Source organism: Apus apus, chromosome 3 (assembly GCF_020740795.1).
Source record: "Apus apus isolate bApuApu2 chromosome 3, bApuApu2.pri.cur, whole genome shotgun sequence".
Taxonomy (NCBI): Eukaryota; Metazoa; Chordata; class Aves; order Apodiformes; family Apodidae; genus Apus; species Apus apus.
The window spans coordinates 14,124,371-14,268,549 of record NC_067284.1 but is presented as its reverse complement, the minus strand read 5'-3'; the positions used below and the strand labels follow the sequence as shown (position 1 = coordinate 14,268,549).

Below are 144,179 nucleotides of genomic sequence, written 5' to 3'. Positions count from 1 at the left end.
GGAAGGGACCTCGAAAGATCATCTAGTCCAACCAGTTACTTGGCATTGTCACTGACATTTGGAATAGTTTTCATTAAGGTCTGCTGTGGGAAGGTTGGAATAAGCATAATGAAAAAAAAAAAAAGCAAGAATAAATCTTCTCAGGACATGCTCAACTGAGGGCTGATGGCTCAGATTACTGTTGGCATCAGCTGCTTCTGAGCATTTCCAGTCCTGGCATTTATGAGAGTAGTGATAAAATATAGCTACATATGTCAATCCCTATTTCAACTGCAGACTTCATAGTTGAATAAACATACTTCTAAGCACTGTAGTTTGATTTTCTTTTTAAGCACGTAGCTTCTTTATCCCTTCACACAGAAATGGATTTCATAGGAAATTTAAGATAAACAGAAGAGAAAGTTCAATATAGACATGTGGTATTCATCAAGAACTTCCAAATCAGCAGGAATTTACCTTTACAGAGCTGGAAACCATCACCATACCATCATCACCTGTTCGTTTGGATTCCACTAACTATGGCTGAAAGCCATTATCCCCCTTGTCTGCCAGTTTGATCCACAGAACTTTCAGGAGTTTGGTCTCTAGAGGTTCATAAAATGGGGGCGAAAAATAACCTATCATGTTGGGTACTTGCCTGTTTGTATTCCCAGGCATAGGTCTTGAGCCAGTTACTCCTTCAATGACTATTAAAATGCCAGATCACCATAGCAATCAGAGCAGAAAAGTTTACTTGCTCTGACACTAAGGATTAAGAGGAAATTCTTTAGTGTGAGGGTGGTGAGACACTGGAACATGTTGCCTAGGGAAGATGTGGAAGCCCCATCCCTGGAAGTGTTCAAGACCAGGTTGGATGGGGCTTTAAGCAACCTCATCTAGTGGGAGGTGTCCCTGCCAATGCAGGGGAGTTGGGACTATATGATCTTCAAGGTCCCTTCCAACTCAAACCATTCTATGATACTATGATGATGATTGCTCTTGGCCGTGCATCATAGAGAAGGACAGGGCACACTTAGGTCTTCCAGTCACATGGGTACACGTGCAGCCACTTGAAATTTCCAGTGATGAGCAGTATCTTTCTTTAAGCTTCAATGGCTTGTTTTGAATCTGGTCAGCATAACCATTAGGTAGCATTTCCACAAGAGATCACTGTGTCTCTTCTGTCTACTCTGTAGGAAATATGGAAAAAATAAAATGGTGCTTCTCATAGGTAACATCAGACAGAATTTTCAAATGTCCCAGAAATAATTAAAAACATTATTAGATCATGGCTTTACTCCAGAACACACATATTTCTAATGAAAAGCAGTAAGTGCCATTATGATATCTGTATGTATTCCTGTAGGTTTCTTCTGGAATTATTTATTTATTTGTTTGTTTGTTCCCCCCCCTGCCCCGGTATTTCCATTTAATTTCTCTGTTATTTCTTTTTTCATTACTGTATTAGTTTCTAAATTTTTCAATTAGTTTATTTCACTGTTCATACTTCTCAAAAGTTGTTACTGTTTTGTTTCTCGTATTACATTCCTTTCCCAGTTTGGATGCTCCACGTACTCCCAGTAGTTCAGTAGAAGCTTTGTAAGTTGCAGTTCTCCATGTGATGCAGTCTGAGACAATGGATATCTCATAGGCCACTACACAGGGGAGATACCCTGCAGAAGGCAATTTCTCTTGTCAGCATAAGAGATGCCATCCATGACCCTGTCGGATGAAACAGTCTGGGTGCAGCAGGTGAAATCCTTTCTCCATCAGAACGTCTGTCACAGAGCAACAATTTCTCCATTTTTATGGAGAAAGATATTTCACCACAACTTGACCTTGAATTTTACAGAATGAGCTCATCCATTCTCCAAAATTCCGCATGTTCTGAAGTCATTTCAGGGTATGATGAACCCCATCCTGTTGGAAACCACAGGATTAATTTTCTTCCTGTATACGCAAGCCAACCTTTGCCCTTTAAGCATGGGACATTTTTCCTTGGTGGAACACAACAGGGAGTCTGCATCTAAAGCTCTTTCCAAGGTAAGTCACTCTATATGCACCTTGCACAGCATCCTGACAGCTAATCCAGAGCTCCCTGTCATAGAAACAAGGTGATCATTAAAGACCACCCACACAGAAGGTCACCAAGAGAGAGCTTCTTCCAAACATCTACCAATATAAGCAGATTTTCTCTCCACTTTGAGTTATTTTTCCAGGAAACATGTTGAAGTTTGTCCTCAGCACAGCTAACCTCTGACCTAAAGCAGACTCAAGAAGTCCAAGAAAGTGAATTTGTAAGTATAATAATGGTTCCATCCCTGCGGGGGATTTCACTGGATACTCACAGAAGATACTGCAAAAGTTTTCTAGTCTGATTCCTCCCTAGTTATTTTCCTAGTTTCCATTTCACTCACTCTGATAAGCTATTCATTGAACAAGAATTATCACTGTGATAGTATTTTAAAATTAATTTTACAGGCTAATTTGATAATGTGTAGTTGTAAGGAAAGATTTGATTTAAAAAATCTGTAAAATTGCCTATTACTTTTGGCAACAATATAATACTCTTCTGCTGGTTTTATAACACACAGTCAGCCACACCCGATCCTTGTGGAAATTAGGCTTGGAAGAAGCTTTGATACTGGTATATTTTAAATCCTTTGAGTATTTCAAAGCTCATGGACATTGTGGTAGTGACTTCTGTCTTGATGAAGACATCAAGACTTAGTCTTGATAAAGACCTTAACCCAGGGTGTCAATACCAGAGAAACTCTCTAGGATAAATAACACTGCATATAATGCTGAATAAAAGCAAGTGTCTCTTTCCAGTTTAAGTTTTGATGGCTAAAGGATACAACCAAATTAACTGTGGCACAGCCCCAGGCGTATGCAATTCCCTAGCCTAGCTACCTTGCTAATGAGTTGGATGAAAAATGGCAAAAAAAAATAAAAAAATCAGTCCAAGCTTGGCTTTTTATTCAAGCAATGTTCACTCCCGCAGAGGCAGCAGTTATTCCCCATGTCAGTAGGCACTAGCACAGTTCTTTGGAACTCAAAACCTTTTTTCAGCATCTGAAATGAATTAGTTCTGTGATTGGGCTGTGGCAGGATGTAATGAATAATCTCTCTGCAGTTGCTTCTTTGTACTTGCAGTAATCTTCACTACTTGCGTATGCTTTTATTTGTCAGTAGGGCACCCAAACACTGTACACAGAAAAGTAATTAACATTTATAGTCCAGCAGTGCAGCAGATAAACCTACACTGAAGTAATTTCTGCTCTTGTGGACCCCAGTTCATTCTTTCTTCATGTTGCAAGGCAGAAAATGCAAACCTGGACATTTCTGGGATATAAACTTGGGGCCACAATTCATTTTAAATATGCAGCAAGTTTGCAAACCTTTTATATGCTTCATCTCTAGGAGGGTAGAGGGGTCACAGTGCAGTCAATTATTGTAGATTCCAGTCTTGATTTCTGATTTTGCTACAATGTTTGTGATTTTGAGCACAATATTTCAGCTTTTAATGTTTTGGTTGCCTTGCTCAAAGTTAAGCATTCAGATTGCCCACTTCACATAATTATCAGTAAGATTAATTTATTACTTATACCATGTTATTCTACTGCAGTGAAAAAAAAAAAAAAGTATCAGGGACTTAAAAAAATGGAATATCTGTTGTCTTTCAGCTGTAAGTGAAATAAAACCAAGCCCATTTGTCCCCCTTCTGAACGAGTTGACCACAGCACACGTACTTATAAAGGAGCAGCATCTTGATCTACAGACCGTGTTAGAACTTCCTCCATAATCAGTTTCTTCACCTACATTAAGGATATTAATGTTCATTTTCAGAAGGAACAATATCCTACAGTGCAGGTTTTACACAAACATACCTCCATGAAACTCCTGATAACAATATGTACAGAAAGTTAAGAAAAATACATGCCAAAAGAGCAAGTATGGATATTCCTTTCAGATGATGAATGGTGATGACACTGTATACTAAAGAAAATGCTTGCATTTGGATAGTTTACTTTTTCACTTTTCAGGGCTAGTCATGTTATTTCTCCAGGGTCTGTGAGGTCTTGTTTCAATTGTCAAGAAAATGTTAAACATTTTGTTCTCTCTCGTTTTTACTCCATTTATTATTTCTAAAAAAAAAATGCATGACCAAAACTTGGATATATCGAGGACTATAGCTCAGGTTTTTGCTATGAAATATCATTTAAAGGTCATTTGTGGACTTTGCATTTCCTCCTGCACTTAATATGGCTTATGCAGTGCCATTTTTTTAAGAACTCACTTATAAATGCCTTTCTTGCAATTTTGCTGGAACTATAACCAGAAGAAAAAAAAATAATAATGGACTACACAAAATTACACTTGTCTGTAATGGAAAAGGCAAACTATCAAAGGGAAGGAAGGCTAGATATATGACATAGTCATACTAGTATTTAAGAGAAGTAAGATGCTGATTCAGCCAAATCCTCAGAATCAGATAATCAAATAGTGCAATTAGGTGTTTCTCTACTGACTTAAACAAGCCTTTTTCCATTTTCATAAGTGGGAAACTTGACTCTGAGATTGCAGAAGCATCTGGTTAGTAAAACCTCAGATGATACCGGCTTCTCAGAAGTTGTAGCACATGTTGGCCTATTGCACAAGGAAAAAGTAAGGTGAGTGCTCTCTTGGTGCAAATATATTCATGTGGATGAAAACTGTTTCTCTTGGCAGCTCATTGTTGAAGGCAGTAGAATCCTGGCTCATCACTACCATTCAGCACCAATTGATGCATCCAAGAAGTTACCAAAACAGGTGAAAGCTGTTCTCAATAACACTGAAACAAAACCAACACACAATCCTACTGATAGAGTGTACTTCTGTTTGCTGTGCACCTGACTGAACGTGCTCAGTATGTCACAGGATCAGATCAAATTAAGAGAAGCAGAAAAAATTAGTGAGTCCAAATGCTATTTCTATGCATGGTGCACAGAATTTACTCCAGATACTTCAATTAATGAAGCCAAACAGCTTTTGCTAGATAACCATGAACATTATTTCTGTCTAACAGAGCAAGTATCACTTGCAATTCATTTTTTATCATAAATCTGAACTGAGAGAGACTCCCAAACCCGTTTTCTTACAAATTCATGTGAAAAGCATAATCTCCAGTGAGCATTAAACTCTACAGTCCCTACTTACACATGTCAAATTACATTTATTTTAATTTAGGAATAATATTGCTTGGAAGTTTGTTCCCACATCCAAAATGAAAGAGGGAGATGCACAAGCAATACTTCATCTTTGGTGCTCAATGCAAATTGTCTAAAGCAAATACTGCTCTACTTGCTTTGCCACGTAAAAAGCAAAGAAATTCTCTAAAGGAGAAGTAATGTATTTTGTTGGACTCACTGTAGGGACTGGATGATAGGCAAGTTCAGGCTGAGGGAGTTGGGGGTTGTTCAGCCTGAAGAAGACTCTGGGGGACCTTACAGAGACCTTCCAATACCTGAAAGCCTACAAGAAGACTGGAAAAGACTTGTTCACAAGAGCATGCAACAATAGGACAAGAGGTAATGGTTTTCAGATAGGAAAGGGTAGATTTTGGTTGGGTATTAGGAAAATGTTCTTTAATATGAGGGTGTTGGATCTCTGGAACAGGTTGCCTAGAAAGGCAGTGAAGGTCTCATCCCTGGAGATATTCAAGGTCAGGCTTGATGGGGCTCTGAGCAATCTGGTGTAGTTGGAGATGTCCCTGCTTATTGTAGGGCTGTTGGCCCAGATGACCTTTATAGGTCCCTTCCAATCTAATACATTCCATGATTCTATAATAAGTTTTCAAGCACTAAAACACTTCTCTGAGTACACCCTAGAACTTCATCCATTTTCCTCAAATCTATCAGTAGTGACAGAAAGAGGTAGGATGATAACTCTCCTTAAAAACCTGTCCTCCCTTTACTCTGAGATTTCATTTAATGCTCAATATCCTATTGGACATACAGCAGCAAATCCTCAGATGCTGCAGAGCAAAGCACCTTTCCCTTCACCTGAGTCTTGTGAGTTTTCACCTGCTGAGAATGTGTCCCAATGCCCTCTCCTTAAATGTGTCTATCTTAGCAAAACAGGTAAAAGAATATGAGTATTTCTTTATGCCTCATGGAGTGCACTGTTCCACTGAACAAACAAGGCAGTAAAGACCAAGAGCATACAAACAGAAGGAATAGGACCCAAAATCAGACAATTGCCCCAGACAATTGGAGAGTGGCCGGTACCCAGGGCTCAGGAGGGAGCAGGGAGAACGATGAGATGATGAGAGCTCTCTCTCAGGCAGCCCCCATGAACAGTACAATTTCCTCAGACCTTACAGCACACAGAGTAGCAACCTCAGCTATAAATCTTAGTAGATCTCTCAACTAAGGGGGCCACCCCACTGAAGTCCATGATTTTTCCAACCTGTGTGGAAAAGTAAGTTTAAACACACTCTTGTCTCAACCAAGTCAGTGTCTGAAACAATTTGACCTGGCCGTGTTGCAATGGCTGAAAGAGATGGCAGCTGAGCTGCAAGGAGCCTGCTGGCAGGTCTCCTGCACTCATCAAAATGCTGAAAGCCATTTAAATACAGTTGTAGGTGTTCTTCAGGGTTGTTGTTAAAATGAAAGCAGGAAGAGTGAGGATAGGAGGCTTTACGGAAAGGTGCTGTTTAGTTTTAAACTATCTCATGATGAAAAGGCACACACAGGAGGAATTTCTATTCAGGTAAAACAGAAAAGGATTTTTATCCCAAACACACATTTGTTAACTGCAGTTCAACATAAGCTACAAGCTAAGAAAAAAATCAACCTTGGAAAATTTGCAAAGTATTTCAAAATATCAAGAATTCAGCATCTTAAAAGAATTCACTTATTTACACCAGATGTTACAGACAAAATGCAGCCTTGCAAAGGAAGATGGATGCTCTCCAACTGTTCAAACGTCAATGTTTTTTGAGGTGTGAGTAGAGTGTGGCAATCACAAAAACCCCAACTATCTACTGACATCTTTTCCTGGACTTCTAGATCATCAACTTGAAAAATTTGGGTGATGCTTTACATTTAGAATTGTCTTGTAAGTGAAAAAAGCAAGCTGAAGCCCAAAACTTAATCATTGTCACCTATCTTTATCATGTTAAGAAATATTTCTATTAACATTAAACTATATGTGTGAGCAGGGCATGCAATATATAAATACAAGACACTTGCAGTCTGAGACACCCCGTACTGACTCATTGTAGGCATGATTCTGAAGCTTGCTTTAGTTTGTCACAAATGCCATTAGTCCAGAGCATTTTAAAATGGAAGAGAGAACAGCACAGAAAAAGGCTCTGCTCAACATTTGCCACTCTCATCTAATAGCACACATGCATAGACACTTCATCAGGAAGGGCTGTTGTCCTAAAACTAGAATTACAAAAGATAAAGGGTAGATAATGAAAAATTTGTCTTTTCTTGATCTTATTTTATCTCCTTCCACTGTATGGAGAGGAACTGAGTTGTATGAAAGTGTAAAATCCTCTCTGTGTTGATTACTTAAGGCAAGAATGGATACACATGTAGCCAGTACTCTGTGTTCTCCTTTGACAGCTCAAACTAGAAACAATCCCGGCATAAACTTCATTTAGTAGCAGCTGAGACTATGCTTTCTTCCCCCAGCTTTGTAAGCAAATGCAGAATTTAACTTTATTCTCTGCCCTGTAAGCCATAGGAGTTTTGTTAAAGGTGTGGGACCTGATTCAGTTCTGCTGGGCCTCATGAAAGTTTCTCAACTAAATTGCTTGAATGGGAAATGGACAGTAGAAAATTCACTGGACCTCTGGACCTCAGCCTAGCTATCACTTTTTTTAATTGATTAGTTACGACTATGACACACACATACAGAGCTCCAAAATTACACTAATTACAAAAGAAAAAAATCCTGAAAGGGTGTTTATTGTAAAATTTAGGGTAGCTCCACATTGTGTTCACTAAGCTGTTGCCTTGGAGGAGTCTAAACACAAAAGCCTGCAAAGAGATTTAATGGACTTATCCGTATGGAGAGAAGGCAAAAAATCACACTAATGAAGAAAGAAGATAATGAAGCCTTTGTGAAGCCCTCTGTCTTTGAGTTAATTTGCAGTCTGCTGAATGCCAGAAAGAGGTAATACGATTCTTCATTGAAAAGAAAAACAGAAGGTCTTTATTTCCTATTAAAATAAGCACAAGATGGTGAAACTGAACTGACTGCAACTTGTTATACAGTCACTAGGCTAATACCTGAGCCTCAGCAATCTGCTGACTGCTCGTAAAAATATTCTGTTTAGCAACAGTTTTCCTGATACTGTGTAGCAGATTTGCTGTATTTTCTCTTCCTTTCACTTTATTGCAAAGGATATTTATACAGAAATAGAAAGCTTGCTTCTGAGGAGTTCATCTGTTCCTTCTGGCATTTCTACCCCTGTTATCATGAACAGATGATCAAGACCTAACATGGAGTCTCAGCTCAGAGCTGGCCAAACCCTGCCGAAGCAGAAGGCCTTGCTGATGACTCAGAGCAGAATATTCTCTCAGGAGGACTCACAGACCAAGACTTCTGCACACTGGCCTATGTTTGCCATAAACTTGCTAAGTAAACTGTCACTTCAACCTGTGTATATATGTCTGTGCACATACACGCACATTCTCTAGTTCAGATGTGCCTCACAGATCATTATTTCTTCTTAGCATTACCACTAATAACAAAAAGAACAAGGAACAGTTTGTCTTGTTGCCATTGTCATTAATCCTGCCACGGTGAGGGGGGAAGGCTGCTCAGATCTAGTTCAAATTATCTGCCATGGATCTTCCCATGTACAATGCATGGAGGATGTATCCCACCATTCATCTTCCACTCAACACCTTCAGCAGCCTCATTTGTGTTCTTTTGATTGTACTTGCTACTGCTAAACAGAGGCCTGGCAATAAAATGGATTCCCACTGGTTACAAATGCATGCCAGTAACAATCTCCATAGGATATCTCACTGTCTTCTTACTGGTTGCCTGTTGTAGGGGTGGGAATTGTAGGTTATGAAATGATTAGTACATTGCCATAAATTATCGTTGTATACAAACATTTATCTGGTTTTAAAAGGTACTATTAAAGTAGCTGGATGCTCCTCAAGCAAATTCAGAGACATATTTTAAAATAAAGAAATCTACTCAACTTTGATCATCACTGGGAAACTGAATTAAGGCAATAAGGTTAAGATATGCTCAACTCAACATAAAAGCCTGCTCAGTAGAGATTCTGCTGCTACACTAATTGCAATTGCAAAATTGTCTCATGACACAGGGTCTTGGAAGAGCTTTTGCTATAAAAACCTCAGTCCAGGTTCTCAAATAGCAGGGAATGCTGCACAGAACATCCCAGAGGAGTTAGATTAAGTGTAACAGCTGGGTTGTTGATGAAAAATATAAATTTATTTTTTAAACTTGCCAAAATCAAACGCTCCCACTGATGTCTCATTTTCTAAAGACTGTAGTGATTCATCATGGATATTTGACCCACATCATTTTTTTTTCCCTTTTAAGTTTGAAAACTGTCTGCTGCTCCTACCACCATAGGAAGAGAGCCTGAGTGCTTTATACTGAAGGAAAGGATTCAGTTCTTCATAGATCTCCAGAAAGACAGAACCCTAGCAGGGGAAGAGAACTGTTAAATGCAAGGAAAGCAGATTGGCAAAGACCAAACTAAATGTGTTTGCCTTATATTTATGCTTGGCAAAGTGAGGTGTTAAAAATCAGCTTTTTCAGTTGAAATCAGCTACATTTACCAATGAGGCAGCTGTGAAGTTAATAAAAATACAAGACAACCATTGCAAAACCAACACACCACATGCCCAAAGGGTAGGTGTACACTCAGTCAATATTATGATAAAGAAATCTTCTTGAGCAGAAGTTCCCCAAACTTCATGAGTTGTTTTTTGCTTTTGTGTTTTGGTTTTGTTTTTTTTCTGTTGTGTTTTTTGTTTGTTTGTTTGTTTTTTGTTGTTTTTTTTTGTTTGTTTGTTTGTTTTGTTTTTTTTCAGTGGAAAGAAAAAACCTGCTTAGGATTCATCCTTTCTGTAACAGACTCTGCTTTATAGAGACATAGAATGGTTTGGCTTTAAAGTGACCTTAAAGATCATCTAGTTCCAACCCTCCTGCCATGGGCAGGGACACCTCCCACCAGACCAGGTTGCTCAAAGTCCCATCCAACCTGGCCTTGAACACTTCCAGGGAGAGGTAACCCACAACTTCCCTGGACAACCTCTTCCAGTGTCTCACGACCCTCATGAGGAACCTATTCCTAATGTCTAGCCTACGTCTACTCTCTTCCAGTTTAAAGCCATTACCTCTCACTCTATCACTATGCTCCCTGATAGAGTCCTTCCCTGACTTTCCTGTAGCCACTTCAGGTACTGGAAGGCTGCTATAAGGTCTTCCCAAAGTCTTCTCTTCTCCAGGCCGAACAACCCCAACTGTCTCAGGCTGTCTTCATAGGCAAGGTCCTCCAGCTCTCTGATCTTCTTCATGGTCCTGAAGATCCCATTTGTTATTCTAGCTCATCCAAAGGAGCTGAAACCCACTAAAGACCACTGCAGTCTGAGGACAAGCACAGCACAGTAGCAGCCCCAGTTAGCTGTCATGGCTAGAAAAGATCTGTGAAAACAAAAGTAGCACCTCTGTTTCAACTAAAATTCAACAATATCTCACAGGGGCCTGCATGCCCCAGTGGAGAACAATGACTCCTTCTCTCAAGAGAAAGCTGTAGAGGCTCCAGAAAGCCCTGTCCCTTCTTACCTATAAAAATCCTCTGAGGCAGCCAACAGACTCCAACTGGGGCTCATTTAAGCAGGAAAAGCAACAAGTAACTACTGCAATGGAGCCCCACAGCCCTCAGAGGAGGACAGCACAACCTAACTGAGGGGAAAGGGATTGTGCACAGGTTATTCAGGCTTTCCAAATTGCACTGTAGCTTTTCTGCTTTCTTCCTCCTTCAGTAAAATTCTGCTCTATTATGGTCTTTTATTTAACACAGTGCTGGCAGAGGGGGAAATGCTGCTTCTGGGAAGCTGAGGCTGTCTAATTTTATAGCAAAGGCTTCAGAGAGGAATGAGGCATGGTAGTTCATGTTTTTTAATTAAACTGGCTGGAAAAGCAGAGTTCTGCTGCTGATCCTGCTGCTCAGTGCCTGGGAGAGGGTTACAGCTTGTTTTTGTCTTTGCATTTTAACAGTTTTCACCAATTGCCTCAGCTGCATGTGTCAGTAAAGCTGACGGAAATTCACACAACTAAACCAGAAAACATTTCAACTACATAATATGTAACATCTCACACCTTTCTCCTGCTGTATCTGTGGGAAAATAATGGAAATCTAGCAGGAGATCTAAAGCTACTGAGATGTGTTATGGAGGCCTGACTGTCAGGATTCAAAAAGGGACATGACTCTGAGCCTAACCATCAGAAACCTATTCTGAGAAGTGAGGCATATTGTGGTAGAGCTCTGACACATCTGATGACAAATTTCAGAGCTACCAGAGAATCTGACTCAGTTCTCACCACAACTGTCATGCTTGGATGGGATCCAGCAAAATAGACTAGCACTTGAAAACTAGTTGCTAGAGATGTAGGTAGGCAGAAGAGAACAGCTGCCATCTCAGAAGAAATTTCATGTTTGGAAGAGAATTTGTAATTTTATAACTATCACAAGCTTTCATCTGCATAGTGCCACAAGTGTGAACAACACTGGATATTGGAGCTGCCATATAGAAAATGTGCAACTGCACTGCCAGAACTGTGTCATGAATGCACCACTACAGTCTAGAATTAAGCAACACCGGCAGTAGATGATGGGTATACCAAATAGCCAGGCGCTGGGTTACACGTTCTTCTTCCACCATTTGAAGATGTGATCTGCTCTCAGAAGGTCTGATAGTTCAGATCTCCAAGGAAAACATAATAAGAGGTGTGGGTGACTTTATAAGTGTGACTTTTGCCTCTGAGTAATGATCTGGATTCAGTAGTTCTTTCAAAAAGAAGAATCTTTCCACTGACGTCAACTGAAATTGACCATCACACCCTAAGGCAGAGATGGCAAAACTTGGTTTGTGTGGCTATATTTGTTTTAAGAAATAGCTTCCTTGTTGGTAACTCTAGACCAATACGTTCTCACTGATGTTAACAGTTTGTCAAGGCTTTTGAGAAGGAAATCGGCCCATGCGTAGGTCAAACATATCTTTGAAGGTCCTTACAAATTTTGCAAGCCAGCTTATTGCTGTTTAGTGATGCAGTTACAGTCAAGGACAAGAAGGTAAATGCTGCACAGCAATTCAAGGTAAGGAAGTTATGAAAATAAACTAGAGCTCTAGAAAATATTAGAAGAAAGTAAAGTTGTTGCAGATAGTGAGTTGCTTCATGAAGCTTCTCTAAGCAAAGATACAACTAAGAGTCTGACCTGGCTCTCACTAAAGATGTTTTCACATAAATTTGGTCCTCTAAGGCTACAACTACACAAGCAAATAGATAAGAATGACATTTCCTAGCTCAGATTTTACACCATGGTTTGCATCCCTCTCCCACATCCCATCTGCCTCTCTTTTCTCCTGCAAAAGAACATTCCTGTCCAAACTGCTTATAAGGAATAAACCTGGGCCATTCTGTGCCTGAACCATGTCAAATCACTACGTGGGCACACACTAGTTGCCATTGACCAACCCCATGTTTGGGAGCATGCCAGCAATTAAAAGACCAAAGGACAGTGCTCTAGCCTGTGCTCCAGCCCTCACCTCACCTGCTCTTACAGACATAAGAGAAAAAAAGGGACAAAAGCCTCGTGAAGACCAGCCATAGTGCTCTTCTCATCGGTAGGTGGCAAAGTGTATCACTGTCTGCTCTTCAGGAGGCTCCAGGTTTCTTTTCAGCTTTAGCTTGAAGATCCAGTTGATTCATTCAGTAGCTGTTTTAATGTGGAATGAGATTATGAAAACAAAACTGTGTTCACATCTTAAAAATTTGAATAACAAGTAAAATCCTACTCAGCACATACCCCATCAGGAAAAAATGTGTCAAAAAGGTGCACTTAGCCAAAAGATTTTTTGAGGACATAGATAAAGCTTGGGCTCCCACTTGTAAGAAACTGTGCAGCCTGGAACAGTGTGCTTACATCCACAAGTCTAAGCTTACTGGCCAGCATCTCTAGCCAGATGTTGGAAATATTTGAGGAAAACGCCTAGAAAGCATACTTCTAGAAATTATATACATTATCTTACAGCAATAAGTTCTGTTTTGAATGTTAAGCTTTTAGTATTTCCATGGGAATAAAAAGGAAAGACAAGCACTGTGAAGACAAAAGAGCTCTGGATTTACCATTTTCATGGCCCTTTAAAAAATGCTGCCATTCCATATGGTGACTTTTGCAGACTGTTTTGAAAGGAAAAGAAGGGAAAGTTTTCAAAGCAAAGGTAGTGTCTTTGTTCCAGGCAGAGGAAGAATGAGTTTTCAAGGTGTATTTGAGATTTGCTGCTCTACACAGAATTTTTGGCACAATTCATAACTGCTTTTTTAATGAAACAGTCAGTTTAGAGGTTCTTTGGTTGTTGGTTTGATTTTTCCTTCATGTGATTCTTGAGCTCACTCCTGACACAGTAATTTTACCTTTCTGTTCCTTTGGAAACAGCCCTGAAAATCATATGTTTGTTACAGAAAATGACAGACCTTAAACATGACAATTTTGGGAAAAGATTTAAAGAATAGTGTCAAGATCAAGTGAATTTTTTAGGGCAGAAGGAGTCTCTGCTACTGTACATGATTTACCATGACCTGCTGCTTCTTCACTGTTTGGACGTTTGCATTTGTTCAGCTGTGTTTGATCTCTTATCAGAGCTGGCTATCAGCCTGCTGCAGCTGCTCCTTCTTGACCTTTTGCTTGAAGTCTATTTGCTTCCCAAAGCCTGCTAGGACGCTCAGGGCTGGGTTGCACTTCCTTCGGGATGACAAATGACGTTGGCAAGGCCTTCAATAACTGCAAGGAAGCTTGTTCCCAATGTGATGTACACTAGGAAGAACACAGTTACATGCAGCAGAACAACAAGAGTGCAGAGGAAAACAGGAAAGATTTCTTACACTCTACGGTTTCTTGCAGCCAACTGGTGAAACTGAGGAATTCAATTAGACTAAATATGTGTATATTACTACCTTAAAATATTTGTCTGTATTAGAACCATATTCATGGCTATACTGTGGAAGAGTAGAAGCACAACTACCAGGCCATCTTATAATAAACTTACCTACAGTCAATGGATCTCCAACCCTTGGACACAATAACAAAAAAACACAGTACAAGCAATGGAAACATTGTGACTTCTCTCTTGGGGAGCAGAAATAGTAATTTAATCTGAAAACAAAGCAGACAGTCATTTGAGCCTTACCGGTAAGCAAAAGTCCATCAGCTGAGGGTGCTGCAATATTTCCCATTTTGTCCTCCACAGAAGATGAAAGCAAATCAATACAGGCCTATCAGGTCTCAGGCTCCTTGGTTTCAAAGGTTCCCTAGGTGACTCAGTGGCTGGTCTAGACACAAAGCCATAACCCGTACACCACACCAAGGATTTGGCATGAGCACCAGAGAACACACTCCCATGCACACATCTGTATTTTGTAACAGTCCCTGTTAGTCAGTGAACAAATGTTACATGTTGAACAACCCCCCAGTTTCAAAAGCAGAAATTTCCAGGACTAGTGGCAGCCTCTTCCACCAGAATAACCATATGTTGAAGAGCTCCTGTTGACTTATACAGATGTCACAAGACTGCTTACTCAAGGAAGAAGCTGTAGATCCCAGCAACATCCCCATTAGGAGGTCCAAGACCAGACCCAGTACACGCCTGTGTGGCCAGGATGGGGCTATAATGGGCTCAGCCCAGAATCTGCTGCTACAAGGCCAGTCTGTAGCCCTGGGGTGATCCATGGTCAGGCTAAGAAATCCCATCAATGTGACAGGGTCAGCCAGGAACATGGGGGACATGGACCCAGCTGTGGGGCAGCACAGGTGAAGATGAGGCTGATAATCCCAGCAGAAAGGCAACTCTCTGAGGCAGGACAGGGAGCTGCTGAGGCATATTCAGCTCTCATCAACCTCCAGCTATTTAGTGGTGCCCACACAAGGCTTTCACAGCCTTGGTGGAACAGTTTTGAATGTTCTCTACTTGGCTGCATTTTTCACTGTTTTACATGCTAGATACACATCTTATCTTTTGAAAAACTGACACACTGTCTAGCCCAGGTCACCAGACAGCAAGAACAGAGGATGCTCAGCGTTGAACTCACATCAGTGGCATGTCCCTTCAGCTCATAGCTGAGTGACAGACTGCCACATACATGTGCATGGGCTGCTTCTGCAGAAAACTGAAATGCAAGCATCACACTTCCAAGCACAGCCAACTACCACACAGAGGGAAACAAATTACTTAGTTTTTATAAAAATTATGGGTTGCAAGGAAGCAAGTGACCAGTGAATCCAGGCAGCACCTAGGTATATTTCACTTTGATTGACCCAATCATCCGTATCCTGTTCTTGCTGTTTAAGCATTCCTCTAAATATTAGGTGGCTAATAAACCTGGACCTCTTTGGTGACATCTAAACATTGATGAATTGGACATTGGATGTCATTGTCTTTTTGCATTTCTTATACAGTTTCCATAATTTGTTCAAGGTTACTCAAAATATACACTGAAAGAAGCGGGCCAAGTTTGTGGAGGAAGAAGGTGTAGCGGAGGGTTACATATATTTAAGAGTTTATTTCTGAGCATACTGACTGTAATTCAGCAAAACAGCTAAGGGCATTGCAACATAACAAGATGAGGCTACATGTGTGCTCAGAATTAGATGTGGTCATAAAGAGCTTCCAAAACTGGAACACAGAGCACTAAAACTCCACTAAACAATGAAATGCAGGAAGTGAAAAATGCATTTTATAGTTAGTTGTTTTTTTTTTCCTGTTAACATCTCAGGAGCAGAAAGAAAGAATAAAGAGTGGGGGAAAGATGAAGTGTTAAAAGCCTCTTCAGACAGGGTGTTTTGTCCTTGAAGAAAAAATATATATTAAAAAACAAAACAAGAAAAAAACCCCACAAACAAACAAAAAACTTCCATCACTCCAACATTTCACAGTAAACATTTCTTCATCATTTACATTAAATGTAATGTTCTGAAAAGTGCAGAGATTTGCAGAGCTGGCAGAAAAGGGCTTTTATGTGGTTATACAACAATTTGCAGTTTACTCTTACCTTGGGACCGTGTTTGTGGCAATATCCCATCCTAAGCCTTTGAAGTTCTTTCATTGAGAGTTGCAGGTACAGTGCACAGAACAACAGATATGGCTTATCAAAATTAATATATTTTCACAAGCTGGGCACTGACCTTCAACATGTAGAAGAAGCATCTTTTAGGAAGTAAACAAAACAGCTGGAAATATGATGTTCTGAAACTAGTTATTTTTTGTGTCATTTGTAATTATACAGGAGCCTTAGTTTAACAGAAATACTAACAAAATAACTCCACCTTAGAAACAGTAAAGAAAAGGCTATTCTTTTTCTTTAATCACCTTTTTTAAGATACACAACCTGTACACAAGTTAAATCTTCAGACCAGTAAATCACAGGGAGGGTTATTTTAAATAATTTCTACAGGAAATTCAAAGCAAGAGGTTTGTGCCTCTAAGAACACGTTTCCTGGCATTCACTTGGCTGGTGCCAACAGGCAAGCTTAGGAATGCCACTATTTCAAGAGAACTGTATAGAGAGCAACTCATTTTTCCAAGGCAATAAATCCTCTCCAGCATAACAGATAAGAGGCAGACCTACATGTTCTTATCCAAGTGGTGCTGGAAATCTCAAGCCATCGGTTTGTTTCTGTCCAAGAGCTCATAAAGTTCCAAGAAATCTCTCTGGAGCTCTCCTCAGAAACAGAAACCTCAAGCAAAATAGAAAGGATAATTAGGAATTCCCTTTGCCAACACACACAAAATCTCTTCATTCTCTGGATAATATTCCCCCCCCAACTTTGATTAAACATGCTTTCTTATCTGGAGCCACACAAATAACAGCTAGTGGTGATGACCATGGTGGAGCTCTGTTGAACCCCCAGACACCTTATTTTTATTTTTATTTTTAAAAAAAGGTACTGAATGCATGAGAATAAAATCACAAAAAAATAAAATAAAATTAAAAATAAATCTCATAAGCAAACTGGAATAAAATTTAAACATTCCTGTTATGAAGATGACCTATATCCTGTCTTCTTTAATTTACCCACATTTAATCATTTCCTCCCCTATATCTTCTGCAAATTTCTTAGTGCAATTTAGATTTTGTGTAGACTATTAGCAATAACCGGCTGGGAGAGATTCTTCTCTATCTTACAGAAAGATGTCCAACAGGATTCCAAACAAAAACTTCTTTCAACTTTGGTCTGAGTCTCAAATTTTCTGTAAGCCCACCAGCACAATCAAGCAATTCATCCATCACGGACCGATTTGTGCAGAGACAGACAACTAGGATTGCAAGAACTCACAAGAATTAAGAGGTAAAACACATAGACAGACAAAAAAATGGGCAGTTTTGCTCCAGAAAGGGATGGCTGGAAAGGAAAGACAATGGTAAACACAGGCCCTCTTATTGACTCTTCTTTTCTTGTCATGCAGCAAGTTGGTCCACCTGAGTTAAATGCAGAGATTTAACTGTCTTCAAAGCTTACATGGTGATTGTTTTTTTGGAATATCTGGGCTGCTTGCTGCTGGTAACATATGTGTCCTTGTAAAAGCCCTGTGATCTAGGAAGTGCTGTTGTCCCTATTCTGCAAATACAGGCATAAGCACCAACAATGCTGAGGGGAAAAGGGAGCTCCGGAGTAGCTACAGCATTGCAATTCTCAGCTTGAAGCATGCCTCAAAATTCCTATAGGAAGCCCGAGAGTAGAGCAGGGAATTCAGTTCAGTGCTGTCAGGTCTCAGGGTAGTTCCCCAAACAGGCCAGCCTGTCAATTATACTCCAAAATCTGCCATGAAAGTCCTTCATTTTCTTTGCAGTGTCCACACAAACAGAACACATTTGATTAAAACAAGTTTTCTCAATAATTTAAAATAGGACAACTCTGACTGTCTTCAGAGTCCATCCCAAAGAATCTGCACTGGAATTCAGGAGCCTGTGAACAAAACGACTGCAGTTTGGTAGGGTACAGTGCTGCATAGCAGGTGCTGCAGGAGAGGCAATACCAGCTGAGCACACACACGTGGATAGAGCTGAAGTTAGTGTGTGCACTCAAGTCCTTATCTTTTAACTTTCAAGCAGGTGTGGGCCAGAGCAAGAACAAACAGTGAAATCTTGAAGTGTTGCAATCACCAAAAGTCCCTCTGAAGCCAGTGCTGTAAGGATGCCCACCTGTGTTAGCCAGAGTTATACTTGGCTATACCTGCAGATTTGGAATGCTGTCCTTCACACTGTTTCCCAGTTTGTGCCAATAATACTGAGTACAGGCTTTTGTTTCATTGCTTACCTTCTTGTTTCCCTCCTCCCTCCAATGGCATGACACATCTGAGACACACAATCTACATGCCCAGGGATTTTCTGTAGTCATAGAGAAAGTTGTGCAAGTTATATTAAAAAAAAACCCTTATTCCATTAGGTACACTGCATTACCTTATTTGTCCTGAGTTTAGAGTATCCATGTGAATAGCTACAGCCACTCAGGTGCTCAATGTTACGTTGCCATGCCAGGACACCTGCAGAGGGAAGATCTCCCAGAATGTATATGGTGGTGCCACCCATCTCCCTGCTCGTCACCTACCTGCTGATGACTGACAAATACTATAGAGGCAACATCCATTTTAATACATAGGGAGCAGTGGACTTTTTAGAAAAGCATGACAGGAACAGCCAGGGAGCTCACCAGCTCCATCAAGTCCAACAGAGACCCTTCAGCATGTATTTTTCCAGTCACCATTTTTGTAATTCTTATTTACTACATTTGTTAATGTCACAAATGCATTTTCAGATTCTAGTGAGGCTCCAACACTTGTATTTGCTGGGCAAGACACTTTTGAATCTTAAGACTCAACAGTCTCAAAAACCAAGGAATGTTCCACTTGCTAATTAACCACAATTCTCCAATTCAATCAGCCATTATTGCACAAAAAGCATGCAGCTGCCTTGTCCACAGCCTTATGAACAGACACAGACATGTGTCCTCAAAGCTTGTACTTTTCATTCAGGGACATCCCTACATATATTTGGTTTAAACTGCATTCCAGACACTGATTGAACAGCCAAGGAAAACACAGCTTCACAGAGATAATATTCCTTATCACTTGAATTATTTCAAAACAGACATTCATATGTGACAAAACTCAGCAGAAAGCTACAGCCATATACCTGTTCATCTGTGATCAAACATACCCAAAGACAAGATCCCTATTGGGCAGAAAGCATGAACTTAAGTATGAAATTCAATTTGTCCACTGGAGCAACCATCATCATCCACCACGAGCAACAAATCCATTCAAAATGACAGTGCTGAAAGCATCAGACAGATGCAACTTTCCAAACAGCCCAACACTGCATACATAATTATCTCCTAAGCTTACTAATTTTTTAGTAAGGAAGAAATAGTTATTCCATTGTCAGACTGACTCATTGATTTTAAGAGAAATAGTTGACCAGGAACGGAAATTGTCATCAGCAATTAATGTTTCTCAGTAGCCAATCTACTTAAATCTAAACCCCTGGTTTTGGATACTTGTCACTTTCTCTACCAATTCCCACTTTTGAGTAAAAAAAAATATATTTTTTTCCAAGGTGTGCAGGACATGTACAGTCTCAAGGTCCAGATACATACATCTCACACTTATTCCTGCCACATAGCTTTGTCAAACATTTCAACAATCATTTCCTCTCTAATTTATTTCCTCCTGCAGGGGAAGGGGGGTCCTCAGAGCAGCACAAGGAAACTTAGGCTTTCGCAGCACTACAAGATGTGTGCAAGAGTAAAGGCAAGATGAGCTAACACAGTGATACTAGTGCTGGGCACATTAAAGCAGCTAATCTAGAACTCATGTGGAAACGTTATCCCACTGTAGCCTGAGTTGTCCTCTCACCTTCCATCTCTTCCCAGCGGGAGGTGTGGATCTCAGGGTGCACATTCTTGCAGACTCGAGTGATGACTGTATTGCTTGACCCATTTCTCCTCTCTGGGTTTCCTCCTTCTTTAATCTGCTGGTTCCTGTTTTGACACAGAGTCGTGGTTCACTTCAAACCCCATCTCAGTGATTCAGTCACCAAAGCGTGGTGGTATATCAACATATATCAACAGAGATAAGCTGACAGCTGTTAAGTGCTAGAACTGGCATCTTTATTCACAATAACTCAACAACCCACACATAAACAACAGCTACATTTCCTAGTTTTATGTTTTCCTAAGTTTATGAAGAGAGATAAGTTTCCCCTGAGAGGTGCTGAAGTTCCACAAAGCATTATTTACCCTTCTATCAAAAGCATAATTTTCGCCAACAGAAATTAGTCAGAATGCAATAAAGCATGTTTTTGTAACAAAAAAAAGTCCAAATCCTGCTTCCTGGATCAACATGAACTTTCCAGTGGAGGACAATAAAGCTACTTCTCAGATCAAGACAAACATTATTTGGGCCCTTCTTCAAACTGTACAACAGTGGTAATTAAATATATAGAGAGACACGTTTCTTCTCATTATGCTTTGGTTTATAGGTAACATAAATATTCCTTAATAATCTCAGTTTGATCCTGCCTGGTACATGTTCTCTGGTCCACTAATCCCAGCCAAGTAATGGCTGTCCCAAATAACTTTCAACAAAAACGCTCACATCTTTGTCAGTGCTTTCAAAGAATTAGCTATAGATCAAACTAGTTTAGATATAGCTTAAGAATAAATTAATATTAGGAAGCCTTTTTTCTTGGCTGTATGTTTTTAAAGTTGTATAATATAGGTTTTCTGTGGCTCATACAGGCAAAAGAGTAATTTCATTACTAATATATCTGCTTCTATACCTCGGAACTGTTTTTCTTTAGCTGTATCATCCCAGGTCTGCATGAGCAATTTTTACCAGTTTTGTACTGCAGAGTGTGGGTGGATGATCTATTTCTTTTTTAAGTGACAAAACCATAATGGCTTTTCAGTTCTATCATGAGGGGGAAAGCATTTCAGTATTTATTATTTAGTGTAAATTTGCAATGCCTTGAATTTCTGACAGCAAAATTGTTCTTTTGTCATCATAATCTATGTTTTCATCAGATGGGTTCAGCATTCTGGTTAGAGACAAAGCTTTTCTAATGAGACTATGAAGATAATAAAAATTTTCTTATGAATGAATGGCTGTACTGTATTTAAGCAGAAATGTATTTCTGTTCAAAGGAGTTCTTCATAGGGCATTTGCCCTTATTATAATCTTAGATATTTGATCCCAAAAAGCAATAGAATAGTAGGTATATTTAATTCTTCTCATGTATCTTCACAAAGACACAAAAAGTTTTAAGTTGCTCATTTTTTCAAGTTCAAAATCCTAAGAAACTAACAAAATTATGGGCAATCTGTAGCAGTAGTGAGGAAAACCACAGAGAATCAGAGATTACTTTTTTTTTTTCACTGCATGAACATTACCTTTCTCGATTAAAAGACCAGAATATTAGCCAGATATAGTTGCTGGCTATTTAATAGACAATTATTACAGTTCTTCAGAAAAGAAAGAAAAAAACAACACAAAGGACAAAACAGATACATCTCAATAGGAAGTGTGCCACATTAACATAATTGCTTGATGTCCCAGCCTGACAGGCACCAAAGACCTTTTCTACCAGAGGAACTGGGAAAGGCAAAATAAACAGAGCTTTTGCACCAAAATAAAAACTGATTATTAAACAAAAATGGTGTGTGATCTTTCACAGGCCAAATAAAGCCTTTCACACAGATGTCAACTCTGACCTGGATTTCTATCCCCTGAATTGTTTGACTTGTGTTTACGAATAGGCACTAGATGCAGATGGATGCAACACAGGACAGGTGACTCAACCTAAATAAATACCCACAAGCATTTCTGAAATTTCAAGCATTTTCTGAAACATTTGAAAACTCCAGGAAAAAAAAACAACTGAATCTCTAGAAGTTGTGGCCTCTGTTCCACCACCAATCATGGTGACAAACCGAGTCTTCCCCTTGGCAGGCACTTGCAGTGACTCCTGATGCTTTTTTTGTTAGTATCAGACATTTTTGGCACAATGGCTCTGAGCATCAACAAGAAGGTCCTGGGTGCTCTGTATGCAAGTTTTCAGGGGATCTTGTGCTGAATATGGACTGAGATGGAGGCCCACACTGATGTGATGCAGAGTCCTCTAGCCACGAGCAAATGCTGAATGGTAGCACCATGGCCCTACACTTCCAAGGCTCAAAGCCTAACATGGTCCTGACTGAGTCCATAAGCAGTCCATCTGATCTCCTTTGCCATGAAACCTTTTGGAGTTCAGAAATAAAAATAATTAAATAATAATAATAATTTAAAAATATATTTACCTTGTAGTAACTCTGCAACTTTAAGGTGAATTGTTAACTTGAAGTCTATCTTTTGGGACTTACTCAGCTCAGCTAAGTAACACTGGGCTGTTTTGGCACTGTCCAAAGGAGTGCTCTGCCCCATATGAATACTTAATCTACCCCTATTCCTTCAGGATTCAAGGAGACTGGAAGCATAAGGATTTAAAACCAGGAAAAAGAGTTATTAATCTATGTAAACAAAGCTCCTCAAAAAGCCTTCTTGCTGTAGGTCAAGTGGCCCTTCTGTATTTTTTCAGCAGTTACTAACACTGTTCCCACTTACCCAGCTGTAATGCATAACTCCAAGCACAAGAATGCTTCCTTAAACATGATATCCTGAAATGGGCATTCAACCTAGAAGACCAAGCCACTTGAGAAGCATTCAGAATATAGAACAAGACCCACATGCATGCTTTGGAAACTTCCAAAATGTAAAAGTTTTTCCAAAAAGACAACTGATGCTCTACAAAGGATACAGCCATTTTTTTTATGTGTTTGTTCTGCCTGAAAAGTTTGATTTGCCAAGAGGTTCTGAAGACCAAGAAAACACCAGATTCAAAGCCATCCAGCCTCCAAAATGGAGCTCTTCCTCATCTTTGATGTGATATCTTCCTGTGCCATTGCCTCTCAGTGCTGGTAAATCTTCAGGTAGACACACTTTCACTTACTAGGCAGACAGGTTTTAGGTCTGGATGCTGACAGGAAGATTAGGTGGTTGAAAAATGTCTGTCTTCTTATATGAAAAACACTTTAATGGACTCCCCATTCATTACAGGTATTTTTTAGAAGAGAGAGAGATCTACATTAAATTTTTTAAAGATATGACAATAGAATATTGAAATAATCTTGAAAACACCATGATCAGAAGAAAGTTAATATAAATGAGAAGGAATGAACTGATGAGCAAATGCAACTGAGCTGTAAGCTCTGTGAGATCCTGCACACCACTGTTGCATTGAATGGCAGCATCAGCTAATTTAAGAAAAAAAAAACAGGGTCAGTCTTTCAAGTTTGGAGTATCAGGTGAGAGTTTTAATACCTTCTGTAACAAATACCTTTTAACATCTCTATTAATCGTGTTTAAATAATTTTCTAATAATAAGGTTTTTAAAATGTACTCTTTTGCTGCAGAGAATTGCTAAACACGTGCATCTCCTTGAAAGAGAATTTTACTGTCTCCTCGACACTCTCTCCTTCAATACCCAGTTAGCCATTACTTCATCAAAATTACAAGCAGAACAATTACTGGTGTGCTCAGGCTGTCTTCAGAACTCCCAGTATTTTTTCATTAATGTTAATATGCCATTAGAACATTCTACACTGGAGTTATAGAGTCCGAAGGCAATGAAAAGAGTCACAGACATCTCATGGCACACTTTAGCAGCAATGCCCTGTAAAATATCCTTTGCATCTGAAATTCATTACTTCTTAGCAACCTCATAAAAATGATAAGTTTAGAGATGCCTGCAGAAATGCAGGCTGGACCCAAGACCCTTTTCCACAAGTCAGTTCACACTGCTGTTATCAGCATTCATGAGGGGCAGAGCTGGCTGGTAGGGAGCAGAGCACTGACTGTCATCTTGTCATGTTGAATCAATCACCACTGATAGGAGCTAGTGAATAATGCAGTATAAAGTGAGCACTTCTGCAGATAATGGCAAGCTATCAAAATGACAGTAAGGTCATTACTGATTGTAAAGCATGATATTCATTCCACAGCGTGTCTTACTTAATAATACTGACAGTTAATAGGACCTTTTAGATGCAATAAAAATAACTGTTATTTAACGGCATCTGAATATGAGGCACTAGAGAATTCTAGCCTTATAAAAAAAGGGTTCAAACAACCAAGTTTAAGACATCTTCAATGGAAGAAGAACATAAAGGTACCTTTGATTTGGGAAGAAGAATGTAAAGATACATTCTGTTCCATGTGATGCTAACAAGTGTTGAACACTGTGATCAACCTGGAAAGGAGATTAGCACGTCTGTCAAGTGCACACTTTCCCCCATGCTCTACTGGATTTTATTTATATGGAAAGATTATTTTTCCTTCACTACTCACTCCACTAGAATTATCAGCAGTAGTGTTGGTCTGTAATTTATCATTGCTTGCTTCACCCAGTCAGAAAGCACCTGCCCCTTGCTGGAGCAGACTTTCCCACAAAGTACCAAATCTGATATGGAAATAATTGAGATTCTTAAATTGTGTGACAGAGACCTAGGAAGAAAGTTCAAAGTTACCTAGGACCTGTGTGTTGTGCAGTAAAACTAGAACAGATTAATACCTCTAATTACAAAATTGGGATTATCTTTACATGTTTCCATTTGGACGGGTAATTAACTGAGATGATGGTTGCAAACACATGGCCTGAAGTGTTCTTACCTTTCATGTTAAAGGAAGGCTAATATCCATAAGGAAGATATGTTATCAGATCATAGTTATCACATTAATCAAGCCTTTCCATGTGGGAGGACAAGTTCTCTCCCACAAATTCTGAAGTTCTTCTAGCTTTTCTCTTTAAGCAGTAAAATCCTACAGTGACTTCTTGTAGAGATCTTGATGGCTTGTTAGTGGATGAGCTTCAGCAAGATTAATATGACTTCAAAGCAGGCAATGCTGTTTCAATGCTCATTTGCATGCAATATTGTAGGGAGGAAAGAAAGTTATGCTGCATAGCTTACTTGAACATTAATCTTTCATCAGTCAATTGATATGAAGCTGAAAATAAACTTTGGTTAAGAAATACAGAAATGCAGCATATGAACACAACTGCCATCAGTGGGTATGACTAGGTTTTTTTTTTTTTTTCTGAAATGCACATTTTAATAAAAGCCCATACAAGTATCTGACAGAATCTTACCTTCTTGATGTCAATAGGATAGCTGGATGGGAAACCAGCTGACACCTTAAGTGGCAGAAGTGACAGATAAATTCAGAGCTGCACATCTTGGCAGCCCAGGGGAATCAACCAGGACTTCACACCCGACCACTATGAGATTAGTATTTTCCTATTCTGTAGTTTTTGGATTCACAGTTTGGTTTGATTGAGGGGTGACCTCATCAATGTTTACAAATACGTAAAGGATGAGTATCAAGAAGATGGAGTGAAGCTTTTTTCAGTGATGACCAGTGATAGGACAAGGAGTAATAGATACAAATTGGAGCATAGGAGGTTTAAGGTGAATATCAGAAAAAAATTTTTTACTGTGAGAGTGACAGAGCACTGGAACAGGCTGCCCAGAGAGGTTGTGGCGTCTCCTTTGCTGGAGACATTCAAAACCCATCTGGACGCATTCCTGTGTGATGTGCTCTAGGTGATCCTGCTCTGGCAGGGGGGGTTGGACTAGATGATCTTTCGAGGTCCCTTCCAACCCCTAGGATTCTATGATTCTATGAACACATGACACACAACATTCCAGAAACCTGGCTTTATCTTCAGAGCCAAACTTGGCCACTCCTGCCCAGAGTTAGTGATGAGGATGTTAAGCACATCATGCCAGGGGTGTACCACAGACAAGTCCATCCTTCCCTGGGACCTTCCCTGCCCAGTCTACACTTCTGATAAACACAGTCATCAGCAGATACAGAGAGGCTACTGCTCACCTTGAGTTCACGGCTGAGGACAAATTGGCAGAAACATAATCAGAAGATGTCACTCCATTTGCCCATAAAAGGTAAGGAGGAACATTTCCCCCACAGACATTCAAACTGCTCCATGTGCTCTTCATGGTTAGCTAAGTGGCTGCAAACACCCACCTATTCACCAGTCAGAGAGTAGCTGAGCAGGGAAAGAGAACATAACGTGTTACAGCTTCCAGGTGCTACCCTATGCCCTGACATTTCTGGAGTAGGTGTACATTTTGTGAAATAATACCCTCAGGCACTCTGCAGAGAGTAAGGCTGTTTTCCGGAGCAATTACCATCAGTCTCTGCACACACCACAAAATTGCTGTAATTCTCCTTGTTCTAAATGACTGCCTCAGACTTAGTAAAAATACTTTGGTTATATCAAATAAACATAAGATTTTAAACATACCTGCTGAGATGGGAGATATGAGATGCAGAAAAGCAACAAGGAGAAGCAAGGAGAGACCTTCGGAAGTCACAGGATATTTTGTCTCTAAAACACACTTCTGAAAACTAAACAAGGAAAAAGCATTTCATGCAATTATGAGACTGGAAGAAATTGCAAGAGAAAAGGCATCATAAAGGAAGGAGACAGAGAAAAAAACCCACAACATAGCAGGAAGATAAAGGAGGGAATACAGCCATAACTCAGACTGCAAGCAGCTGTGAGAGGTTTAAATTCCAGAGGCAATGTTCATGGTCAGGCTAAAACAGAAATAAATGTAAAATATATTCAGACCCTGTTTATTCACAGCAATAAACACTATGCCAGTTTTCTTTCCAGCAGTTTCTAATAGCAGTACACAGTCTTACCTCTGTACAAGACCTGTATGGCTGCACACATCTTTGCTACCAGACTGTCTGGGATCTTCCCTTTGCTGATGTTAGTGAGCATGGCTATGAATTAAGCCCTGCACTTCTTACAAACGGTAAACTACAGCGGTGACTTCTGAAGTATGTGCATGTGTGTGGTGGGGAGGAATAACAAGGGAAAGCATAGCAACAAGTTCCTGCTCTGTACTGGCTTGTCTGAACCAGTTTCTATTCCAGTTTCCAGAACAAGGACACAAGGCTTGTTTGTAATCTGTGGAGACCAAATTTTTTAAAGGCTTTTTGGCTGTCCTCTTCATTTCCACTTGCTAAATTGCCTAAAAAGCAGTTACATCATGGCAGGGATTTTCACCTTTGGCATTTCTGAAATGTCTACCCTTAAGCCTCCTTTGTTTTCATATTACTTCCCTGTGTCAGCAAGTGGTGTATCTTCATGCTGTGTAGTAATGATTTGCAGAGGAAACATCCTATTGCATTGTGAAGTGGGAGGCCAAGGAGCAAGTATGGTCTACCCGCTGGTTTGAAAAATGTCCCTGTTTAATCATTGTGCTTTCAAAGCAACCTTGCTTAAGAGAAAGGGAACACAAAAGAAAATTCTGATTTCTTATTCCTACTGTGTGTCAGTAGTGCTGACACACAGAGACTCAGATCCCTTACAGGATCCTTTCTCCGGGTGCAGTCGCAGATTCTTCTTCATCTCATACAGTGATTTACCCTCAGACTCACAGCCAATACTCATTGGTAGAGGCTCCAGATTCAGAGGTCTGCTGAATATCCTAACAAGAACAGGAGGCACAGAAGATATGATGAGGCATCATGGGAAACCACATCTTGTAACTGTTTTTCATGAAAATCTTAATCAGATAAAACAGGAAATAAATACATCTTTCCAGAGTTGGCAATGGCTATAGCTCTCAGAATAAAGGGAAAAAAAGAAAACCAAAACCAAACAAGTCTACAAGGTGCAGCCAGGCTACAGTTACTTTGACTGAGCTAACCAAAATTCCTAATAAGTACAAAAAACTTTGCAAATCCATCATCACAATAGAGGTAAACTAAAAAATATCACAATACAGTTTGATTGGGACTTGATCACTTTTTTAAACAAAAGATTTTCTTCTGTTGTTTCTTTTCTTGCAAAAGCCACTAGAAAGTCAACTATTGTATTCTGTAAGTCTTTCAGCTTTGTACCAAGACAGTCTTATATCCTCTGTTTTACTTGGAGGGAGATTAATTTAACCTGAAATCCACAGTTCCTATCCCTAATTAAGAGGTTCAGCACTCCAGGGCACCTGGACTGGCCTAATTTCTGCTTCTGCAGATGATTTGGTACAAAATAAGGTGCTAAAAAGTTCTCCAATAGTTACTGTTCAGTAACTGAGGGGGTTAGACCCAGCATTTGAAGATCAGGGCTAGAGAGATCACACAGTTACTATAAACTGTGTAAAACACAGCAGGTGCAATCAGGTATTTGCGTCAACCTACTTTTTCATACACATTTGCACATTCATTCTGCCAATATAAATACCCACTAAAAGCCAGGCACTTCTAAGCCATACTTCTTCTGATTGCCAAGACAGAAGCACCTGTTTCTCTCTTCAGTTACCAGAATTTCCAAATCACAGTCACCCTTTCCTAAGAACAAAATGTGTATTAAAAAACAGATGTTTTACATAAATTCACACAGGCATAGTATTGTTGGTACATTATTTTCATTGAGACAACATCTAGCTCTAGCTGCTTTGAATGGCACTTCAAGTGCACAGATGCATATTAAAAGCCACTTGCTGAAATAAACTGAAATAATCAAAATAATTCTGTTTATGTTTAAAGAAAAGTCCTTTCAAAGCAGTAAAAATTGATAGTTAGTCAAATCTTGTTATTCAGCCATGGCACATGAGATCTATGTTTTTATGTCTATTAGTTCATTAATTGTTTTCCCTTCAAGCATTGATTTGTTCAAATTTGATAGCTCTCTGGGGTTGTTATCAATTACTCTAAAATAATTCGTCCTGAAATAATTGTCAGTGCTCTTAATAAGCAGTGAGCCTGAGTGCTTAGCTGCATGATTCATGAAGATCAACCATTAATAAGAGCTCCTCACTAAAAATACTAAAAGTTCACTGCAGTAATAACAGCCTTTAATGCAGAACCTTTTCTCTTAATAGCTACCTTCATACAAAGGTCTCTGATTCCATACAGATGTCAGCACTGACACAAAGTGCGTCCTTGTTGGGATTATGCTGGTCATGATTTCAGAAGAACTGCTACGCAGGAGGGTATGAGCATTGGAAGAAATTACTTGGATTGGTACCTAGTTCACCTTATCCCGAGTTGGAATTCGTTACTTCTGCCTTAATCCAGAAAGACTTCAATGATGCCAGTCTCTTTTCAGTGGTGCCCTGTGACAGGATGAGGGGAAACAGCACCAAGCTGCAACACAGGAGTTCCACCTCAATGCAAGGAAAAACTTCTTTATTGTGAGGGTGACAGAGCACTGGAACAGGCTGCCCAGAGAGGTTGTGGAGTCTCTTCTGGAGACTTTTAAGACCCATCTGGACATGTTGCTGTGTGACCTGCCCCACGTGCTCCTGCTGAAACAGGGAGGTTGGACTGGATGGTCTTCACAAGTTGCTTCCAACCCCTATGATTCCCTGGCTTGTATCAGCAATAGTGTGGCCAGCAGGAGTAGGGATGTAATTCTATCCCTGTACTCAGCACTGTTGAGGCCTCACCTCAAGTACTGTGTGCAGTTCTGGGCCCTTCACTTCAAGAAGGATATTGAGGTGCTGGAGCAGGTCCAGAGGAGAACAACAAGCACTTTCTCAAGAAGAGGGTGATTAGACATTGGAATGGACTTCCCAGGGAAGTGGTGGAGGCACTGTCCCTGGATTTGCTCAAGGAAAGGCTGGATGTGGCACTTAGTGCCGTGGTCTACCCGATGTGGTGGTGTTGGTCATAGGATAGACTTGATGATCTTAAAGGTTTTTTTCAGCCTTGGTGATTCTGTGATTATTGTATGATTCTATAATTAAGACTGCCTAGCAAGTCATGGCAAGGCTTCACCACACTTACTGTAATTTTTTTTTTTTTTTTAGGTTTTTAAGCTGAGTTCTTAGTGGTCCAGCTTATTTCTTCCTTCTTCACCACAGACATCAACAAGCAGTGACACTTCTTCCCCAGTACAGTATATTCCTACTGGTTTTACTATTCTTTCCTTGAGGCTAAACAGCTTTAATCTTCCCAGTCCTTCCTCAGCAGTGAAATTTTCTACACCTGAAGTTATTTTTGGTAGGAAACATGTCCAGCTCAGCCAGAAACCTGCACAGTAAAGTCCAGTCAATGTTCATAGGTGTCATTTACTGCAGAGACACAGCAAGAGGTGTTCCAACAGCCCACCATGACTTCTGAATGCAACAGGCACCCTGTGTGTAAGCACCTAACACACGACTCCATACATTCATGTAAAATCATACATACAGAGTTATAAATTAAATTCACATGTCAGCATGAGAGCTTAGACAAGAAAATAGCAAGGACAAAAAAAGTAGTGGTAATGAGATAAACATAAGCACTCAGTATGTAACAAGGTTGAAGGATGACTGGGATTTTTGTGCACATCAACAAGTCAGATGAGAAAAGCAGGGAAATTTTCTGTATCTCAGCATTTGGTTCTACTATTACTTCAGTGGAGTGCTGTATCAGATTGTGGCACTCAAATATTAGCATTTAAAAGGACTTTAAGAAGATTATACTTTTGCGGATTATAAATAAATTGAGGTCCTGCAGACAAAGCAGATTGTGACAAATCATTGGAAGCTGAAGCTAAGGAAACAAGATTCAAAGTCGATTCAGCCCACTAGTGTAGGAGACAAGAATGCACAGAATATTTCACTGGATCTATAAATCTATCATCAGTTGACTTTTGGATAGTAGATTGTGTGCATTAAATGTCAAGGAGCTACAATTACACCAAGACTTGATTAGGTTAATGTAGCAATTTCCAAACTTGCTGAGTTTGAGATCCTTGTTTCACAGGGTTGTTGTCTGTCTATATACAGCATTTTTCTTTGTTAAGAGCAAAGGAAGGTAAAAATATTGTTTTATATTGGAAGAGTCACTGATATTTTCAAGTTTTGAAGCTCAGTTCTAGTCTTTTTCATCACAAGTACGATTTTTTTTTTTAATGCAAAAATACTGAAAAGGTAGACAATAGTTGAAAAAACAGGGATGAGAGGAAGCAAAAGGAATATAGGATTTGACTCCAGACTCCAGAATTTGCTCACAAAAACCTATATCCCCTTTCTCCAAAACTATGTCAGTTTTTACAAGAGTAAAGATGCAGGAATTGGGCCTGGTACTGGCAATTTGCTGCTAGAAGTAGCTGGAAGATTATTTTATTTCCCTGGGCTGGCAGAGTTCCTCTATTTTTTTTAGCTTATCTTACTCAACTCCTATTGACTTTTCATAATTTGATTTCACAGATATTTAATTAAGCTACTTAAGACACAAACAATAACTGCTGAAAACTTATATATGAGACAGTATCTCAAAGTGTATCTGATAAGGGGGAACCCAGGTGGGTATGAAATGGCTTTGACTGTCCAGTGTGCTGGCTAACAATTAGCAAAAGACTATAGGAACAGAAAACTGCTTCCAGGAAAGTGTCTGACTGCAGTTTTACAGACTTCTGCAGAAGCACAGAATAGATAGGAAACTTTATCCAGTTTCTGGATTCATGGAATCACAGAATTGTCAGAGTTGGAAGGGACCTCTAGAGATCATCTAGTTCAACTCCCCCACTAAAGCAGGATCACCTAGAGCACTACACTGTATTAAAAGAAACCAACAACTTAATATAGCCTAAAAAGGAAAAAATAATTTGTTGAATCCAGGTGTAACAAAAAGGCTAGGAAAAAACTGGAGGGTGATTCTGGCTTCATGATAAGGCAAAGCTGTAAACAGGTTTAGATATGGTGGAAGTCCCAGAAATAGACACAGAATCAGACAATATGAATATTGAAAAGGAATATATAAATAAAATATAACCAATGAGAACCTTCTGGTAGATCAGATTCATGTTTCCAAGCAGACGAGCTTTAAAGGGAAAATGTTTAATAAGTAAGGTTTCCCTGGATAATGAGAGATGCTATGAAACTGCAGTAAGATGAGAGACAAAGGGCGGGAGGAGAGGGGGAGCCAAGTGCAGCAGAACAAGGAGTCGCAATTAAAAAATGCTGCTATGTAATTCCAGAACATTTAAATAAAACAGGAGATTGCAGGGGGTGAGGGAGAAAAATCCCGAGAATTCTCAAAAAACGGTCTAAATCCACAAAAGAATTACATGCACTAAGACATTTCTGAACCACACAATGAAGAAGCTGAAGGAACCACACAGTCATTTTTCACCAAGCTACAAAAACCAAGAGGCTCTTGTAATTACCCAGCTTCCAGAGATGAATGGATGGCACTAGTAACAGAAATGGAAAAGTAAATAGTTGAAATGAAAGCACAGAAAGTTGACACTAACTCTACCAAACAGTAGAGACCTGCACAAACCTGAAACACAAGTCACAAACTAAACAGGGGCAAGGACAATACACTGAGGAGACAGGGGCAAGCAAGTGACATGGAAAAAATCAAGCAGCACTCAGTCAATAGCAAATGTACAAGATGCAAAGAGAACACAAGGACAAAACCAGTGATGTTGAGTAGAAAACTTAACAGAAAAGTCTTATACATAAATGATTCTACGTCAAGGGTTTCAGAAACAAATTCACCTGTCACTTCAAGATTTCTCATAGAAGACATTAATGAAATCAAAACATAAATAATAAAGGTTTGTTAACCGCAGGTATAAAAAACAAGACAGCAAGTAATGAACAGGAAATTAGAAACCAAAGAAAGAAAATCAACACTTTTTTTTTCCATAGTAAAGTGTGTACTAAGTAGTGCAAATTAAAACTAAACAATAAGGTGAGACTGAGCTCTTTATTATAAAGAACAAGGAATAAAGGCTGAAGTTTCACAGAGGGGGGAAAATTTACAGCTTCCAACCAAAAGAAAGTGCATATATTCACTTCCTTGCACTAAACTTATACAACAAATACATGTAAAATTGAATAGAAAAAGGAGGGTTATGAGTGAGTCACAAGTTCAGAGGTGAGACATTTGTTTATCACTGACCCTGAAGAAGTAAAAAAGCTACCTTGGATACTCATATTTGGCATTATTTGTGCAATAACTATTAGGATTTTAAACTATCTGACATTTTCTCAAAATATCTCCAAGCACATTCACCACCTGAGACAACAAACAGAGTAAGCTTCTACAGGATGCTGTCCCAGCATACTGTAACTTCAATGTTGATAGGAGCTGAAAGCCAGCTACCACATCCTGAAAAATAAAGTTGTGAATGAAAAGAATCAGCATCCAGCATGAGATCAGCCAGAAAGAGCTCAAGTACCACTCCAGCAAAAGGCAGTGAGCTGCTAGATTGCACATCAGCTTCATTATCAACAGATGGGCAAGAAATACATGGAAAGAACATCTTAAACCAAATGTCTGCTTGACAAAAATCTAGCCAGAATTGTTAAGAGAGGGAAAGAAGTCAGAGCCACCATCAAAGAGAAGGCTGTTTCTGAAAAGCCAGAATACCAAAATGCAGCCAAGGACACTGAGGTAAGTGGTCATGATACTTGCAGAAGTCAAGCTAGGTGGCAAAGAGATGAGGACAGCTCATAGCACTAGCAGCAGGTCATGGAACAAAGCTGAAATGGGATTTTTATCGTTAAATGACATGTATATACCTCTCTATAACACAAAAAATTAAATATGTTAGAAATATTTAGACAAGAGTAAAACCCAAAAAGCCAACCCTTGAATTTGTTGGATGCCAACAAATTGCTCCAGAGTTGAAAGCAGCATTACAAACATACAACACTGAGCTTTGTGATGACACATTTAATGAGTTAAAGAAATGTTAAATACCTACTCATAAAACATTCCTTCTGCCAGAATGGACATTTATTAATTAGTTCCCAATAAATAAAAGAATGTCAGCTATTATTATATGTTAAATCTTTCATGTGTTTGCACTCTCCTTTGATGTCATCTGCTATGAGCTGCTAGTAATGTTTACAGAATGAAAACATGGAACTGCTCCTGCTTTTTCCCAAATGCCTGAACTGACAAAGATGAAACAGAGTGACATTGCCAACAAAAAACTGTTAATGTCATCATCCTTGCTGAAAATTAGCATACAAATATTAATAATAATGTAAGGCATAGCTCAATCCTACTCCTACTTCAGTAAAACGATTTTTTTTCCTTTGACTTAAGTGGGAAGATTGTTGCCAATACACAATCCTAAGCAGAGCAGTTGTCTCCACACTTCTCATTTCTTATCTGCAACTTCATTTGAGGGGTTGGGAAAGAAATGGAGGGGCAGAGGGGCAACAAAACAAAACAAACAAGGAAAATGAACCCAAAAAAAACATGTCATGATCCATACATCATAGTTTAGTGAACATCAGTATTCTCTCTGGTCATGATAAACAGTCCACAGTTGACAGGTGTGTGTTACACAGCAGAATTCATAAGTTTGTTACTTCCACATAGCCATGACTACCACATAAGTCAAAGCTGATAATGATTACTCCATACAAAAAGCTTGTGAAGCAGTAGTCTAAAGGAGCTAAGTTGATTTTTCAAAATATTTCCCTACTTTGTAGCCAGCAAACAGTCTTACAGTCCTCCCAGGAGAACCCAGCCAGGCAAATCCAAAAACCCTGCAAAGCAGCAGCAGGAGCAAGTATTAATGTGATAAAGCAAAGCATTGATTTTCAGTCTACAAAAATGCTCCTTTCAAAGGCATCTACCTCCTTGCACTGTCTACTCAGGGAGATTAAATTCCTGTACTTTCCTTGCCTAAGAATAGCTGGTGAGGAAATCCTCTTTACAGAGCTCCTGATCTTCAGTGTACCCACCTCACAACAGTAGCAGAAAGCCCTTCCCAAAGTAGATTGCCTTCAATAGCTCATAAATTAATGTCTTTTCCTATTTAACGTTCAACATGTTTTGTGCTAACAAAGCTTTAAGAGCTTGCTGGACTTTTCTGTCTCTGCAGTAAAGGTGTCTGACAATCTGGTCAAGACCTCACCACAATCACAGTAACAGCAAGACATCTTTTACAAGGTTATACAATTAATGGCATGGTAATCTGTTTTAAACTATTGTTTAAGGGTAATTCTGAAAGTGTCAATGTTGCCTAGCCACAACTTTATTAAGCAAAGCTGAGTAGGACATACAAATGCAGATTTGGGTGGTGAACAGAGAAAGCTCCTTTCCCACTCATGAAACAGCTAAAACAAGTGAACGAAGCCACTGGCAGAAAGTGAACTCTGACAGCTTTTCCCCTAACATCTCACTAACACAGAAACATGAAAGTGAGTAGGTCAGAAGGCCTCAGGTGAATACAACCAGTAAAGACCCGTTTGATCCAACGGTGGTGTCCCATCCAAGCTGCGAAGAAGGAAAAGGCAAGGTGTTACATCCCCTAAATGGAGAGAAAAGGGAACACTTTCCTCAGCAAATGAAAAGGAATCAGATTAACTATGGCTCAACTAAGAATCAGATGAACTATGAACAGCATTAGTTATATTCTGCTTACCTGTTCTACCGGTGTATTTTCCTAAATTTAAGATCATTCCACTTCAAAGATCCACTGTTGGAATGCAGCCTCTGAGCACTCAAAGTGGAAAGCTTGCCTCTTAAAGGTTCCTAGAGAGTCCAAAGGCATGGACAGTTAATTTTCTGTTGGCAAGAAAACTAGTTTGCAAAGGGGGACCTCCTGGACTACAGATGTTGCTGTTTTGAATGCTAGCACCATGTGACAGAAAAGTGATAAGAGAAGACAGCTCTATGCTGACCACTGGCAAAATAAGACAAGGCATAGAGGCTGGAGGCTTCAGTTCTTGCTTAGAGGCAAGAAGAGTATTTTTATCACCAAGTTTAAGATTAAAAAATGTATCAAAAATCAATCTCCACAAAGGTCACAAAAATGTTCAACACACCTGGAAAAAGAAGACAAATGAGAGGTTCACCCTGAGGTCTCCGGATGATGGAGCAGAGGCACCTTTAGCAAGACTGCAGTGTCACCTCCCTGGGAGGAGTGGCTGATACACCTGAGGTTTGTGCTGCCAGCCAGAGGGACTTCAATGGCCTGGAGAAATGAGCTGCCAGGGACCTCATCAAGTTCAACAACGGGAAGTGCAAATTCCTGCTGCTGGGAAAGGACAACCCGGGGCTGACAGGTCAGAAAGCAGCTTGGCAGAAAAAGGACCTGTGGGCCTTGGTGGACTCCAGGTTGAACATGAGCCAGCAACATGCCCTTGTGGCAAAGAAGGTTGACAGCCTCTTGTGCTGCCTTAGGAAGAGTGTTGTCAAGAGGCTGAGGGAGTAGACTCTTCCCCTCTACTCAGCACTGAGGATGCCACACCTGGAGTGCTGTGTCCTCTTCTGGGAGCCTCAGTACAAGAAATACATGAACATACTGGAGAGGGTCAAGCCTTCAGCCTCAACCACTCGATGATTCTGTAATTTTATTCCATACCATTGTGATCACAGGACGAGTATCAGCTGCCAGTATATGACAAATAACAATAGCATTTTCATACTACCTGTGGTGGCTCTAAGCCTGCCCATGCCTTCCAACAGCATTTCTAACTGTGGCTCAGCTTCCAGCCAGTGGAGATCTCAACTAGTATTTCATGGAAGGCTTCTGTGGCTGCACTTGTGTGTACACGCATGTGTGCACATGCTTATGCAAGAAAACAATGCAGCTGACATATAGGAACACAGTCCTATACAAACAAGAACAGAAGTAAAAATCATTATCAAGGTGACACTATCAGAAGGAAAACATTCAGTCCTTCTGTGTTCAAAACCAGAAAACAGTCCTTGTAACTTGCACTTCTAACCCCCTTTTGTGCTCAGCCCAAGTTGCCACAGGTGTGAAAGGAAGTTGTAGGGAGTTGGTCTCTTCTCCCAAGTAAGAAGCAACAGGGCAAGAGGAAATGGGCTCAAGTTGCACCACGGGAGGTTTAGATTAGATATTTGAAAAAAAAAATAAAAAAAAATTATTCACTGAAAGGGTGATCAAACACTGGAATAGGCTGCCCAGGGAGGTGGTTCAATCACCATCCCTGAGGTGTTTAAAAGACATGCAGATGTGGTGTTTGGGAGCATGGTTTAAGCATTGGACTTGGTAGTGTCAGGTTAATGGTTGGACTTTATGATCTTAAAGGTCTTTTCCAACCTGAAAGATTTTGTGATTGTGTGGTTCCGTGATTCTGTATCTCAGCAAGCTCAGGGGTAGATAATTAAATCTGCACCAAGGGCTGCTGCACAGGCCTATATCTAAGCATCTTGCAAGGTGCATGTTAGTAAAGATGTATCCATGGAAACTTGTAACGTTATAAAAAGTGACTTCATGTTGTAAAAAAGTTTGCCCCAGATCAGCAGTTACCTTTATTTTATAATGAACTTTAAAACTTTGTTGCACTATGCCACCACTACTGCCTATCACTTGACCCAGAAGAAACCAGAAAAATCATTAGATTTATGAAGCTGTGGTGGGAATAGACTGCACTGTGCACCCAAGGCAGGAACAGCCCCTTGATACACCACTGTACTTTTTGCCTGACCCGTTTGCTTCAGTCCTGTGAGAAGCAGCAAGCACCTCCTGTGTTTAAGATTGAACGCATCATAGCTTTCAGAAGAAAACTACTAAAATATTCATCAATTGACAGAGCCAGTTTGAAACACCCGACACTGCAGTGTTGTGCCAAGGCTGTGAGCACTACTACAGTCACAAGGAGAAAGGCATGTTTGAGAGCCAGTGCAGTCATAATGCCTCTGGTCTGGCTGGGGTTTTTTGCTACTGTGTTTTCATAAATACTTTTCAGTACTCAGTGTAAATGTTATTCAATAAAGCTCCTTTTTTGGGGGAATTTTTTAAAAATCTCATCCCCTTAATAAGCTATTTATCATCAAAGCAGGAGAGTTGCTCATGCTTTAAGTTACATGCGATATAAAAGCTCAACCCAGGAGAAATTAAATTCAGCTTCAGAACTACATGAACTTGGACATTACTGAAATTAAGCCGGTAATTTCAGACTCTGAACATCATTAAAAAATGCACAGCTTAATGACTGGTATGCAGGGAAGTGTTTCATATGGGAACATTATAATTCTTTGGGCACATACACATTTTGTCATTGCCATTTATGGTTAAAGCACCATGGTTACAATTTCTGCAGCAATTGGTGCATTTCTAACAGCCAACAGCACTTCACAGGGTAAGTCTACATTGCACAGTATAGCTACACAGCTTCATATCTCCTTGCCCACTAAAGCTTTATCAACACTACACCTTCGTTATTGCTGTTCCTTATGAAGCAGGGAGAAAAAGTTGGCTTTATTGTTTCTAAGAAAGAAAAGATTGAAAATTGTAACATGAGAATAAATATAGGGGAGTATAAACAATTACAGTTTGCAACTCACAAGTTTTAAAAATTCCAGCCAAAACCTCCTTTTAGACACCATCAGCCAGAAGAGAGAAAGCCCTGGGAGTGCAGTTTCCATCTGTTTGCACCACTGCACAACCCTGATGGGATGCTCTGAAAGCTCACACACATCCAAGAACATCACACGCTTTGAAAAGCAACCATATTCCTTTTTCCCCGAGCAATTTTATTTGTATTATACTGTTTTGCCATTTCCCTCTCTCTGCTACTGCCCCTCACCCTCCAGCTTAGCTATTGGGAAACATTTTGATTTCATGACTTCAAATGACAGGAATTTTAGGTCAGAACTTTCCTAGATTTGCTAGTGAACATTTTAGAGACTCAAAAGATACTGCCTGTTCTTACTTCTCTTTGCTGAAAAATGCTGCCTGTTAAACACCTGCAGGGAAATATCTATGTGGAGGTTATTACAAACTGTGATGAAAATCTTTACCTTCTCTTTGCTTTTTTCTTTTCTTGATAATACTAAAATATTTAACATAGAGATGAATTGAAGTTGTAATGAAAAACAATCCATAGAAATATATAGAAGATAAACTAGAAACTACTATTATACCATCAATGAGAAACTGCATAGGATGTGGAATCAATTTTCTTCTCTTTGCAGCTCACCCTCAGACACATCATAGTCGGCCCAAACAGGTGGCAAAAGTTACTACTCAATGCAGCTCCTGCCTTACATTAGTCTGCCTTCCCCCAGGGAATTCATCACCATCCAACTAGTTAACCACCCCTATTTAGAGTGAAATCATCACACTAAAACTCACTGGCAACAATCATCATAGACTTGTCAATAGCATGCCAAGCACTTTTTACAAAGAGATTAGTTTACAAGACTGGCAATTGCTCATGAAGTTGGCAACCAACCAAAAAGAGAAATACAACCTGACCAGCCCCTTCAGAACAGGAACAGGCTGCCCAGAGGAACATGTTTTGGCAGCAGAGCCACTCACTTCAGAAAGCGGGTCAGAAAAAGAGAGGAAGTCCTGGTTGAGAGGAATTTTTACATAGCCAATCCCAGAAAAGCTACAGGCTCTACACAGGGCTGGAATGGGCAAACAGAAGACATTTCCAGATTGTCCTCCAGGACATGACCATAAATTTACTGCTTAACCTTAGACTAACCAACTCATTACTTGTACATTGACAGCTACCACCTGGAAGCTGGATAAAAGTTCACCCTTACTGTACACCTCACAAATAGTGAGGCTTAATTGTTAACATTTGCAAAGCACAGAGACAGTTCAGATGAAAAGGTTCACCACTGCTCAGTACATACAGATGGAGAGCAGAGATAACACTAACTGTTTGCTGAAGTGGTGCAATATAATTCAATTCTACAACTGCAAAAAAAAAAATTCAAACTAAGAGTTACAGCAACACACACGTGCACAGACTCACACACATTTTCCTTCAGCCCTGATGTCACCAGCTTTTTGTGTAATACAGAGATGTGATCCTGAACACCCCACTGTGTTCACAGCCTCACACCTCAGTTACATCTTCACAGTATGCACGAACGTGGGCATTGTGTCTTGTAAACATCTTAAACTACATCCAGTGGGAAGATCCTGCATATTCTTCCCTTGCACTGCAGTAAAGGGAGCATACACAAGGCAGGATAAACAAAAATTATCTATACATGTGCATAAGGAAAACACAAGGCAACTTTATATTTTTTTCTTTTTGCTAATGTATGACCTGTTGTTCAGGCATTGTGTCACCAGATGGCCACAAGAACAGTTCTCACTATGAAGTGCTCTCCTGCCATTAATGACATATAAAGAGGAGGTAGGGTGCCCTTCAAAATAAACCTAAAGTACCAGACAGAAAATAGCCCTAGAAGCCCAGTCACATTGCAAAACAGTCAGAGCTGGTGAATTGCAACGGCTGGAGAGAGGTGGGCAGGAGCAGGTAGCTGGGATTCATCCTGCAGTTCTCATGACCTCTTCACCTACTGTATGGGAATTATGGCCAAGCTCACGTAGCAGATCCAACTGCTGTGCTTAAAGCAAAGGGCACCTGGCATCCTCCCACATCAAACTGCATAACTGATGAGACAAGCAACTATTTCCTTGTAGTCAGGGTTCACTGGCTGACAAACGTACGTGACATATTCCTGCAGAATCACAGGACAGAGAAATGACTAGATGAGGAAGAAAGACTCATCTTCTACTTTAATGGTACTTCAGTCTGAGGACACAAGAGATCTATAAACAGTTTACCACTGTGAGAAGTTGAGTATCCAGCCTCAGGTGTCACATTCCCTGTTATCTTCCTGGAACAAACTTTTAAGGGACAGGGTTGAAAAAAAATACAAGAAATCTTAAAGCATTAAGAACAATTAAAAAAAAAAAGCAAGCTTTTGTTTCAGTTTTCCCTGCTTACTTTCTTATCTGAGAATGTTTCATGAAAATGACAATTTTCTTTATTAGGACAGGAGAGCTCCTGGTTTTCCCCAGCTGTACGTTATTACTTGAAAGCAAATGCAGTGGGCCTGCATTTTAAGTGTGTTCCTACATAAACGCTTTTTGTTTGCTTGCATGCCTGTTTTTTCAGGTATGTGATGTCCTTTATGCAAATGAGAGAAAAGCAAAGTCCACTGCCAGGCTTTTAACAGCTTTATTCCCTTTGTTACATGGAAAGATTTGGAAAGATTTGTTACATGCAAGATTTGGAAGAACAGACCCCCTAAAATTAAAACTATATCTGTCTGCAGAATTGCTTTAAAATACAAAGACTTCATTTAAATTGAGATCAAAGACTAAACTGTGGTTATTTGTTCTGAACCATCACTTAACTCAGACCACGTGGTCTTCCTGGATCACATTTCCCCTCAAAACCCTTAGCTACAGTTGAACAAGTACACTAATCTCCTTGCTCAGGTTCCTGCTCTGTGAGATTACTGATTACTGATGGGATTTTAATGGGATTTTTCCAGTCAAAAGGATCCTCCTAGAACAGCACCCCAATGGAAACTCACCTACACAAAGATTTTGCATCTGACAAATTGATGAATGCTCCCATAAAAAACATCAACCAAAAAGTTCTGCCTCTTGGCTGAGAGATGCAAATTCAGGCACCTTCATGTGTCAAGTGTCTCAGCTCTGCATGGAGCTCACGGAGACCCAGCCAAGGCAGGCACCAGAGCCTAAGGAGAACTCCAATGACTAGTCCTCAGGAGCCCACTCCAAAATCTTCACAGCCCCTTGACTCGATTGCCCAACACTTTGCTGACTATAAAAGGAGCTTTGTGATCTAGCATCTACCCAGAGGCCCAGCTTCATCTTCAGGCTCTGGCAGAAATCCATGCAGATTGCATCAAAACAGGAAACTGTTAGCACTTCAGTCACTCAAATTACAGGGAAAAAAACGTGGCTTAAGCAACACCTTGACAAACTTGGGTAAATTCTTCAAGGCTGACTTACAGAGCAGAGTTCAACTTGTATCCATATAATAGATTAGTTCCTACTAAATCTTACCTGAAGCCCTTGCAAAACTCTGCTCCATTTCTTATTTGAGAGAGCAAAAATGGAGGAAAAGGAGGAAGAAAACAAACCACCACCAAGGGGGAAAAAAAGGAAAAATCTTTGTTGGAGGAACAAAGCTCACCTGAGGACTGCCTTCACCTCCAGGAGATTCTTGTTTCTTCACACAACCCCCTTCCTCCAGACAAGGCCTTTGAGGTTCCTAGTGCTGCAGCGTTAGTGCAAAATGAGTCCATGCAGGTTCCCAAAAGCTGCTACAAAAATGGTCTGATTTTTGGGTGCTTTTGTAGACTGGGTGCAGAAGAGGAGTCACAGGAACAACAAAAATGTGGTTTTTTTCATACACCAAGCTTGGGTGTGGATCCCTGATAGCAACAACTTGAACTATGGTTTCAGAATATCTCTGCTGCACATAAATGCAATTTTGGAAGTTACAAAACCTAGGAAAGACCTACCTGTGGGATTTTTGTTTTTCCAGGAAAAACAATAAGAAGAAATCAAAATATGAATATTTGCTCAGCTGACACATAAAGATCTCTACCCAGATTAACGCTTATACTTCTATCTACCTATACAGTTATTAAGATACACTGACTTCTTTAGCCTTAGGAATTTTGATAGACTAAAACAAAAAAGTAGGATTGAAAAAAAAAAGTTACATCATTTTGAAGGAGGTGGACTGAAAATCCATTAAGAGAAAAATGTAATGTAATGTCCATAGACACATTTCCAAAGATCATTAAAACCAGCAGGCACCAACCAACCTCTGAATGAAGTGAGTCACAAGTCTCCATTGACTACACTAGATGAATACTGCTGTACTATTATGTAGTAAACACACATAAAGAGAATTGCTTAGGCTTGAAAACTTTCCAGAAGACATCTGGTAAAGTAACACTCATGGTGAGCATGGACATACTGGAGAGCCCAGCAAAGGACAACCAAGATAACAGGGGCACTGACATATGGGGAGAGGCTGAGAGGGCTGGGACTGCTCAGCCTGGAGGAGAGAAGGTTCAAGGGGATGTTACAGTGGGCGTAAGTAGATGATGAGGAGCAGGAGAGAATATGAAGAAAATTTCTTTCCAGTGGTGCCCAGTGATAGGATGAGTCAAAGAAGGGCAACCAACTGAAACAGAGGGAATTCTGTTTCAATATAAAAATGCCTTTTTACTGCAAGGATGGGTCAAGCACTAGAACAGGTTGCCCAGAGTGCTTGTGCAGTCTCTGTCCTTGAAGGCACTCCAAACCTGAGCAGACAGGGCCTAAGAAACCTGTTCTGGCTGAGCCTCCCTGAGCAGGAGCAGTTGGACTGCAGTCTCCAGAGGTTGGTTTTAATCTCAATGATGACACAATTTTCATGTCTATACAAAAAAATATACACTGACTTCACATTAATACTGGGAAATCATAGTTTTAGATCTAAATGAAATATGCAACAGAATATAAAGTTTTAACACTTCCACAGAAAGACATTTACATTCGTTGATGCAACTGCCTTGTTCTGGATTTTTAAGATTTTCATGTGGACCATAACTGAGAGATTTAGAAATGTTTGTTTCTGCTTTCACTATAGTTCAAAATCTTTTAAGTATGTTTCAGACATTTTAACCTCAGTTAATTTCCAAGTTTCAAAAAAGCTAAATAAAAACTGAATCTAAGCTTAAACAGCTTTTTGTGACATGCTTTAGCCTTAACTTTGAGCTGTTCTAACATACCAGTTTAAAAAACGTTCTCAATTTCAGAAGAATGCTACACTGATCATCCCTCACTTTGCTTTGTGAATATTAAGTATACCCAGTGATGATGCATAAGCCAACTGCAGCAATGAACCCAGAACTTAAGCACAGTCAAGTTTCTCTGCACTCTAGAAGCATGAATGCTCTTACAATGACAGGTGAATGCCATTCTAAACAGCACATTCTAATCAATTTTGGAAAAAATAATATCAAAATTCAAATTAGCAACTTTACAATGATTTTATGATTCAGAACATATTGTGTTCACACCTGGAAAGGCCCACTGCTTTTACAGCTACTTCTCACAGTACATAAACTTCCTTTTAATTCAGGAGAGATCCAGCGGCCCTGTAGGTCATCCAGTAAAGCACTTGATGCAAGTATTCTCACTAGTATAGTGAATGAAAGACCAGTAGAATTTAAAATACAGTTAAAAGCTACATCTCCCTTTCTCTGAGTAGCTTCTAAATGCCTACAGTTCATTCTTGTTTCATAGTTAAAATAAATACATTCAAATTACTCTACAGTTACCTTAAGTATCTATTATATATAGGCAGCACATGAAGATATACTAAGTTTGTGTAAATCAAGGTTTATTGCCATTTGATTACAATTTTTGTGGGGGATTTTTGGTGTAGTTTGACCAGAAACCATTAGACATTATCTACATCGTTTTTTTTCAAGATTCAACTCTTTTATCACACAGTGATTAGTTCTCTACATTCATCTTCTGTAGCTCTCTCCATTCCAGTTTTCCAGAGTTTGAGTACTGACACTACTGAAAAAACACAAGTTCAAACACACCTATACAAACAGGCAAGCTAGACAGAATATTGTAGATAAGCCTACTTTTTTTTTTTCTTACTTTTTTTTTAATATATACATATGAATTTGTTTAAACCAGGCACAGAGGACTTTGGAACACACAATACTGAAATCCACCTATGATCATCTTTGAAGGTCAGGTGTTTGCAAACTCCACAGTCAAGCATTCATCCCCACAGCTTTAACAATGAATACACAGATCTTTTATTTCCTCAGCACTTCAAGTGAACTGTACCTTAAAACACAGTGGTTCAAAACTGTACCATAGTTATCAGAATAAGACCATAGACGAGCTCATTAAGTGCCACCACATTCTATTTGACTGTGTGCTTTACTTCACAACAGAGCTGACTGCTAAAAAGCCAGTCTCGCAACAGTGACAAAACATCCACAACTGAACTGAGAGCAGGCAATGGCAGGGCACTTGGGTACAGCACAGGGCTTCATCGTGGTGCATGACAGTAAAAAGCACTGGCAGCAACAATCAGAGAGCCAGCACTTACACATCACTTCAGGAAAACTGCATTATCAAACTGCACTTTTACATTAAGCTCAAGCACAAACTTTTTCCAATATTCCCAATTTGCCAGAAAGCTCTGAAGAACACACCCACCCCAAACTGTAAAGATGTCTAATTCTGCACATTCATTTCCACATTGAATCACAAAATAAGCACTCAATTTTCAGCCACCTGTGAATTTAACAAAAAACCCTCACAATTTAAGATTAGCAAATGCATTTCCAATCTAAAGCTTCATGTAACATTACTAATAATATGTCTTGTTAAAGAAATTGTCTCAAGACATACATATATATTGTGGGTAAAGGACACCGTGAACAAATTATTTCCATTCTCTCTAACAAATACCTAGTGATTATGTGCAGTGTTTTAATGCTGATGTTAAAAATTACATGATTCCTGTTCTTCCAGTCCCATTCTACTTGTAACAAGAATTAGAACTTCAGAAGTGCAGATACAACACGGACTGTGAAGAGTATGAATTAGTGCTTGTTCCACATAGGTGCTGCTATAGGTCCCTGAGGAGCCCTTTCAACAGTCACAAATTCGTCAGGGTTGTCAAAAGCTTCATAGTGGATTAATAAATCTTGAATAGCACACTCCTCAATCTGCAAGTCAAAAAAAAACACATATGTCAGTGTCAGGTTTACATTTTACACTGGTAGCATGGTTATGAACTGGCTTTACTGGTCCCAAGTGACTGACTGCTACAGACCTCCCAATCAGGAAGAAATAGCAGATGAGGCCCATTTCAGGCAACCTGAAGAAGCCTCATGTTTGCAGGTCCTGCTCTTCAAGGGTAACTTGAACCACCCTGATATCTGATAGAAAGGCAACACAGCAGGGCACAAGCACTCCAGGAAGTCTGCATTGGCGAAAACCTCCTAATACAGATGACCAAGGAGCTGATGAAGGGAGATGCTCTGCTGAATCTCAAACATATGAACTAAGAAGGACTGGTCAAGGATGAGAAGCTCAAGGGCAGCCTTGGCTACAATGACCATGAGATGGCAGACCTCAAGATCCTGAGAGATGGGAAGAAGAAAACCTGGGACTTCAAAAGAGAAGACTCTAACCTGTTCAGGGGAATCTGATTGGAAAAGATTAATGGGATACAGGCCTGGAAAGAAGAGGTGTCCTGGACAGCTGGTTGACTTTAAGGAACACAACCTCCAAGCTCAAACATGTTCCATAGCAATGAGCAGGAAGTCAAGCAAGAGTGGCAGGAAGCCTGCATGGACGAAAAAAAAGCTCATGACAACTCAAACAAAAAGGAAGATTACAAGAGGTGGAAGCAGAAAAAGGTGATCTAGAAGGAAAACTGCCTTAGCACACAGGAACAGAATTAGTAATGTCAAAGCCATTTGGACTTGAATCTGGCAAGGGACATGAAGGCCAAGAAAGGCTTCTAAAGCAAAAAAAAAGATTACATTCACCCACTGCTGAATGACAAAAGACATAGAAAAGGGTGGGCAACGGCTGCCTTCATCTTGGTCTTTAAAGGTAAGATCTGCCTTCAGCCATCTCAGACTCCTGAGATCAGAGCTGGCCAATATGACTGGAAGCCCACTCTCAAAAATATCTGAAAGGTTGTGGTGATGAGGGTTGGTTCTTGCAAACTGGAAGGAAACAAATGCCATTCCTTCCTTCAAGGAGGGCACGGAGGATCTGAACAACTACTTACCAGTCACTCTTACCTTGCTCTTTAGGGAAGACTTAGAGCTTAAGTACAGATTAGAGCTTAAGGGGACAAGCTTAAGTATAGACAATATAAATGGAGACTAAAAACTGGCTGAACTGGTGATTTCAAGAGGGTTGTGATCAGTGGCACAAAGTCCAGCTGGAGGCCATTCACAAGCACCAATACTGAGACCAAGACTAGGGTGAATTCTGTTTAAATTCTTCATTAATCACCTGTATGATGGGATGAAGTGCATGCTCAGCAAGGATGCAGACAATACAACATTGGAAGGAGTGTCTGATACACCAGATGGTTGTGCTGCAACTCAGAGGGACCCAGACACGCTGGAGAAATGGGCTTAGAGGAACCTCATGAAGTTCAGAGGGAAATACAAAGTCCAGCTCCTGGGAAGAATAATCCCAAGCACCAGTACACACTCAGCTGGAAAGCAGCTTAGCAAAAAAGGATCTGGGGTCCTGATGGACAAGGTGAGTATGTGGCAAAGAAGGGTGACAGCCTCCTGTGCTCTACAAAGGACAGCACTGCTAGCAGATTGAGATAGGTGCTCCTTTCCCTCCACTCAGCACTGGGGAGACACATTTGGAGTTCTGGATCCACTTCTGGACTCCCCAGTACAAGAGAGACATGGACATATCAGAGACAGTCCAACGAAGGGACACAAAGATGATTAAGAACTTAGAGCATTTGACATACGAGGAGATGCTAAGCATGCTGCAGCTCTTTAGCATGGAGAAGATTTAGGAAGATCTTATCAAAATGTGTAAGTATCTGATGGGAGAGAATAAAGGCAGCTGAGCCAGGCTCTCCTCAACAGTGGCCAGTGAAAGGAGAACAGGCAATGGGCACAGACTGAAATACAGAACATTGTATTTAAATATAAAAATCTCTTTTACTGTGAGAGTGGTCAGACACCAGAACAGGTTTCCCAGAGAGGCCATGGAGTCTCCATCCTTGCAGATACTCAAAAGTTGCCTGGATACAGCTTTTAGCAACTTACTCTAACTGACCCCGCTCTGAGCAAGAGTTTGGATTAGCCAATTTCCAGAGGTTCCTTCCAATCTCAACCATTCTCTGATATTGTAAATTAATTAATCATGGACTCAGTAGTCAATATGACTTTAATATAGGCCTACCTTATCAAGCAGCAATATGAAGTTATTATTAAATTATAATTATGTAAATAATACTAAAGTGTACTAATACATAACTAATCCTAAAAACTGATCCCTGAACGGGCATTGGAAACTTCTTGCATTTTTTCACAGCTGCAGTATCTCAGCACTTTACCTGGATCAAAGCCAAAGGTTTTTCTCTGCTCCTAATAAGAGCAGCTTCTTGCTGGCGTTCCTCCTCTACGATAGCTGAGAACATGACAGGTGCTATCACAGGAGAACTAGCTGGTGATGCTGCTAACCAAGGACTGCAAAAAACCCAAATGACATTATGAGGTATCATCAAGAACAAGGTCAGCACAACATGCAGAAAACAAGCTCCAGAATCTAAGCCCCTGTCAAACTTACTTAGGACTTTCCAGCTGTGGAGAATCCAGAACATGGTCTTCCAGACCTGGGCTACTTCTGGTGGTGCACCTGGGAAAAGGTAGGCAAGCAGAGCAAAAGTCACTGACAGAGCATTCTCATACATACTGTGAAGTACAAACCTACTGTAGGCAATTAAAGATGTGAAGGGTTTTCCTAAAACAAAGCATTAGGATGTCATGCTGAATTTGTTTTTTAAGTGTGGTACTGTGACTAGAGGACACATTGATGCTCACTCCTGACTACCAGAATTTAATAGATTTTTCAGCTTGAGCATTAATTCTAGCATTTCTTAACATCCGAGCATTTTAATTAAAATATGCTTTAATAAAAAAATGGGGGTTTTTTATATGTAAAATAGTCAACTGAGTTATGCACTAACAACATTGACTTGTTTGCAATTAATATGAAAAGAATGTCTTCAGAACTAAAAATACCCAAACTGTCCTGTATTCAAATTAAGCATTTCATGTAGAAGAATCAGTGCTACAATAGCAAGTTATTTCCTCAAGTGTAAGCCCAGCAATCATGAATTTTCTGTACACAATCCAGCAAACATCTCCCACATTCATAAGAACAGCATAAAACTAGTGTTAACAGACTTGAAAAAAAAAATCCTGAAATACTAATGGAGTTTCCAAAAGGAAGATATTTTATTCAGTTGCAAAATATTAACCTTTCAACAGAAAGAGCATATACATTTGGTATATTGTAGGCTTTAAGAAACAAGTATACTTGCCAGAAAAATTCAATATCAGTACAAAGAGAGGGGTTTATTCTTGTTATTTAATACCTTTGGCAACTTTTGCAATTTCCAGAACTTAAAAACAGTGTTACAGCCTACTATGAAATGCTACCAGACTTTTAAAAATTACTCTATGGTATTGTAAAAAAACTCTACGGGTGCTGGTATTTCAATAAATCAGTTTCAATTTTCTTTAAGGCTTTGGTAATCCTCTGTAAGTGGCCACAAACCCTTGGAAAAGAGGAAGAATGTATAGAAGGCTAAAAGAGTCCCAGTAACTGCAAAGTTCTCTGCCTGGAATATTTTCTCCAGAACATGATTCCAAGGACAACAAGAACCATGATTCCTACTGCTAAGCAATGAGGGCATGAGCTCAAAAAATCTGAAATGCAACATCCATCATCAAAAATGATGAACCATGCCCAGCTTTTTGTCACAAAACATAATTTTGCCCACTAAACAGCCAACTACTCAAATAACAGAACGAACACAAATTTAGCTGCTCAGAGGGAAAAACAAAACAAAACAAAACCTACAGCAACAGCTGCCAGGGCATGAAACCAAAAGGGTGTGGTACTCTCCAGCCTCGACATTTTCAGATGAAAGCTACTCCAGAGCTTTGAAAGACCTGACACAGCTCCATAGCAAGAGTGGTCAAATTTACTGTACCATTATCCACACCAAGAATCTAAATAGCTGCAGTTCCTTTACTTTAACATTATTAACATATAATGCTTTTTTCCATAGGTGTTGAAAAATAGTTAAAAATGGAAAAAAGGTAGAAAAATCAGTATCATGTAAATTTTTTCCCAGGTTTTATCTTTGGTAAAAATGGGAATTTTTCCACTTAAAGAGGAGAACCCAGGGGCTTTTAATCATGATAAGAAATAGTCTGAAAAATACAGACTGAGTAAATGGTCTACAAAATGGGTGGGAAATGGGCTGAACTGAAGGGCTTCAGTGGCTGTGGACTGGCTGAACAAAGTCTAACTGGAAACCAAGTAGTAGTGGTAACCCTCAGGGACTGATGTTGGATCAATCCTGTTTATCACCTTTGGTGGAATGGAGCGCACTCACTGCAAGGCCACAGATGGATGGGGAGAGGGTGGGGAGGATGCAGCAGCCCACATCCAGGATGCCAGGCTGCCATTCAAAAGGCCCTCAAGAGGCTGCAGAAATGATCAAAATTGAACTCATTAATTTCAAAGGCAAGTGCAAAGTCCTGTATTTTTTTTGGAAGAGAACAGCCTCACCCAGCAGTACAGGCCAGGAACTGACTGGCTAGAAAGCAAATCTGCAGGGAAGAACCTGCAGAGTCCTGGCTGGCAGCAAGTCAAAGATGAATCAGCACGTGCCCTTGCAGCAAAGGCAGCCAACTGCACACTGCACTAGCCATTCAGTCACAGGAAGTGATTCTTCCCCTCTATGCTGCATTTGTTAGTCTACATATAAAGTATCATACCCAGTTTTGGGGTCCTTAATACAAGCAGGGTGGATGCTGTCAGGCTGGAACAAGGAGGGCAAGATTAAGGGCTGGAGCACATGACAGGAAGAACTGTGTTTTGTTAATTGTAAAAGAAGGCAGCAAAGGAGAGATCTCACTGCTGTCTTCAGCTGCCTAACTGGAGGGTAGAGGAAAGATGCAGCAAGAATCTTCTTAACAGGTGCACGGTGAAAGATTAGGAGACAACAGACAAAATGCAAAATAGGAAATCTCCATTAGATATGAGGAAAATTTAAAAAATCCTTTTATGAGGCTGATCATACACTAGAATACGTTGCCCAGAAAGGCTGGCCTATCTTCCTACTTGGAAGCACTCACCTCAACTGAACAGGCCCTAAGCAACGTGATCTGTTTTGACTTACTCTGACCAGGAGACTGAACTAGAGAATCTAAATTATTCTATGATTGCACTAGCAGGGGACTAGAACTCTAGATAAATCAGCTTCCAGTTTTTACTGCACTTAAGATAGATAATAACAGAACAAAAACCAGAAAAGAACCAGAGAAAAAAAAAGGAAGAAGAGGAAATGAAGGCAGTTTTTTGCTTTCTGGTTTAATTTATTAAATATGTTTGTACATGTTCATACAACTTACTAAATTCAGGTGTCATCTCTCAACTTCTCTTTTTCCTCCTGCTTCAGTAATGCTCATCTTCCTGCACATTTGACAGTAACCAACACCTATCCAGCCCATTTGACAGCTACGCTCTTCTTCCCACTCACAACCCAAAAAACTGGTATAAATGAATACAAGTATATTTATTGCTATACTTAACAAACCTGTTTGAAAACAGATAAGGAATTCTTTCCAGAGTAAAACTTGTAAACAAAAAAAAAACCAAAACCCAACCAAAAAGCCCAAACAACAGCAAAAAAATCCCCACCACAACAGAATTTTCCAAAACCTGGAATTAATAGTTTCAGTGTCACAGCACACTCTAGTGATCTATCTAAATATACATTCCAATACCTGTGCCATCTCCTTCAAATTAAATGTGGCTTTAAAACGTAGGAAGCAGTTCAGATATTTTGAAGCTGTTTGTACATACATACATCTGTGTTTCTTGCTAGTAAGGCACTCAGTCCAGATATTAAATCCACTGCAGCAGATATTTCAACATGCTAGTTTAATTCCTCAGCTGGCATAAAAATAACTAAGAGAAATGGAACAGACGGGAAGCTAGCACACACAGAAAAAATGGGAAAAAAAGCCTCAAAAACATAGAAGCTGGAAACCTGGAAGTAAACCTGATTAACTCCGTTGGCTGAACTTGCCACGACTCCTGCACAGCCACCAAGATGTCCCAGTACTTCTTGAGGATTTGTTCATCTGAAGCCAGTTCAGGTCTGGTGCCTCCCTGATCTAATGACTGCTCTCAAAAAAGGAACACAAAGCCTGGTCTCCTGCAGAATCTCTTGGGTTTTGCTGTACCATTTGAGTCATGTACTACTTATTAGCTCATTATTAGCCATGCCAGAACTAGACCATTCCCACGCAAAGCCACAAAGACTTCTTTCCACTAAGACTTTTCACTGCTCCCTGGAGTAACACAGTGAAGACAACTCAGGCTGCCACAAGGTTAAGTCATGTCAGGCCTATGTTTTTAACTTGGAGTACGAGCTACACATGCACAGCTGCACAGCGTAGCTCCCAAGGCTGAGCTCTCCCTGGAAACAATGCAGCCACATCCACACAGCCCAGCTTTTGCGCTGCTCTGCCCCTGGACTGAATCCAGTTCACATCTCCACATTCATGACATGGTTCATCTACCAAATAATTTTGGGTTGCACAAATTGGAAGGTGACAGTATATGGAAGAGTGTTTATGCAACCACCAAAAAAACCTCTTCCAGAGATTTAAAAAAAACTGCCACTTTAATTACTGCACAGTTTATCCAAAGAAAAAAGAAAGCAGGAACAGAAACCATGCAAGTATCTTCAGTGTCCCATCAGTGAGTCTGACACCAACTGATGAGGATTACTTATGCTTTATGCTCATGCAATCTCCTTTTCTTAAAAAGAAAGAGGTAAGGGTGTCAATAATGAATCTTCACAGAAATAGCTCTTGAATGCCAAAGGCAAAAATCAGAGCCTACTGTGACATGAAGTGTACAGTCAGAGTAAAATTACTTCAAACTAAAAAACCTCAACTCCCAGCTTTCAGATGGATGAACTAGTCACCTAGACTCTTTATACATAATAGAGAGAAATAAGTATCTTCAAAACAACCTGAAATAGCTCTGGAAGTGCCATCTTTTCCAACTGATTCTAGTCAATCTAGTCATCTAGGTTCCCAGTAGCTTAATGTATCATTTTCAGACAGCTAACCTATTAAGCTTGAACTCAGCTCAAATAATCCACTTTGAGAACACGTCGACTGGCCATGCTGCACAGACTAGACAGAGCAATGCAGAAGAAAAAGAACTGACTTTATGAAGATCACAGAGCAGCTGTGACAAGGCTAGCAATAGCAGCCTGTGCAAATTCCCTTATCATCAGCCATTGCCATCACCCATGTGATGAAAAGCTTTATTATTCTGCTAGCAACAAAATTAATGATACCTATTTTTTTCTGCAGACTTGTGCTTCATATCCCTACATCTCCACTCATCACAATAACTTCAGCTTTATCCCTGTCCCTGAAGAATGCCCAGCCATCACACACATTCTCCAAATCCCTCCCACCTCTCTTCTCTAACGCCATCCCACTGTTCCTGAATTTCTGCCCCCATTTAGCTCTTTATCTTCCAATAGGATGCATACTACTTCTGTCCCAGGGAAACACTGACTTGACCAAAGAGCAATATTGCCTAACAACTAGGCATATCATTAACATGCACCTTTGAACAAGTTACTTCTGTCCATAGAACTGTAGTCCTCCAGCAATTGTAACGCACAAACATAACAAATGCATCAGTATTTCAGTAAGACATCGTAATCCATGAAAAATGGCACCTAAACAATTAAGTCAGCTTATAAGAAAACTCAGATCAGGAAATTCCAGAATTTTAATAAACTCATCCACTCAATGGTTACACAGAAAAACTCCTAGGCAAGCTCTGTTTCATTCATGCCATATCTGAATGCTAAAGGATATCCAATTTCTACAAAAACTAGAAAATATAGGTTTATCATTTTTATACATACATGCACACACAAGTGTACCCAGACACACGTATTTTTTTGGGGAGCCTGAAGTGTTTGCATATAAATGTGTGTGTATATATATACAGGCATACACACATCCATACATATGGACACAAACACTTCAAATCTCAAACAAAATATTAGCAGTGGCATTAAGTTACTTTAGTCTTTAAGTTTCCTATCCATAAGAGAGTTCCATTCATAAAATCTTATTAACAGAATCATTAAAAGAATGCTTACAGGATTATTTTGTTTTAAATGCAAATTTATTCCTTTCTTACTTCAGCAGAATTTAGACAGGTTATTGTGGTGCTTGTATCATGGTTGATCAAGTAGGAAAATGCTGCTTTCTCACCTTATGGTGTTTTGGACTGATGAATCCTCAGTTCCTTTATATCCACCTCTTTTGATGCCAGTACCAGGTGAATTATTCGCACTCATGCATTTTTCTTCTTCCATTACAAGATCACGGAATGACTTTGGCAAAACAGAATGTAATGAAGATGACCTAAACACAAAAAAACCAAAAAAAAATCTAAAAATAAAACAAAACCCAACTATACTTGCACTTTCCAAGACTCCATATTGTTCCATAATTCAGATAGCAGAGAACTTCTCAGTTACTAAAAAAAAAAAAAAGGCACGATGAGCTTTTGCATCTCACCATTATGCCTACTAGACCCAATTCACTAAAATAGGTCACTTTGGGTCAAACAGGTGAACATCAGATAAAAAACAACTGTAAGAACAGAATAAGCCAGTAGTATGGAAATTTTATTAGGAAAAAAACCCAACAAAACAACACAAAAGACAAAAAACACCCCTCTGTTTCCTTGCTAACCCAACCTTTAAAAAGCAATTTTATTTTCACAGACCTCATATCTTAGATAAGCTCTACCTTTTCTAACAGGATTATTCCTTGAAAAGTATTCTCATAAATCACATCATCTTCTAGTACTTTCGTTCTAATGCTGTTAGTTTACCACTATGAAAGACAAGTACAGCTGATCTTCTTTCCCCAACATATTCAATAAGTTACTTGTACCTGAGAGAGGCTCTATAAATCATTTAATCCACAGTGAAATTCACAAAACTAATATACTTAAGTTTTCTTTTACTTGCCCAAATATAATGTGCACTGTTACTAAACATGAGCCTGTGCATTACCTTTCAATAATATGCCAGCATGAAAAGGAAAAATTTAGTATCATAGTTGTTCCCAACACTTCCCTATCCAAAAGCCTTTTTATTTACAGAATTGAAGGCACTTGCCATTAGTCCTTCCCTTAGCCATGAAGACTTTGGAATTAATTCTTCATACATCTGCCTGCATTTAACTTTACTAAGCATAGCAGTTCCACTCATTGTCAAACACATGAATATATATTGGAAGAACAGCTCTGCTCATTATCTACTTGAAGAAATAAGAGATCAATTATAAAAACTAATGAAGTAAAAAAAAAGCTTTCTATACAATGCTAATTATTTGTGCATCTACCATAAGAAAGGAAGTATCTGGAGGCAAAGACTTTTAAACTACATCTATGTGGCATACAATTTAAGATGACAAACATGTGGGAATTAAGACATTGTAACACTGTATCTGAAATATTACAACAAAAGCATCTGAAAGTTATGTATGATGTCTGAACCCCATGCTAAACCATGCAGGCTAAAGTTTGGGTGAGTTTTTCTGGGTTTTTTTTCCTTTTTTTTTTTTTTTTTTTAACATTGCATGAGCAGTACAGAAGGCATAAACCTCCAGATGCAGGGGTTCAGAGACATTTTGTACATCCTCTGTTTCTACCACCAGCTGGCACACAAGAGTCCGGGCAAGTGTTTGACCAGAACTTCCCTATACCTATCATGCAAAGCAGACATATGGTTCCCTTGGGATCTCCTGTCACAGAAACTTCTGCTACTAACAAATTAAATAGCCTACCCATTTTCATGAAAATTCTGTACTGCAATCAGATCTACTGGTAAAACACCATCAAAAAACTCAAATCTGCCTCCACCCACCCCATTCCACCATCCCCCATACCTCCCCCAAAAAAACAAAACCAAAAAACCCAACCCAGTGTCATTCTCAGCTTGTGAACCCATCCAAAACAACTATCAGTGGCTTAAAATCCTTTGGCTTACACTGGTACAAATATTCCTAACAGTAGAGACTCTAAATTTCAGCTTCTCCTGCCTGATAGACTGTCATTTTTATATAATTCGTAGCAGTAGAAAAATATAATTTATACATGTTTTTTGAAAAGTGGAATATGACTAAGTTTCTCTAAGCTGTAACTGCAAAATATCAAAGCACTGAAGGTCCAAAATAGCTCTTCATGTTTCAGTATAAACTGCAATACTGACAAACTGATGATCTGCACATTAAAACACACAATTGCTAATTCTCAAGAGGGACTTCAAATTTATTTATGTCTCCTTACACTTGAAAAGTCATAGGCTTTCCTGAGCTTAAAAAAACCCAACAAAACAAATAAACAGCTCCCATCTCCCTCTACCAAAATAGGTCTAGAGAACTAATAGAGTTAACATCTAGTTTCTTGCATTACTAGTGCATTTTCTCCCCCTTCTAATTTCCCCTTTTCTTCAAAGGAGGAAAGACAGGTTCGATCCCCCCAGAACTATGAAACTGGAGGGTTTTTTTGATGGAAAAGGCAGGACATTATGTATGATAGACAATTTAGTCAACCAAAAAAGATCCAGAAGGTCCCACTCTTCTGGCAAGGGTGCTCACTGTACATCCAAGATGAGTCTTATTTCATTGGAAAACAAGTTCTGTAACTTTGAATATATTGCATGCCTGGAAAGCTCAGTCTGCTGCCAAATGTACTCTGATAGCTCACTATGAATTTACAGAATACAGCTTCACAAATGTAATATTAGTAGATGAGTTACACTTACCATTCTACATTACATAGAAAAATACTTTGAACAACTAGCAGGGGCAATTAAAAAATTTATTGCTTGCTTAGAGCAGCTTCAAGTGTATTCAACAAATGTCATTTTCCAGCAGCCAGGCATAATTTTAAATATTGATATACCTCCTGCTGGTTCTTTGCTTGGACTCATGAAACTGGCATTTTCCAGGTCAGCAGCCAGAGGAACACTGTAGAGGAACATACAGAATCACGCATGGTGACCAGACTAGCATTAAACTGGATTCCATCCTCCTGAAGTATACCTTGGCCTTTTCACTTGAGATAGTTTGTGTAACACAGCTATTTTCAAAAAAACATTTAATCAGAATCTTTAGAGCACAATGTATTTCCTGGAGACAGTTATATAACCATATTAAAAAATCAGTCTGTATTTGCTCATTGGGAGTTGGTATCTCAAAATTAAGTAACATCCAGTAGGTCAAAAATTCTCTGCTAGAGAGTAGATAAATAGCATGAAAAGTCAAACTATTCAGATGTCAGATGAAGAAAGTTATGCCCTATATTTTTATATGCCTTTTATCGGAGCTTCTCTTCATACCTCCTGTATTAAGAAGCAAATAATTTAATTAGAGGCATCTGGCTCATGTGCTTAAGCCAATCAATACAAATACTTCTAAAGAGTCATTTATCTTATACTGAAAAATAGGACTTCAGGAACAAACAAAAAAAAATCCTTTTGAACAAGCACAGAGAACAGGATAAACTACAAAATGTCCTCCAAAACCTATTTCAGGCTTTGTTGTATATAATAGTTGTATATGAAGCAGAGAAGGAAAAGAACATGCTGGAGAAAGACAGACGTCCTACACAAACATCTAGGAGTTTCCTTTCCTTGATACCCAAAGTTTGTCAGAGACATTTATATAAAACTGCATCTAGAAAATGGCTAGTAAAACAAATAAGGAAATCAGCTGATGGTATTTAAGACGACTGGTTGAAAACATCCATGAAATGCTTACACCAGTGATCACTAACATCAGCCAAAGCCACTGCATGGCAGGCCTGGGGAAGTTCCTTTGAAGACACCAGAAAAGACCCACTTGTGGACCATTGATCATAGAAAGGCTCTGGACTTTTGCTGAGTGCTTGAGGAACAGGACTGACCCTGTGTAGGCTCTGGTCCACCTCATTACCAGCACCCCTCACCAGTTGCAGCTGTCCTCCTTCATCAGCATGTCCATCACCCATCAGGGAGTGCACAGGAGCATGGATTCCCTGGTGCTGCCATCCTCAGTCACAGATTGGGAGGAAGGTGGTGGGTTTGTACACATAAGTTAGTGCTTGAGTGAGCTTGTGTGACTTGTGTATGCAAGACTGTACATTGGGATTGCAGACATCAGGTTATGTAGCGTTCATGCATAATTACAACATCAGTAGCAAGATTAAAACCAGTTAATGGAATATTTTTTGTAATGTAATGTAATAAAGGATAGCATAACTCAGTATTTTCTGTTAGCCACCATCTGATTAACTGTCAGTCTCTCCCAGCAAATTTTAAGCCTCCAAGCTATAATTGCCCTGTGACACCTCCATTGGCTAAGCCAAATAACTAACCTGCTTCTTGACCTGCAGTATCACCTGTGTAAAGCAAATAGCATGTTCTTTGGAGCAGCTGAGAGAATCAGTGTTGAGGAGTCTGACATTCAGCCACTGATAAGAATTCAGAAGATGAATCTTGCAAACCCTGTTTCTCCAATGAAGGTTCAGAGCTCAGACAGAGTCTGAATCTTTAGATGCAAAGCAACTCATTCTGCTTCCTCTTTAAGACAAAACTGTGGGCCTTACTCTGTGGTATATCAAATTAAATTTTGGAGGTGGGGGGAATAAATGAGACCCTAATTTTTTGTATTAGGTGTACATCATTGAAAACAAATTGAGAAGGCAGATATTTAAGTTCTGCTTGTACAAATCAAGACAAAATAATTCAACCCTTCCTTAAGATTCACTTGAAATACAGTGTTCTGGATACTGTTTAAAACCAGGTCATCCTAGGCAGCTTATTTTTTAAGTAACTACTGTAGTAACATACCTCTCTAGCTTGCAAGCTGGGCACTAGAAATACATTGCATGTAATTTTTTTTGTTGTTGTTATAATCAAACCATGATAAAGATGCCTGTTATTACTACAGTCTTAAGATAACAAGGTTAACATTTATTATGTTTTTTGACAAAAAAAACAGCATCCATGATGGCTTTCAATAACCTCCTTCTGACTAAGTTTCAGAGCTTGTGCTCAACCTTCTTCTACACTTTGACACCATCTGTAAATAACACATCACACACAGGCAGGAACCAGATGCGATGCATTCTTCTGAATCACTATAGCAAAATTATGAAGAACTATTTCCGTGCCCCTTTGAATTTCTAAATTACTATCAAATGCATAGATACAAATAGTCTAATGCTACTCTTTTTAATGTACATAACCTAGGGTATTTTTATTTAAATAACTGCTTCTAAGAGATTATTCAATGTAAAAACACTTCCAAGAAAAATAAGTGATATTTGATTTATAACATACCATGCATTGCCTAGTTTTGCAACTTTTGTAGGTGGGGGTGGTGTGGTTACTAGGGCAGTAGGCTCCGTGCTGCTAGTTACTGATCCATTATCTTTTGCTGCCAATGCAATCATTTTCCTTTGCTTCTGAGAAAGCTTGATTCCATGAGACACCATTCTGCTGTGAAGTGATATTGCAAAGACAGAAGATGTAAGATCATTGTCCTTTGAGATGACTCACCTTAATCTTGCAAATTAAACTGAGAAATATTTTTTTCTTAGACCAGAATACTTTGTCCAGAGTGCCGAAAGGAGTGTACAGGTAGGGGGGAGCAGGTGGATGGCTGGGGAGCAGAAGGAGAATCAATGAGTACCAAGAGGGACAGAAAGCAAAGCACCATAAAACCTATTTCACAGAGATGTTTTCATCATGCAGAGTAGGAACCAAGTCTCCAAAAGAGATGGACTAACACCAGATGAAGACTATTTCCTCTTTTTGTTACATTTTAGAGACTTAGCTCCCTTAATAAAAAAAATATTAAAACATAAAAAACACAAATAAGAAATGTATAATAGAGCCATTTTTTAAAATTTGCAATAATTTGTTTTCCAAATTATTTGACATCTTCAGTCATGGCTGGTTTGTTCACACTTCTGAATTTACCTAGCCAGGAACCCTTTCCTTACTATGCTCCAGGACTACTGTCCTAGCTGTTCTTTACAAGAATGGTACACTTCAAAGGTCATGAAGTCATGTCCAATTCTCTTCCTTATGTCACCACTTAAGATACACTAGGTTTAACCCACTGCCTCCTGACAACGTATATTCATCTCCCTGTGCCTTTGGAATGTTTCTGTGAGCAACAACCACTCTTGCTTCAGTCTGAGGAAGAACTGTCAGTATCAACATGTGTCTGCTGGGGAAGGTCAGAGGATGCAAGACAAGAAACAAGCTTCAGGATTAATGACAGTACTGATCCCACAAGAAATTTCCAAAGTGCTAGGGACAAGAATTAATTATTTTTTATTTAAAATACTAGGTCTTTTTTCCACATTTGAACAGCTAAGGCCTGCTTCTACAGCAGATGACCAAATGAGACTTCAGGAAGAGAGAGGGATAAATCTTGTACACTCACAGAAAAACATCAGAATGAACTGCAGTAAACAAAGCCATTCAAAAACAAATAGGACAACTTCTCTTCTGCTTGTTTTAAGCTCTGAACCACTAAGTAAATTTGTAACAGCCTCGTCTATCACGTTTTTCTTTTATAGATTTTGGTTTTTTACCAACCCTGAATTTGCCTTTGGCATGGTTCCACATTTCAGCATACTTTCTTCAATTTCCATGATGGTTCTTAGATCCATAGCAGGAGGGCTGGCAGGGCTAAATGAAAAATAAGAAGTTACCTTACAAGGCACTCATTTTTACTTACATTCTACAGTTCCAGCCTTCACTGAAATCCTCTCAATCATAGATAAAATTGGTAACTGGATGTATAATTTATGTGTGTTTCTTCAATTATGGCAAACCTCAAATAGAATGTTTCTGACAAAACTTTTATAAATACATACATATTTAAAAGCACACTATAAAAATACTTTCAAGGCTCATTATACTGTGAAACACAAAGATGTAAACTATGATTACTTTAAAAAAAAAAAATTAGATACCTAAATCCAGGATACTTATTTAGTAGTCAGCTGCCTATGTTAAGTATTAGAGAGGTATTTCTCACAGGTCTTTCATGAAGGTTGAATTAGATCTTTCTTTGAAGAACAAGGTTAAAATTATTTCCCATGGCAAACAGAATACTCTATGCGAAGTCAGAGCTCTGTACAAGCACCAGGACCATTCTCAAGCTTTAGGAACGACAGAGTCACAGAGCAGTTTGGGTTCGAAGGGACCTCTGAAGATCACCTAGTCCAACTCACCCACTAGAGCAGGATAATCAGTTTCTTTTTCATTCATTTCCTCATTTTAAACTTTCACCAAAAATGAACATAAATAAAATCCAGACATTTCCAAGCTTTACATAAATCTATAAATTAAAACCTGTGTATGTAAAGGCATTTGTAAACTAAGCTGTGTTGCAACTAGATTCAAGGACAAGCTTTGGAAAAAAAAAAAAAGTACAGGCAGCACTCCCTACATAAATCAAACTACCACACACTAACTAGTGAATTACCCACTGGGAGGTCCCACCAAACCCTGTCATCACTGCTCCTCCACAGTAGTTCAGCCAAATAACTACAGTATTAATCCTTTAAACAATCTACACAATAGTTCAGCCTGCTTTTTCTTGATATCATACAAGCAATACCAGAAAAAGTGAAGAAAGGATACAAGAGAAACCCATAAAGGCACAATGACAGTACTGCAAAGTCCTACGGTTTCATTTGTTCCCTTTCCATGCAATCCTCTAAAAAAACATTTGAAAATAATTCTAAGATAGGAGATGAAGGTGAAGCTTCTTCCAGCCAGTCTGAAGACCAAAGAGGTGGTTGTGGGATGTTACCCTCTCTGCATAGACTTGCACAAATACACAGTAAGGCAAAGCACTGATTACTAATGGATCCTGTTCACCAAATGATACACCTCAGAGCTGCAATTTCTACAGCTGTCTCAGCTGTATTAACAAAGCCCATCAGCTACAAATCAACAAAGCCTGAGAAAACTGGGAAGTCATCACTCTATGATTCCCTAAATCCTTAAACTCTTCTCTATGCAACCTTGATTGACAACCACCAGAGACAGGACAACAGGCAAGACAGAGCTTCAGTTTGAATCTATGATTGTATGATTTATCACAATACTGCTACATTTTCACATACAGATACTGCTACAGATAAAAAACAGTCATTTTCATTTTATTATTGTATCAGTTAAGCCTATGGTGTTGTTTTTCACAGACAATTTAAGTCCAAAGGCATGCTTTAAAAATGTCAAAGTACAATGGTGCTTCTAAAGGCTTCAAGAATGATCTGATTCTACAAAAAAATGTCAAGTATTTCACAAAGTGTTAACGAAGTAGGCCTTCTAAAAAGACATTAGATGTCCAGACCAGTAGCACTTTAAAAAAAAAAAAGGAAAAAATGTATCTAGCAATTGCTTTTCTCAAAGAATAATTTAAAAGTGAACCAGTTTTATTATACTACCAAAATCTGTAATTTGCATGTCAAATAACGTATGATCATTTTGAGGAGCAGATAGCTTTTTGGTTTGAAGAGAATATTATTAGTATTCACTACCAAGTGTAGAACAGTGACTGTAAGTTAGGTAGGCATCATAACTCCACCTGAAGCTGCTTGTTACCCAACTGGGAGAGGTTGCAGAGTTGCTTTTGGCACCAGGAATGGACTGTGGAAAAGACTGTGTCAATGCTGCTGATCCCTTGTATGACTTCACCGCCTTGTTAGGTTGAGAAGGTTTCAAACCTTGACTGGATGCTTTGTCCTTCATCTAACAGAGGCAGAAAAATGTTGAATAAATATTCTCACATGTTTTCATTAAAAAAAAAAAAGTGATGCTACAAACAACTTGAATGACATCTATGGGAAAAGATTTTAAAGGATACCTCAAAAATAGCAATAACATAGTGAAACTCTGATTAATCTGCTATCTGTACCTTTTTTATTTTTCTTCTGCTTCGTATTTCACCCTGAATAATTTGAGTCCAAATGTGCAACTTGATTCACTTGGAGATGTTCACTTCTAAAGCTTTAACAATACAGGGACAGTTCTCTCAAACTTCTCTCTCTTTGCCAGTTTACCCTCAGTGATCCTGGACCATGCTTCTGTCTAACTACAGTAGTCAAAGAACATCAGGATTTTTCCTGGAATTTTTGGCTTCTGTTTCTGTTTTTTTGAATTCTGAATTTCAGATTTGCTGTGCACTTTAAATGAAGTACATAAAGACTTTACATAATTACTCTTTCAGTTTGAAGCTTTCTGAACAGTACAGCATATAAAAATTCTTATTACAGTACCACATTAATATAGTACTCTTACAAGATTTCATAAGAAATACTCTTTTTTTATTTACTTTATCAGACAAACAGTAACTAGGTAAAGTTGCCTACTCCCTCGTGAGACAACAGTTTTTTAGAAATACTCTGAAGTACAGACTCTGCTTTTTATGGACTAGATAAATAAAAAGAAATAAATTGCTATGAGGAAAGAAATCCAACCTCAGTCCTCTCTGAATGAAATCCTTTTGTGAAGTCAGGGGACTGCAAGTCTCTGGGGCTACCGACACCTGCGTAACTACCTTCAGAGTCAGATGTCAAGAGTTCTGGAAGTGATTCCACAGAGTTATTTTTATCCAGTTTTACTGATCCTGAAAAATACATAAAGAAAGTAGAACTATCAAATCATTAGAGCTAGACTAAACAATGCTTTAAAAACCCAAAAGTTACTTGCTCCATATGCTGAATACAAAATAACCAGAAGTTTACCTAGTCTAGTAGACTACTAGACTGTAATAATTATAAACAATTTATGACTATCTTAGTTATTTTTTCAAATTAAGATTACTCCCAGGTTTTTTTCACTGTCTCACAATATGCAGTTTTAGGAAGTAATACTGACACTTTTCTCTTGAAAATTAAGGCTTATACAACCTTTTCAATAAACAGTGACTAATTTATTTTTCATATTAAAAACAAACAAGAAAACCCACATTAGCAGGAATCTTCCAGTCATTAAAACCACATGGAAAGTGTCCATTAATTTTATTTTATAAAACAGATGCTTTTACAGAATTTGAACTTTGAGCATAAGCTTAATATGACATCCTTTCAAACAAAACTTAATCTTAAGAATTCACTATACAAATTCAACTATGGTGTTCACTAGATAACTGTGCTGGCTTTAGCTGGGATACAGTTAATTTTCTTCATGGTAGCTAGCAGGGGGCTATGTTTTGGATTTGTGCTGAAAACAGTGTTGAAAATGCAGTGACATTTTCCTTATTGTTGAGCAGGGCTTACACAGAGTCAAGGCCTTTTCTACTTCTCAAACCACCCCACCAGCAAGTGAGCTGGTGGTGCACAAAAAGTTTAACTACAATAAGAAGAAATACATTTTGCAAGATTTCCTTATTGAAGTATAGAAACCACAATGCATTGCATGTTAAACTTTATGTTCTATTTTTATACCTGAAAGGAATCTCTTTCCCACTGACCTGTAGAGGCTGGACTCTGAATAATATCTGATAGATTATATCCTCCAGAACTGTCAGAGCGTTTGCGTGGCTTCTTTTTTGCCTTAGTTTTTGCTTTTTTGAAAAGGGCTTCCCTATCAAAAACAAACAAAAAATCCCAAGATGGATTAAAGGCAATGAAAATGAGCCTCTGAACTATCAGTGTCAATGTCAAGTTTTTCAGTCAGCAGCAGTAGTTATACTTCAAGAATTAATACCTGCTCCCACCAGCTGTCACTAGCTGCTTGCTCCTGCTCTTCACACAGTGGCAAAATGTTTAGGAAATCATTTGGAGGGAAAACAAAAATCTAGGAGGAAGAGAAAAAAAATCTCTTTCCAAGGCAGATCTAGTCTCTTGTCTAGCAGACTGCACAAAGGCTTCTGCTGACACAGTAGAAGATACAGCAACTGCATAGGATGTCACTGCCACCTAGGTCAGATTAAACCTGCTACACATTGTGGCAACTAACATAACCTACATCCAAGTTTCCAATCTCTTGATTCCTCCTAAATTAGTGAAGTTCAATAAACTCCACAGTTGATCTCATTTTCCCCAACACATATAGTACAAAATAATATTACTTCTTCCATAAAGCAGGTATATATGGTAATGCTACCAAAGTGTCACGTGTTCCACGTGTCTGGTCTGATAAGTTTTTACAGATCATGTTACTCTCACCTCTCAGTCTTCAGAACAAGTATTCAAAGACAGAATACCCGAAGTCCACAAAACCACCAAGGTGAAGCAACCTGATATACAATTGTTTGGATCACATTTTCTAAGACCTCTGAAACACTGGTCACTTGTTTTGTAATTCTGCAGCCAGACAGTAACCACTTTAAAACAACAGACTAAAAACTCATACTACAAAACTTCTTATTTCACATTACAATTCTCTTAATATTAAGAAATGTATTTTATCGCCATTTCCCAGAGAGATCTACAATCATTAAGGTCCGTTTTTCTCTTTTGCTATCTCCTCATTATTCAGTGAAGTTCAATGAACTCCACAGTAGGCCTCATACATACACAGGTCCTCTCATCACATTCACAACTCCCAGACACTACTGTGAATGCTTGTTTTGCAATCTTTAGTCACATGCTACTTACATACTGAAAAAAAAGTACTCCAGTGCAGTTCTGTAACATTTTACAATATTTAAGAGAGTTGAGAACACTCTTTTTAATCTCCATTTCTCCTATTTCTTAGTATTTCAATTCTGAACCCAAAGGGAGTCAGGCACCATCCAAAGAGGGATGACACCACAGACAACCCACCTAGTTAAAAACATTTATGAAAAATACTTACTGAGAATTTTGTTCTGTATTCATTTCTTCCCTTAAAAAGACAAAGTTACCACCATCTTCAGGCTCAAAAGAACTTATGTCAGGTCCATCTGGATATGGAGTAATTACCCTCCTGTCCATAGCTGGAATCTGTAATTGTAAAAGCCGTTACACAAAGTTTCTCTTAAGTTGTATGCTAGCAAATATAGGATCTCTTGCTAAAAAACAAAACAACAACTGCAATTTAAAGCACTTTTACAGATGAAGTATTGAATTATTTAAACATCTGATAAACTCAAGTGACATATTTAGAAAAACAGAAGAATTATTTAAAGTGAGAGAATCAGAATGCATGTTTTAGCTCCCTATAACTCCTGACAAAATAAATGTTTCAAGGTTTTGCAAACATTCATCTTTTACGACTGTATAAAGAATACTGGATTATAATATGCCTTGGTTTTCCCCTATGTATTAAAGTTCAGCTTGGACATTATGTTTCTGACTTACTATATGATCACCCTGAACTTTACACTGGAGTGTAAAGTTTACACTGCTCTCTTCTCCTTTCTTCTAAGTAACAGATGCTCTTTTCCATGGGTTTTGCTAATGTTTTTTCACACAACATTGTTAATTACAGAACATTCATACATTAAACGTGTGTAATTAATTGAAGGACACAGTACTGTTGCAGCAGTGGCTAGTGAATAATGAAATATGAGCTCCATGAGAGTGATAAAAGCAGCAGCTAACATCAGCTTTTGAGTCAGATGTTCCACATTCAGCCTGTCATCTACAGACCCTACAGCTATATATTTATTACTCATCTGTTCTCATTTTAAAACTAGTCAAATTACACTCAAGTTATACTACATACCATTTTTCTGTAATAAACAGACAGATCCTTTACAACTTCATCACTTAAGACATCCAGAGTCCTAAAAAAAGAAAAAAAATTAAAAAATTTCAAATGTATCCTACCATCTTAAAAAAAATAATACACACATTGAAGAAAAATTCAAATTAACTTCTTAAGATTAATCTCACCCACAGGCATAATCACCTATTCATGGTGGTCAGACTCAGAAGAAAGAAAATGAGCACAAAATATAAGCTAGTCAATGCCCTTGTTATAAGGCAGGATTAAACCCACACACTTTCCAGACAGCCTACCTTTATTTAAGGCTTCAGCCAATATAGACCTACGTCATTAAGTCAGCATGACCTGGTCATTACTGTATCTATTTCTGCGTACCTTCAAGTCTTCCTGACGTGCATCTAATACTTCAAGACTGCAGAAATTCTTCTATAAAACTCATCCACAACATCCTTTGACTTTTATGTTAAAAAATAATAATACACACTGGAATAGGCTGCCCAGGGAGGTGGTTGAATCACCATCCCTGGTGGTGTTCAAGAGATGTATAGATGTGGTGCTTGGAAACATGGTTTAAGCACTGAACTTGGCAGAGTTTGGTAATGGTTGGACGCTGTGATTGTAAAGGTCTTTTTCAAACAGAACAATTCTGTGATTCAGTGATTCTGAGCAACAAACTTTATTCAACAGAACTGTTGTGCCTGCATGAGCAGCTCTACCTGGACAAAGCTGTCAAAATTAAGTCCTGTCTCAAGTGTCTCAGATTAAAGGTCTAGCTACACAGTAAAGACATTTTCAGATTTTCATTAAAATGCATATATAATTTTAATTGTAGTAAGAATGCTGCACACCCTTTCCAGGCTTAAGATGAAAGAAATCTGTGCTCAGAATAATACAACGTTACTAGATTTTTAGCCTTCTCTCCAAAATCCAAGGTTAAAATGTTTATACTTTATAAAGATGTGAAGAAGAAAATTGCTAATATGAATGAATTTCTTTATCTGTGATACAAACAGAACAGTTGTGTGACACAGAAACAAAGTGATGGCATTCTGAACTGGTTCAGATGTCTAAGAACTTCTATACATAAAAGGAAGTATGATAAAAAGGCTAGGAATGGAAAGAGTGGAACAATAATAGAGACGGAGGTTTTTTGGTTGGGGTTTTTCAGGTTTGGGTTGGGTTTCTTTTAAGTCTTTGCTAGAAAAGACATTCAAACAGCGCTGACAAGGCTTGCTTAAAGAAGACAATATGTACTCTGGAAGCAAGTTGAAGCTCTATCCAAAAGCACCAAGAGAATCCAGGCCAGAACACACCTTTAATTTCTTAGAACCCTAGCTGAATAATCTTGGAAAGCAACAGTAAGGAAGTCATTTGTTCAGCCCTCACTGCAGACAGCTAAAGCAAAGAGACTACCAGAAGGCAGGCCTATTGTCTTAGGAAAACACAGTAGCTAGAATATACCTATTCAAAATAAAGTAAACCTTCATAGTAACTATCATGTAAAAAAAACAAAACAAACAACCCAAAAAAAAACACAAGAAAAAAACAACACAAACAACAACAAAAAAACACCAACAAAAAACCCACAGCAGTTTTATGCATCTTCAAAACCAATTTATAATACCCAAACAAAAACAGCCCTAATGTCAAAGTCCTCTGAATTCAAGAGAGTATTTAGGCTTTTCACATCAGACTGACAGAGGGTTTTGTACTATGGAACTGGTACAGTATGTACAGATATTTAACTAGTTTCTCACTCCCTGCCTTGCAAAAATGAACGTCCCTTTAAACTAGCAACATTCAGTTGTGTTTTAACACTTAACTGCTCCTGTTAGTTCTTCCAACCCTTTTGCCTTTTGGGGATGTTTGAATTTAACAGCTAGTGTGTGAGCACATTTGCATTTCTCCTTACCTTGCTTCAAGCAAAGCTGCCATATTGAGTCCTATGAACTGCAAGCAGGACAGTTTTAACTGTTCAGCACTGTACATTGCTGAGAACTCCAACAGCTCGGCAGCATTCTTTAAAGTAACTGCAAGGAAAAACACAATAAACTAAATTGGATAACATGCTGCAAAATCATGCAGCAGTTTAAGACTTACTGCACAATATGATCCAGTTATTGAAATATATCATATACTTCTCCATTCCTAGAAAAAACAGTAACGCTCGAATGGCCATGAACTACAGCAAGTTCCACATAACTGCACCAGCTTGAATGCAATAGCTGCTTGCCAGAAACAGAAAGGCCCTACCTACAAATGTGTCAGTTTCAATATCTTGAAACTCAGCAGTACAAAATAAAGGGGAAAAAGAATGGTAAAAATAGCAAATTTCATATACAGCATAAACAGTTCTTAAATCTCCAAATGTTCTTTGAGCACAGAGAAAGAAGGAAAAGGGGGGTAAAGGGGACAGAAAGAGAGAAAAAATTGAAGTCACTAAGAAATGTCAAGCAAAGACTGGATGCTGACTTTGTGTATCAAGTTAAATAACAACACTTAGTGTCTTCTAGAAGAAACAGATCTTCATAGCCATACAGAAACAGCACTGTATCAAGCAAACAACAGATGAACTAGTAGAACTAAATACAAGGACAGAAATAGAAACACAATTCATTTTACGATGTTCTACAGAGAAGTCTGAATTCAATAAAATTAAGATATTTATAAATAAGTTTTGTTTCTTTGTTGTAGTGGTTTGGGGTGTGGCTTTCTTTGCTTTTACTTTTTTTTTTCTATTTAATAAAAGATTGTGAGATGAAGACAACAATGCATAAGGAATGGAAGATTATGCTAACCTAGAACATCACCCACACTAAAGAAAGTGACTGTTAACAGCTATGCAATGAACAGAAAAAAGGAATATAAGCAAATAATTCTGTGCTGAAATAGGCAAGAACATTAACATCTTTTAAATAGCATTTTTTATGTTCTAAATCTTGATAGTACAAGTGGAAGAACTCACGTTTCTCTGCAATGGCTACTTCACAGATTTCTTTGAGTCTCAATATAAGGAGCTGGTCTGCTACCACAAGAACATTACATATGAATTCCACGTTTTGAGAATCTGGAAAACAAAGCATCATGTAAACACTGTGGGGAAGCCAAAAGTTACTATAACACATACAGCTTCAATGAGATTTTATCAGAGGACAAATGTAATGGCTTTGGAAATTCTGACTGGATCTTCACAGCACAAGGAACAGCTTAGAAGAGCACAACCAGTCATTTTTTGGAAGCAACAGAAGGAAGGAGAACGAAAACTACAGTTTGACCATCTAGAAGAACGGTACAAAAAGGCCTGAGGTACAGGTATCACCTCAAAATCTAAAGCAACAGTCACAAAAATGTGGATTTTCTACATAAAACTTCAACACAAGCACATTAAGTACTGAATTTCTATTTTAAAAATATAAAATCTGCAGGAGCTAAGTTAAGTTGGAAATACATTAATGGCACCTTTTATCGCAAGAGCTTCATCTGTATACAGGTAATCTACAATGACCTGTAGTATGTCAGAATGGATTGGCATCTCCAGAGCTGAACGACAGGAAGCCTAAAAAGCAAAAGGATTTAAAAAAAAAAAAAAGAGTAAAAGAAGCTGACTACTTGGAATAAAATAGAAATTAATACAGCAAGTCTCACTACCAAATTACTCAGACTGAGGGTCACATTTTCAAAGTTAAGCAATTATTTAAGCATTTGTACAAAATCTCTTCTTCAATTAAGAACTGACTGTAGCAGAGCAATTAACATCTGCCAAAACCTCTTAATAAATATAAAAGTAACAGTTCAGTGTTCCATCAGTTTGAGCATGCTCTCTAACAATCCTCCCCAATTATATACTTCACCCAAAATGGTTTAAAAGTAGAACTACAGGAATCCCCTACACATACTGAACTGCTTTCTTTTCAAGGTAAGAGATCTAAGAAACCACAAGTTCCCATGCAAGAATAAAATGAAAGTAAGCTTTACCATTAATCCCTAGAAAACTAGATGCTCAGAAAAACCTCTATCTGAAGAACCATCTTAACCATTAAGGCAAAGCTTTTCTATGAAAGTTAGCCATTAAAGCATGTGTCAGAATTCAAGTTTATGCAACACCACTACTGATACTAAAGCAAAGTTTTATACTAAAAGATTTATTTTGCTTTAGAATGTGCTACCGGTACTGACACATTTCCCACAGGAAGTTTAAAAGCCTCTTACATACATTAATACTTCTATAAACCATCTAGAGCACTTGATTCACAAAATATTAATTCAGTATAATTTAGATTTACTTATGAAATAATAAATAACTTACAATCAATTGTACAAATGGGACATTCAAAACAAACAAAAAAAATCAAGCAATCCCTTGTCTCACAGTGTTTTGGATATATTTCCTCAGGGATGAGTGAGGAAAAGGCAGCACAGTAAGTCAGACAGGTGAAGTTCTTTTAGGTAGCAGAACTGCCAGTACTTTGCCAGGTTCTTAGATTTACATTTTGCTGAAAAGCTATGAAAGTTTAGAAAACTCTTTCATACTGCTTCAGCTTTCCACCTCTGAAAAAGGCTTCTCCTTTTACACCTTTCCTTTCTTTCAATAAGCATTATTAATACTATGCAGATAAGAGAGGCATTTAGTGAAATTCCAATGTCCAGGAAACACCAGGACACTGACACACAGCTAGCAAACAGGAACCAAGACAAATAAAAGATCTAAGCATTTTGAAGCAGCAGCTGGTAATTAAGTGGAATAGCCCTTGATATCCTCTATTTCATTAACAGTTAAAGTCAACTAGAGATTCTACACATTGACTCGATTCTGCTGTATCTTTCACTCAGCACACATGAAAAGCTGTAACACACTGCATACTACTTAGATTTTAAGATCTTTTACTGAAAGAAAATGAAAATTCATCCAAACCAGTACTCTGTAAGAACAGTCCAACAGCTTTTATAAATCCATGAACTAGCTCAGAATAAATCACAGAATCACAGAGCATCACAGAATCTTAGGGGTTGGAAGGGACCTTGAAAGATCATCCAGCCCAGCCCCCCTGCCAGAGCAGGATCACCTAAAGCACATCACACAGGAATGCGTCCAGGTGGGTTTTGAATGTCTCCAGCAAAGGAGACTCCACAACCTCTCTGGGCAGCCTGTTCCAGTGCTCTGTCACTCTCACAGGAAAGAAGTTTTTTCTGATGTAAACTCCTGTGTTCCAGTTTGCACCCGTTGTCTCTTGTCCTATCACTAGACATCACCTCTAAACCAAAAGTAATACTTTAATTTCTTTTGATATATATTATTACATTTGTCACTCCCATTTAATACACAATCTCAACAGTATAGATCCAGAGTAACCAAAAATGTGTTATGTTTGTGGGGTTTTTTTTCTTGCAAACAGGATCCAAGAATCCAGCCTTTTTCTTTCTCCAGTATTTAGAATATGTTATTCTAGGAAAAACTGAAAAGCTGTCACTTATCTGCTGCAACAAAACATACTGCCACATATGTTTATTGGCAAGCTTACCTCCATCCACGAGCTGCTTAACATGCTGTGAAAATAATCTGTAAAGAAAGGCATTTCAGTTCAAGATGCAATAAAGTTTCAGGTAAAGTAGACAATACGACTTAAATATATGTAAAAAAATACACACACATACCAAGTCTTGCACAAAGTACACACTTATGACATGGGAATTCCTTTCCATCTAAAGATTTCAGGGTCACATCGCAGAGGTCTGAACTAGAAGATATTTAACAGGATCAGAACTGTGACTATTCAGGAGAGATAGAAGTTGTAAACTCAACAAAATAATGCTTACTTATGAAAGTTAGGATTTATGCCTTAAAATAAAACACACCTGAACATTAATAATAAAATATAAAATTAACCTAAAAATACAGCCACAAATAGCTTCAAGAGAGAAATCTGTAGTCCAAAATTTAGCTCTCAAAACTCTTTCTGAAGTATTTCCTCCAAAACACAGTCAATTGCTGTATCTAAATGCTATGACTAAACAAATTAAGTATCACAGAATGGTTTGAAATGGAAGAGACCTTAAAGATCATCTAGTTGCAACCCCCTACATGGGCAGGAACACCTCCCACTAGATCACATTGCTCAGAGCCCCATCCAACCTGGTCTTGAACACTTTTAGTGAGGGAGCACCCACAACTTCCCTGGGCAACCTGTTCCAGTGTTTCACCACCCTCACAATAAAGAATTTCCTCCTGATGTCTAACCTAAATCTCCCCTCTTGCAGCTTAAAACCATTACCCCTTGTCCTGTCACTACATGCTCTTGTAAAAAGTCCCTCCCCAGCTTTCCTGTAGCCCCTTCAGGTACTGGAAGGCCACTATAAGGTACCCCCTGAAACTTCTCTTCTCCAGGCTGAACAGCCCTAATTCTCTCAGCCTGTACTTGTAGAACAGGTGCTCCAGACCTCATCTTTGCTGCTCTTCTCTGGACTTTTCTCTATGACCTCCGTGTATTATGCATTTCAGTCAATCTTAAATGGTTTATGTTCTTTATTTCTTTTACATTAGTAGCTACTATAAGCTTTAACAATGCATTTTAAGATTAAAGTAATTCAAATTTTGTGAAAAAGCTACTTCTATGCAATGTAGCTTTTAATATGTAAATGTTCAAGCCTTTGGGTATAAATAACCCAAATTAGAAAAGAAACATTGCATTGATAAAAGCATAAGGAATTTTTAATTGAAAGATGCTTTGAAGATTTTCTTAATTAGAAAAAACATAAATTTGCTTATTACCAATCTGTGTCATCTTACTGCCACAGCAAACATATTTGCATATATTTTCAAAAGTCTAACTGCTTTTGACTGAATTACCCACAACATTTCTCCTGGCATCAGTACTGTCTGACACAGTTAATCCACAGAACACATTAATGTACAGTAAAAAGAAGCAAAGATATACCATACATCATGTATCCCAGATTATTAATTCATAGATGAGGCTATAAGCATCTACATAGAACTTCCAAACAAGGGTTACTGTCAAAGAGACAAGTGTATACCAGAAGTTATAATACAGCTGATCAACCTTAGCCTACACGTAGCACATAACGAGATAACATAAAAGGAAGATGGTGGGGGTAGGGGAAGCTTGATTTTAAAAATTTACCATATCTTCTGATTTAATTTCAGTTTGTTCCCACTCTTCTTGTTGATAACATTAATTTTTCCATTTTCTAACCTGACTCCATCCAACCTGCAAAGGATTAACACTAGCAGTAAGTAATTCAATTAGAATACAGTGTAAACAATTAAGATCAGTTTCCCAAAGTAACAGCACTTCAGTGGCCTCTTTTTGTGAATAAGAAAAAGGATCAAAACCATTGCTGAAAACTAGAAGGGTCCAGCTATTTTATTTATTTTAAAGTCTTCACTGCAGATTTGAAACATAACCGACATTCTTAGTTACCTATTTATTATCTTAGATGAAAGCTAAACTGCTATACCTAAGGCCAAAAATCCAGCACTATAGGGTAAAAAATCTAGAAGTTACATATACCAGTCAGTTACCTGAGCAAAGACAGTGGTTTGAAAGAGATGCCTGTTTCAGTAAAGGCTTCTTTAACACCCTAATTCATCAAGGAAATTTGTGAATAGGTTGGTAAAGACACAGGAGTGGTGCTGGTGAATAACAGAGCAATCAACTTTCAAAGGGGAAGATCTTTAACACAGTTTTAGCAGCAGCATCACACCTTTGCTGGTTAATTTTAGTGATTGACAAATACAGTGAAGAAAATTGCCCTGAAAAAGCTCATTCTCTCTATTGACAGGAAAAGCCAAATGCAGAAAAAAACCAAACAACAACACACCAAAACTGAGTAACAGAGTTCTACAGAGACATTTGGTCTCAGTTCCATTAATTCTCCCACATAACATTAAAAACGCAACACTTAAACAATAATTCAACTTTGCTTTGTATTGTTTTACACTAAATGTGTTGTCTATAGAAAAAACTGGTAGGCTACAAACTACAGCATAGAAATTCCTCAATCCAAAACTCAATTAGATCATCTAACAAAATAAGTACTTATGTTTTATGACAGTCATTTGGGAAAGTCAGATGATTTGCATGAGGTGTCAAGTCTCACAGAGCTCATGCCTCTAAAGATACACAGGACAGATGCTTTAAATACAAATGTCCAGGAGGTTCTAGGACACACTAAGGGCCAACAGCACACTTCCAACATACAGAAGTCTATTGAAAAAATAAGCTTTAAGTACATAATCATGCTACAAAAGTCTGCTTCTGATGTTATTCAAAAAGGTCACACATGCTTTCTCTTAGCAAGGAGCATCAGAACAAACTGATGTTCCTTGCTAAGAGATGACACGGTGTGTGCTGTAAACTTGTACACATACAAAGAATAGAACAAGCAAAAAAGGCAGACTTAAACCCCAACTAGCCTTCTTCTTTAGTAACAACATTAGGAACAGCTTGCATATAAACAGTGTGTAAAGAGCTTACCAGGATATAAACTCATATCCTTTCACCCACCTTCCACTTAAATTGCTGAGTCCAAACTTCTTTGCAGCACTTTGCAACATTTTTATGAGGTTAGCTTCTTCACCAGCAACTTTGCCTTTTTTAGATTTGCTCTTTTGTTTTTCATTTATAACTTGCACTTGATTATTTCTATAAATCTCAAATGCAGACTTTCCATTAACATTTTCATCAAAACTCATTTTGCTCAGGTTAGAAATCAAAGTATCTTGATACTCTTCTGATTTTCCTTTATGCAGGATTTTTGGTTTATAACCATGAGTCAAAAGATCACAAGTATCAGTGTATATGAACTGCAGAAGGTATGCAAACAGATCTGGATGAACTTTCTCTATTACATAAAGATCACACCCAACAGCATCTTCATCTTTACGGTAGATGTCTGGAGTGTCTAGCTGGTTGTCACTGGAAACAAACAGCTTCCCGAAGAACTCGGAGCGTACAGCCAAGACGTATTTGTGCAAGGGATAGGTTCTTGTGCCAATCTGAAAAGTCACATCATGGATGCTGTCCATTTCATCTGTTTCATCTAACAGTTTGCCAAAATCCTTTCCAAAACTTGATAATGACACACTTGGAATTTCATAGAGACTACAACAAAATGAAATCCATCAACAAACGCACTATTTACAAGCTCCATAAAATTTTACACAGTATGTTTAATGAAAAGGGTAAGGTTGTTTCTGTTTGGCTTGTTTGGGTTTTTTTTCTTACACTGCTGGACTACTCAACTTTTTTCATCCTATCCTTTACAAAAATAACTAATAATGTGGTATTTAGTCAACCGAATCACATATGTAAGATCAGCTCATGTATGTAAGTTTAGCTCCAGGTTATCAAATACAGTATTTTGTCTTCATAATGTAGCCAGTAAATATGTATTACCAGAACAATCTTATCTCATTCTTCCCACAAGAACACAAAGAAATGTTTGCTGTATTTTGAATTACAATCCAAAGAAATCAGAAAAAAAGTGCTAATATTTACTTATTTATCATATATATTGAAAACTATTATAAAAGTGCAAGGAATGTGGTTCAGTATTCTACATATTAACTACTTTAAGCATTTTTTCCAAACAAATAAAAAATCCACTTATCACTTATTTCAAAGCTGATTATTGGTGACTTCTGAAGGGCTGAATTTCTACATTATTTTGAGCTATTATGTTTAGAAATACATCACAAATGGTTGCCTTAAACACTACAGATAAAATATCAACACTATCTATAATAATTATGCAAATACAAGCTGATGTCTTTGGGTAACTTCAACACAGCTGTTTACTAACAAGTGCTATTCTCTAGCAGTACGGATAACCACATTTACTGTGGCTTCTGTGTGAGCCAAAATTGGTTTTGAAAAGCAGAACGATTTCATTGCAATTGTGCACAAAAAAACCCCAAACAAACAGTTGTTGATATTTAAAATATACCTTGTTTTAGGATCTGACTGTAAAACAGCAAAATTGTTGCCATTAGGATCAGTGGCAATGCTAACAGCTCGGTGGACAAAAGTAAGCTTCTGGAGTCGAATTCTTTCATACACACTGTTTGTATCATGTCCACAAGACATGTCACATGAAGAATTCTGAAGGCTCGATACAAGTTCTGCAAAATAAAAATAATTTTTAAAAATCCACAGAAAAGTTCAGCTAATTAAAATCCAACTGATATAACAAAAAGTCAAGATTTATGACTTCTTTAAGTCCATTGATGTAGTCACTAAATTATGCTGAAGTTTTCAGCATCCTTAACTGAAATGCCAAAAGATCTTTTAAAAATGAGACTGTACATAAATAAGAGGGTTTATGCAGAACTTCTTGAGAAGTGTTTTGCCACTTCTTCAGATAATGGAGAACACTCCCTATAACATTTAACGCATCCTCAAAAAACAAGCTGTGTGCAACAGTGTACAGCAGTGCAAGACTGTCTCATTTTCCTGTCACACAAGTTACAGAAGTTATTATACAGGTGCCTTCAGTCTTAAAATATCTGTTTAAACTTTACCCAAACTAACAAAATACTCTTGGAAAAAATGTGATGTTCTCTGAATACTGGATTATTTTTCAAGAACTGGATAATTGAATACATGCACACCATTCACCACATTCATTAACATCTTTCAAAAAACAGAAGCTCTCATTCATTACAAGCCAATGTTGAACAACAGCTAGACATTGAACTAGTCAACAGATCTGAATTATGAAGTTTCCTTGAAGATACTAAAGCTACAGCAATAAGCATAAAGAAGACAGTGCCTACAGACACATGCCAGCACTAGGATTAACAGAATGAAAAGGAAACACCTCTGCAATGAGGGAACTATTACGTGTTGTGTAGAATAAAAGAAAGTAGCAGTAGAGTAAAACTAGTATGAAACTCTGGATTGAGCAACACAGGAAAGATTTTTGCTGTGAAAGAATTAAAAAATTGACTAATAAAACTAAAGATGGAATCTCAGTATCAAAGGAAGTAGAGCTTCAACATAAAGCTATGCAGTTCCCAGGCTGGAAGGAAATCCGTTTCTGTCCACAGAGTTTTAAGATCCCTACATGAACAGAGCTGACAGTTTACACTAAAATCCTGTCCTATAGACAGGTATCTGCCGCACAGAAAAACAATCCATCAGGACCTGCTCACAACAAGGAGCAATGTTAATCAGGTGGAAATTGCTCTGAACCTTGAATTACGCCCAGATAAGGGTCTTGGAAATGTGATACGGTTTTACAGATTTAGCAGTGCAATGCAGTACACATTCCTTCTTTTATTCAATGTGAGTCTCAGAACTGGTCATCTGTTATATGACTACACCGTTACACTGAACCCTTGTGCTTCTCTTAATCTTCAGAAGTACTCTTCTTCCTGAATATCTCCATCTGAAGGTTAACTGAAGGCTGCAGGGTAAGTAAATCTTAGTATTAGCAAGGAAAGAGAACAGTAGTGGTCAATGGTACCAACTGTAAGCCATTGAGAAAAGAATGAACTCACCACATAGTAGTGTTAGAGACTGTAAAGATTCAGTTAAACTTTTATGTTGAGTTGAAGTATTTAAAAAACATGAAGAAATCACAACTAACCTTTCTTTTCTGATACTTTTTTCCCTTCTTCCAGCCACCTCCCCGTAAAGGCTTCACCATCCTGTGTGACAAACATGATTTCATTCCGATTTAAAGCAACATCGGACATGAAGACTTGCCGGCCATAGACCCAACGACACGGCTTCATGGAGTTGTGAGATGACTTCCAGCAAAACACCTATCATACAATTTTTTCAGAGAAAGGGGAAACCTTCATATCATAGAAAAGCAGTTACATATTACACACTACTTTTTTTTAAACACAAGAATATGTCATCTCCAAGTCGCATATAAAAGGAGAAAGACATTCTTCAAAATTATACCCTAAAGTGTTATTAGCATGTATTACAAAGAAACAACACGTAAGACAGGAACAATCTATTATCATGACAAGGTCCACTGCCCATGAGGGGCATTTGAAAAGTTTCTCTGAATATTCAAACATCTTCACAGCAGCCATCTGTACAACAGTTTTTACTGACATTTCAACAAGGACATCAAAAGGTGTCATCAAGTCAAGAGACAAGATTAATCTAATTCTTAATTTCTAGATTTGTCCAACTGGTTTGCTCATAAAACAGGCAAAATTCAAAGCTAACACACCAAAAATGTAAATAATTTCCTGTCAAGTCTGTGACAAAAATCTCAAGTTTCTCTGCACCAGACAAGTGGTGATCATGACCACACACAAACTTTAAAACATTAAACAGAAATGCGAGGAACTGCATACACAGCAGGACCCTAAAAATGTATACTGTACATGTCTGCAAAAGTGAGTGCAAAGCAATAATCCTGTGCGAGGTAAAGCCCAGGTGTGGCATTAGTGGTGACAAAGCTGGGCTTTCATTTTTGCCCACTGAAGGACCTGCACAGATCTGTTAACACCTACATAAGATGGGGACATAAGAATCGGAGTAACCCATTTTCTTTTCCCACTCTCGAGCCCTACAAAATCACAGAATAGTTGAAGTTGAAAGAGACCCCTGGAGGTCCAACCCCCTGCTCAAGCAGTGCCATGTAGAACAGGTTGATCAGGATCATGAGCAGACAACTTTTTAGTATCTCCAGGGATGGAGATGACACAATCTCCACAGGCAACCTGTGCTAGTGCTCAGTCACACTGACAGTGAAAAAAAATGTTTCCTCATATTCAGAGCCTCCTTTGTTTCAGTTTGTGCCCATTGCCACTTGGTTCTGTCACTGGGCACCACTGAAGAGAGCCTGGCTCTATCTTCTTTACATCTTCCCTTCAAGTATTTACATACATTGATAAGATCCCTCTTGATTCTTCTCTTGTCTAGGTTAAACAGTACTCTCTTAAAGGAAGTACAATCCAGCCAGACAGGAAGTGCTGATTCAGGAAACAGAAGAATAAGATCCCATTCCATGTCCCTACTCAATAATTTATAATGCTTAAAAGAACTAAAGATCCCAGCATTTGCCAGTACTCAGCACGGAAAGAAATAAAATATGGGTTGACACATTTCCACTGATGCAGGAACACAAAGCAGTGTCCCAAAGATGTTGAAGGGGCACTACCAGTGCTACAGATGCTAGAGGTTAAACCTCACATGAACAAACACTGGACTGGAAGTTTATGAAGCCTGAGACAACTTATGACCTAATAAACAGATAAGATAATCTCAAAACATAATTCAGTCAAATGCAAGGAAAGAAAAGGAAATACCCACACTGCTCTTCATTTTTATATACAAGCTCAGTTTTTAAGATTCTTTAAAGGCAGCAGCATTTCACTAACAAGACCTTTTTGTACACACCACTAGATGGCACTGAAGGTTTGGATCTCTCAGTGAGAAGATTAAAAAAGGCTGCGTTTTTGAAGGGTCCTATAAACTGTTACTCTATGAAAGAATAAGGGTAGAAAACAATACATCCACCACAGCATTCTAGTTCTAAGTTCACACAGCATCTATAATTAACTATAAATACTAAGCCATTCACCAGATCTAGTTGCAACTTTTCAACAATAAAAGAGACATCTCATCTATAGAACAGCTGCTTTTCAGCAAAGGCTTTAGAACCTGTAGCCCAGATACTACTTCTGAGACTATTTCTGAAGGGTGCAAAGATGACGGGATAGGTGAGATGAGAAGATAGCTGGGGAAGAAAAAAAAAAAACAAACCTCAAAAAAACAGACCCTGTAGCCTATATAGCCACTTACGTATGTAAAAGTATATAAATTCACACCTTCATTGAAAATCCATTAGATGTTCACAGACTTAAAAACAAACTACTGTACATTACTTCAATAGTCTTCTCATAGCCCTTTAAAAATTATTTAAAAATCACTGACAGCTCTACAAAAATGAACTATTTTCTACACATGATTTTGTCCTGTCAACTTCTTATGTTTGAAGTTTGTTTAATCAGTATGCAACTTGCTATATAATTACGACTTCTGGAGACAAGACTTACTCTTCCAGCTTCATCCAGTGCTAGAATGCAAATCTTCTGACCCTCATTTTCTTTAAGGTGCTGTGTATCTACCTTATATTCCAAATATCCCCCATAGACAAGAACTTTCTTAAGGTTCAGCTGTCTGAAAGAACACAAAAGTATTCAATTAGTATTTCTTCATTATGTATTGATGTTGCTTCTAAGACACGGTTACCTTTTCATTTAGAGAAGCAGTAAAAAAAATATAGTTGGTGTAGTGACACTGAAAAGTTACTTACATTTAGTTGTCCCACTGGTATTACTAATATAACTGCTAATAAAATACTATTAATAGATTGCAATTTTTGCTTTGATTTTAAGTAAGTAACATTAAATCCACAGATTCTTCATGGAATTCCAGTATATTTGATCTTCAACATTACAAAAGTCATAATGGTATACATTTAATTTAGCTGTTTGTATCAAAAGAATGATCCCAGGCTTCTTCTCAGGTTTTTGGTGGGCTTTGGTTTTCACCTGACCAAAATCATGGAAGTTTGTCAGTTTCTTAGTATAAGAGTGCAATACATGATACTAAGTTTCACCAAGTGCCAGCACTTTCACTTACAACCACGTAGAAATTAAAGTGTAAAATAATCATTAAGCTATAATATGTCAATAAATAGTGCTAGAATTTGAAGTGAAGCTGAAAGGCTAACTGGAAGTTAACTGGGGAAAAATGCTAATTTCCTCTGTTATTGCAAACTAAGTAAGACACAGTAGGATCAAATAATTTACTAACTTTATGAGTCATGGGCCCAGTTTCAATAGGTTTTAGCATATGGACCAGATGATGTCATAAGGTCCCTCTTGCAAAACAAATACCCTTTATAACATACTATATCCACATTTCACAGAATCACAGAATGTTAGGGGTTGGAAGGGACCTCTGGAGATCATAAGAGTCCAACCCCCTGCTATTATGAAACAGAACAGCAGATTTTAAACACCTCTACCAAGGTGCATTTATGCAAATTCAGGCTAATAGATGAACACATAAACCCAGTTCCAATATTTTTAAAACTATGGCACAAAATATTTCCTCTTAATATGATGCAGATTTTTCAAATACATTTGATAAACATCAAGTGGCACCTCAGCCTCATCTACTAACAAAAAGAAATCAACAAATAAACAAAAAAGATGCAAATTAAGAAAACTCAGGGGAGCACTGTATTATCTCTATGCACAAAAGTCTTTCAAATAGCTTGCCAATATAAGACTACAGTGAAATCTTCACAACAAATTAGAAAAGTAACACATACTTTGAAGCCATCTTTTTGCACTGATAGTCTGCAAGTAAATAAATATCTCCTCTTTCAGTAACACATACTGTAGCGCCATCACTTGCAGAGACCAAGGACAGAGATACATCTTTATGATGAAGGGCAGAAACTTGGCGAGGTGAAGTTACACATTTTTCTCCATTAGGATCCAGCAGATAACCTAAAAAATACAACATACCCAAAAACCATTACTTGCCATTCCATATATTGTGCATTTAAAGGACGCTCTGCTACACTACTTTGAAGAACCTTTACATTCTAAAAGAGTTTTTAGGTAATTAGATAATACATCTTCAAAATAACTAGAAAGATAAGAGACCCACTAATCACACTTGTTAGTTCATCAAAAACACCAGAAAACATCCAAGATTTGGTACACAAAAAATCAAGTAAGGCATATTTTATAGAAAAAGCTATTTCATGTAATTAGACTCTGCAGTGGTACTGCCTTTGATTTCAAAGAAAGAACATTTATTTAATTACATTACAGCTCAAGACACTAGAAATACAATCACATTGACATAAACTATAGATTATTTCAGCCATTGGAAGATACCAAACAAGCTTGTCATACAAATTAATGTAAGTGCACATATGCATGAAGGCAGGCAGTTAATGGAAAGAACAGAACATTGGAGCTATAATCTAAGGTCTCTGAAAAGATATTAAAAAAAAAGTCAGGCCATTACTGCTCTGCTGAAACAAGAAACCTAACACAAAGAATTTCATAAATAATATAACTCAGCTCTGTGTGCACTTAGGCCTGCACCACAGAGTGGATTAGGGTACAAATATCCAGAAACAAGCAGCAGAGGTACCTCTAAAGCTGGAAGCCACCCTGACATATGACATATGCCCAAACATCTTTAAGAAACAAGGTTTATTACCAAAGGCCTATCACAGTGCCCAGCTGACACAACTATACTGCTGAAGATACAATTACTGTCTCCATAGCAGAATAATCTCAACAAAAGCAACCACACTTATATGATAGGTTCATGTAAAAAAACCCTAAAAAGCAATTAAAAATATTAATTAGTAAGATATTTCTCTGACAAATACAAGTTTTTTCACAAGTTTTTTTGCAATCCTAAATAGGAACGTAAAAAAGTTTGAACCTGATGTTAGAACTGATGCAGATTAACTGTAAGTACCAGTTAGCTAACAGTCCTGTTTGCACACAGATTCAGAACTGCAGAAATCCAAACCAATATTGTAATACCTGTTTATTAAAAAAAGAAAGACAAAAGCAACTAAAACACCCCATTCATACAACAAATCAAGAAGTTCAGCAGATGGTGATACATTTTTTATCAGGTTCTTTCATGACTTCTAATAGAGAGTTATGTGAAGATTCTGGTAATGGCATTGCTGAAAAAACTTCTAGATGTGGGCAAGCATTTCAGTTTAAAAAGTTGGCATGTAAAAATTTAACAGTAGCACATGTACAGTGCATGGTGAAAGAAGGATGTAGGCAGGAAAGCTGAATGCTAGTTTCTAATTTATTAAGGGCAGTACTTGCCAGACTGTTGGGAGGAGACAAGCATGGCTTGGAGTAATTTGCAACACAAACAGCAACATTCTGCTTCTTTAAAGTCTTCAGTAGCAGGACCACACAAGGTACATGAAGGCAAATGAATTAGAGTCCAAATAACAGAGCTAAGTCTGACTAGCTCCCATCATCTCAAAATGTGAAAGTGACTGGCAGAAATGAAAAATATTCTTCAAAAGTGCAAAGGGGTTATGCAATCAGATTGGTTTAAAAAAAAAAAAAGTACAAATGACACTTTTTAATGGCTGGGTTTTACTTTCAGAACACTTCTACCTTACCTAGTTGGCCGCCATTCAGCCCCATGGTATACACTGCTTCCTTAGTCCATAGCACTGTATGGAATGTGCCTGCAGCCACTCCAATCACCATTCTACCTTTCAGGTTTTTTGCCTGAACCTAAGCACAAATCCAAAGTACATCTTAGTATTAAGCAGCAACAGGTGAATTTCACATGTACAAACTTCTGACAACATTCAGCTCCTAAAGTCATTAAAAATGAATCATTGGCATCAATCCACATACAGTCTAATAAACCAGAATTATTTCAGAAGTTTGTCAAGTGTGGCTCTATTGCACTAGTGACAAAAAGAGTAAACTTTTTGCATTATCTAATCAGAATCAGAATGCAATCTCCTTAGGCTGTCTTCATACATAAGATGTTGAACAAGACTGCAGAGGACATAAGACAGCCAAAGAAAACCCAGGTGCTGCAAAACTGTCAGCTAAAAAGCTTCAGCTTATAAATCCTAACACCCTAAACTATGCTCTGCTGCCAGTTCCACACTTCAGATTTAACTTGATTTTCCAGATGGAGGCTATCAAGATCAAAACAAATACTGTGAATACACAGTTATCATTACACTGCTGAAGAGCATCCCATGGTACCAAAAAAACCACTATCCTGCTGCACTTTGACCTTTCCTTCTTTTTTAACACTGGTAGTGCAATGTGGTTCTACTCTTGATGAAGCTTCCTTTCATTAAAAGATAAAGTAACTCCTATATCCTTAAAATAAATAAATAAATTAGAATACGTTAGAAATTGAGCACAGCAATATAGTCAAGTTGCTGATGCCCACACTCTTTGTTCACTGTTGCTATTCTTCCCAAAGCATGACGACTCCAGAATCAATTCCAGTGCTTCCAGTGAAGGACACAACCACCTAACCCCCAGATCCATCATCCAGTGATTCGAAAGGAATAAAGAGTATGCCTCTCAAGACATACCTATCACTTTTTTGCTATTTCAGCTACAGAACAGTTACGGTAACACAGAATCAAAGTTTTATCTGAACTCACATTCAACTTCATTGCACTTGAAAAAGTTTAGGAGTTATTTCCACAATCTTCACATTTTACTTTCTGTTAAAAAAAACACAAACAAACAACTGGGCTTTGACATATGTTATTTTTACCTGTCTAGGAACACTGCAGTTAGAAGGAGGAGGAAGAATACCCAATTGATGGAAAGTATTTAAACCAAATGTGTAAACATATCCATCTTCTGTTAAAACAACAGTATGATCCTTAGCTGCAGCTATCTGGGAGCACTGATGGCCAGCCAAGCCTTCCACAAGTCTTGGAACCTGAACAAGGGAAAAAAAAAAAGTTTTATATTAACAAGTGGCTAAGAAACTAAAGTTACACCAATAGGAAGTGATGACCAAATGTTGAACTACAGATGAAAATGCATTTGAATGCATTATAGAATCGTAGGATAGTTAAGGTTGGAAGAGACCTTAAAGATCATCAGGTTCCAGCCTCCCTACTATGAGCAAGGACACCTCCCACTAGACCAGGCTGCACAGGCCTCATCCACCTGGCCTTAAACACCTCTAGGGAAGGGGCTTCTGCAGCCTCCCCAGGCAACCTATTCCAGCACCTTACTACCCTCATGGTGAAGAATTTCCTCCTGATGTCTAATCTAAATTACCATATCTGATGCAGTAAGGTGAACTGCTTTCATGCCTCTGCTATCAGGGGAGATGACTCTTAAACTGCCTGCTCTAAAATTACATTGGAAACTATCTTCAGGACAGATGGACAAATTTAAACTATTACCTCTTTTGCTTTTTCTTTTAAATTACCATGAGCAAAAAAAGATTTCTTCCTTCCTCCAAAACACAGGATAGTCCTAAGAAAATTCCACAGAGTAAGGAAAGTTCTGTATCTTCAACTCTTCATAATTTTTCAGAACTCTTCTAACTTGACTTCCCCTCTATTCAACTAGGTAACATCCTAATTTCAAAACAGCCATTTGCAAAAAAAATGTAATTTCAAAGAAATGAACTTTAAAAAACATTAAGAATTGAGCTCATCTTTACTCTTAACATCCAGCAACATAATATCCAGTTCTACCAGATATTTTATATCAGAAATTTAAAAAAAAAAAAAGTACTGCTAACTAAATGCAAACTACCAGGTAGTGAGCACAGGATAAAACACTGAAGTCTAAGTACTGCATTGTCATTGTATCTTAGTCTTTCCATATTGCAACAGTGTATTATTCAAATGAAAATGATATGAGAGTTTTCACTTATGAGCTGTGAAAGTCTAGTAGTAAGCAACCTTACCATCACTTTTCACAGCACTTACAGCTCTACAGCACTGCTGTTTCCTTTGTGCCAGCTTTGACACTCATCAGATGGCATTACAAACTTCTTAAAGAAGCCAGCCCAGCCAAAAAGCATTTGCTTCCATCCATCTGGGATCAGCAAACCTTTAAAACAACTCAGCCATAATGCAGAAGTTTGACTGCTGTATCTAGGTATCTTAAATTAAAATATATTTAAATGCACCTTCTACTCTCTACCACCTGACTTAGTAGTACTGGATAGGGTTTTTTCTGTTACTTCATGAAGAACAAGGGGGTTGGTTTGAAATCAACAGTGAACTGGTTTTCGAAGTACACTCACATAAACTCCAGTTCATTTTTGAGACCTGCTGTTTGAAATAAAAGAATTATCATGCTAGACTACACCAGACAGCATAAGATAGCATACCAGGCATGTTTGTTCATCACCATGACCCAAGCGTCCTCCTTGTCCATGTCCACATGTATATACTTGACCTTTGTGGGAAAGGAACACAGAGTGGAATTCGCAAAGTACCACCTGAAAGAAAAAGGGCAAAAAAGTGGTGGGGAGGAGGCAGTACAGGACAAATTAATTGTCTTGGATAATCTGAAAACACACACCAAAAGTACTTTGTGAAGAAGTTAAGCTTTAAAAAATATCTAGTATTAAAGATACTAAAGACCATTCATAAAGATACTACTATTAAAATTCAAGACTGCCAAATCAAGTCACAAGGAACAAAAAATATTTGCTTGAAATGTATTTTGCACTGCCTTAACCTATTTGAAGAGACCTACAGCTTGTATTTAATAAAATAAGCTCAAGCATGGCCCTACATACTAGCAGAAGCTCAAAAGATTGAGTTTTAAGGGCAACGACACTGTTTCAGAAAAGGTGAAGAACACAATATTAAGCATGCAGCACACATAGTATGTCCTGAATGTTTACTCAAGTTATACTTAAAATTTTCAAACATTCTTAAATTGAAGTCCCAAGAAGTTATTAGGGACAAAACAACTTTTACAGAAAGAGTCCCTAACAGCACTTGATGCTTTTAACACAAGAATTTTAAGTGATGATGTATCAGATTCATTGTCCCACTTCAGTTCATTATGGAAGCTACACAAGAGGTCAGAAACTCAAGTTACAGAAGTATCATGCCTTGAATGTAGTTATATATAAGCCATACATCCAAGGTAAACCATGTAAAAAAACACCCTCCTCACCAAAAGAGAGAACCATTATTTAATTGTGGGTGATGGAGACAGAGGGGGAGAGGGGACATGAAGCAGCAAGAACATAATGCAGCAGGAATACTCTAGTACTCCTTAGTTTCTCTATGCTTTTGCCAAATCAATGGAAAATGCTTGCTGAGAAATGCTTAGGAAGAAAGAAAAAGAAGGGAAAAACAAAAAAACAACAGAACACCCCCAGACTTTTTTTTTTAAAAAACATCTTCGATAGTTATTCCTACACACACATATCCCTCCAAGTTCACTGTGAAACACGCCTGGGTAATACTTTGAGAATACCTGTTTGATGTACACACCACTCCGAGGAAAAAGGTCCACCAGTTCAGGATGATGTTTACCCTGTTGGCCACCATGACCCAAAGTAAAATTTATGTTGTTTCCCCAGGTGTAGACTTCCATGGGATCTGCAATGGAAAAAATTCTCTCTGCAGCTTGTAATTTTACCAGTCTCATGCACAGTGACTTTGAAAATCAAATCCTGCTTTTTCTACTTTAGAAGAGGTTTTCACCTAAAATTGAACTTTAAAAAGTTTTATTCTTATGAGACATAAGGTGCTATAACAAAGTGCTATAACACTAGTCTACAGATGATGATCAACATTACTTCTGCATTCAACATTTTCCAGTTGCAGAATATGCTAGCATTCCTCAGCAGGAAATCTGTGCAACCAAAAATACTTAAACAGACTGGGAACAAGCTGAAAAGAACAAATTTCACTGTGCAACAAGATTGAACTTGGGGACATGAAGAACAGCAGAAAGAAAGGGGATAGAGAAGTATAAAACAGCATAAAAAAAAAAAAAAGCACTAGAAAAACTACTCCCCTGTCAAAGAAAAAATTGTGTGCTCGTAGTTATTCTTACTTACTCACTTCCTATTCAGAGAAATGGTATTTAAAGCTAGTACAACTAGCTTATATCAAGCTACCTTGCCAAAGATATTTTGAAGATTCAAAAACATCTTCCCAACCCCTCTTTTCAAAAAAGACACAGAAGTGATGTAAACTATCAAATTCAGAGACACTGAAGTCTCTCTGATAAACTGAATTGAGATTAAAGAGAAAAATCACAGAAAGGCACCTCTGGAGATCATCCAGCCCAACACCTTTGCTCAAGCAGCAACAGCTACAGCAGGCTGCCCAGGACCATGTTCCCTCAGGTTTTGAGTATCCTCAAGACTGAAGTCTCCACAACCTCTTTGGGTTATCTTTATTTTTTTGTTTTACCTACAAGTCAGTCATTATACCTTAACTTTTGCTACATGTGTGCAACCTGTGTCTAGTGCCAAGATTCTGCACCTTCTGTATTATGAGATCAGTGACTCCACATCTTCAAGTATCTCTTAACTTATACAGTTCTAATTAGAAACAGATAATACTGTCTACACTGGTTCATACATTAATACATTGTTGAAACATGCCTCCTTGTAAAATACAATTTAAGCTACTAGATTACCTACCAGTTTTCTTGAAGACAACATGGATTGGCCTATCTTTCATCACAAGATCCAAGGCTGTTAAACCTTCTTTATCCTGAACATAGAGACTAACACCATGCTAAAAGAGAGGAGGAGAAGAACAGAAGTTAAAATTAAACTTCACAGCTTTAAATATGCCAGATAAACACTTAAGAAGCTAAATACATCTTTTGCTGAAGTTTAATATTGATAAAATAAGACTGGATTCTTTCAAATAAATTGTAAGCAAATATGAATAAAACCAGTGCAGTTTTGCTCAACTACATATTCATCATGTTGATCTTTTAACTGGGATTTTATTGTATGAATATTGATTAAGTAATTAGATATAATCAGGGAAACACAAAGGAAACACACTTGAAGATAAAGCACTGCCATCTTGAAGGGCAAGTATTTACCAAAAATGCATTTACCTGCTTTGAAGAACACATTTTCTTATATTGGCATCTTTATGAATCAGCTTTTGAAAATTAGAGAAGATAAAAAAACCCCACCTACTATGGCTTTGAAAACAAGCAGGGAACAGTGGTTCACAGCTGCTGAGAAAGGGCAAGAGGATGTGAACAGTCAGACAAGACAGCAGCAAAGAAGCTTCAGGGCCACAATGCATCAACAGGTCACTGCTTTGGAACTCTGAGAGACGTAGACATGCTCTCTAAATACCATTTTCTCAATACAAACAAGTTCTACACCAGCATTGGTTTCAAGTGGCATGAATCAGCCCACTGAGGGGAAGAAGGGCAGATGTCTTCAAGCAGAATCTAACAGGTAATACAGCTGTACCAATGTACCACAGCTCACGGCTAATATAAAAGAAAACCTTACAAAATTTGACACTTCAGACGTAAACACATGAAATATAAAAATCAAGACAGCACAATCCATTAAAGCACAACAGAAGGATAAATAGCCACATCTACAGGTGGGATTTAAACCTTTAATCTCATTTGGAAAACACTAGCCAGAAGAAAACATACATTATCCAAATTATAAAGACAACACTACTAGGAACAGTGCTGATATTAATTCACTGTATGACCGAAAAACCACCCTATTTTCAATATTTAACAGGCAGCTGGACATTCTTCTCTTTGGCAGCTTCATACATAATTTACTAGCAGAAGGCGGTGGTGACATTCACATGGTCTGAATTTGTAAAAACAAACCCCTTTGATAAGTGGCAAAACTTGTAGTTAGATACAGACTGATAATGTCATGATTGCCTCTGTCAGTCACAGGAGTCTGTAACCCACACTAGTTGAGTATTCCAGGGGCAGATACAGGGCCAGTTCTGTTTAACAACATCACTAATGACCTGGATGACGGGACAAAAGTGCACCCTCTGCAAAGCTGATGATACAAGACCAGGAAGAGCAGCTGACAAGCCATAGAGTTGTGCTTTCAGTCAGGGGGATCTCGACAGGCTCAAGCAATGGGCTGAGGGAAACCTCATGAAGTTCAACAAAAAGAAACACAAGTTCTGGCCCTAGGGAGGACTAGCTCAGTGTACCAATACAGATGGAGGCCAAATGACTGGAAAGCAGCTTGGCAGAAAATGATCTGAGGCTCCTGGTAGACAACCAGTTGACCACAAGCAGCTAAGAATGGTGAAAGCTTCGAGGGCTGCATGAGGGAGTGTTGCCAGCAGGCACTGCTCAGCACTGGCAAGTCACAGCTGGAATTATGGGTTCAGGTCTGGATTCCCCAGTACAAGACAGGCATGGACATACAGAAGAAAGCCCAGCAAAAGATAGTGAAAAAGATGACTGAGGCATCTGACATACAAGGAGAGGCTGAGAGAGCTGGAATAGTTAGCCTAGAGAAGGCTTGGGCAGGGGAGTAGGACGGAGTGTCCTTATTAACATGTATAACAAATACCTGATTTCAGGCAGGGGTTGGGGATCTCAGTGATACCCAGTGACGGGAGAAGTGGCAATTGGCACAAATTGAAATATAAGAAATTATGCTTAAACCTAAACCTCATTTTTACTGGACTGGTATTAAAACACTGAAATAGAGATAATATTCAAAATACAACCACAAAGAACCAAGGGGAACCTGTTCTAGCTGACCTTGCTTGAGCATGGGGGTTGGACTTGACAATCTTCAGAGACCTCTTTCTAGCTCAGCTATTTCACAAGTCTACTCTATAATCCCTTCCTATTGTTGTTGTAATACCTTAAGAACATATTCTTTCTATGATGCAATACAGCAGAGAGACTTCAGTTAAGGAACTGGGCGGCAGAGCACTGTGCATGAGCTGTTTCCTCCTGCTTCTAAGAGGAACATCAGCAAAGCAAGCTGTCAGGAAAACCTCACTCCTTTATGCAATTGTCAGAAAACTAAAATATTTCTAGGGAAACCTGTATAGGCCTCCAGTAAGTAATTATCAAAGACAGAGATACACACACATGCTAGAGTACTGAATACTTTCTCATACATCACATACAACATTTCCAGCTTTCTAGACAATCAAATCATGTGCCACTCTCACACAAACACCTACTTTTGTGAAGTTTAATGAAAACCTTCTAATTGTGTAAGGGCACAGCACATGAAATCCATATTTACCAGTTATCACACCTTCAAGAATTAAGAACTACTGCACCCACAACCATCTTCCTTAAACTGCTTGTTGAAAGCAGAGCTTAATGCTTACAAATTGATAGTCACTGCAACTTAAAACTGTTGAACTCAAAACGGAAAATTCTCTGCCTTAAAAGCTTTGATTTTAAGTAACCCTGAACCCCAAATGGTTCTCTCATTTTCACAAATATTTCATAAATAATTTTCTCATGTGGCTAAAGGGACCCTAAACATCTCAACCATATGTAGTTCTTCCCTTTGCTCTATGAGGGACAATGAGAACAAAAGAGCAATAAAAAATAAATACAACTTGCTAAATGGTAGGTAAGAAACAGCAATTGCAAGAAAGGAATGAGGGAGATTGAGCAAAAGCCCTGGTTAAATCATGGATGAAACAAGAATTTGTTTAATAAAATGCTCCATAACTTGAATTGTTTATCCCTCAAATGTAAGATTAATTTCTAATTGTAACTCCATTTAAGCTTTTATTATTTTATATCCTCTGAAAACACAAATTGCTACAATTACTAAGAGTCTATTTTTATAGTATCTTCAGTCTGATCACTCTCCATTTCTAAAATCCTGACCCTGGTATCATCCATACAAAGCAGTCTTCAAAGACCACAATTAATCAGAGATTTTTTACTCAGTCCTGATTTCTGCATGGGGTAAGACCGACATCTATTATGAAGACAGAGACAACTTTCAGGCAAATCAATGCACTGTGATCTAAACACAGTATTAGAACAACCTTCAAGAGACTTTCAGTCAAGTTTAAAAATTCAGTTTCACATAACCAATAGAACTCTAAAAACTGTAGATACCAAGAAAAACTACAGTTGCAAGTAACTCACCTTCAGTAGTGACAAAACACAATCAATGTATCCGTAAAATATACTTCTGTGCAAAGCTGTCCACCCAGATTCTTTGTCTTTTGCCAAGAGATCTACTCCTTTGGTCTCAGCCAACCAGTCCAATACACCTTTTTTCCCACAAGACGAAGCAAGGTGTATAACATTTCTACCAAAGGCATCCTTAATAGTTGTAGCATTGTAGCAGTAAGAAGAGAGAAAGGCCTTGATCTGGCCTTCACTTCCTCTGGTTACTACAGAAATAACATCCAAAGCATGCTGTAGAGATTGACACTTTGAAGTGCAGTCTGGCATGAAAGAACTCATCTTCAGTCCTAAAGCTGCTCCTCTTCTTAAGGGAAACAACCCTTAAGTGTTTCAAGGCACTCCAATGCCATACATAACACAGTGCCTTAAAAAAACTTGTAATTCCAAGGATGTAAATCCAGTTTTATTGAGCTGCCATAAGAAATCTTTGTACTGTTATGTTTGGCACTTGATCCAAATAAATATTTATAAATATATATATTTAGAAGTCTTACTTCACCATCTTATATAACAAATATTCTTGTCCATAGAAAATTCCAAAAGTGAACTACCTCAAGTGTGGAGAGGGGGATTCCCCCTCCACACTACCTTATTCTTCTAAAACTCCATAATTGCAAGGGAGACCTGAAAGAGAACAAACCAGAACAGATTAGTAAAAAAAAAATAAATATTTTTCCCATTTAAATGCATATCAAAGTAGCACTTGCAAGTACAGGAGTAATGTGGCAAGGATGAACTGACCTGCCCCATGCCATCTGAGCTGACACTCAAGGCATTCAGCTTAAAATGCCATGACTCCCTTCCCCACTCCAGCCTCCAAAGACATTGCCTCCCCTTCTTTGACATAAATCTTAAAGGCTACACGGTGAACTGGATAAAAAAAATGAACTGAAGAAAAAAAAAGTTTGCTTTCCCAGCTTTAGGGTCCTTGGGATCCTGAGAGTTTACTGTATAATTATATTGTTACTTCATGATCAGAAAGCAAAAACTGAACCAAAAACTGAGAAAACACCCAAAAAACACCCACAAAAAAAATCCCCACAGCTGTTGAGTACACTTGGCTAAGAGAAGCTTTGTCAGTCACATGCATAAGGAGGGAAGGCCTTAGCCATTACACCTCATTTTATCTTCCCTGGCCTGAATGCCTACCCATCTCCCTACTAAGTCTGTTCTGCAGACTCGACAAGAAGGCTCCTCTCCACCACTCCCAGAGTCGATGACAAAGGTGTAAGGAAGGACAGAGTGAAGAAAAGCATCTTGTACAAGAGATGTGAATTCCAGCTGATAGCACCCATGGAGGGCTCAAGTCTAAAGCTCCTGAAACAGTCAGGAAGAACTGAACGTTAATGTTGGAAGGGAGAACTGAGGAAGAAGAAAGGAAAAAGGATGCTAACATAAAAATTCTTCTTCACAAAAATGTATTCAAAGTCTGGGGCATACAGCATTTCTGCTTATCTGTGCATACTTCTCTTTAAAATATTCATCCTTCTCTGGCATTCACCTTCTCCAAAATAAAGAAGGCCTGACAGATGCACCCATCTGGCCTATTAAATGTCTGCAGTTATATTTAAAAGGGCTACAGTACACGAAGTGTAGACAGCAGTATAAAAATCACACATAAATCCATCTAAATCAGAAAAAGTGAAGTCTATACATCACTAATGCACTACCTAATTTAATATGAACTGCTATTCAGTCCCAAAAATGTGAACTGCTATTCAGTCCCAAAAAAGTTCACACTTCAATCTTTTCAAGCATAAGTTGAAAACTGAGTGAAAGGGCACATAATCATGTTACATTCCTTGATGTAGTTTAAAGGTTTGATCATGAACTGGCTGAAAAGAAGAAGTCAGAGAGTTGTGGTCAATGGGACAAAATCTAGTTGACTAGTGGAGTCCCTGAGGGGTCAGTACTGGGACCAGTACTATTCAATAATTTCATCAACAACCTGGATGAGGGAACAGAGTCTGCCCTCAACAAGTTTCCTGATGACACTAAACTGAGAGGTGTGGTTGACACACCAGAAGGCTGTGCTGCCATTCAGAGAGACCTGGACAGGCTGGAGAGCTGGGCAGGGAGAAACTTGGTGAAATTCAACAAGGGCAAGTGTAGAGTCTTGCATCTGGGGAACAACAACCCCATGTACCAGTACAGGTTGGGGGCTGACCTGCTGGAGAGCAGTGTAGCAGAAAGGGACCTGAGGGTCCTAGGTGGACAGGAGGATGACCATGAGCCAGCAATGTGCCCTTGTGGCCAAGAAGGCCAATGGCATCCTGGGGTGTATTAGAAAGGGTGTGGTTAGTAGGCCAAGGGAGGTTCTCCTCCCCCTCTATTCTGCCTTGGTGAGGCTGCATTTGGAATATTGTGTCCAGTTCTGGGCGCTCAGTTCAGGAAGGACAGGGAACTGCTTAAAAGAGTCCAGCACAGAGCCACAAAGATGATTAAGGGAGTGGAACATTTCTTTTCTGAGGAAAGGCTGAGGGAGCTGAGTCTCTTTAGGTTGGAGAAGAGGATACTGAGGGGGAACGCCATTAATGTTTACAAATGTGTTCAGGGTGAGTGTCAGGAGGACAGAGCCAGGCTTTTTTCCATGATGTCCAGTGATAGGACAAGGAGCAGTGGGTGCAAACTGGAACACAGGAGGTTCCACGTAAACATCAGAAAAAACTTCTTTCCTGTGACAGAGCACTGGAACAGGCTGCCCAGAGAGGTTGTGGAGTCTCCTTTGCTGGAGACATTCAAAACCTGCCTGGACACGTTCCTGTGTGATGTTCTCTGGGTGATCCTGCTCTGGCAGGGGGGTTGAACTAGATGATCTTTTGAGGTCTGTGTGATCTACCCCTCGGTAAAACATTTCAAAAGAAGCTGGACAATGCCACCGTGAAAGCTGAGTAAGTAAAACTAAAAATGTTAACAAACCCTAGGGGGAAAAAAAAAAAAATTAAAAAAATTAAAAAAACAACCAAAGCAAACAAAAAATACCCTCTCCATATTGTCTTCGCAGCTAGCAACCATTACATACGTGCACACCCCATTCCTTGCCCCTCAATTCCCCCAAAAAAAACCTGTTGAGCTTAGCTTCCATTGCTTTTCAGCTACTTTACAACCATATTTTCTTAATACCTTGATCTGCAAAGACATGTCAGGGAAAAATAATTTTGTTTGGAAAAGAAAACAGAAATTCCAGTTCTCCTCCTATTTAAAGAATTATCATCAATATTTCCACCAAGCTGAAAGCAGTCAGTTTACAAAAAAATACTCATAATGGAATCTAAACTTTCATGGAAAATATAATTCTAATCCAAGAGGATTAATTTAAACATCTCATGACAAAGCCTTCAACAATTTTTTTCCCCACTTAATTCATAAGAGATTGAATATTAGAATAGAAATCTACAGATCAAAAGTTGTTCAGTATGTACCTTCAAAACAATTAGTCACTCATCCCTGACCAGAAGTACTCAGGAACTTTTCAGACACCAAAACTGATGACATCTGTTTAGCTTACATTTATTGCAGCAAGCTTCAGTTCACTTTACAGGGCATTTTACATCCAACATACAAACTTCTGCAGTAACACAAGATATTTAACCTGTGTGGACTCTTCTTTCACATTCTCTAAAGCTTAAGACTATAAAGAAAAGTGAATCACTGTCACAAGTTTGAAAAAAAAAGCTCTAGTTTCAAGAACACAGCCTGACTTGCTGCTCCTAGAATTCAAGCAGTGACAGGTGACAGCTATCAGCAGACTCAGATTGTCAGTGGATCAAACACCCTTTTAAATAGTAATAATTTTTAAAAGTACTTGGAGACCTATAGGAAAAACACTAGACGTGCTGTTATCCTCCAGCCAATTTGTCACACTTCATCAGTGTGCCAGCAAGCAACAAAATTATGCTGTCAAAAAAGCAATAATTTTACATGTCTTGTAAAGCACATCTTAAATATAATTCACTGTTAAGACATTGTTATTAGTGCTACAAGGAAAGAAAAGCAAACATAAAACAAATGTAAAGAAAAATTACTCCCAGGAGTCATAAAATGAAGTTGACTAATCTGCCAGGTAAACTGGTATAAAACGGCAGCACCACCCAAGGAAGCAGTCCTGCCATGCCCCATGCCATACCTCCCCTTGTGCAGATACATACTTATTTAAGACACTGAACTGCATGAGAAAATGATTGAGATGAAAGTAAACTCTGGTTCCAAATAAATTTGTGCCATTACAAGAAAGGAATAGAGAGGTCAGAGAAAAACTTCTTTAAAGCAGCTGAGATCTAGCTTCAACAAAAACCAAAATACTATGGACAACAAACCACCTATCAGAAGAACAAGAAGTCTGCTATTAGAAAAACAACCCTGCCTATCTCACACTAACTCCATCACAGTGACATTTACTGCAGCTATTGAAATCTGACCCTGCTGAATTGTTTCTTTGTAAGTCATTCTAACCCAACCCTCCTTTACAATAAACATTACAGCACTAGATACTCTGTTAGTACATTGACATATATATTCCTTGAGTTCCAAGACAGAAGGCTGCAGATCAAGTTTTAATCCCTCCACAATAGAGACTGCCACACAAACAGTACACACTACACCATGTTATTACATCTGAAAAGGTTTAATATTCAGATCTGACTTTTTTTAAATATAAAGTAGGTCCTTAAGTGAAACCTTACAATTTTAAAATTATTACTTGATGCACACATCTGTGTGAAAATCTTGTGATTGCTGTCCAAAGGCTTACTTCTATTATATTGAGTCCCAGCTGAATGATCAGCACCTAAAGTAAGGACAAAATAGGAAGAGCACCAGCATTTTTAAAACTTTTGCATGTAAATGTCTAGAATATGGTGCCCTTTTTATTATGTGGCTCTACTTTTCTTTTGTAGATATTTCTGTAGGCTTCTCAGCACTTCCTCCCCTTAGAGACATGAGCTACTTATTACACATGTTCACAGCCCAGGGAAATTTAAAAGACTGCAACCACCCTGGAAGCTATTCCTAACTGGTAAGAAAGTGTTTGTGGTATCTTGCCTCCTGGAAGTGAGTAGGCAGAGCTCACTCTCTCTCAGCTCTTCCCTCAGAGAGAGCAAAGCACCACTGCATCACAGCTGTCAGAAACCTTCCACAGTATTGGATGTGTCATCCAACCTTATGAAGTCACAACTCCTACAGCTGAAAAAGCAGCTCTCTGCCTGCTGTGGTTGTCTCACAAAAAGTCTCTATAAATAGGCAAATATTTGGCACTTTTTTAGCTAAAAAGTCTAAAAGCAGGGTTGTCACAATCCTCTGGACTGCAAAACTAACATCCTACACATGCTAAGACTAAACTAACAAATCCCATAATGACTAAGGATGATGACAGTAGATTCCATGTCCTGCAAACAGCTGAGGGCAGATGTGAAATCTTGAGGTTCTGATCAATCACTAGGAGAAATGAAACAGTCAGCAAAAGCTTCCCACAGTAGAGTTCCAGAAATCTCTGTGTATCAAAGCTGCTTACAAGGGCCTTCTGGCAGGCAAGTATCTTTAAGTCCAACACTTCTGTTTATTTATTATCCAAGATGCTTCCCAGAATAGATAAAATATGTATAATCAACTGTATTTTGGTAACATGAAATTTCAAAAAAAATAAGCCATAATAAAGAGATTATGATACCAAGGCAGCTTTAGGACCTTCTACTACGTATCTGTTTCTTAGTCATGACCTTTCAGAAGACAAACCCAGTGAAGGCAGAGCATAATCAGCTCAAATTTTTTTGTGATGCCTAAAACACTGATATTCAGCACAGAGACATCACAAGCAGTGGCTAGCAGCTGCTATTGTGGTTTTCTTCATTTTAATAGAGACAGTGATCATGCATGGAAATGAGAGAAAAAAATACACAGATTCAGAAAGTCAGAATTCAGTGCCACTTGAAGACAGATTGCTGATTTTGCACCTTCCATATGCACGGCATGAAGGTAACCCAAAGTCAAATTAGTGACAATTTGAAACCGAGCTTTAGGCTGCTTTACCAAGAACATATTTCTCAATACCTTATTTTACCTTTAAATTGGAATAACCTCATTTCATTTGCTGTCAAGTTGTTATTTTTTTTTTAAGTGATACTGTTTTTTTTTCTAAATACCTGTTGCATCTGGGATACACTTGGTGAAAAACTACCTACTATTTGCCTCTATTAAAATGAAACTAACTAATGGTTTCTATCTTCCATATAAAAGAAGCCTATTTTTCCTTGATAATCCTAATACCTCTTCTTAAAAAAAATAAAAAATAATAATAATAGTGTACATAATACAGCTTTTTAGAAGGTGCAAAATTAATTTGATCTTCATTTTGACAGTAAGTAGCTCAATGGAGAGATATGACTGGCAATATCATATACTTCTGTAAGTTTAAGTTCATCCTTATAAGGGTATTGTGAGTTAAAAGTTTCCAGGGTGGAGTGGAAGGCAGGTTGTTTTTTAAACAAGCATGCTGACATTTAATGATACTATCCAAGTTGGTCCATTCATACTTGTTTCATAACACCACGAAAGACCTGTAACCATAACAGCATGGAAATCCTGAAAATATTTGTACACAAAACAAACTTCACCATGCAGACTACTTGATCCGTAAGCTAATCAAAAAAAGCTTACAGAATTAAAGCCATGACAATTTGCCATCTCAATACTGATTTTCCAGGATTTTCTGTTGACTGTAGTTTTACCTAAAGGCAACTTTCACTAATATACACTGAAGTGGTAGTTTAGATCCTGACAAAAGTGACTAGTAAATTGAAGCTGGACAGTCCTATAATAAATGTACCAATATATCCTCAAGGAAACACAGATGAATTCCTAGACAAACACACCCTTCAGCTATAAGCAGCACACTGTACAAGCCTTTAAATAACTGCTAGATTACTAATTTGTACTTAGAAGATTATATACCCACAGAGAGTTTAACCTGTTCAGACACTCCCTGTACATTTATTAAAGTCTGGGAATAAATCTAGTTTTTTCAACAATATTATTTGAATACACAATGTATTTTAGGGGGAAAGGGTAGTGATTGAATATACAATGAAAAAAGGATAAATCTAAGCTATGCAGCATCTCAGTAGTTTGGCAGGCAGAAACTCTCACATAGTCTTTTTTAAAAAAAGCAGCTTCTTCTCAACTGTATTACAGGAGCACTGCAATGAAAGGCATGGAAGCAAGGGTTCTGCTCTTCTCAATACACAAATCACGAGTGCTGCCTCCAGCTCAGATATCCAGTTTTAAGGAACTAGGTACGCAGAATAAAACTCTGAGAATAGCAACTAGGATTCAAAAAGTTTATAAAAGAATCTGTGAGTACAGGCTGAGCAAACTGGATCAATTTTCTCCTTCAGCAGACCACACAGATCCTTCGAATAAGGTAGCTGTTACATGAAGAAAAATTAAAACACTAGTCCCTTTTACCCCTGACGGTAGGGTAAGTAGTCATCTGTTTAAATTTTGAAAAAAAGGATTAAGATTGTACATTAGGAAGTACTTTCAAATTATTAACTGAATGCTAATGAGGCTACCCAGAGGTACACTCAAAATGGTCTAGACAACAATCAATCTGTTCAACTTTTATATAAATGTGATCCATCTTGGAGTAAAGCTATGGACAAAATCCAACTTGCTTTAAAAATGACTATGTTGCACCACACCCACCGTGTCCCCTGGGCCATGGCAGATCCAAGCTCCTTCATTTACTGGGCTGGGACCCCTGTGCTGCCACTTGGCACAGGTGCACCCCAGGCACAGGTGACCTTTAGAGGTTCTCTCCAGACTTCATGCAACTTCTGCCTCCACAGAGACAACAGCATAATCCTTACCAGGGTGAGACCTTCAGTGATCCAGCAACTCTAATCCATTTTCTCTTAACAGTGCTAACAAACACTACCAATTAAAGGCAGACACGTCTCTCAAAAAACATCAAAATACCATTGGTAGCTAAATTCAGCTACAACACGTCAGAGCAGAGCTATTAGTCAGGAATCAAAGTACCTAAAGAGTAAACTCTGAAATACTGGACTTGGCTTAACTAGAAATAGTCAAAACCACTTATTATTACATAACTTAGAACTATTAAAAAACCCTCAAACATATAGTAAGTGGCATACAAAAAACTACATTGAGTGCAACTATAGGCATTCCCACAATAAACCTTGGCCTTGGTCTAGATCTTCAGGCTAACAAAAAAAAAAAAAAAAGTCAAGAAATATAAACCACAAGCATGTTCCAGAATTTCACCATACCTAAAACTCTATCAGATAACTACATCAAGTCTCAGGAAGAACTAATTCTTCTGAAAGAACTCTGAACTTTTGGTATGGTACTATTAAAGAGTACCCACACCAGATGTTGGGTGATTACTACTATTTTTGTAAATCACAAATTGTGATCAGTTTGCATAAAGACAGACAACTACACTGACCACGTCAGCAAAAAAGCAGGCAGGATTTCAGAGATGAGGTGGCTGGGCCCTAAGAAGACTGCTCGGAAATGCCCTTTTAAAGAGAACTACAAGTTTTCAGCTCTCTGGTACTTACGCTGCTGGTCAGAGCCAGCAACACCGTGAGCTGCTACCAAAAGCCACAGAAAGTATCCATCACCAAGAAAGCCAGAAACCCGACAGGTTTCCCGGGAATCTCCAGCTAAGCAAACCTGGCAAAGGCTGCTGCCAGTGTCAACGGGGGGGGGGGGGGGAAGGTCTGAATTGTTTCAGAGTCAGCCACAAGCCAGAGGCAGGCAGGGTGGAAAAGTGGCCGTTTTGACTCTCACTACATAAGTCCACGTAGACGGAGAGCGACAGAAGAGACTTCTCAAAACCGGCGGCCGAGCCGCTTTCTTCCCACCAGGAGCCGGTCACCTCCCGTCCTACGTGGCCGGGCAGCCCTCTGCTCTGCCTGGCTCGGGCTCTTCCCATTCCTCCAACCCTCCGCCCGCCCCGCCACGTCCCCTCCAGCAGGGCCGGCCGCGACCCCGCGCCTCCCGCAGGCCCGGCAACCCCTCGGGACACATCGGCAGGTCGCGGCCTGCCCCTCACCAGTCGCTAGATGAATGGACTCAGGCGGGCAGGGCGGGACGCGCGCCGGGCAGCGCGGGAGCTCATCCTCAGTGACACCAGGGCAGGGCCAGGCTGCTGCGGCTTCCGCGACACCTCCGGCGGCGGCGGCGGGGACAGCCGGGACCAGCAGCTCAGCCGGGAGCGCAGGGACGGCGGCCGGCGCACCCCCGAAGAAGCAAGCAGCCGATTGGCCCCGGTGCCGCCGCACCTCGCGCGCCGATTGGCTGCGGCTGCCGCTCCGGCTCCGCCTCCCGGAGCGGGGCCCGGATTGACTGACAGGCCGGGGTGGGCGGGGAACGCAAGATGGCGGCGGCGGGGCCGGGCGGGGGCGGTGGCGGCGGGAGCGGGGCGGGACGGGGTCAGGGGATCCGCGGAGAGCTGGGGGGCTTGTCCTGCCCCTCGGCATCGGGGAAACGGCGGGGGTGGCTGCGGAGAAGGAGGCTGGGTTTCTGGCAGGCAACACCTGTCTAGGAGGGCTGGAAAGTAAAGAGTCAAACCATCAACCTGCAGATCTCCAGAAAAATAATAAAGTGACAGAAAGCGTCTGCGCCCAGGCGGGTTTTCTCGAGGCAACGTAATTTCTCTCTCTGACGGAGCAAGTCGTTTAATTTGTCCGGTGCATCAGGATTTGTGTGAGGTTTGTGACCCGGCAGCCTGAAAAGCAGCCTGGACGTGGGCACGAGGGTTTGAAAACCTGCTCGTGTAAAGATACTCCCTACAGTGCACTTAGTGCGTGTTTCAGGTGAACTGCGTGAGGGCTCAAGTTAAGTGCTGCCTTGGGTGATGTCATAGGTGGTGCAGACTGCAGATAATCTGGAAGAGGGTTAAGGTGTAGCACCTTGGGGTGGGGAGCCAGGAACCAAGGCAGGCCGAACCTGACGTGAAGTACGGAGTGAAAAACAACACAAAACAAAACAAAACATGCACCACTTCCTCCCCCATACAGAAATATATTCATGATCTATTAATACCAACACTGACGGACAGAGTTTCTATGTACTTCTTTAAAGCCACAACTGCATGCCCTGTGTGGTGCAGGCATTCAAAGACTTCAAAAGAGCCTAGCTATTTGTTCATCCACAAAACATTTTAAGTGGAAAAAAGTGATACGGGTTCTCCAGCAGCAGTTCAGTTTGGGGAAGACTGAGTATGTAGGTGAATCTCGAGGTTTTTTACCCATGCCATCTGACCCAGTTCACGTGAATTGTGCAATCTGCTTCCTTTATTTCGCTGTACAAATTTTGGGTTTGCCAGCTGTCACTCACCATTGTAACTAACCCTGTATGCTGTGTGGGATTTATTTATGCATTATTTTCCTAGTGATAGCTTCTTTCTGCTTCAGTCATAAGCAAAGTTCAGAGATGGCATTGCTCCAAGCATGCTGCCAGCTGGCCTGAGAACACTAATGACCATCTGGGGAGATAAGGAGGTCAAAATACAGCTGAAGTCAGTCATAAACGATGCTTTGCTGTACAATAATGAATTCAAATGAATAGCTGGGGCAGGCATCCTTTGAGAGGTAAACAGCACAGTGAAAACATCAAGAGGCTTAAAAGAACAAAGTCAAAGACAAGATTAATAAATTCTATATGAGCAAAACAGTTTCTAAGAAGTTGGACTGTCTCAGCTCTTTCCTAGAAAATACTACTGTAAAGAATTGAGAACTACAGCAAGGGACACAGAAAAGTTGGAAAATTATACTGACTCATGGATAGGACCTGATAAGAATCCAAGTCGGCCCAAACCTTGACAGAATAACCAACAGTTTTTAGCAATGGGTTTCTCTGCAAGAGTTTGATCTCCTTTGCAGGACTTTTAATATTTTGATGGAAAAATAAGATATTAATTACTTTTATCTATTGTTTGTTGTTCAGGCTTTTCTAACTGTCCCTGGTTCATAGATCAGTAATAGAAATTCCTGCTGTCTCGTGCGGCCTCTGCAAACACAGCAAATTAATGAACACCATTCATGAAAATCAGGATGATATGGTTTGATTTGCAGGGATCTGTTGACGTGGTAAGGTAACATCGTAAAACAAAAATATCTTGAACAGGTTAACTTGAGCCTCTGGTTTAAATTACTGGTCTTGTTTTGTTGTTGTTTGGGTTTGTTTTTTTTAAACCAATGGAAAGTACAACATTGTTGTGGAAAAATACACTGTTTTAAGCATTTCAGGAGAAATTACAGGCTGTGGAGATGAAAATCCAGCGACACTGAAGAGTCTTTAAATTAGGTAGTGCAACAGCCAGATTTGTGAGTTCCTGAAGCATGTAGTAGGTGCCTTACAGTTAGGAACTGTTCAACTTCTTATTTTTTTCTGAAATTCTGAATTATCACAGATAAACCTGTAATTATAGGAAAAAAATGTGTCTCTGACCACCATTTTTACACTTTATAGCCACTCTAGACTTTTAAATCAAAAAAGCCTTTAAAAAAGAACAGAAAACGGATATACTTTTACCCATCTTCACAGTCTGAGGAGGAGCATCAATTTCAAAAGGCTTAATTAGCTGACAGAGTGTATTTTTGTTTTAGTAGGCATCTCAGTTAATTGACTGTTGAAGGGCTGTAATTTAACTGTGCTCCAAATGTGTACTTGTCTAAGGTTAGGAGAGATGGATCCAGGCTATAGGGAGGACATTGCCCCATTAGGTGGGTTTCTGGTGACCTATGGATCCTGTCCATTCATCCAGAGTTGTCTGCGGAAAAACTGTGGTATAGTCACATGCCTTGTCTGCTGCACCAGACTTAGGCCAATGGAGTAATTAGAAAAGGTGTAAGTGACAGTGAGGAAAAAAATGTGCTCTGCATTTTGTACTATCCCTGTTACAATCTCATAACAGATTTCTGAAATTGATTCTGAATGTTGATGCTCGTAAGTACATTTATGAGCCAATAATAAAAAAGTTCAGTCTATATATAAAAATTGAAAATAATTAACTTTTTCCTTGTCAGCTATACTAAGTGCTGAGTGATAGATTTGCCCCTTCACATTTCTGTTTATGTGCCTTAGCTGGCCTAATTATTACCAGTGTCATCTGGAGTCTTGAGTAATAATTCTTACTAGCAGCAGTAATACTGTCTGCAGAAGAAAAATTTATCAGCTCCAGGCTTACATTCTGCTGATACTAAACAAGTTACCTACCATGTTTCTTTTTTATGAACTTTAAAAAAAAAATAATATAAACTGCTGGGAATTTTGTATTACAGAGCTAATGGAGAAAGATTCAATGTAACACATGTTATTAGCAGGGAAAGCTTGCAAAAAAACCAGAATATTATTTATTTATCAGATAGCCACACACTCAAAAGAAGCATTTTTAGACCAATAAAGTATCTCCAAAACTGTAAAAAATATGTGCATCTTTCTTTAAAAAAAGCCTATCTCTTACTCAGAGACTGGGTTACTCTGTTCCATGTACCAGCACTAAGGAAAACGTGGAGAAGTCAAAGGATCAAATAGCACAGAAAGGAGGATAGTGAAGTCTACTCTGAAGAAGACTGAGCAGACTTCAGAGTCCCCTTGTGAAGGCAAAGTACAATATGGAGATGTGACGAGCACCCAGGGGTCTTCACTCAACAAACCTTGACTTCAGCAAAGCAGGTTCTTCATCTCAGAAGACTGGGAACACTCCCAAGTAGCCATGTCATGTCAGGTACTCTGACTTTTCTTCTTTTAACTCCTAACATTTCCAACATGTCCAATTAGACCTTAAGAGCACATCTAATGTACAAGGTATATTTTCTGTTATTATAGTAGTCTACATATCCAGAAAGGATAGTTTGACACAAGTGATAGGAGGTGTTTGTGATGAGCAAGCACTGTCCCACCATTGTCCCATAATAAAGAAAGAGTTTTGCAAAAAACTGTGGAAAAGGGTACAACATACATAAAGCAAAATGGTGCAGTGCCATCTACAGTCGAAAAACTCTTCTGACTCTCAGATGACACCACAGTATTTGAATATTGTGTCAGGCAGTGGGGAGAGTATTCATTTTTCCTCGCTCCCAGCACTGTGTCTCCATGGAGAATCAGACTAAGCTACTGTATTAAGGCTGCTGAAAACAGTAATTTAACTTCCCTGCTTTAAATTGTCCCTTTTATGAGACTGTTTGTGACCCTTGAGCCTCCTGCAAAGTAGGGAGATTATGATTTTTGGCTACCTCAAGTATGTTTAAAATGATGAATTAAAGGCTATATATGAAATTATAAATATTTCAGTAATTAAAATTTGAGATTCAGTTTTGCTTTAGTGTATAATTAAATTGCAAATGAAGATGCAATTGGACCTTTAAAGGCATGAGTAGAGCTTCTTCTACAATTTTCAAATTGTAAAGGGAAAATAAACCTTAAGAATTAAAAAGGTTCATTTTTCCTCTCAAGTAATTCTAAAATACCCAGCTATCATTTAGGCCCACTTGAAAAAGATTATGCATATGTGCATAGTACTCCAGACAGAACATATCACAAAATTTATTGAATTTAAAAATAAAATAAAATAAAATAAAATAAAAGCTCCAGGGTTTATGATTAATAACTTTCAACTTTAATTCTAGCAACTTCGATACATCTGTCTGAGTTACTGCTAAGGATTCTAATAGCAAAAGCCAAGCAGCAGAATATCTTTGAACTGCAATTCTAATGGACATAAATGCACACTATTTCCCACCATGTTTCTATCCTATCACCATAGAACTCTGGCCACACGCTTTAAAGTTACTGAAGATTTATAAGAATTTTTCCATTATATAAATATTGCCTTTTCATATGCTATTTAAAGTTTATTGAAAATAAAATTAGTGGTTGATTAGCAGTCATGATGGAAATTATTATTTGTATGATTTGTTCTGATTTCACAAAAAGGGTGCATAATATTTTATAGACTCCATACCCTCTGCTGATTTTAAGTTTTGATAAAGAAATCCCAAGTTTAAATCATAGAATGACAGAATCACAGAACGGTTTGGTTGGAACGTACCTTAAAGATGACCAAGTTCCAACCCCCCTGCCTGGGCAGGGACACCTCCCATTAGAGCAGGCTGCTGAAAGCCCCATCCAGCCTGGCATTGAACACTTCAGGAACGGGGCATCCACAACTTCTCTGGGCAACTTGTTCCAGTGTCTCACCACCCTCACACTAAAGAATTTCCTCCTAACATCTAACCTAAATCTGCCCTCTTGTTTCTGATTATTTACTCTTTTTGCTTTGGGGTATGAAAACTGAAGTGGACTTCTGTCTCTTCTACTAGTACTGGTTGCTGCAGTGTGAGCATCCAGTGTCAGACTGCAGATATAAAGGGGTGTTTTGATAGAACTGTTGGCCAAAAGGGCATAAATGCCTGTGAGGCAGCTTGGATTTAGCAACATTAGTACAAAAACCATTCAGGTGTGTTCTGGCTGCTTTCCCAAATAGACACTTAATTCAATGACCTAGTTCTAGGGCCTGAGATTAAGACCACAAAAAGGGGAGCCCAACTGTGGTGTAATTCTCTGGCACATATGGTTGGATCTCATTTTCATAGAAGTTTGCCCTCGAGAATCAAGCCAGCTCCTATACTTACTCATTATGAACTCCTCAGTGCTGCTGAGAAACCACGTGCTGCTCCTCCTTCCTGTTGTGACCAAGGGAATACATCCCATGCTGCCTAATGAGGAATCAAAGATGATCCACATCTTCATGACTGATAGGCTGGATTTTTGCAATGTAGTGAACATACCAGAGCACTGTAGCTCAAATATAAGCAAAGTGAAGCTATATGGAAAATACAAAAAAAATATATTTGTGTGATTTTTTTTCTCTCTCGTCTTTTTTAAAAATATCCTTCTTGTTTAAATTTTCCTATTAGCTTTGCTAACAGAGACAACTTTCTCTACTGCCTACCTATACCAGTTCCCCACAAAGCACAAATTCATAGTTCTTAAGCTCATGTAGTTTGGCTTTCTGTGTCAGGCTAGCTTAAAAAACATACCTTTCTTGAAAGATACTAATATCCTTTTATGATTTCACTACACAGGAGACACTTTTATATGTGCAAAGGGCAAATCTTTCTCAGCAACTGAACTAAAAACAATGGGCCTCTTCCTCCAGAGCAACAGGCATGGCCTTATCATCTCCTGTGCAAACTGCTAGAAGTACTCTCTCATGTGTTCTGGATGGAAAAAGTCTCTAAGTCGTCCGCAGGGAGCCTCCCGAAAATATACAAATCTGGATCAGTCATAAATCAGTGTGAAGAAGAAGGTGCTGACTAGCTGTATAGCTCAGCTGCTACTCCCCTCTCAAGGGCTTCTTACGTGTTTTGCCACTAGATGACACTGTCGGGACACATTTGTTCTCCTTTCATCCTGCTTCTCCAAAAGTATTCAGGAAAAACACAGTTTTTTAAATGGCAAGATATATTCGTTAGTAGCATTTTGGAAAGCCTTATTCTTAAAACATGAGGGTAAAATGCAATTGAAGGAGCTAAAATATCTGGTGAATATGGTATCATTTCCTGAAGTAGACCAGGATTTGTGTTTAATTGTTTTAGATAGTTTTGGTACTATTTATCATAGAGCCATAGAATCATAGCATGTATTGGGTTGGAAGGGACCTATAAAGGTCATCTAGTCCAATCCCCCTACAATAAGCAGGGACATCTCTAACTAGACCACATTGCTCAGAGCCCCATCAAGCCTGACCTTGAACATCTCCAGGGATGGGGCCTCCACCAACTCTATAGGCAGCCTGTTCCAGTGACCCACCACCCTCATAGTAAAGAACTTTTTCCTAATGTCCAACCTAAATCTATAAGCACTGGCTGGGCAGTCGGGCCCAAAGAGTGGTGGTCAATGGAGTCAAGTCCAGCTGGCAGCCAGTCACAAGTGGTGTTCCTCAGGGCTCAGTGTTGGGACTGTTTCTGTTTAACATCTTTATTGATGATCTTGATAAGGACATAGAGCGTATTATCAGTACATTTGCAGATGACACCAAGCTAGGCAGGAGTGTTGATCTGCATGAGGACAGGGAGGCTCTACAGAGAGACCTGGATAGATTGGATCGTTGGGCTTATGTTAATGGTCTGGGCTTAAACAAGGCCAAGTTGCAGGTCCTGGGCTTGGGCCACAACAACCCCATGCAACGCTCCAGGCCTGGGGAAGTGTGGCTGGAAAGTGTCTGGCAGAAAAGGACCTGGGGGTTCTAATAGACAAGCAGCTGAATATGAGCCAGCAGTGTGGCCAGGTGGCCAAGAAAGCCAATGGCATCCTGGCCTGTATTAGAAATAGTGTGACCAGCAGAAGTAGAGAGGTGATTATCCCCCTGTACTCAGCACTGGTGAGGCCACACCTGGACTATTGTGTCCAGTTTTGGGTACCTCAATTCAAGAGAGATATCAAGGTGCTGGAGCAAGTACAGAGGAGGCCAACGAAGCTGGTGAAGGGCCTAGAGAATAAATCTTATGAAGAACACTTGAAGGAGCTGGGAATGTTTAGTTTGAGAAAGAGGAGGCTGAGGGGAGACCTCATCAGGCTCTACAACTACCCGAAAGGTCATTGTAGAGAGGTTGGTGCTGGTCTCTTCTCACAGGTAGTTAGCAACATAACAAGAGGGAATGGCTTCAAGTTGCAACAGGGGAGGTTTAGGCTGGACATTAGGAAAAAAATTTTCACAGAAAGTGGTTAGACACTGGAATAGGCTGCCCAGGGAGGTGGTTGAGTCACCATCCCTGGATGTGTTTAAAGGTCGTTTGGATGTGGTGTTGGTGGATGTGGTTTAAGGGAGAACTTTGTAGAGTAGGGATGATGGTTCGACTCAGTGATTCCAAGGGTCTTTTCCCACCTGAACAGTTCTATGATTCTATGATTCTACCCTTCTCTAGCTTAAAACCATTACCCTTTGTCCTATTGTTACATGCCTTTGTGAACAGGTCTTCCCCAGCCTTCTTATAGGCTCTTTTCAGGTTCTGGAAGGTCGCTAATCCCCCTGGAGTCTTCTCTTCTTCAGGCTGAGCAACCCCAGCTCCCTCAGCCTGTCTTCATAAGAGAGGTGCTCCACTCCTCTGATAATTTTCATTGCCCTCATCTGGACATCCTCCAACAGGTCCACATCCTTCTTGTGTTGTGGGCTCCAGAGCTAGGCACAGTACTTCAGATGAGGTCTCACCAGGGCAGAGTAGAGGGGCAGAATCACCTCTCTCAACCTTCTGGCCACACTTCTTTTGATGCAGCTCGGGATGGAGTTGGCCTTCTGGGCTGCAATTGCACATTGGTGGCTCTTGTCCAGCTTTTGATCCACTGGTACCCTCAGGTCCTTTTCCACAGGGCTGCTCTCTAGCATGTCTTCCCCCAGCCCATATTGATATTTCTGTTTGTCCTGGCCCAGGTGCAGGACCCTGCACTTGCCCTTGTTGAACTTCCTGAGGTTCACCTGGGCCCACTTCTCCAGCTTGTAGTATTTCAAATTCAAAAAGATGTTAAAAACACAGAGACATAAATTCATTCTTCATTTTTTCCAAGTCTTTTTTTACCATGCATAGATCGTCCTTAACTGTTGTTGCTTGAGAGTTTGATCAGCAGCAAATTGCTTCCAGACAGAACATATGGCTGCTACTTCTTGAAAAGCAGTCTTATCTGCCTGGTGTTTTGAAAAATTGTTTTTAAACAGAGTGAACCTGTGAGGGCAGACTACATATAGGATTGGATAAAGTTTTTACCAAACTGTTGTTTGCTCAAGTCAGCGAAGATATTGTAGACCCACATCACTAGATCTACACTACCTCCTGAACTGATGTGGATTTCAAAAATACTCTCTTTTTAACCCAAATCAGACCAGATCTTGTTTTCAGCAGAGCCTCACAACCTACTTGAGCACAGCTGAGAAAACTGCAGCACACACATGGGAATGAATGTTGATGCCAGAGGAAAGGGTGAAGAGGCAGGAATTTTGTAGGAACAGAACATTGTAAACACCACCACTGTCTGTTACACAGCTCACAGCATCCCTCCAACACCTTTCTTATCAGCAATAACACTGCAATTTTAGCATAACACTGCCCAGACCACAAATGGATGCTTTAGCAGAGGTATGTAGCACTTTCCAGATAAGTGGTAAAATACTCCAAAATCACAGTGACAACCAGGAGGTTCCAAGTCAGCTCACCATGCTAATTTTTTTTCAGCTGCTTCACAGAACAACAGCATAAATATAGAAGGGACCACCAGGGGTACAGACTCCTTGTCCTGCAAAATAGTACAGAAAAAGGTTAGATAAGAAAAATTCATAGATTACTTAAAAAAGGAAGGAAGGAAGGAAGGAAGGAAGGAAGGAAGGAAGGAAGGAAGGAAGGAAGGAAGGAAGGAAGGAAGGAAGGAAGGAAGGAAGGAAGGAAGGAAGGAAGGAAGGAAGGAAGAAGAAAGAAGGAAAGGAAAGATAAGAAAGAAAGAAAGAAAGAAAGAAAGAAAGAAAGAAAGAAAGAAAGAAAGAAAGAAAGAAAGAAAGAAAGAAAGAAAGAAAGAAAGAAAGAAAGAAAGAAAGAAAGAAAGAAAGAAAGAAAGAAAGAAAGAAAGAAAGAAAGAAAGAGAAAGAAAGAAAGAAAGAAAGAAAGAAAGAAAGAAAGAAAGAAAGAAAGAAAGAAAGAAAGAAAGAAAGAAAGAAAGAAAGAAAGAAAGAAAGAAAGAAAGAAAGAAAGAAAGAAAGAAAGAAAGGAAAGAAAGAAAGGAAGAAAGGAAGAAAGGAAGAAAGAAAGGAAGAAAGGAAGAAAGGAAGAAAGAAAGGAAGAAAGAAAGGAAGAAAGGAAGAAAGAAAGAAAGAAAGAAAGAAAGAAAGAAAGAAAGAAAGAAAGAAAGAAAGAAAGAAAGAAAGAAAGAAAGAAAGAAAGAAAGAAAGAAAGAAAGAAAGAAAGAAAGAAAGAAAGAAAGAAAGAAAGAAAGAAAGAAAGAAAGAGAGAAAGAAAGAAAGAAAGAAGCAACTCTCAGCTATAAGTGCTGGCTATCAGTTCGCCCACCAATGGTGTGATTAAGAAAACTCCAGGGGCCTGCCCTGCTCCCTGGCTGGGGCAGTGGGATCCCTGGCTATAAGACTTTGCCTGATCCAGGGGAGCTCCTACCACTCCAGACCCTGGCTCTGATGTTTCCTGAACTATAGAATCATTCAGGTTGGAAAAGACCTTTAAGATCATCAATTCCAACTGTTAACAAAGTCCACCACTAAACCACGTCCCTAAGTGCTGCATGTACATGTATTTTAATATCTCCAGGAATGGTGACTCAACCACTTCTCTGAGCAGCCTGTTCCAGTGCTTGACAACCTTTTTTGTGATTTTTTTTTTTTTTCCTAATATCCAGCCTAAACCTCCCGTGGTACAACTTCAGGCCATTTCTTCTCATCCTGCTAATGACATTTGCTTTATCTCAAGAAAGGGGTTGGGGAAAGTAGGAAGAGCTATTTTGCCAGTTCTTGTTCCTCACTAATGGCTGTTTCTCTCTGAATATGCCCATTTGTTTGCCAGGTACTCCTCCTTGCTCCCTCAGCTCTATTTTTTTATAGAAAAGGAAAGGGACCTCTGGAGATCGAGTCCAACATCCCTTCCAGAGTGGGACCAACTAGGGCAGGTCACTCAGAAACACATCCAGACAGGTCTTGAAAGTCTCCAGAGGAGACTCCACAACCTCTCTGGGCAGCCTGTTCCAGTGCTCCGTAAACCTTACAGTAAAGAAGTTCTTCTTCATGTTGAGGTAGAACTTCCTGTGTTCTAGTTTGCATCCATTGCCCCTTGTCCTATCACAGGGCACAACTGAAAAGAGATTGACCCCTCCTTGACACCCACCCTTTAGATATTTATATACATTAATAAGATCCCCTTTCAGTCTTCTCTTCTCTAGACTAAACAGCCCCAGGTCTCTCAACCTTTCCTCATAAGGCAGGTGTTCCAGTCCCTTAATCATCATTGTAGCCTCCATTGGACTCTCTCAGGTAACTCCCCATCCCTCTTAACTGGATCCCTGCCCAGAACTGGACACAATACTCCAGATGTGGTCTTATGAGGGCAGAGTAGATGGGAAGGAGATCATCCCTTGACCTGCTGGACACACTCTTCTTAATACTCCCCAAGATACCATTGGCCTTCTTGGCCACAAGGACACATTGCTGCACCATGGATAACTTGCTGTCCACCAGGACTCCAACGCCCTTCTCCACAGAGTTGCTTTCTAGCAGGTCGGCTCCTAATCTGTTATTGGTGCATGTTGTTATCCCTCCTCAGGTGCAGGAGTCTACACTTACTCTTGTTGAACGTCGTTAGGTTCCTCTTTGCCTCACTCTCCAGATCTTGCTGAACAGCTGCACAGCCTCCCAGTGAACCAGCCAATCCTCCCAGTTTCGTGTCATCAGCAAACTTGCTGAGGATACACTCTGTCCCTCATCCAGGTCGTTGATGAAGATGTTAAAGAGGACTGGACCCAGCACTGATCCCTGGGGAACTCCACTAGTTACAGGTCTCCAGCTGGACTCTGCACTATTGATCACCACCCTCTGGGCTCTATTGTTTAGCCACTTCTCAGTCCATCTCCACTGCTCCTCACATAAAACTGGCATATGTTGGTGAACCTTCAGATGCCTCGGCACCTACAGGTATTTTCAACTCAGAAGCACTCACAAAAACCTGTGTCCAGATGGTATAAGACTGAAACATAGTTTTTTCTCTCCCTGGGTCTTGATGATCTCCTGTCTAGCTCTTTATATTGCTTGTACTGCTTGTACCTTCTAATTTATATCTCTGTAAAGCACTGCTATTTTGGTAAGGTAGAACTATACACACACCTGTAAGTGGCTGCATAGGATATAAAGTAGGAGAAGATTAGGTCTGTGGCTCCAATCTGTCCTGCAGAAGGAAAAAACAATCCAGAGAGAAAAGGAAAATAGGAATTACCGGCTGCCTAGGATAGCAGAAGATAAACAAAACTATTATTCTCCCATCAGTCAAGGAAGCAGAAAAAAAAGATTCTGCAGTGATCCTAGATGCTTCGTTTAGGATTGCTTTGTGCAGATCCCAATATATAGTTACCTAATGAAAAGAACCTTCAACAGGAGTGCTCAGTCACTCTAATGAACAATAGTGATTAATTCTATAGCATGCTTACGTGATGCCAACCAGTATTTAACTATGGACAGCAAGCACAGCAATGCCTCTAACATTATGGCTGAAATGCTGGGCATCTGCCTCATGCACCTGAAAAAACTGGTAGGGAGCTAATTTCTTCTTTCGATGCAAGAGAGAATATTCTCGGTGCATCTCTCCTCCTGCAAGAGGAGCACTGAAAAGATTAATGCTTCTGAATACAAAAGCCGAGCTATCCACAGCTGCCCTTGCTGCTTGTGTGAGGAGAGAGGGAGGCATTCCTTTGCTCTCCTTTGCTCTCCTTTGCCTCCTGGGGACATGACAGCCTCCGCATAAGACTACAGCTGCTGGAAAAAAAGTTCATGTCTGTGACTCTGTAACATGTCTAATTGGTCTTTTATACCAATATATGTAGTAAAATCATATGGCACTTTGTATTTATAGTGTTTGTGCATAGTTCAGACATACATATTTGCAGTTTATAATATAATTGTTTGCACCGGTGTTAGATCTCCTACATGCAGCTAAGCAAACGGGGCTGACTCAAAGTGTTACAGATATGACCCCTTCACAGGCCGTTTTACCTCAGAACAATTTGTTGTTTCTGAATAGATCTATCCCCATGCCCAATTATATCAACATTTTAATTCTCTAAAGTAAAATAAACGCATAAATCCCAACAATCCATATGAAGGATTTAGATCAAAATGAAAGAAGGAAAAAATAATTTGCACAAAGGTATCACTGGCAGTTTGTTCAAAATATAAGTTTTAAAGTTATCCTGTGATAAGTATTGTGAACAACAAAAAAACTGACTCAACTGGGTTCATAAATCTTTTTATTACTGTGAAACATTAGTGCTTCATGCATCTCTTACATTGTCTAGAGGCTGCTCATTATCATGAGTTAAAGAAAAGCATTGGACATCTCCAGGATGCTGTATACATTGTCACAGAATCTTTTTAAGAGCTGAAGAGCTACTTTGTCTATAAGGGGAGGATCAGAGAGCCGTCGAAGTTGTAGACACATTTAGGATATCAAGGTGCCAAAAAGGAACAATGTCAGTAATAGAATAGCATGACCTAAGCAACACTGTCTGGTGAATAGTTTTAATCAGGTTCCCAGGAAAGTCCAGAAATGGGAGAAACTATTAAGGGACTAGTAATGGGCTAAAAGAGCAGTAGCCTAACTCCACTTGTATGGGAATCACTGCTTTCCAGAGAAACAAAGTGGGATGGAGGGTTTTTTAACACAGTACTTGTAGTTCTTCCTTATTATCTTTTCCTACAGTAAGGTTTTCTCATGGAGTGAAAAATAAGTACTGCATTATCTCAAGGATCTAGATTTCTATTACTCTTACACTGAATAACAGGGAAGTAGAAACATTTTAGTTAATACAAATGCTAATTTAGAGCTGATCTTATTTATGTCTCTGTATAGATGGTTCCCACTGTGGAGTGTAGCTCACTTCACGGGACTCAGTTAAGAATGGAAATGTAACATATGGAGCTGTTTGTAGAATCAGCATTGAAATTTAGTCAAGCAGCTTCTGTAATTTTAAATCTATTCTGATCTAGCAGAGTTATTCTCTTCCTGTAATTATGTCTATTATAACTGTAACGGGTCATATCTGAAGTTGGAGAAAAGCTACTTTAACAAAAAGAATATGACAAAAAAACTCCCTCATCAGAAGTGGAAAACATTCAAAGATATTAACTTTTCCAAAAGAAAAATAAACAAGTCCTTTTAGCTGTTAGAATAATAATCCTTTTCCTTATTTTCATATTATTGTGATTATGCAAGAAACATCTTGTAAGCAAAATAATATATTCTGTAATTTGCATTTAATGTCGCACCTGAAATAATTTCAATTCATTGCAACAAAAGCAAGTTTTTATTTCTGTTCCACATAACACATCTCTGAGATTCTCAAGCTGCCATGTATTTTATATGACATGCTTATAGCAAAAAAAAAGAAAAAAAAGACATTCCATTCCTGTGAAAATAGCAGGTCTCTGCAGCTAATGCAGTCAAAGAAGTCTAGTATTCAAAAGAAATGAAAACAGCTACAGCAGGTTGATAAGGGACAGTCTAGGAAACAAAAGAAGCCAACATAAGTGATAAATTTTGAATACAATGAGAAGTTCAGATTGACTTAAAACCTGCAGTGTGGTCACCTCATTGATTGCCAAAGCTACCTGACAGTGCATGGAACAGTCAAACATAACTTATAGATAGGAAAAAACAACATTTCCATGTGTCAGGACCAGTTTCAGGCAGGCAAATGTCACTGCCAGTGTGGAAAAGGTTAGTACAAAAAAAAAATTGAACCTGTGTAGTGGCTGAGGCTGCAGCCTAAGATGTTCACATGCCAAGGCTTTCTGCTATGGATGTCCTCTCTTCCACAGAGGATGGAGGTACACATGATCCCATGCTTACTTACACAGAGGCAGCAGACCCATGACAAAGTAGTTTTTACTAATCCAAAAATACAAATGAGCCTGATTTTGTAAATACAAGACAGGTCAGTTTTCCAAAATCAGAAATGTTTTATTACTGCAGGTAAACAAGCCAAAAAATTCACTTGACATCTCTGCTTAAAAATAGTTTCAGCCTTTAGCAAATGTAATTTAAACAAAGAGAAGATGATTTGTTCAGATCTGCTACAAGCTTTGAGGTAAGGTTACTTTTTCAAGTAACTGGATGAAAATCTTGTTATCTTCCTCATCCAGATAAAGGCCTCCATTATATGCACTTAACACATCTAGACATATTTAGCTCTCTTTTCTTTTGAAGCTCAACATTTTACCTTTTCACACACTCAGTATTTCTTTCTACAAATGATTTTTATTTTTTAGATTAAATAGTTACACCACTTCTTTTTTTTTCTCCAAGATGAAATTGCCATTAATTAAGGAATACATTCCCTTCATTCATGTTTCACTATTAAAGGCATTGCCTGAACAATGAATAAACCTTCTTTAAGACTACATTTGATGAAGTAAGATAGGAAATTTAATAATTGTAACCAAATACATACATACATACATACATACATACATACATACATACATACATAGCCTTATAGACTGAATTATAACATTTAGGCAACAAGAAATGATAATTCAATTTTTTCCCTGTTCCTGGGGAAATATTTTGATATTATATGTAGAACCTTCATTTTTAAGTAGTGCTATTCTACTCATCAGGAGTCTGCAAAGAGTACAAATTTACCTTGTAGAGGCACTGACTGCGGTGATTGGGATGAGAATATCTCTGTAACCAGTAAATAGTTAGAAGTCCTAAAAAATGCCCTGAAGTGAGAATTTAGCTACTTACAGTTAATAAATTAAATGCCTGGAAAAACAATAGTGTTAGTATTGCCAAAGCATGGGGTGTTTTTTTTCTGAATGAAGGAATTCATCTTCACACAGAATCAACATCTAAATTCACATACTAATAGATTATTCATTAAGCTATTATCAGTTAACCTAAAGGAAACAAACAAAAGGCCTTAACTAAGGAAGAAATGAGAAGAGTTAACATGCTCTTGAGAAAGCTGGAAAATATTTCAGGAGACAAAATTATTGTTCTAGCTTTCCTGTTTTGTATCTTTAACAGAGTGAATGGCAACTATAAAACCTGGGAACTGCTTTGTCCTATCTGAACTGGAAAACTATTTCATTCTGAGCATGCAATGTAAGTAATTGTGTAATCAGATGAAAACTCTAGCTTTCATTAAAAACATCTGCAAAGTGTCACGTTACATGTAGATTTCACGGTGTTACAGTTTTGTCTGTCTCATGCACATCTTGGTTAAAATGCTCATCCTGGCCTTTCTCAAGAGTTTGTCAACATATGTTTTCCTTCTCTACTTACACAAGCTAACTTTCTACACCAGTTAACACTTCTCAGAAATAATCACACACCATCCAGGACAACTATGTAAGTAAGTAATGTTCCATCAGCAGGCACCATACAGAGGGGCTTTATTTGGGTCTTTCAAAAAGATTTAGGAGACACCAAATGAAGTCCTGAAGTTAAGGCAAAGCACAAACTTCAGTGATCCATCTGCTTTTGGGGAACTGTTACTGCCTACCAAGTCACTAAAATCTTTGGCTCATGAAACAGTGGCCGATAGTCCTGACAGTCATCCTGTGCTCCTGGAAGATGGTACCATGCTGTCACTGAAAAGGGGTGTGACTTTAAGAAGTATCTATAAAAATGCCAAGCCCTCTGTTCAGCCTGCAATATCAAAGTAATTTAACTCACCTCTATACAAGCATAAAAGAGAAATCAAGCTGTGATCCGAGAAACATCCACAGGATGGATGGCACATACACAAGCTAAGGAGTCAGTTATAGCCACGCAGGTCTCTGGATGTGAAGAAGCAGAAGAAAAAAGAGCTGAATGTCCTGGTGGGAAGCTAAGAGGCTCTCAGAACTTTCAGGAATACAAGGGATGGATGCCACATTGTGGCTGTCAAATGGCACAAGGAGCTGTATGCTTCTCAGGCAGTCTGTGAAACCCCAGAGCTGGTCAGTGGTGCCGACAAAGGGTTGCAAGCTGTATTTAGCCCCTGTCACATATCCACTAAAACAGGCAAGACTTGTTTCAGAAAGGTCCATGATGATATGGTCAATATTTTTTATCTTTCCTGTAATGAAGACTCATGAGTGATGGTAATGATATTTAAAGTTCTTTATTAATTCCAGAAGACCCTTTGATTCTCTGTCTGCTTCTGAAGCTCTATATTAACTTCAGTTAGGAAAAAGGATTTATTTTTTTTAAATTATGCTAAGTATCTGCAAAATCATAGAGATGTATGCATGAAGGAGAGTTTTGAAAAGACATGTCCCATGAGAGTGATGGATGAGCTCAGGAAATATCGGTGTATGATTGTATCTTAAGTATTTTCAAAAGCATACATCTTCTATGCATGCTTAAAGATCAACTAAAAACCAACTTGTCATCTGTTTTCCAAAATCATTTTAAATCATGCTTGCTCTCAAAAAGTAAGGGGCGGGGAGAGGAGACAAAGCATCTAAGAAAGTCTATGTTAATGTGTGCATTATTGTTCCAAGTGCTAGTACCCTCTTCATATATTACCTACCAAGTAACAGACATGATTTTTGGTAGGTTTGCTAAAATATGGGTACAGTTTTCAAAAATATAAAAAATACTTAGAAACTAGGAAACTTGGGCTTCTTAATATAAGTAATTTCTGAAGACCTAAAGAGCCTTTATCTTCACTGCAGTGTTCCCTGTAAGGCAAGAGATACCTGAATTATCTCAGAGCAGGTTAACTGAAATATTTGTAGCTCTAAGCACAGCTATAAAGACCAGCATCTGGCAGTGTGGGCATTACATAGTTTTCTGTTGGGTGGCTCCACTGGTTTTGAGGTATGCTAACTTATTATTTCCCAAATGAAGTGCAGAGGAGTACAGGCTATTGAAACAGTTCTACCCAGCACTAGAGCTCCTAGCAGCAGTAAAAGAAATCTTGTCCAAGGTCAGTCTTTTTCCTCTTGTGTTTTTCCAGCTATTGAATTTGCCTTTGTTCTTTTTCTATCTGAACTGTGACTTGGTGATGTGAGATTGGCAAAGTGAAGGCATTTTTCAAACTCATACTAGATGCTGGACAAAATGCCAACTGACTGGAGATTCAGCTGTCATGAGATATATATAAGCTACCTCTACTTCATGTAAAAGCAACAGATTATTATATTTGTAATACTTCTTGAGTTCCAGTTGAAAACACAGTGAAGAACAAATGAATGCATCCTGCCCTTTTTCTTTTCTATCTCATCTGGTTCTGTTGCCTGGCTTGCAGCAGTCCTGTGAAGGCACATTAATTTGCAGTTTGTCTAAACATGCTGCAAAGAACAAGTTGACTGGAAGGAATACATGAAATACTGAAAGCGCAAAAAAAGTGAGTGAGCTACTTTTCTGTCACTGCAGAATGATACAATTTAAAAAACAGTTGCAGCTTTTAAAATTCCAAGGTATTATGCAGGTCCTATTAATTGGAATAAAAATATATAAATGTAACAAACCATGTCCCTGTATTTTTGGAGATACTAGAACTTGGCTTTTTCACATTAAAATTACTATTAAGTACTGAAAGCGGTTTCCATTCAAGAAAACACTCAGAGCTTAGTATCATTTAGCCCAGCATAAATGCAGCACCTCCCTGCACAGTGTGGTCAGTTCCCAGCTGTGGTAATAACTATGATCAGTGAACTTATATTAGAAACTGTAAAACATATCCAGCACTGAAAACTTCAGAGGGTTTTCTTGTTTGGCTTTTTTCCAGTACAACCTAAAGAGGTTTTAACCATTTTAATAACTGTTTTCTAGCCATTTTCCCTGACACCACATTAATTTAAAATTGTCATATTTATTTACTTGGTATCTGCATCCTGGACTTCAGCAAATTTTAACCTCTTAAACAACTTTTGCCAGCCTGGACCTAATTTATGTCATAAATCTCTTCAAGCAGGAAAGGCTCTGCAAGAACACCTTGTTATGTTGTCTTGTATCACCTCCTTTGAAGGCTTGGTCAGGCTGGCAGATGAGACGCTGTCACCTGTTCCCCACTCTGCTGTGCTTGAAGTGATGCATCATTTTTTTGTTTGTTTCAACATCACATACAAAAATAGTTTCATTCCATCTTTCAATAAAGTGTGCAACTTGTAGAATCAATTTTTTTCCACTTAGGGGAACCCCTGTATCTGTGTGCTCATACAGCCTTGAGGTTATCAGCAGCTGGAAACTTTTTTCAGTTTTTCTTTGAACTTTTTGGGGCATAAACAGTAGGGAGAAGGACATGGACTGATAGCCTTAGTCTGTCCTGTAGGCTGCTGCTCTTCTGTCCCAAATGTGAGCCAGAGCAGCCTCAGTTAGTTTCTGCTTTCCTCAATACCCATGAAATAAATGGCAGGTATACATGCTTCACTTTGAAACTAGTATGACCCTTCAATGTGCTCCATGCCCATCCTACATTTCCATGGAGGTCATATGAACCAGAAGAAGAGAAAGAGCTTCAGAAAGCCATTTTACTCCCTTCAAGGCATTTTTGCTCTGTGAACATGATACAAGGAGACCCTAATAAAGCAAAGAAACAAGTCAACAACTTAATCTTTGAGACTCTATAGGACCGGTAAAGTGCAAGTGTGTTGAATTGTGAACTGGTTGAAAGGAAGAAGTCAAGAGAGTTGTGGTCAATGGGACAAAATCTAGTTGGAGGTCTGTGACTAGTGGAGTCCCTGAGGGGACGGTACTGGGACCAGCACTATTCAATATTTTCATCAATGACCTGGATGAGGGAACAGAGTCTGCCCTCAGCAAGTTTCCTGATGACACTAAACTGAGAGGTGTGGTTGACACACCAGAAGGCTGTGCTGCCATTCAGAGAGACCTGGACAGGCTGGAGAGCTGGGCAGGGAGAAACTTGATGAAATTCAACAAGGGCAAGTGTAGAGTCTTGCATCTGGGGAAGAACAACCCCAGGTACCAGTACAGGTTGGGGGCTGACCTGCTGGAGAGCAGTGTAGGTGAAAGGGACCTGGGGGTCCTGGTAGACAGGAGGATGACCATGAGCCAGCAATGTGCCCTTGTGGCCAAGAAGGCCAATGGCATCCTGGGGTGCATTAGAAAGGGTGTGGTTAGTAGGGCAAGAGAGGTTCTCCTCCCCCTCTATTCTGCATTGGTGAGGCCGCATCTGGAGTATTGTGTCCAGTTCTGGGCCCTCAGTTCAAGAAGGACAGGGAAGTGCTTGAAAGAGTCCAGCACAGAGCCACAAAGATGCTGAAGGGAGTGGAACATCTCCCTGATGAGGAAAGGCTGAGGGAGCTGGGTCTCTTTAGCTTGGAGAAGAGGAGACTGAGGGGCAACCTCATCAGTGTTTACAAATATGTTAAGGGTGAGTGTCAGGACAATGGAGCCAGGCTTTTTTCCATGATGTCCAGTGATAGGACAAGGGGCAATGGGTGCAAACTGGAACACAGGAGGTTCCACGTAAACATCAGAAAAAACTTCTTTCCTGTGAGAGTGACAGAGCACTGGAACAGGCTGCCCAGAGAGGCTGTAGAGTCTCCTTTGCTGGAGAAATCCAAAACCCGCCTGGACACGTTCCTGTGTGATGTTCTCTGGGCGATCCTGCTCTGGCAGGGGGGTTGGGCTGGATGATCTTTCAAGGTCACTTCCAACCCCTAAGATTCTGTGAAGTGTGTTCCTAAGAATTTATTCAACAACAATGAGCCTACACTGTGGTGCTGAACTGCATTGCAAATATATCAAAATCTAAAATTAACATGTTTAGCATTAAGGCATCTTTTGACTTTTAAGAGTAGGAAGTTTTTATTATTTTTAATAAATATTTTAATAAATATTTGTTTTTATATATATCCAGATGACCGGAGAAATTCATAACTACAATTGGTCAAACATTCTTTTCTCACAGAAAAATATTAAAATACTTTTCTTTGTAACCTGTTAATTATATTGTAGGGAAAGATAGATAAAAAATAGATTTAAAGAAAAATCACGTCTTCTGTTTCTCCTTATGATCAGCAATTACGAACTTAAATATATTAGAATTTTGCTCTCTTCATTCTCATGTGTCTCCCTCCATTTGGCCACATAGTGTAACTCATTTAATTAGGTCCACTCTTTCACTTCCATCTTTTCCATTCTTTTGGTCTCCTACAGTTGAAATCTTTCAAGACTAGAAACTTAAAAGAGAGGCTGTACGTTTGAAACTGTATTCCTTGTAAAGAAACCCAAATAAACAGCATTAAAAATATAAAGGATGCATAATTTTGTTTTGAAAGTTCAGGTTAAAAGAGAAGAATATTTCAACAAAGGGAGAATCTGTTGATGGGAAGATATTTCAAGTGAAAAAATTCAGCTAACAGTGCTCATGTTCATGGTACTGAAGTTTTCCTAGTTCTTTCTTGGGAAATCTCTCAGCCTTAACTCACTGGAGGTTGGGAAAAATATTGGGGAGCTCATATTTTGCAGGAAATTTAATGTTTTTCTTTGGCACAGACAAAATGCTAGACTGGGTGGACTCTTCCTCCAATGCCATAACAAGACTTTGGCTATTTTTCTGGCACCAGAGTTCTTTCCAGTTTATAATCAGTAATAACAAACCTAATGGGGTAGACCTCAAACCAGTTATGACATCAAACTGATAACTATGATAGACTCTATAATGTAAAATGCACTTAATCCCCATAAAGGATATGAAAATAGTTTGTTGTCACAGTTTGACTCAAGATCAGTAATTAAACCAGAGACAATAATGCTCTCAATTGATATTTATTAAGTCCAGTAACATTAACTTTAACATGATCTATTATTGCATTAAATCCTTAAAACTAGCATATTTTTAAACATTCAAACATGGACAAAGAAAGGTATTGTGATGCTGACTTTAATTTTATGAGAGAGTGCCAGACACACGCTCTTCTTCTACATATAATTGCAAAGGACCTTGTGATTCTTTGCCACAAAGTTACAGCAACAAAGAAAGGAAAAATGAAGGACATGCATTCCTTTCAAAGCGCTCAGTCACTCCCTCAACTCCCTTTGCTTTTCCATCCATAGTGGACTTCTAGGGAAACAGTGGATTTCCAAGGGATACAAAGATTGGATATGAGTGAGAGATTCTTGTATTGAAGTAATAGTGAGAAATTGCACAAAATCCCTTAGTGTTGACAACCATGAACAAAGGGAAAGAGATACCCAAAGTGGCAAGAAGCCGTCAGGAAAAGTCAAAGATTTGTCTTTCTTACATACAGGTTTGCATACACCCATCTGCCATTGTGGTCCTTGAGACTTTACAAGCACGGCAGAAATGCAAGTACGTATTAAAGTTGTACTTTCACTAGTTTATTCAACTGACTACAGCACCAGGAACCTACAATGAATTCTGAAGTACTTTCTGTAACTAGGTACAGTAAACTACCACAGTATACTAAGGAGACAGTCCTATAGTTTAGGCAAGCTTACAAGCACATATTTTTCTTTTCTGCATTTTATCACATCATCTTTACTCACCTTGCATTACCATAACCAACTCCCTTCTTCGCTCAGTTTTACCATCTGCTTTCAGACGGTGGTATTTTCTGTGGCCTTTTTCTTGGACAAGCCATATCTTTTAAAAAAGTTATTTTAGACTGTCCATATAAGTCAGTATATATATCTAGTCTCTGAATCCCTTTTACTGCTCTTTTCTTTCTCTCTTCTTTCTTTCTTGTCACCTTTCGTAGTAGTGGGATGCCCGAACAGAATGCAGTATTTCATGTGTAGTCACTGGTGCTAATGGGGAGGGAAAGTATCATCTTCATCTTTCACTAACAGAACATGTGACCCCCCAAAAAAAAAAAAAAAAAAAAAAAATCAGTCTTCCTTGTACCTCCCACCCCATTCCAATTTCTAAATACATGCTCCTTTCAAAACACCTGGGATGTAGTAACCCAGGAAGATTCCTAGGAGAAGACTGGAAAAGCAAAGCAAAAGAGGAAGAGTTCAGCAGAGGAGACTATATAAACCTACATGTGTCACAGTGGTCAAAAGCAGGTAACAAAGGATTAATGAGCATGGAGGAAAAAAAGCCAGGAACTGATTAACCAGGCTTTTTAATCTCATGTATTTAATCATACTTGCAACTAAGTGGAGGCAAATCCTAACCAGGCAGTGAGGTTGCATTTTATGGCTGCTTTTCCAGATCGTAAACAACGGCACAATGTGTAAGACAGTGGAAAATCAACCCGCATATGTTCTCAAATCTGCTGAACCTTTTATATGACTTTTTTATTTATTTCTTTTTAAATAGGAAATTCATCAAATTCAAGTCTTCCCTACAAAGACTTTCAGCTTCAACAGATGAACATGTTTTCAAGAAAAAGCCTTTATGTGGTAACACTCCCAACTTCCACTCCTCTGCGGTTGGAGCTCCCGCAGCCCTGTGTGCTGAAGCCAGCAACTCTTCCCCGGAGGGAAGCAGGGCAAACCGGGAAACACCCCCGGCACCGGGAGCGGCTGCGAAACCTCGGCACGGCACAGCCTGCGGATTGAGGAATGAGTGGGACTGTCGTCTCAAGTGTGAGGAACACACTGGCCCAGATTCCCTGCAGATCTAGGTTTCTGCTTTTTGGAGCCAGCAGGGAAAGAACCTGTTTCAGCTCTCCTTTCCTTCCCCCTGCTGTAGCTAAGTGACTGCCCTAACTACACAGACCTTTAGAATTCCCCAAGATACCAGTAGCAGATGTCTGCTGGAACCCAGCACTTGGATCAAACCAGGTGCCTTCCCCATACACAATTATAGTGTGTGTGTGTGTGTGTGTATATATATATACATATATAAGACAAAATTGCAAGTTGACCCAAAACCCAGGATTTTGAGTTCAGCATTCACTGAGAGGGACTGTTGTGCAGCAAGGCAGGTCACTATGGCAGAGAACAAAACAAATCGAACAGATAATCCACTCTGCTTAGTTCCCAGGGTTGCCATCAAACTTCCAGATTGCTGCTCCTTGAAAGGACCTCCCAAGTGGAGACAAACAATATACAAGCTTGCCAGCTGAAGTGAGAATCAGAAGAATAAGGAGGAATCTGGAGGTGGGTCCTTTTGGTCCTTCAAAAAGAACTAAAATCAGAAGACTTATTTTGCAGAAGGAAGAGTTTATGGCTGCAGTGATTTACTCTAAGTGGAATTTACATGGAATGTAGTCTAAGTCATAGAACTAAATTGTTAAACTTAATGAAACAAACAAACAAAAAAAAAACAACCAACCAACAAACAAACAAACCCAAAACAAACCACTTTAAAATCCATACAGAAATCTCTCAAAGGTATCTTGAAAATAGAAGACAATCATCGTTCCTGAGCAAGGAAAGAATAAAGCAGGATTGAAAGTTTAGCCTGCCCTGTTTAAGCATATCAAATTCTCAGTTATATTGTGCAAATTTTGTGCATATTTATTCAACTTGGCTCCTGCTGCAGATTCTCTATATGTCAGCACACTTAGAGCTGGAGTACAGACAGAGGGATATGCACACAGTGGCAGCACCTAGAGTGCAGCAGGTCCTCTTCTCAAGTAATTTTTCCTAGTGTATTCTTGACCCCAGCTCTAGTAGCCAGCTTCACTGGATGAAGTCACCATCATTTCCTTCTCATTTGAGTAACAGGTTTTAACACTAAACCACCACCTGACGCAGAAATGGACTTTCTGGAAACAAGTTGAGCAGGCGAATAACCTAACTCGGCAATTTCACCAGTTTTCAGTGTTGCTTATATTCAGGTGGAGGCACTTTTCCTCCTAAGGCATGCAGGAGGCCCCAGAATTTGCAACAGCACATGATTATAGATACCAAATTAACATATTTTTAAAGCCCCCCAGCTAAAATCCTTTTCTGTTATACTGGGAAGGTTTCATATGTTTCCACAGTATTAAAAATCAGTATTCTTTGTGTTTTACTGACAGTCAATATTTCAGTATAAAAATAGATGTCATATAAGAAAATGCAAGCATGGGCTTATCTTGTATATAAATTAATGGCAAAATGATTTCCAGGTAGATGCAGAGATAGTAATGGGATTTATCCTGCATTCATCATATAGACAGTGAAAACCAGAACAGACAAGCAGATCATTTGGACAGGGAGTCTTTTTGTCTGGAATGAAATGTTAAGTTAAAAAAAATAAAATAAAATTACTTGAGGATTGTTTTCTGTAATGTTTCAATTTATATACAAATGAATAACTATATATAAAAGTTTAAGTGCACCTAAAAATAAAACCAGGACATGAATGTTGATGTGTGTGAGCATATGAGTGCTGAATAAAACATTCAAACAAGAATTCAAGACAGCATTTTGTTGCCTAAGTATTTTTATGGCACCATGCTAAGAATTCTGATGGTGTTTCTTCAAATGAAACTGAGTCCCAAGGGAAACAGAAGGTGTCATTTGGAGGACCTGCTGGATCTTTCCCTGTGAGGAAGCAGATGGAACTTGCAGCTTGTTCTTCCACTTTTGTGGGAAGGTATTTTTGGTAAAAGGAGAATTCTAGCTGCTGTGCTACTGCTCACTTGGTGTATAATCTTCAGCATGTCATAAATACCCTTCAAAGGCCATTTCCTATGAAGTGCTGAGTATCTTAATGCAATATGGAGACAACGTAAGAAAACACTTCCCAGAAGAAACATTAATATCCCTGTCAGTAAAGAAAAAAAAAAAATTATAAAACTATGATAGCTATTGCATGGAGTCCTACTCTACACTATTCTAACTACTTGGACATCAGCTGGTGTCAGGCCAGTCAGAATCTCATAAAAGGCATCCAGCATTTCTTATTATCTGGCCAACAGCCTTTGTGAAGATGATTTAGGATGGGATTCATCTCAATTAACTTAATTAGCAGTATTAACTATCAGTGTCTAAAATAATATTCCAGGTTTTCCTGGGAACAGTGGAGTGAAATGAGCATCTATAAATTCCTTGCTCAGGTGAGATTCTTAAAAAGGGTATAGCGACTCCAAAAATGTCCAGCAGAATAGTTATTGCAGGTTGTTCCTGTGACTCTCTGCATTCCTCTAGGAAGGTATCACATTTTCACTTAGGGGGATCTGAAATCCTGGGGTACAGATTATCAAAAGCAAGCAGTTCTGAGCACTGTTACACAAAGCAAGCTTTAATCTTCTGGAGGAGGGTGATCAGAGTTTTCCTTTAAAATTCCATATGACCAGCACATCACCCACCCCTCAGCCTGGAGCAGCAGAACCACCAAGAGACTGAATCATTGCCTCAACCTTGCCCCCTTAGCGTGAGCTTCTTAGTTATTCAGCAGGAATATCAGCCCCAGGAACAGTTTCCTTATGGTAAATTCTCTTCCAGTTTAACCAGTCCTTTAGCCAAGACTATGTATTTTCGAATAATGCATTTAAACTCAGTCAAAAGTGCTGTATAACCCTTATGAAAAAAAACAAAACAAACACCAAAAAACAAACCAACAACTATGAGAACAGATTCTATGGGCTGTGCAATGCAAACTCACAAATCAATCACAATAGTGAAAACTGACCTGAAAATACATGAGTTTTTTTCTTCTCTTTTCCTAGTACACCTTACAAAATTGTTCAGGAAATCCACCCAGTAAAACTGTATTCACCAGAAAGTATCATCTCCTTTTTGGAGTATCCATCTGTGAAAAGTTGTTTTATTTAAACAGAAAGAGAAAAGAGCAGATTAAAAAGTGTTTTTCTGCCTCTTGTAAGTTTAAACAGGCTTAACAGGTGCAATTTACTACTGGAATAGCAGGAAACAATAGGAAATATTTGTTATTTATTATTTGTATTCCTGCAGTATATGCAAGCACCTTCTCAGGGAGCACTCCACAAACATGGAAAGCTCAGAGCCATTAGAACTGCTTTGGTCAGCATCACAAGCAGCTCAGTAATTGCTCTTAACTATATTATTCCATTAAAAATGACATTGTATCTAAGCATTGTATAAAAAAACAGGAGTATGCTCAATAAGTTGTTGGGTTTTTTTCTATTATTTACCTCAGAAATGTTGTTAATGTTTTCCGTTATCTATTTTTAAAAGGTCTCTCCTTTTGAAAACTACCTCCTACTAGTCACTGAATTTCACTGTTATCTTGTAGGCCAGTTTGGGGTGGTTTGTTTGTTTTTTTTTTCTTGGAGTTTTTCAAATAATTTTAATAGATTAGGAGAACACTTCTTTCTCTTACAAAATGTGGGATATCTTTACCTGTCTACTTTTCTGAGCATTATACTAAGACAGGCGTGTGGGTCTGGAACACAAAGAACTTTTACAAAGGAAAGACTCATGCAGTGCAGTGCCACTGTTCTTCCAGCTCAACATCAAAGCAGTAACTTCCCAGCACAATTACAGGTTGGGCAGAAAATGTATTGAGAACTGCCCTGAGGAAAAGGACTTGGGTGTGTTCATTGATGAGAAGCTCAACATGAGCAATCAATGTGCATTTGTATCCCAGAAAGCCAGCCATGTCCTGGGCTGGATCAAAAGAAGCATAACGTGAGGGAGATATTTTCCCCCCTCTATTCCATTCTCATGAGACCTCACCTGGTCTGGAGACCCCATCGCAAGAGTGACATGAATCTGTTGGAGCGAGTCCAGAGGGCCAAGAAGATGATCAAAAGGCTGGAGCACCTCTCCTATGAAGACAGGCTGAGAGAGTTGGGGCTGTTTAGCCTGGAGAAGTCTCCAGGGACACCTTATGGTGGCCACTGCCTAAAGGGGGCCTACAGGAACGCTGAGGAGGTATTTTTTTTTATAAGGGCGTGTAGTGATAGGACAAGGAGGAATGGCTGCTAGAAGAGGGTAGATTTTGATTAGGAAGAAATTATTTTCTGTGAGGGTGGTGAGACACTTAACAGGTTGCCCAGAGAAGCTGTGCATATCCCCTTCCTGGAGGTGTTGAAGGCCAGGTTGGATGGGATTTGGAGCAACCTGGTCTAGAGGGAGGTGTCTCTGCCTATGCAGGGTGGTTGGACTAGATGACCTTTAAAGTTCCCTTCCAACTGAAACCATCCTGTGATTCAATGAACTTCCCAACCTTCTGGAACTGCTTGAGTTCAAGATCTTATTTGTATCACTTAGTTCAGCCACTCCCTTTTCTCCATAACCTTCATGTAAAGAGCTTCCTGGGCAGCCCCTGCCTGTCACTCCAACCTCAGACTTTTCTGCACCATAACAACACTGTCAGGCCAGAGAGGTGAGAAGAATCCTACAGAAATCAAGTGTTTTAGCTCATTATTCCCCATTTTCTGGGGCTGAATTTCTCAAGATGTCATATTGGATTAATCTGTTAATTATTTCCCCCGTGGCTTTTGACAGCTGTAAGGTTTCTGCTGACTTAACACACACGCACACAAAATAAAAAAAAATAAAAAGGAACCTAGTTCATCAGAAAAGCAGAAGGAGCCTAACCCTGATGTACGGGTTTAAGGAAATCTTGTGTAAGCAGTCATCAGAAGGGTAAGGAGTCACAGACCCAAAGCATTTTGATTCACATGCTGAAGCTGGTTATTTTAATATACCTGAATGTATTCTGTGTTATTTAGATGTTATTTAACTATTTCAATCACTTCATAGGGACCAGTGGTCCAATACAACCCCCAAGATAGCTCCCACCATTCACCTCTTCTCAAATACCCCCTCTGTGGAATAACCCCAGCGGTTTATTCATCTACAAAACAGCATTTGTCCCACCCAGATTGTGCAGCAGGGATAGCCATAGCGACTGAATCTGGTGAATATTTTACATAGAGATACGTATTTGGGCTTTTTCCTCACCGTAAGAGAGTTACACTATTTCAGACTTTAGCTATCAATTCGTAGGTTGTTGGGTTTGGGGTTTTTTAATGATTATAAATTAAGTTAGGACCTCTAGAGATCCCGGCAGGTTTGCTTTTTATTTGCTTTAGATTCGGAGTGGTTTGGGGTATTTTGTTGCTGGTGCTGCTCCCGGCTCCCCCGAAATTGGACAGAGGGGTCGGGGTAGCGGCCGGTCTTGCCCGCGCCTCCGCGCCAAGACTTACCGGGGCCCGCGGACCCCACTCGCCTCCTCCCCGCACCCAGGCCCAGGGCGGGCTTCGGGCGGGGTCCGGAACGACCCCCTCACCCCCGCCCCCCACGCCCTGGGATTTTCCTCGGGATTTCCCAATCCTGCCGGCCTGAGCGCGCCCGATCGAGGAAACTGCGGAAAACGGAGCCAGGCTCCAGCGCGACGCCCGCGGCCGCAGCAGCCGCCTCGGGGCGAGGCACAGGTAAGGGCGCTGCCGGGGAAGGGAGCGGGTCACCGGGCTCTGCCAGCGCTCGCCGCCAGCTCCCACCTCCCATGGCGGCCGGGAGCCGCTCCGTGCCGAGCCGTGCCGGGCCAGCCGCCTCCTCCGCCGCGCTGAGGGGAGTTGCACATGGAGCAGCTCCGCTCGCAGGCAAGGTGAGCCCGCGGCGGCAGCACCTGGGCCGGCGTGCGAGGGGAGCGGGGGGGGCGGGGGCGAGGGGACCCTCCGGGCGGCGACGGGCGGGACCGGGCGGGGCCGCCCCTCGGGGCAGGCGCGGGCGGTGCTCCCCCCGGCCGGGGCGGTGGTTGGTTTCTCCTGTCAGCGGAGGCAGGGCCAGGCAGAGTGAGGGTGGGCGCGGAGTTGGCGGCGGGGCCGGGGGCAGTCGGCGGCGCCTCGTTCCAGCGGAGTTTGCGGCGGATGCGGGGCGGGAACGACGGCGGGAGGTGAGGGACCGGACGGGGCTCGGTTCCGCTGCGCAGTGGGTTTTGCGGGCAGGAGTTTGCACTGGTCGTGGCCCGGAACGGAGGGGAAAGCCCTGGGGGAGGGGGAGGGGGGGGGGTGCGACAGGCGGGGAGCTGCAGAACGCGGTGGGGGAACGGGGTTAGACCCTCCCCTCCTCTCCGCTCCGTACTCCTCCGGCGGAGCCACCGGCCGGTTGTGGAGGAGGCAGCGTGAGCTGGAGAGGGGGGGGGAAAAGTTGTTCTCGGCGGGTTCCCCCGCTCTGCCTCTGGCCGGGGCCGGCCGGGCGAGCCACGTGTCGGGGCCGGGGGGCGAGGCGCGGTACCGGGTCAAGGGGAGCGGGCGCTGCCCAGCGGAGCCGCCCCGCCGCTGCCCGCTCCTTTTCCTCTCCTGCTGCAGGTCTCGTTGCAAGAAGCGGAGCGGAGCGAGCCCCGAAGGGGAAGCGCCTGCCCCCGGAGAAGGGGCTGCCCGGAGCGGGCAGCGCCCCGGCGGGAGCCGCCCCCCGCCTCGCCTCGCCGCCCAGAACCGAAGGCGCCCGGAGCAGAAAGTTGTGTGCGAGGCCGGTCCGGGCGCGATGCCGGGGCGCGGCGCGCTCTGCCTGGGCCTGCTGCTGCACGTCTTACTGGGCTGTCGCTCGGCGCAGCAGCCCGGCAGCTGCCCGGCCCCCTGCGAGTGCTCCGAGGCGGACAAGACGGTGAAGTGCGTGAACGGGAACCTGACGGCGGTGCCGCCCGACCTGCCGTCTTACGTGCGCAGCCTCTTCATCACCGGCAACTACTTGGACCGGTTGCCGGCCGGCGCCTTCCCCGCCCGGCGCCTGCCCGACCTCTGCGCCCTCAACCTCAGCGGGAACCACCTGCAGGCCGTGGAAGCCGATGCCCTGGCGGCCCTGCCCGCCCTGCGGCAGCTGGACCTCAGCGGCAACCCCCTGGCCTCCCTCAGCCCGCAGGCCTTCGGGGAGGGCGGCAGCCCGCTGGAGGAGCTGGCCCTCCGCGGGGCCCTGCGCAACCGCAGCGTCCTCTTCAGCCTGGCCACCATGCTGCAGTCCGGGGCTGTGCACAACCTCAGCCGCCTGGAGCTGGCCGACAACGGGCTGCTGCTGCTGCCCGCCGGCATGTTCTCAGCCCTGCCCGCCCTGCGGCAGCTAGACCTGAGCAACAACTCCCTGGTGGGCTTGAGAAACGTCTCCTTCCAGGGGCTGGGCCAGCTGCAGAGCCTCGACCTCAGCAACAACTCCCTGAGCGTGCTAAGGAATGACACGCTGGCCCAGTTCCGTGGCCTGCCCGCCCTCCGGCGCATCAGCCTGAGCCGCAACACCTGGGTCTGCGACTGCGCCATCGAGGACCTGGTGGCCTGGCTCAAGGAGAGCGACCAAGTAGAGGGCAAAGAAGCCCTGACGTGCTCCTACCCTGATAAGATGCTGGGCAAAGCCCTGCTGAAGATCAACAGCTTGGACCTGAACTGCTCTGTGCCCATAGACCTGCCTTCCCAGCTACAGACTTCGTACGTCTTTCTAGGGATAGTATTGGCTCTCATCGGAGCCATTTTCCTCCTGGTTTTGTACTTGAACCGAAAAGGGATCAAAAAGTGGATGCACAACATCAGAGATGCCTGTAGGGATCACATGGAGGGCTACCACTACAGATATGAGATCAATGCAGACCCCAGGTTAACAAACCTCAGCTCCAACTCGGATGTCTGACGAAGCGCTGCGGGGCAGCGTGCAGTAGCTGTGCATGAAAAGTAGACTTAAGCTTCACCCTCGTGCTTGCGTCCCTTTCCCTGAGAAATCTCGGGCATGCTTGTAACATCAGGGGGGATGTGCCTCCCTCCCTCTGACAAGGTTCAATTTTCTTTTGAGAACCTGGGCAGCTGCGCATGGCGTTGGGCTGTATGTAGGAAACAAGCTGCTACTTCTTTTCCTTCTTTCCTGTCTGTACTTGCTGGAATATTTTTTTTTAAGCTATTAAAAGAGAAAAAAAAAAAAAAAAAGAATCTCTCTGGTGCTTCAAAGCCACCAGAGATTATAAAAAATTCACTGATGCAGACACCATTCAACAAAAACTGCCTCAACTTTTTAGGAAAAAAAAAAAGGTTATGTTCTTCTGTGCCAGTTTTGATCTTGTATATCTGAATTATGATTACAACAATTCCGTTTCACAGACTTCCCTTGAGATTTTAAAAAACAAAGAGACTCCTTTTAATGACTCCTCTGGTACAAAGCAAGAAATCAAGTAGTGAGCATGCACAAAATACTTTATAGTTTTACATGTTGGGAAACTTAGGATCTCAGTAAGTCCCTTACTATTTTGTAAAGTTTTGATTGTAGTTTACCTGAAAAGAGATATTTTTTTTTTATACAAACTGCATCTAAACTCCATCTGAGCTGTTAAATTCAATAAACAGTCTTACAAGAACTGTTGTGTTGAAGTTTGCTGTTCAGTGAGAAATATATGGACATCTAAGAGTGTGGTTAGCTTTATAGGCTCTGAAGTAGTAGCCCTGCAGTAGTAATCTGAATAAAATTTTATAGAACTGTGTAGCTTAGAGGAATGAATGTTTGACATTTTTGTGAAATATGCCAGGAGAATTGCAGCAACCAACAAGCTGTTTCATTTGGCACTAAACCCCCAAGTCTGCTCTCAAAACAACTGCAAAGTGTCAGGACAGAGGCTGGGGTGCACCTTGATGGGAAGGTACGAACTGGTAGAATTTTCATAAGGTCTTCTCTACCAAATTAAAAAAAAATAATTCAAATTACGTTGTGCATTATTTCAGCTTAAGGAAATTTTATCTGAATTGGATTGTTTATTATATAAAAAAAAAATTTCGTGTCCTGAACTAAATTAAATGTAGCTCAGTTGTGTGGTGAGTGAGCTTCAGGCTTGTAAATGAATGCAGCACTTAATTTATTAACTGCTTCTTAACTCATTGTAGACTCTCAGTACTAGTGAGTTTCTATATTATCCACATCAAGTAATTTGATGGAACTTTACACTTAACCTTAAAGCTTTTAACAGGTGCATTTCAATATTGTATGTTACTCATGCTGATTACTTGCTTGGGAATGCATTTTTTTGTAAATAGATAAAAAGCATGTGAAGAAAAACTTCAAAAATGCATAATTTAATATGCAACTCTGGTGACAGATGAAAAGGTTAGCAAGAACCTTCCAATGGTCACCAATAATAAATGCACTTTTTCCAATCCATTCATAGATTCTTAATGGAAAGAATACACCAACTGTGAAAGTGTGATGTGAATTGGTATCTATCAGCATATCTGTGGAGCTTTTTCTAATGTCACTATTCCTTGAAGCTCTTGAACGTCTCTAAAGTGTTATGAATTACTGGCTAAAATCTCTTTGCTTTCAAAAGTGACAGTTTTCTCATATATATGCGCCTTTGGTAAGAGCTCATAAATATATAATAGTCCCTAAAGTATCAGGAGAAATATAATCTGGTTTGGGCATCAGTATTATTCAAATGTATTTTTCTCTCCTTGCAACTTCAGACAAAGCAAGTAGCACAAGTTGGCTCAGACTAATTTTCTATTGCTTAAAATTGCTGTTAAATTTATTTAATAGCAGGGATTTTTTGTAGTGTAGTTTTGTATGTTTGCTCTCAGAAGTAAAAAATAAATTAATATTAAGTACAAATAAGGTTTTGATAAAGACCTTACAATTAGTGTAATAAATGATAGCCTATTTCTCCTGCTGTAATTAAATATATGAGCAATATCTGGTAAACAGGTATGAAGTTTGTGGATTCCTAAAAAGCAGACTGCTGGTCTGAATGTTAGCTGCCCATTATTTTAAGAACAGTGTAAAAACCTCAGTGTGAATAACTGTTACTGTGCAACTATGCAAACCATTCATACTTGGCATACATAAGATAGTTTACCTAAGCAGCTAGAATTCACAAGAGCTATGCAGTGTGCTTTGCTGTATTGATCATTTCAGAGATGATCAACTTAAACTTACTTGTACAGTGCCAAGAGTAGCAGAGCGTCATCCTTGCTTAAGATGCTCCTGTAATATAATAGAGAAAATAGATTCAAACCAGGACATTTCTTGGGCAATTTCTTGGGTTTTGTAAACAGACACTTTAAAGTAACTACAGTAAAAACAGTTATCCGTGATGTGTTAATGTAACAGCTATGCATTTATGGAGCTGTGTAAGGACAGGCAATGACTTTATTTGCAGTCTCTCACCCATCGACTGAGTATTTGTATAGTGAGTAACTGTTGTATTACAACTATTATTCTAAATATTATTATTTTTGTATCTTAGAAAGTAATTGTAACAATTTTATTAGAGACCTGTTGACGGCTACTTTAAAATAATTTTTGCCATTTGCTTACATGTGTATTTATTAGGATGTAACACTTAGCATGTGTCAGTATTGTGCTGAATAATGTTCTCCTACAGTGTTTGACCAATAATGAATGCTTTGGTGTTTTGTACAATGCAAGTGATCTTAAATCCCCTTCCATAAACAGTGCTTGAAATTTGTTTTCCTTTCCTATTACAAAATAGTTACAGTGGTACTCAAAAGACATTTAAAAAGTAGCTCCCAGAGGGCTTCAGAACTTGGTTTAAAAGTATGAATTTAAAATAACATTAGTGTAAGGGTTACTCTGAAGCATATTTTATAATCTTACTCTGCTTTGACCCTTGAAATTTGAATTGATTGCCATTTCCAGAGCAGCTTAAATAGCAAGGCTGTTTTATTCTTTCATTCGTCAATAAAACATGTGCAGCATTAAATGCCTCTAAAATGTGTTTTGTATACATAACCCCCCAAAGTTCTTCCTGACGTGGTTATCACTGATGTTTCATAGAAAACATCTAAACTAAAGTAATGAGCAAATCTTGAGGGAAGGCTGCACAGCTAAGAAGCAGAAAGGAGGGTTTGTCCAAGGTTCAACTGCTTTCTTAAAGTTGTGATAACCTTAGTATTTTCTTAATAGAATAGCACAAGGAATTGATGTAATTTTAATATATTTTCCTAAAGTGCTTTGGATAAACACTGTTGCCAGGTAAAAACAGAAAATTCCCCAAATCTTTCTTTATCCAGGGTAGCTTTACATTAGATAATTGACATCCTTTTATTCTCATCAAGACGTATTATCAATAATTTCAGCATCCAAAAAGTGATTTGAAATTTTGCACAAATGCTTTAAATCTTTTCATTCAGGGTTATTTACCTTTTTAGCACCGGTGACAACCCCCAGTGCCATGCCAGCTAGCAAAGCAGTCTGATCAGACCTGTATTCACTTGTTGACAGATTTCACTGAAGATGGGCATGGCAAAATATTCAAAGTATGACTGCTCTAGGATCCCAACTCTCATCATTCTACCAGCATTTTCCCTGTGATATACTCTGCTCTTTATGCATCTGCATAATTTCTTCTTTGCCTCATTTTCTCAAATCCATTAAAAGAAGTATCATGAATCTGCGCAAGTAGATAAATCAGTCTGACTGCACCTGTATTTTGAGGTTTAGCATCTTCATTTCCCTTTGAGCCTTAAAGTGAAGAAGGTCCTTTGTCAAAGCGGACAGAATGAAAATTTGATACACACTTTTTCTTTCTCTTTAGCAGCTGAATGTTCAAGAAGAACCATTCATTCTCAGCATATGATGAAGGAAAATAGCATTTGGTAAGAAAACATTTCAGTTTCAAGCTTCCAAATTACATTTATATTCTATAAGAGAGGGTTGAAGGGAGAAGCTTATAAATGAAAAGGAGATAGCACTTGGTGATGGGTCAGCAGTGGAAATCACAACATTAGCAATAGTAACAATTGCTCATTGACTCCATGTGGTTGAGCATCATGTTGTGGTCACGTTTTATGGATACAGCTCTAGTTCTTCCTGCTACTATAAATAGAAACATTTTGCTAACAAGCGGAGTCCTGTCCTCTGCTATTTGTAACACAGGGGTTTCCACTGGCATTTTTGAGAGATACAATAGAAGACTGAATTTAATTCAATGCCTGCTGGTTTAATAGTGGCTAGATCAGGCCCATAACTTAATGTTTCTTTTTCTCAAACTTGCCGCTCACCAGTTGCAAAGCCCTTGGCTTGAAATTGATGAAAGCCCACCAAGGAAGAGAGAAAGCAATCATTTGGGGAGTGTAGCATTAAGTATTTCATACATGCTTAAAAAAGAGACATAAACCATATGGGAGCAGAGCTCCTTTGCTGATGCAGAGGTAAGCTAGCTTCCCAAGTGAAAACAGCAGCAGCAGCAAAGCAGTGCATTGTACCGATACAATAAACCTAACAGCAGTCCTCTGCCACCTTGAAAAAAAACACACCGAGCTTTTAGAAGACTACAGGTTTGCAGTATGTGTCCTTGAAAAGGGCTTTTGCTTTCTCAATGGTGTTAGAGTTTACGTATTGTCACATCCTTGGAAAACCTTGCTATGGTAGAAGTCATCTCTCGAGCAGACAAAGCTTGAAATGAGGCCTTGCATTCCCAATGTTGGCCTAAGTATAAAAAGGGAACTATTAAGAAAATTAAGATGTTGTTTTAGGCAGTGTGTTCCTGTTACAGTTAGTAATTTAATGTTTGCAATTGTTTATGTTTTTTAAAGCATTCACTGGATAGCTTTTCCTTTCTGATGATAAACTAACAGAATAACAGATTTGTGTTTTCTAGTAATTATGCATGAAAGCATCTGAATAAATTAGCAAAGTTGTTTGAGTACATACAGTGAAAAATTGTTAGAAATCTCATGTTCTGGAGTGTTTTGGTATTCTGGAAATTTTAAATGCAAGAAACTGCTGTAGCTTTTTCAGTTTGAAGTTTTATTTCTTAATTAAAAATTATTCTTGAAGAAAAACACAATAAAATATATACCAGATTGCTTATAAATGTTTTATGTTCACCCTGTTCATTTAATCACTGTAAATCTTTACAGATATTGAGGTCTTTGCTAAAGGTGTAGTTGTATTCCTTACAGCTCAAATTGCTGATCGTGCTGTGAATTTGCATGATAGAATGGTGAAAAAGCAACTTCCATTTGGATAGCCTGATTAATTTCTTTGGAAAGAAATTTGATCCATGAATGTAAGCAAATGTGTTTTAGTCCTTGCTATTTTGCACATAATTTGATAGGGTTTTTTTGTTTTTTATATATGCAGTATTGATTTTGAAGTTAGGTACCGATTCTAAATTTAACAGTAATGGATTTTCAGGTTTTTAATGACTAGATGAAACTGTGTGGTTTAAAGTCTTCAAATACCTATTTACATAATGAAATATAGAAGCATTATTATTATTGAAGGTGTGAATTTTCTTACTGTGAAGGAACCATTAAAGTACTGCTGAAACAGAGAACAGACAGTGAACTTAGAGAAAACAAAGTATTCTGATGGCAAACTCTTTTATTCTTGCAGCTTTTAAAATACAAATATTTGGATTGGAAATTCAAAGGGAAGGATGACATTTCATCATCTTAATAATAACTAGTACAGAATGCTGACATTTTAATAGGACTGAGGGATTTTTTAGGGCTCTCCCAGGATCATAGCTGATAACTTGGCTAGTCTTGTGTCTAAGTTGTTTGCTCTTAGTGTTTTTTTCACATTTTTAGAACACCTAACACAGAAGAGTGTTTGACTTTACACATAATGGATTGATCTGTCCTAGATTTTATCTTGGGACTGATCCGTCTTAGTGTCTCTCCACAGTCTACTTCACATATTCCAATTGTTCTAGTAGAATATTTTCTGTGGCATAGCCAAGGGTAGCTTTACATGAAATCATGGGCATTTATGCAATAAATAACTCATTTGTCAAGTTGACATTATTAAATGTCAAATAGACATTTTAACAGAATGCAGTGTATACTTCATGCTGGCACTATAGAAGCAGCAAGTAAAAGTAGTGAAATATTAAAATAATAAAAAATACCATTATTGCAAAAATGCTATAAGCAGTCATAATCTGACACAACTTTAAGGCATTTGAGCAATTTAAGGATGTTTTAAAGAAGGAAAAAGAGGTAGTTAGTACATTGACAGTTTTCTTCTTCAGGTGGGCGTCTCCATTCATTATCCTGAACACCTTATGGAGCTTGAAGAAGAATAGAGTCTGAGGCACACCAGTCTTTCCAGTACATTGTGTTGGCTAGCTTAGGGGCCTGCTTTTTCCCCACACATTGGAAAGGGGACCTCAGTGCCTAAATGGAGTAGGTAGCCTCTGAGAAGCACTTAGGACACGTTTCATATTGCTGCACACTGAGTGCTGCAAGTTAACACAAGTTGGTGCTGAGTGGCCAGCATTTTCCAAAGTGACCACATTTTTGGGATTTCACTTTCAAAGTAGCTTAAGGGGTTTCATTTTCAAAAGCTATTGAACCCCTGGAAAATTACCTTTTTAAGGTGAATTGAACTAGATGTGGAAAAAAACAGTTTTCACTCTGAAAAGTCTTATATTTTTGAGAGAAAATATAAATACTTGCAGGACCTTTTGAAATTCCTTAGACTTTGTTATTGCTGTTGTTTCTTAGGTTCACTGAGATCCCTGTAACACCATCTATGCAGAATATCCTTCCTGTTCTCCATCTCACTTATTTAATAATCCATAATCCAGAAGCCTTTTTCCCATAACTTTTGTATTGTGACCATGCTTGATTATTTCACATTGGTGAGCAAGGGTGGAATTCCTATGAAAGAGGTCATGCATAAAATAAAACCTTGGTTGCTTATGACTAAGTAGATTAATTAATATGATTATATCTGTTGTTAGGCTTTCATTCAGGTTTTCTCTTTCCATGTTTGTCCCTTTCTGTTTAGTTTTCCAGCATAACTGAAAGCTTCTGTGGTAGCTCAGAGGAACTCTCAGATTCAGATTTCCAGTTATAAAAAAGATCTTACTTTGAGATGGCAGTCTAGAAAAAAACTTGCAGTAACACTGCTCAAACTGTTTGTGACAGGATAGTAAAATGTCACTGAAAATAGCTCTGCTAACATATTCTTCATTTGTCAGAAACACTACATATGCAGAAAACTGGAATGCTGAGTTTGTGTTACCGATGTATGTGCTGTTTAACGAGACTGGGAGATTCCTATTACAATAGTTTATGGTACCTCTGCTACGATTTCTCCTCCCTGCAGCCCCACACACACCCCATTATGCTTGAAGAGGACTCAGATGACTTTAGGGTGTGCATGCAGCAGGCTGTGGTATTTTGTTTAGATTATTAATCATACATGAAGGCCGTTATTTTGGGGCGCATAAAGAAAAACATTCTTATACAGAAATAAATTCACTGACATAAAACTGGTTTCATAACTTACCTGTAATTGCAAAAAAAATGCTCTGAATTTGAATTTGAAAGAAACAGGTGTCTTTCAGCAATCTTGAGTGTGAATTTAGCAAGAATTCCAGTTTAATCCAGGAAATGATGACACTGAAATTTCTTGCAAGCTGAGGAATCATAGTTATGCAGGCTGTGTTTTTTCCATGAAGCAGTACAAGGTGTTTTATCTCTTAGGTTTCCAGGGAGACAGTCACAAACCAGTAGGGGTTACTGTTGTTCTTAATAAAGCTCTCTAGATTTTGTAGTTTTAACAATTTTTCTGATCAAAATCACAGAGATAGGAGACAGGATTTGATAAATGCTACTGAGTAATATGAATTGATACAACCTATTTCAAAAACACAGAGGTGATGCTGTGGTGCACCAGCTTAGAGTATTATTCACTGTAGAGAGCTACACGAACTGTCCTTATAATTTCACAATTGCTATAGAATATACGCTATCAAAAAGGTTTTGGATGCAGGTAAGAAGCTCCACCTCCACCACAGGAATTCTATGTTTGTATACGAGTTGTGTAATAGTTCACAGAAAACTGCGTGTCTCCTCTGTGGTTTAGAGGGAAATTTGGAGTAAACAACAACTGGTTAACGTAAATCCATTAGGCAAAAATCTTGTATTTTAAAATAATAATAATTGTTGAGAATTCATTATTGTTGAGAATTCAAGAAATTTTGATCACAGAAATATACAATGGCTTCACATATTTCTCTGTTATTATACTTTCAACGCTGTTGTACTTTAGACACTATAAGCACATGCATTTGCAGGGGCAGTGTTCAGTGCAAAGAGACCAGTGAATAGTATAGGAAACCTACTGAGGACCCTCCCAGTTTAATTTTCTGTTATTCTGCCATGTAAAGGGGAGAAGTAGAAAAAGGGAAGATCTTTGACAGAACAAACTGTATAAGAAAGAAACTTGGTAGAGCCAAAAATCTCCTGTAATGAAAGCGCTTTTCCCCCTCGCGAAAGAACGATGCGGCAATTAGTCATGCTGAAGTAGAGGAAGGTATGGTTTCTTTCAGAAGCTTCAGGTTATATAGGTGTAATCAAGGTTTTGCATTGGAGCCACAGCTAATTCACACATCAACATTTAATCTAGATCACCAGAAAATATCAATACCAGATTGTGCTGTACATTTTTTTTTCTGATCATTTTCATGCTGCACTCAGTGTGTTTCAGTAATGCATGAAGCACTTGTTCTCTCCTTCCCTCCCGAGGGGAGTGTGTACACTGGCTGAGGTAGAGTGTGTGCACCATCTTGACTTATATTTCTGAGAGAAATCATAAGAAAGGTAAAGAACCTTGTACTTAAAGCAGAAGGTTGATCTTCTTTGTGATTTTCCCTAATTCCTGGATGAATAAGTTCCTTTGGAAAGCCTGCTGCTTGGAGAAAGTTTTATCTCCTGTGCAAAAAGCCTTTTGTCTGCTTCAGGAGAAAATATTAGGTACATTCTTCTTCTCTTTAATTTAGTCCCAACTGTTTATCTTTCCAAAGGAATATTACAGTCTTCAAATTTTATTTTGCATTGGAAAGCAGAACATAAGCTGTGCTTAAATTTGGGAACATTATCAAATCCATAGGAAATTATTGTTTAGAAAAGGTGAAAAAACAAAGATCCTACAAATTAAATAAGTTTTTAAATTACATTACAGTAAATAAACTCCCTCCATAAGCATCCTGATTAAGCTTATACTGTGTTGGAAACATCCCCACTGCTCCTATTAACAGCAGCAACACTCCAAGCAGAAGCCTCTGTATTATGAAATAGTCAGTTCTCAGGGCAAAATGATTCAACAGCAAAATGAGGTTTGCACTTCTGTATTCAGTCTGTTCTGTGAGTTTTCTACCATGCCAATTTTTGCGAGATGCCAGACCATACACAAAGCTCTTAAATACAGATGCCCCGATAGCCTGTAGGGTCCTCTCCTCTCCTCTCCTCTCCTCTCCTCTCCTCTCCTCTCCTCTCCTCTCCTCTCCTCTCCTCTCCTCTCCTCTCCTCTCCTCTCCTCTCCTCTCCTCTCCTCTCCTCTCCTCTCCTCTCCTCTCCTCTCCTCTCCTCTCCTCTCCTCTCCTCTCCTCTCCTCTCCTCTCCTCTCCTCTCCTCTCCTCTCCTCTCCTCTCCTCTCCTCTCCTCTCCTCTCCTCTCCTCTCCTCTCCTCTCCTCTCCTCTCCTCTCCTCTCTCAAGCTACCAAATCCATATCTCAGGGAGCAGAAGAAAAGATCCCTCTAACCTGAAGCTGCCAGTCAGCTGCATCTCTTCCTTGTTTCATAGCAGGTACAGTTGGATTACAGACAGAGGGTTTATTTCTGGCTGTAATTTCAGTTTCCTGAGGCAGATGGTACTGCCGTAGCCTGCATTACCCTGACTGAGCAGTGTTCCACCTTCCAGCTAAAAGGATGTGAATTTCATCCTCTTACCTTCCTGGACACAAAATATTTGCACCTCAGGTTTGGTTTAAAATTATTTTCTGCATCAGGCAAAATTGAGCACATGCTGATCTGAGTTTTGCAGTATAAGTGCATGAGGAACATGGTGTAAACTGGAGATGTGCACACAACTTAATGATCTTGTGAATTGCTCTCACTACCTTTAGAAGACAACGGGAAACATCCCCATGCCCTTTTGTTCTTCATATCTTCACCTTGTAATGACACAAATAAATTAATTTTATACATCTTCAAGGTGTATATGTACTTACATATATGCACACACATCTATTTAATATGCTTTCAAATTTAAAAATTCTTACAGCTTTTACATATATAATAATACACATGCTCACTATATACAGGTGGGGCTGGACATACAGTTCTTGCTGGAAACTAATATTTCAATATTATGTGCAGACTTTTACAAGTAGTGCTGATTGAAAGCTATTTATATTTTGGTCACTAATATTTTTTTTTAGATAGAAGAAATAGAGTCTAATGTTTTAGAACTAAATATTGCAGTAAAGTTTTTGAATAAACACTTTCAGTAACAGGAATGATAGCGCAGGTTAGCATGGCAATTTTTAGCATCAATTAAGTCTTGTGAGTAGCTTTAGAATTCATAACTTGTAAAACAGTCAGACAGAAGCCTATCCTGGTGAATAGTTTAGCACAAAATACTCCCTTGCCTTCACTTTGGTTTTATTGCTTCTTCAGCATAAGGAGGCTGCCAATATTTTTACAGGTTTTTTTTCCTCCTTAAAATCTGTGTAGCTCTGTCTCTGACAGTATGCCTTCAGAGAAGAAGAGTAAGGGACTGGGATATTTCTGAATTTTCTTGTCAAAACACCAACAGAATAATTGCCAAGAGACAATGCAGTTTGGCAATGGGAGTGTGGATGTTTATACTTTGTGAGGGGTATTGGTGTGTTTAGCATATTGTTCAGGTGTCGCGTCCTGTTTCTGTGACATGAAAGGATCTCCAACCTCAAGTGCAATTGGGGAGCAAGCACACCTCTGAAAGGTGGCTTAAGACCTGGTGTTGCTTTTGTCCTGGATTGCCCATTTGCTGGGCTGTGAAGGAGAGAGGCCTCTGCATTAGCCAATGCCTTCCAGCTCTCAAGAACCCTCGGAGTGAAGGAGACCATGTTGGACATCACATAGTGGCACTTTGGCCCTTCTGCATCTGCAGCCATGGCACTGTGGGCTGGCAAAGGAACAATTTTGGATACTGGAGGGCCTATCTACACTGCCAGTGATCCTTTTGTGGCCAGTTGTCCTGGCTTTGTGGCTGTTTTCTACAGACGAAGTGACATAAACCAGACTGATTACAGGGGAAGATGAGAGCTTCATGCTTGTTCCAAAATCACAAAAATGTCTAACCTGAAGTGTGACCTGGAGCACTCTAACAAGGACAACAGGAGTTTCAGAGGTATTTTGTTGAACCCTGGGGATAAAATAATTCTTGAAAGAGATAATTTAGGTTTCCTCAGGGAGACAGAGCTCTAGTGGTGACAGGGAAA

At 39.4% G+C, this 144,179-nt stretch overlaps 2 protein-coding genes across 3 annotated transcripts; one reads left to right on the top strand and one right to left on the bottom strand.

The window, feature by feature from the left end:
* Nucleotides 1-44,464: 44,464 nt before the first annotated feature.
* Nucleotides 44,465-101,639, bottom strand: IBTK (inhibitor of Bruton tyrosine kinase). Of its 2 annotated transcripts, none has more exons than XM_051613371.1 (29): nucleotides 101,473-101,639; nucleotides 92,352-93,020; nucleotides 88,894-88,990; nucleotides 87,714-87,838; nucleotides 86,608-86,718; nucleotides 85,021-85,191; nucleotides 83,885-84,002; nucleotides 82,034-82,214; nucleotides 80,748-80,871; nucleotides 78,311-78,488; nucleotides 76,667-76,841; nucleotides 75,226-75,822; nucleotides 73,840-73,926; nucleotides 72,353-72,435; nucleotides 72,220-72,257; nucleotides 70,160-70,256; nucleotides 69,666-69,767; nucleotides 68,613-68,730; nucleotides 66,698-66,758; nucleotides 65,846-65,973; nucleotides 64,518-64,630; nucleotides 63,523-63,671; nucleotides 62,631-62,794; nucleotides 60,626-60,718; nucleotides 59,357-59,515; nucleotides 54,231-54,383; nucleotides 48,463-48,531; nucleotides 48,230-48,362; nucleotides 44,465-45,848 (listed from the first exon to the last, which is right to left on the bottom strand). In XM_051613371.1, exons 2-29 carry the CDS (start codon nucleotides 92,673-92,675, stop codon nucleotides 45,723-45,725), a joined length of 4,074 nt encoding a protein of 1,357 aa, XP_051469331.1. In that variant the 5' UTR covers nucleotides 92,676-93,020; nucleotides 101,473-101,639; the 3' UTR covers nucleotides 44,465-45,722. The 2 variants fall into 2 exon arrangements, with proteins under 2 accessions (XP_051469331.1, XP_051469332.1); XM_051613372.1 differs by having other exon boundaries at nucleotides 59,357-59,512.
* Nucleotides 101,640-131,461: 29,822 nt separating this feature from the next.
* On the top strand, nucleotides 131,462-135,141 carry TPBG (trophoblast glycoprotein). Its single transcript, XM_051613384.1, has one exon. The coding sequence runs from the start codon at nucleotides 131,462-131,464 to the stop codon at nucleotides 132,587-132,589; it is 1,128 nt and encodes a 375-aa protein (XP_051469344.1). The 3' UTR covers nucleotides 132,590-135,141.
* The last annotated feature ends 9,038 nt before the right edge of the window (nucleotides 135,142-144,179 follow it).

Excerpts from the sequence above, each read along its gene's own strand:
- IBTK (XM_051613371.1), bottom strand. The coding sequence starts at position 92,675 with ATGAGTTCTTTCATGCCAGACTGCACTTCAAAGTGTCAATCTCTACAG. Across the intron at positions 82,215-83,884 it reads GCTGAATGGCGGCCAACTAG|GTTATCTGCTGGATCCTAAT; the intron begins GTAAGGTAGAAG and ends TGTATTTTTTAG. Across the intron at positions 45,849-48,229 it reads AACCTTTGGCTTTGATCCAG|ATTGAGGAGTGTGCTATTCA; the intron begins GTAAAGTGCTGA and ends TTTGACTTGCAG.
- TPBG (XM_051613384.1), top strand. The coding sequence starts at position 131,462 with ATGCCGGGGCGCGGCGCGCTCTGCCTGGGCCTGCTGCTGCACGTCTTA.